This window comes from Crocuta crocuta, unplaced genomic scaffold (assembly GCF_008692635.1).
Source record: "Crocuta crocuta isolate KB4526 unplaced genomic scaffold, BGI_CrCroc_1.0 scaffold25, whole genome shotgun sequence".
NCBI lineage: Eukaryota > Metazoa > Chordata > Mammalia > Carnivora > Hyaenidae > Crocuta > Crocuta crocuta.
Window position 1 is genome coordinate 19,080,970 of NW_027532015.1, and position 144,179 is coordinate 19,225,148.

Genomic DNA, 144,179 nt, shown 5'->3' on the forward strand with positions numbered 1-144,179 from the left:
TTATTCATTGGATGGAGCATCAGCAAGCATGTTATAAAAGTTAATTTGTTTTTGGTTATAAAAACATAATTCTTTATTGACCATTCTTCCTTTAAAAAATTTTTTTTACATTTATTTATCTTGGAGAGAGAGAGACACAGAATCTGAAGCAGGCTGAGAATCTCAGCACAGAGCCTGAAGAGGGGCTTGAACTTACAGACGTCCAGATCATGACCTGAGCCAAAGTGTGATACTTCACCGACAGAGCCACCCAGGGGCCCCATCATTCATCCTTTTTAACTATACAAGCCCTGGTCAATATTAATATTTCGAGTATTTGCTGAGAACACACTGATTTGGAAACAGAGTAAAAGCCTGGAAATCTGCCAGACGGTAACTGAAAACTGTCTTAGAAGTATATCTGGGGGCACCTGGGTGACTCAGTTGGTTAAGTGTCTAACTCTTGATTTCAGCTCAGGTCATGATCTCACTCCAGTCAATATTAATATTTCGAGTATTTGCTGAGAACACACTGATTTGGAAACAGAGTAAAAGCCTGGAAATCTGCCAGACGGTAACTGAAAACTGTCTTAGAAGTATATCTGGGGGCACCTGGGTGACTCAGTTGGTTAAGTGTCTAACTCTTGATTTCAGCTCAGGTCATGATCTCAAGGCTTGTGACATCAAGCCCCACATTGGCTGTGCTGACAGGCTGACAGCGGGAACCTTCTGGGATTCTCTCTCTCCATCCTTCCCCTTGTCTCTGCCCCTCCCCACCACAAATACATAAATAAACTTAGTGCATCTGATTAAAAATAGTCTAAAATAAGATAGTCTGTTTAGCACACACAAAAAAGAACAACAGATTGTTAGGCTACTTAGATTTTAATAAATCTGGCTCTGTCACTCTTCTAGCTTGGATATTTTACAAAACTGACTACTGCATTATGGCTCATTAAGTGCCTAAGGTTGTGTCTAGCACTGAGCAAAGGGTGAACAAAGATTTCATAAATGAAGTACTCTACTACTTATGCACCAAGGTGTTAAATGAAGATAAAGAAGAGACCCTAAAGCAGCTTGATTGAGAAGGGCAGGCTTCCAGGAATATGTCAAGCTGATGCTTGAAAAAATAAAGTGGTGAGGGGTACACTCCACAGCGCACTTAGCTGCTGATCTGACCTTGCCAGTAGATCAGCCTTCCTATCTGCCGACCCCTCTCCACCCCTACCCTCACCTAAGAGGTTACATATTCAGTAATAGATAACATTTATTATTTTATATGATTATAACTAAAAATGATAGACATTATTGTTTGATTATTTTAATTAAAAATCAGTAATACTGCGCTTATTTATTTTTTTCATTCTTTTTTTGAAAGCCTGTTATGTGTCACACAGTATGCAAGGCACTGAGGTTACCGTACTTGAGAAGACATGGTCCCTGCCGTCAAGAAAAGTGTGGTTTCAACTCCAGGCTCCAAAAAGTCAGCAGCTGACAGACATCATGTTGACGTAGGTTGCAGGAGGAGCATTTCTCGCTGGCTGCCATTCCCCGGGCTCCAAGCTTTTTTCCTTCCCGGGAGGCTAAAGCATTAGCCCCGAGCAGGAAGCATCTCCCGCTCCAGCCGGCAGGTGGCGACTTGCAGCCGACGACGCCTCGGGGTACTTAGGCTCAAGGCTCCACTTGGGGGCGCTCTCGTCCGGCTAGCCGGCCGCCCTTCTCCTTGGGCGGAACCATCTGGCTGGGGCCCTCGTTTCTGCAGGTTTCGTGATCCGCACGCACCCGGAACTTCCGGGCTTCCGGACGGGCGCCCGTGGTTGGCTGGGCCTTGGAGGGGATCCTTTCCGCTAAGCGCCGGAGAGAGGAAGCGACTCTTGCGAGCCGAGGTTTCCGGCGGGCGTCTCCGCCCCCCTACCCCTCAATTCCTGGAGCTCGGGTTTAACCCGGGCGGCGCGCCGGGCGTCCAAGGAAGGCAGGGGTGATGGTACAAATGGAGACGCAACTGCAGAGCATCTTTGAGGACGTGGTGGTGAGTGGAGCCGCCAGGGATTCAGGACGGTGGCTGGGCGAGGGGGACACTCGGTGGCCGTCTCGTGAACCCGGCCCAGGCAACCTGTCCCCCACCTCTCCTTTGTTGTGACACCGTGTAGTTTGCAGGCGTTTAGCGACTCTCCACCAGCTGTCAAATTCAAAGCCTCCTTTGAAATCCACAATACGCTTTGCGATAGGCCAGGCCGGATTGTTATTTTGTGCGTGTCTCTGATTAAGGCGATCTGTTCTGTGTTACATTGTGTTTTTCTCGAGGAGTCTCCTTCTTTTTTTTCTTCTTCTTTTGTTTGTTTTACATCGTTTGCTTTTTGTTTTTTTACAGAAAACGGAAATTATAGAAGAGGCTTTTCCTGGGTGAGTATATGCATGGCAGATTTTTGTATTTTTACATGAGTGTATTTTTGTAAGATTTTACTTCGGTTTGCCTTGGAGGTATAGAAGATCCATAAGATTCTGGTTATGTTGAATTTAGAACTCGCGGCAAATAATCTGATTTTTGTGTTTTAGAATGTTTATGGACACCCCTGAAGATGAAAAAACAAAACTAATTAGCTGTTTGGGGGCCTTCAGACAGTTTTGGGGTGGTCTTTCTCAGGTGAGCACTGCATTTTTACGACATTCAGCTGATGATTTTTGATGCCTTCTTTTTTTACGTTATTTTGATGTTGCTGTTACGGTCTTTCTGGAAAGGGAGACATAAAATTGTCGACATTTTTTTATTTGTATACTCTGGCTTCTGTTTGTTTCGATTTATATTTATCCAGTGGAGAACTGTTAGTGAGAGATCAAGTTGATAACAGCACAGTGTGAGATGTCTTTAAAAGTCTCCCGCATGTTAGATTATGTAAAACCATTTTCGTCCTATTCTGATTTATTTGGCGCAAGGGAAAAGAGCTGTGGTAGAAGTGTAAAAGATACAAATGTCATTTTCTCAACAAGGAACTACAAAGCACTGATAAAAAGATACTATGATCAAAGATGCTATAGTAAGGATACAAAAAGAAATGCCACAATTGGGGTGCCTGGGTGGCTCACTCTTTTAAATGACCCATTCTTGGTTTCAGCTCAGGTCATGACCTCATGGCTTGTGAGTTCGAGCCCTGCATCAGGCTCCGCCCTGACAACACAGAGCCTGGTGAGATTCTATCTCTCCCTCTCTCTCTGTGCCCCTCCTCTGCTCTCAGTCTTTCAAAATAAATAAACGTAAAGACATGTTTTTTAGATTCCACAATAAGGATACTATAATAAAGTACTAAGATATTACAATAAAAATGAGGAAAGGAGCAGTAAAACTTAGTAACAAAGAACAGTCACCAGAAAATATGTCCATGAAAAAGACAAAATGTGTAATCCTTGAAGAGCTGGTGTTCCAGTAATGCATTATCCTCTCATGGTGCATTAATTGTAGGAAAATGAGAACTGTTTGCATTTAAACCACTGGTGATAAGACTTGCTACTCAAACATGGATTACATAATGGCATATATTCTTTTAAAAAAAAAAAAGTTTTTTTTATTAGAGAGCCCAAGAGGAGGAGAGGGGCAGAGGGATGAGGGGGAGAAAGAGACAGAGAGAGAGAGACAGAAAATATATCTTAAGCAGGCTCCATGCTCAGCCTGATGCTGAACTTGATTCTTTGACCCTGAGATCATGACCTGAGCCAAAGTCAAGATTTGGAACGCTCAACTGACTGAGCCACCCAGGCGCCCTGGCATATATTTATTTTTTTAAGAAAATTGTTTTATTGTCTTCTAATAAGTAATATATTCATATGACTCCAAATGCAAAAGGTACCAAAAGGGGTGACCCTATGAATAGTCTGCCTTCTATCTTTCTTAACTTACTCATGTACTTCTTCATGTCAGCAGCCAGTATCCCCAGTTGGTTGCCTTCTGGAAGTATTTTACACTCATAGAATACATTTTTATAGAACATTCATATAATGTGTACACTGTTTCTTAGTACCTTTCTTCCTCTTACTATAAAAGTCTGAAAGTAATTCTCCATTAATCCATTGAAAGTTACTTCTGCCTTTCTTTCTTAAAGTAGCATAATGCATTATTGGCTGCACCTTTCTTTATTTAACCAGCCCCCTACTGAGTGACATTCAGGTTATTTCTCACCTTCTCCACTTTAAACAATACTAGAACAAAAAATATTATGCACAGGACACCATGCAGAATAAATTCCTGAAAATGGTACTTCTAGGTTAGAGGGTATGTCTGTCTATAATCTTTATACAAATTCCCTAATAGCTTTCCATAAGGGTCCTACCAGTTTATTCTCCCCTGGCAAGGGGAGCATAAACATACCTGTTCCCTAGAGCCTCACAGTAGGTGTTAATGAATTTTTTGTCTTTGATGTTTGCCAGTCTAAACCAGGAAAGATTATATCTCATCATGATTTATTTGCATTTCTTTAATGTTGAACATCTTTTCAACATATTTTAATTTTTTAATCATTAAACATTTTATGGGTTAAGGATGGCCTGTGTATTCAGGAAATGTATATTCTAATGGGGGGGGGCAGGAAGAAGAGAGAGATTTCTAAATCAGCATTGTATTTTCAACAATAGAAGTGTGTCTGAGGGACAGTGTAGTGCAGAAGAGGAGGACACGTGGGTTCTTCCTGAGGGTATCCTGGAAGATGAACTGTTATGGGTACTACATTTTGGTGTCAGATTATTCAAGTCTAGAAATTTGATATGTCATTGGATTCATAATTAGGCTCTTAGGGATTAGATTCACACAGATTCTCATGAGGCTGATTATAACTGACTCAGTGGATTTTCCCCCCAGTGACAGGAATGTTTATTTTTTGCCATTAAGGGCATTGCTTACAGTGTCTTACATAGTCTTTGTTAGAGCTTTCTACTGACCGTGAATATATTAAGAAACTCTTACCCCTTTTGGCGGTCTCATGTTATAAAAATAGTGAGGCTTTAATCTATAGAATTGTATTGATTTTAAGCTTAATATGACTGAAATTTTCATTTTGTCTTTTTTTTTAATTGTTTTCATTCATGAATGGTTATAGTGGAGTATTTAATTCATAGTCACAATATACTCCCAGGTATATTAGCTATTTGTTAGACATGAAGTATCACTTTGGACCTAAAATATAATCATTTTTTAATTTTCCAGGAATCTCATGAACAGTGCATCCAGTGGATTGTTAAGTTTATCCATGGCCAGCATAGTCCTAAAAGAATTTCTTTTCTTTATGACTGCTTAGCAATGGCAGTGGAGACTGGTCTCCTTCCCCCCAGGTATGTTTGCTGATAGATAGAGCAATCCAAAGAATTTATTTATTAATGTTTGGAAATTGGTCACGGTTTGTTGTCACAATAGAGTAAAGGAACGAAAAAAGAAGTTAGGCTCAGCAAGTAATCCTTCATAAGACGTCAAGTTTTAGTTTCTAGGATATAGTATTCATAGAATTGTGTACATAAAGGCTCAAAATGAGGCAGGCTTTGCCTTTCAGCTGAGGAGCTAGGATCACTTCACTTTTCCTGCACTATGAACTACCTGAACACATTGTGGCTTAAAAGAGTAATAGTCATTTTATTAACATGCATGGTTACTGTGATTGGCTGAGCTCAGGAAGCAGTTATTTCTCAGGATCTTGTGATTGCAATCAGATGGTAGCTATGGCTATAGTTATCACAACGGTTTTCCCATGCATGTCTGGTGGTTGATGTCTGGCTGTCATCTGGGCCTTTCGCTGGGGCCGTCAGCTGGAATCTACACATCCCTCTCTGTGTGACCTGGACTTTCTCACAGCATGATGGCACCCAAGGCAAGCATTCAAAAGAAGGCTAGACAGAAGCCACATTACCTTGCCTTGGATGTCAGAAGCGTCCCTTATGCCATAATCTGGACCTGCCCAGATGTGAGGGAAGAGAGTATAGACCCTTCTCCCACCTCTTCATGGGAGGAGTATCAGTGTCACACTTCAAAAGAGCATGTGGGTTTGAAAATCTTGTTTCAGCCATGTTGGAAAAATACATCTACCACAAACTGATAGGTAGTAAACATTTAATCTATAGCTTTTGGTAGATTTCTTTCTAGTGAAAATATAACACAATATTACTGTGTTCTGTTTTGTGTTCTATCTTTCATGCAAGTGAAAAAGACATAGCATACTACATACATAGTTTTTTAAAGCATGTTTGAAAAGTGATATGCCTTTCTGAAAAACACTGTAACAAATATCCAGAATACATAGACCCTGTTAGAGAGTTTGAAAAATTCTGTCATGTAACTGGTATGGGTATTCTTATTTTCTAGGATGGTTTGTGAATCCCTAATAAACTCCGACACACTGGAGTGGGAAAGAACGCAGCTTTGGGCCTTAACGTTTAAACTAGTTCGGAAAATAATTGGGGGAGTGGATTACAAGGTATTTTTTCCTAATTATAAAAAGTGATCACTTTCTTTGTGGGGATGAGCACTGGATGTTATATGGAAACCAACTTGACAATAAACTATTAAAAAGTAATCACTTTCAGACATGATTAATTTTTAGTGTGTGGATCTTAATTTCAGATGGGAAGAATGAAGTAGAAGGATTTGCAAAGTTTATTTTTTGTTGTATTTCATAAAGGGACTTAAAATTGTTCAGTGTTTCCCACAGCTTCTCTGCTCTCCTCCCAGCATTCTTCAAAATGCCAGTCCTAACATATATGATGAGTAGCTAAGTCACCAGTGGCCTCTGTGCCCTTTCATATCACAGATCTTAACAATGTTGTGGCCTCTTTCACATGAAAGAGCACAGAGCAGGGGCGTGTGAAGCCCTGAAGGGATGTAGGCATCAGCTGATAAAGGGAGCAAGCCCTGTTTCACCTTGACCGCGTGTGCTTCCACGCTCTTCTCTTGACCCAAAAGAGCAGCATACACCCTCTGTCTCGTAGGACAGCTCAGGGTCTCCCTTGCTGAAAACACCGTTCTCCTTCATTCACACTACCTGTCTTACTGTTCTTTTCGAAAGAATTGCCACTGTCTGACCTTAGGCTTTATATCTGTATTCTCTCTAGTCTGAAATGACTTAACTACTTAATTATTGATTTGAATCATGATTTAATACAAAATTAATTCTAAGAAACTTCTTTTTTTAAAATTTTCTCTTTACTTACACTTCATTTTCGTTAGCAAGTTTCCATGGAGTTTTTGCTTTCTTATTTGTAGGGTGCCTTATAATTGTTGCTCATTTCTTCTGTGTGTATGTTTTGTCTGTCTTTCTTACAAGACTGATCACACAGTTTATACTCAATAAAACGCAGGTTGAATGAAATTTCTTCTCTGTATATCAGATTCTGCTCTGAAGTAATGCAACTGGTAATAGATATGAGGAGATGACCAATTAACAGAATAGCCTTATTGGATAAGTGTGAGTGATTAGGTATGTGATGGATGCAAAGGGGAAGTAAAGTCGGAATATGACAAAGGGAGTAAGCAGAAGGGATCACCTGCCAGAAAATTTGATATTATTGCCCATGTCTCAGAGTGTGTTCAAGTTCTTTCAAATATATTTCTGTAAGCTCAAATTAAGCTTTTTGGACCCTCGTAGGAATAGAAAGTCAAGTAATGTTGTGAGGGTCCAAAAAGCAGAGTGTGGAAAGATTTTTATTTGTAAGTGCCTGTCTTTGTTCATTCATATTATGGGCCATTCTTTAGAGTTCTGTTTTGGAACATGACTCTTGTCTTGGGTTAATGTTAGGGACTTGAATGTTAGCTCTGATTCAGAAAAATTGAAAATGTGACATTGAAGGTTACATTTTTTTCTGAATATGTGATGTTGAAATCTTTAGGTGTTTTAACTAGCACAGGGGGCACTACTTAGTTTTAACCTAAGAGTTTTTTCTTCTGTCAGGGTGTTCGAGATCTGTTAAAAGTGATTTTGGAGAAAATCTTGACAATTCCCAATACAGTGAGCTCAGCTGTTGTACAGCAGCTTCTAGCAGCAAGAGAGGTAATTTAGGACAATTCATTGATCATAATCTCAAAAGTCTATTTTTATATAGCTCTGTGCCTTTAAAATATATGGTAGTTTGTGGACTGTTCCATTTGGGTACTTCTACCAAAATCACTTTGTTTTACTGTTTATCATATTTTTATGATATAGTAAAAATATATTTTAATTTTATTATGTTTCTAATGAAAATTTTAAATTAAGCCATGGCTTTTAATTCTGAAAACAACTATATAGACAAAGTATTTTCAAATGTTACAAGATTATGGCCTATGGACCACTTAAAAATCTTTGTGCTTAGTAACTAATGTTGCAAGAATTGTTACTCTGATCTGTTGCTTTTCTCATAGAGGCTATCAATATTTAAAGCAATGGATTGTTATTTACTAACATCCATTTCATTATTCATTAATCTTCATTTTTAGAGATTCTTCACATATACATGAATTCTTTTATGCTACAGTTTAAGCCTATTAAATCCATGAAATGATTTCTTTGCTTTTAATATATTCGTTCTTGTTGCCACTGTTGCATTTAAAGGGCTTATCTGTGGAACTAATCAAGAACAAAAACATTGCTCTTTGGTTTTTCTTAGGTTATAGCATATATCTTGGAAAGAAATGCCTGTCTATTACCAGCCTATTTTGCAGTCACAGAAATCAGGAAACTGTATCCTGAGGGAAAACTTCCACACTGGGTAAATCTGATATTTTCCATGTATTTTAATAGAAATTTTAGTCAAAAATAGTTTTTTGATCTAATTTTTGTGTGCTTATTTTTAAAATGGTCACTTTTATCCTGATGTAAAATGTACTTTTTTAAAACTCATTATAATGTGTTTTATTTCTTTGCTATCTTGTTGAGACAGTTTCTGTATCATGTGTTAAAATATACCAGCTTCATCAAATAGCTAAGGATATGGTGTTATGATTTGGCTTAATTCAGGGACAGGTGAACTGGGAAGTAATTGTTTGTAAGGAAGTATAAGAAGACTAACTTTTGAGTCATTTTTATATGCCAGGTATTTTATTAAATCTTTACATATCATCTCATTTTGTATTAACAGTGGTTATATTCAGGACAGTCTTGATTTTATTTTTATACTTATTTTTGTTTTGTTTTGTTTTTAGTTACTGGGAAACTTGGTATCAGACTTTGTGGATACCTTCAGGCCCACAGCAAGGATAAACTCCATTTGTGGTAGGAATATAATTTAAAATATACTAAATAGAACCTGAGTTTTAGTCAACTATTGAACGGAATTTGCAGATGTATCTTACACATGTCCTGTAGGTTTGTCATTTTGGTAATTCTGTAGAAGCTTATTAATAACCATTGCCTTGTTTTCAGGTACTTTGTGTGCTGAGTGTAGGGAGGAAGAAGCAGTTGTCTGGACTGGGTCTAAGCTTCAGATAGAATCATTCTAGAAGATGTTTTTTCTGATGAATAGGAGGAACTTTTAGTAGAGCTAATAAAGCACCGTGAAACCTCCGGGCAATGGGAAGTCTCAACCAATCTGTCCCTCTGCAGCCATAGCACACAAGACTGTCAGGCACTTTCAGCCCCTTCCAATTCACACTTTTGCTCCATATTTCATTTATTTTGTTTTCATTGTTTCATGTTTTGTTAGATTCTCAGAATTTTCTTTTAAAAATAATCATGTGATTTGGCAATTTGTGCAGTGCCCAGCAGTGTTTGGGCATATAGACCATCGTTTAGTCAATGGCCAAATTTTCAGCACTTCTTGTGAGTTGGGTGCTATTCCAGATTGGAATTACAAAAATAAAGCAAGCAGACACTAAGCAGATAATTCTGAGACTTCTAGCTTTTGTAACTAAGTGAATATTGGTGTCATTTAATGAATTCTAGAAGTGGTACAGATTTGAGAAGCATGAGTTCAATTGAAGATGTGGAACATCCAAGTGACAATATTCATTAGGCACTTGGGTATATGAGTTGACGGTCATATGGTACATCTAAGGCCTCTTGGAACATGATGCATAAAGTTAATCATGTTGACCCTCGACTAGAGATCTATAAACTTTTTCCACAAAGGGTGATATAGCAAATATTTTATTTAGGCTTTGTGAGCCATTCAGTATGTTGGAACTACTCAGCCCTGTTACTATAGTGCAAAAGCATCAAAACACAGGCAGCAAGCAGCATCTGGCCCATGCATTATAGTTGATGCTTGGATAAATGCAACATTTTTGAGTTTGGTATGTCTCTGCAATTGGTCTCCAACCATCTGGACTAAAAATAATCAAAGAAAAATCCCAACATTTATATCTAACTAAAAGTTTCTTCCAATCAGTGTCTGATTCAGCACAGATATTTATTAAATATTCATAGAGTGAGCGCAGAACCAGGCATTTCTGTGTTCATATTTACTTAAAAACATTTTTTTTTTTAATACATACAGGCCGCTGCAGCCTTCTGCCAGTTGTAAATAACTCAGGAGCCATTTGTAACTCATGGAAATTGGATCCTGCAACTCTTCGTTTTCCTTTGAAAGGCCTCTTGCCGTATGATAAGGTATGTTGATAAATATAATGGAACTTCTGATCCATCTAACAGTCTTTATCCTGGATTATTGGATGTGTTGTGCTAAATTATCTCTTCATAGGCTGAAGAAGTAACAATGGTTTGTGGTTTATCATGTGATTCTAGTATCCAGCTGTTCCCTGTGGTTTGTGATATTGTGGATGTTTAGGCTCCAGTAGACAAAGCACTTAGACTAAGAAAACTGAATCTTTAAGTAGAATCCTTATTTTTATTCTTCCTTTACAAAGTGAGGACCAAAAATGAATTTGTGTGATTGTTAAAATTTGAAGAATGAGCCTCTTGTTCGTTAGATTTTTATTTTTTTAAGTTTAGTTTATTTAAGTAATTTCTACACCCACCGTGGGGCTTGAACTCACAACCCCAAGATCAAGATCAAGAGTCACACACTCTTCTGACTGAGCCAGCCCGGTGCCCCTACTTTTGTTAGATTTTTTAAAGAGGGGATGCAGAGGACAAAAGTGGAATAGAGTACTCCCAAAGGAAAAAAATCTACAGTATCAATAAAATGAAGTATGAGATACAGACATAACACTATACTGAAATTTGGTAGATTCATTATAGTATTTTGGGAGTTGAAATGGTTACAGAGCAGGGTATGGGGAAGACTAGATATTTTACATGTAAATGTTTCATGTCAAAAATGATGTAAAGATTGATTAGGAAACTTGCTCAGAAGTGAGGAGAGTAAATAGTGAAACTAAGGTCACAATTAGTTGGCATATTAGTCAGCAAACTTTGGAATGTGAAAGAGTGATGAACTACATGGAATTTATAGTTATCATGATAAGCAGTGGTATTGAAAATAAATAAATATATTATGCACTTATTGTATGCCCAGCACTACTCTATGAACTTTTTTGCAATAACCCTTATTCTCAACTGTCATCTTAGTGTCTCCATTATATATGTGATGAAACTGAGACAGAGTCGGGTAGCAACTTGACTAAGGCCCCTTATTTAGGAAATGGTACAGTCAGTATTTGAACTCAGACAATCTGATTCCTGAATCTACACTCTTAACCCCTTTACTATCAAGTAATTTTCCTACAAATTTGGAAGTAGTGTTTATGTTAACACTTATATGAAAGTGATTGGAAACTGCCTCCATTCCTTTGGTTAGATTTCTGAGCAGAAAATCCTTTCCTTACAGGATGCTTAAGACTATCATGTGACTGTAAGCAAAGTCATTTCTAAATTTAGCCTCTGTATGACCTTGGGCAAGTCCCTTCATCTCAGTTATATCACCTATCAAATGAGGGGTGGGGTCAGATTAACTGTAAGCACTAAAATCCTATGATTTTTTTCCACTAGATACTGCCTACTGTGTGAAGGTAACAGGTGCCTTTAGTGGATTTTTTTATCCCAATTTCAAATTATTTGAATTAATATTTACTTTGATCTTGAAGCAATAATTTTTTTTATTTTCTTTAAAGGATCTGTTTGAACCACAGACTGCTTTGTTGAGATATGTATTGGAGCAGCCTTATTCCAGGGATATGGTCTGCAATATGCTAGGTTTAAATAAGCAGGTACTGTACTATGCTGGAAACCTAGTAAATTCTGCATAGAATCTGCACTATTCTTTTCTCTTTTCTTTGCTAGAGCTAACTGAGCAAAACAGTTAAGAACTATTTGGTGATTTTTTTTAATATATGGTTTATTAAACAACGTATTGTTCCTACCATTTATATATTGCTTTAAAAATATTTAAATTAAAAAGGAGATATTTTAAAAGTTGGTTTATTTTGCATTGCTTTTTTTTCTATAAGGCCAGTTTCAAGTATACCTTTTGCCAGAGAAACCTACACATGACTTAACCATAATTTTTGACTTTTTTGTTGTTTGGGTGCCTATTTTTATAACCCTTGGTATTTTCAGCGTGGCCTGACTGCTGATTTTTTTCCCCCTTTTTGGTGTATGTTTGTTTTTGGTGGTTTAACATGTGGGAGGGTTTGTGCTGACTCTGGGTTCCTTGAGGCTGGCCTCATAGTCACTGTTTTGTCTTTTCTTTTTTTCTTCCTTTATTTTTGTTCTGTCCTGTCTTGTCCTGCCCATCCTCCAATGCTCTAGACCTTGAACATTGCTCAGGTATGTTCACAACCTTACTGTTGTATTGTGACTAACGATACGCTGGCCGCTTTGTAGCCACTGATTCCATTTAGAGAATACATGTATGGTCGGGGCTTGAAATTGGCAGGACCATGCTGAGACCAAGGCCACTAAAATGAATTTCTTCTTGGGATATGAGAGTTGTTTTTGGTGGATTGTTTTTGGTTTTGGTTTTTGGTGTTTGTTTTTTTTTTATATTCTTTTTTTCTTTTTTCTTTTTTCTTTTTTTTTTTTTAACCAAAGAGACAACACCTGGCACACAAGAACACCTGTCACTTTTTGATGGGTGGTTTTTCCTTCCCACTCCATTTTACTTTTTTTTCTTTTTTTATTCTTTAGGGCTAAAGCTCGCCTTGTGGAATTTTCAGAGATGGAAAGATTTGTGGTGGCCTTTATCTTTCCGGATTATTAAAACATAAATAAATAACATCTATAAAAGTATTTACGTTGCTTTGCCTTAAAACAAAAAACAAATTAAAAACAAAACAAGAGTAAAAAGCACTTTACTAGAGATACGTGATTTTAAAAGTTGGAGTGGTAAATTTATACAGGGAAGGTTTTTTTGGAAACATGGGGATTGACGAAGAAATGTCACACTCTTAGGTGACCCCACACCTGCTTGACAAACACCCTTCTTTGTCAGTCTTTGCCAGAAGTGTCCTCCTCCTAGAGTGGGCTCCTTGCAATTGAAGCTCATCTGCGGTGGGAGAAAAACACTGTGGCCAAACTCAATAAACCAAACTCTTATACAGTCCCAAGTCTGTTCCAGGACTTTTCACCTTTGAGATTTTAAGCAAAATAGTGGTTCCAATTATTTTTGTTAAAAATTTTTGAGCCCAACATATTAAAATAGACCAGCTTTTTGATTTTAAAAAGACGTTCTTGTCCAGGTTATATAAAATAGCGTTACTGTTTGCAATACTATAGTGAAGGTTGTGCCAGTGCTTCCATTTATAAAGCCCTATTTTTAAGGACATATAGCTTGGCCATAAAACTTGCTCAGTGTTGAAACTTTGCATGCCAAACCTCACCCTAGTAGCAGTATCTCTTTTATTATTTTAAGTTTTTCCTTCTGAAAAATTTACCAAGTTTCCTTGTTTGGACAAGCCTATGTACATGTGAAACTGAACTGCCTCACACTACAGAATCTGACAGTTACTTCACATAATCTCTCAATTTAACATCCTAAATACCAAGTCATTAATTCTGATCAGCTTTCACTTGAGTTAGAGGTAAGTATTCAGTCAACTTGGAGAGAATGCTTCATGCTATGTCTTAAAACTAATTTTTGCAATGAACTTTAAGTCATACTTGACTCCATTTTTTTTTTTTTTTTTTACAGTTTGGTGGATAAATGTACCCATGGTCATTTGAGCTGCGAGTACCTTCCCTCAGATATCCTTAGCTATCGTTAGCTTTTTACTCTTGGGATGCAGCTCTTCTCAGACTAGAAATTGACAAAACAATTCATACAAGAGTATTTCTGATTTGATTATTTTAATAACAAGTTTCAACCTAAAAAAAGTTTATGACTAAGACATAAATCCGTAAAAAATAAAGTTTATAATGGAAATGCTGACAGAACATTATTAGTATTGGTCCCACTGTAAACATTGTCAAAAGTTCACAATTCATCAGTAATTGTTTTGGTACAAAACTCTGTAGTGGATGGACTTGTAGATGGAAGATATATGCTGAGTTGACATGATATTATTATTTTTACCACCTGGAAAGTAGAGTAGAAGATGAGAATACAAAGTAAAGCATATGATTAAAGATAAACAAGTTATCATATCACATCTTTTATCATTACAGAACTATATCCTGCACTATACTTTCTTGTCCTTTCTCTAGCAATGCAATAATTTACTTAAAGCTTGAAACTCTTTAAGAGCTGTCCATATTGCATTTTCCAGTAGGAATTGGGCTATATTTTATCCTAAAGTCGGTCACATTCAAAGAGTCATAAATAGCCCAGTTCTGTGACCAGCAAGGTGGAGTGTTCACAGTGGAAGACTCCTGTTTCATAGGTTTATACAGCTTCGTGTTCTTTCTGCCCATTAAGAACATTATGAAACAGATACACCCCTCAAGCTCGTATGTGGTGGTGTGTGAGCTCTGGCTGCTCTGAGACAGTGATAGACTGATTACTCAATTATCTTTGAAAGGCACCATTGAAAGTGGTATCAACTGGCAGAGGGCTGATTGGCAGAGAAGATGATAAACCTCAATAGGTATTGCTCTAAAATTGATTTCTAGCACTGAAATAATGATTTGAAGTTAACTTAAGTCCACCTCAGTACAATATGTTAAAATTTTACCACAAAAGCAGTACCAGAACTGTTACATCAAAAGTGTTCAGGGGCCACTTAATCTAGGATATGGTTACCTGGACTGAAAAGCATTATCATTTGCCATTTGAAACAGTGGTGAGAAAGAATTGGGGGCATGAGTGGAGGTCAATGTTAGTATTTCCATTAATGCCTTGTGCCTTATTTGAAATAAGTTTCCAATGCAGTTTGAGCTATTATGCATAAATGGAATTGGTAAAATATTGAACTTAGATTCTTAATGTTAAAACACGTTTTAAGTAAATATGCATATACATTTGACATAAACTAGCTAATTCAACTAAATGCCTAGATCTCGAAGAATTAAATTTACAAAAGCTTTCAGAAAGCACCTTGTAAATATCCATAGACAGAATATCTGTTGGCTTACAGAAGTATCATAGCCCAATGATTGATCATCTTTATCAGATCATTAAACCACTTTGTATATAATTTTCACTTGTTCCACTTTGTAAAATAATCTACATGGTGGAGAGTATTCATTTTAAGGTATTTATTTTTTAGTAATGAAAACTAAAGCCAAACATATTATTCTAAAGTAGGTAGCATAGATCATTTTATATTTCAGCAGGTTTTTTTGGGAGGGGGTATTAATAAAATTGGCAAATAAACAGAGGAACTAAGCTCTTCTGAAACTTGGTTTGAAAAATATCCTTGGCTTTCACTCAAACACCTGGAAAACATAGAGTTAAAGTATTTATTCAGTATTAATCCTGACAGATGTTCTGGCATTCGCAGACACCAGGACATTAGATGTCGTAGAGATTCCAGACTGATTTAATTCTTAACAGAAAATTTAGACGTAATTTGAGTTGTGGTATGTATTAGCAGATCATCAGCTTTAACTGTAAATTTCCTAGTTCTTACTTTGTCAAAATCTTAATATTTTTGGTTTTCCTCTTTAAATCATTAACTGTACAGCTATTACTACACCCCTAAAAATATGTAGGTAAAAGTCTGTTTTATTTTTTAAAGACACAAAGCTACTACTGAAAAGGGAAACTCCAAAGTGACTCAGGTGCTAAAAACCAATTTTATTTAGTTTGCTCTTTTTTCCTGAAGCAGACTGATGGAAGACCATCACGAATGGAGGAATAGATGACAAATTGGTTAGTTTTCAAACTAGAAGGAAATTCCCATCACTAATGAAAAATTCCTACTGGAAATCCTGGCTTTACTTCTTTTCACAAATTTTTCTGACTCTTGTATACTTTGAATGATTTCACTCTAAATTTGTGTTGTCTGACACATTCCTTAGGTTGTTGGTGGTTGGCAGAACTAGTGAATTTCAAGCCCTGTACACAGTAGTTTTGCATGCTAATTTAAGAAATAGTTCGTAGTGTTGTCTGTTGCACTTTGCTCTGCTTCATAATGATAATTACATTCAGAGGAAAAGTACTGTAGTCCCAACTGGTGGTGTTAATATTGCTATTTGTAAACCTGTAATGTGGTTGAACTGTGATCATGGCATTGTGTTTTGGAAAAAATATGAAACAACCATTGATGCTTACTGTTTCGGATAGATGTTTGTTTTATTTGCATGCGTTAAGAAAGTGCAGCGATATTGGAGCTTTACAAGTTTGGAGCTGGCAAAGAGCATGCAAAAGGGGATGCTATTCATTATGTTTTTTTTTTTCCAAATCCGTCCCCATTTTGCATTTTTCCCCTAAATTTAAAGAAACCATATCCCTTTTTCATGGCAAAAGACTAATAATCACATCTAAAGCTTAGAAGGAAAGTATCTGTATTAGTAATTGTATTCACTAGAAAGGCTTCCAACTGCCTGGCTATTAAGTCATATAACATATTTTATAAAAGAAATATGAAAATGGCTTAAAAATGGCTTAACATTTCTTTTGGGAAAAGCATATTTTTAAATCACTTTAAAAGCATAAATCTTTTTGCCTCTAGAAAGGGAAGTTGCATTCTCATTTTTAGTGTTTAAATTCAATTCTTTTTCTTGTTTTAGATTTCAAAATAGTCTAATTTAAAATTAAAGCTGCATTATGTTTGGCTTCTAAGAACGCAGAGCAGAGATTAACTTTGAGATCAATTATTCGGTAGAGGAAGTTTCCATTTCAGTATCAGGATCAATACCACACATTGAAAAACAGATACTGGGTATAATCTGGCAGCTATTTAGATATACCTCTGTATGTAAAGGTAGCATAAACCTGTGGTGGTTGCTTTAAAATACATAGATTCTCACTGCTTTGTTTGCTGTCTTCACAATTATTTGATTCTTGGTAATTCAAGGGTTTTATATTTTGAGTTAGAGTAGAAAATTAGTACCACTTTCCTCATTTCATATGCTTCTTAAATTATCTTTTTTTCAATGGATAAATAACAAAATTTTCCACTGTGCAGTACCCTTTGTTGATTGAAGCACCCATGTCTGTAGTGAAAGTTAAAAGTGAATAGGAAGTCTGCTTTGTGTGAGATCTGAAAAATAATCTTTGTAATGGAACTCATCCTCTATGATAATGTAACGTGATGCAGCTTTAATAGACTAAATCTAACCTTAACTTTCTAAGTTCAACTTCATTCCATGCTTCTCAGCCTCTTGTTACAATTAATGCCCATTAACCAGTAACTTCTGAAACTAACCGGGAGGCTTTTGGAATACTGTATCTAATCTCTGCCCTACAGCACAAGCAGCGCTGCCCTGTGCTGGAGGACCAGCTGGTGGATCTGGTGGTCTATGCCATGGAGCGGTCCGAGACTGAGGAGAAGTTCGACGATGGGGGAACGAGCCAACTCCTGTGGCAGCACCTCTCGAGTCAGCTCATTTTCTTTGTGCTTTTCCAGTTTGCAAGTTTCCCGCATATGGTCCTTTCTCTTCATCAGAAGGTGAGTGTTCAGTCTTCTGTCAGAGCTCCTTCACCTGTTGATTGATAGGCTTTAGACTGGAACGGACATGGCCTAGTGATTTCAGCAGTGGCTGAAGTCCTGAGCCCTGATGGCTCTTTTGTTCAGTGCTTCTATGGTTTCTAAACTTTTCACTTTCTTGTCACTGTAAATATCGGTTTCAGTCATTCATTCCACATAGAGTGTGAGGACCAGGGGGAACAAAATGCAAAGGCACTAGAGTAACCTCAAGGAGCTCCTCACTCGTGGGAAGATATAGGTATAAACAGTTTGATTATAATAATAGTTTGCATAATGGAAGCATGTTTTCCTCCAACAGGAATGAGGGAAAATAGTCCCTATAAAAGACATCAGTAATGGCTTTAGCAAAGAGATATTGAAGCTCACACTTGAAGGACAAATAGAAATTTGCCAAGAGGAAAAGATAGGAAAGTGTTTCTGTAGCAATAAGATGATCACTTGGAAAGGATAAAAGTGTGTGAGAGAACTGAAAAGAAAATAAAAATGGAGACGTGTTGGTGAGATCAGAAAGGCAGCAAGGCAAGACCAGACAAGGAAAGCGTGTTTGTTCTATGGAGTCTAGGTTCTCTTTGGGAGGCGAATGACATCATCATATATACGTTGGAATAATTACTGCCAATTGCCACATGTAGGAAGATGAGGACATAAAGATGGATGGGACCAAAATCAGGTCAGGATGTGGGTAAGGGAACCTTTGCAGTGATCTGGGTGGGAGACGCTGATGGCCTAAACCAGAAAAGAGAGGAGGACCCGAGACCAGATATGCTGAGACGTGAATCGGATTTGGTGACGGATAGGTAACAGAGGGAGTAACAGGAGTCTGGGATCTCTCGCGGGTCTCTGCTTTGGCAGTGAATGAAAAAGTGGGACAATGAATCCAAAACAGGAAATACAAACAGATGAATAAATTTGTGGAAGGGTTGGTTTTATTATAATGTTTTAGACATGTTGAACGGAAATAAATGCTATAACATCTCTATAGCCTGATTATTTGGGGGAAGATTTTTCGTAAGCATTGTTAAAATCCTTCCAACCACTCATTCCCCCCACTGCCATCCCCACCATCACTGATTACTGTTATAATCTATAGGAAACCAGGAAGAGTGTTGTTGTTTTTTAATGTTTGTTTATTTTTGAGTGAGAGAGAGACAGCACAAGCAGGGAAGGGGCAGAGAGGGAGACACAGAATCCGAAGCAGGCTCCAGGCTCTGAGCTGTCAGCACTGCCCAGCGTGGGGCTCAAACTTATGAACCATGAGATCATGATCTGAGCCAAAGTCGGATGCTCAACCAACTGAGCCACCCAGGCACCCCTGAGTGTTTCTTAATAACCACTCCTCAAGGATTTTAAATTTAAAGAAAAAATCCTTTTGGTTTAATGAAGTATTTCTTGTGTTTTGATGAGAGATTTTTAACAGTTATCTCATATTAAACGATTCTCTTGCATTCATGGTCAACTTAGTTATGCTCTAAAACATTTAACTTTTGATATGTATAGTTGTTTTGGGGTCAGGGAAGAAATCTATGTATAATATTAAAATAATTTAAAAGACTTTGCTTAGTGTGTCCTAAATTGAGATTAAGTATTTTGTAAATGCCAAAGTTGGATAATAACTTTCGGAGTACAGAGTTTCTCCCGCTTTTTGGGTTTTTTGAGGTTTTTTTCCCTTTAAACTTTATCCATCTCTTTAACCAGCTGTGTAGATGTGTATTTAAACATCTTTTACAGTTAGCAGGGAGAGGACTGATTAAAGGCAGAGACCATCTAATGTGGGTTCTCCTGCAATTCATTTCTGGAAGTATTCAGAAAAATGCACTCGCTGATTTTCTCCCTGTCATGAAGCTCTTTGACCTTCTGTATCCAGAAAAAGAAGTAAGTTTTACAAAATAGTTAACGGTATGATAAGTGGGTTATGTCTAATTTACGTTTAAGTATTTTCATATGATTTTATGAAAAAGGTACCAGATTTGGAAGCTGGAAACCTGGGTTCTTTCCCAGTTCTATGACTAAACATCATGAGATGGGCCTTAGTCTCTCTCGACATTAGTTTATTCATGGAAAGTAAAGAAAATAAAGTAGATTATTTCTGAAGTTTATCTTAAATTACAATTGAACATCTATAGCAAGCTCTTCCTCTTTTTTTTTTTTTTTGAGAGGGAGAGCATGAATGGGGGAGGGGAGCAGGGAGAGGAAGAGTGAGAATCTTGAGCCAGCTCCACGTCCAGCGCGGAGTCTAATGTGAGGCTCAAGTTCATAGTCATGAGATCATGACCTGAAACGAAATCAAATGGGATACTTAACCAAATGAACCACCCAAGCATATTTCTCTGTATTCTAAGTAGGTTTACAGTTTCTTAAAGCACTAAGCTGTTGATCTATACAAATCATTGAGTGACCAAATAACATCAGTGTCTGTTAATATCTTTTTTGGTTTGCCAATTGAGTGTGTTCCCCCATTGTTAGATGAGGTATTTGAGTAAAATATGGTATATATTGACGATTGCCATTTCTTTAAACACATTTTGTTATGGAAATTTTTAAATGCACAAAAAAGGTGGAGTGAATAGAAAAACAAACTTCTGTGTACTCATCACCAAAAAATATCTTTTAAGTTTTTAATTAGTGCAGATATACAATATAGTGATTCAGCAATTCTATATGTTACTCAGTGTCATCTAGATAGGTGTACTCTTATCTACATCACCTGTTTTACCCATCCTCCCACCCACCCACCTCCCCTCTGGTAACCATCACTTCATTTTCTGTAGTAAAGAGTCTGTTTCTTGATTAGTCTCTCTTTTTATTCTTTGCTCATTTGTTTTGTTTCTTAAATTCCACATTTGAGTGAAATCATATGGTATTTGTCTTTCCCTAGCTGACTTTTTCACTTAACGTACACTCTAGCTCCAGCCATGTTAACAAATGACAAGATTTTCATTCTTTTTTGTGGCCAAATAATAGTCATCGTGTGTGTGTGTGTGTGTGTGTGTGTGTGTGTGTGCGCGCAGTCATATACCGTATCTTTATTCATTCATTCGTCAATATACATTTGGGCTGCTTCCATAATTCAACTGTTGTAAATAATGTTGCAGTTAGGATGGGGGTGCATGTATCCCTTGAATTCATGTTTTTGTATTTTTTGGGTAAATACCTAGTAGTCCGATTACTGGACTGTAGACTATTTCTAATTTTAACTTTTTGAGGAACCTCTATACTGTCTTCCACAGTTTGCATTCCCATCAACAGTGTGCAAGGGTTCCTTTTTCTCCACATCCTCACCAAACCCTTGTTTCTTATGTTTTTGATTTTAGCCATTCTGACAAGTGTGAAGTGATATATCGCTGTAGTTTAAAAAACATCCTTGTTTCATCTTTCCACTCATCTTTTTTGTTAACACTGGACAATTTTAAAGCAAATTCCCCATATCCATGTCATTTCCTCCATCAGGATACAATATGTATAGTGTGTATGATGATATATATTGAATACAGTCCTTATTTAGATTGCATATTTCTTAATTTTTATGTGTTCTTGAAAAGCATATATGTGACTTTTAGAAATTCTGTGCTTACAGTATATTTATCACCTTCAGTAAAATTTCATAATGTGTTTGTTTTTTAAAGAATGCAAATTTTTAAATGATTGTGAATGCTCTGTAACAGCCCCTGTGAATTTCTGTTAATTCCTTGGCAAGTAAACAATCTTGTAATAGTTAATTTTTTTCTAGCTGTTAGATCATCTGATCTGTATTATTGAATAGTCAAAGAACAATTGAAGCTGAATTAAAAGAGTATTTTAAAAAGAGTTATATCGACAATGGATTATTAGAATACATATTTATTAAAATATTTATAATGTATTAATTCTTCTCTTTCTTATAATGTACAAATTGTTTTACAGTATATTCCAGTTCCTGATATTAACAAACCCCAGTCAACTCATGCCTTTGCAATGACTTGCATTTGGATTCATCTCAATAGAAAAGCCCAAAATGACAACTCCAAGCTACAGATTCCAATACCTCATTCCCTAAAGCTTCACCACCAGTNTCGAACCCACGAACCGCGAGATCATGACCTAAGCGAAAGTCGGACGCTTAACCGACTAAGCCACCCAGGCGCCCCAACAGTTAGTTTTTTAAATTAATAAATGGTGTATTATAGACTAATATCACTAGCCGGACAGATATCGGTATTTGTATGAAGTATAGAAATCTCCCCACACCCACTAGAGGTAAAGGTGGATATTTAATTGCATGTCCTACTAGAGAGACTGACCAATACCTGCATCAGAAAACAACTAGAAAATTAATTCTGTCTATATGTATGCAGATCTATCTATCTATCTGTATATTTAATTTTCATGTCTGATATTTGCTTTTACATGTTTTACCTTAATGTTCTTAATTTCCAAAAGTAGATGAAAATGTTTCAAAACTTCCTAAGCGTTCAGGATTTGAGCATGATCTGACAGATCTCTTTCACTTCCTGGGCTGCTAGGATTGTTTGAGTTTTCTGGCTGGCTGGTGTGCTTCCTTACATCATTTTTGAGCTGTGATAGCTCAAAGAAGATGCTCTTTTTAGATAGGATTTGACTTTAGATGGTCACAGGGATTAGGTAGCAATATGTGAACTTCCCACCTATAACTTCTCTCCCAAATCTCTTCATAGGAGACTGTAGGGGAGTCAGATTCCACATTGCATTTGGCTGTCCCTTTATGATACATTCCTTAATCATCTTTTCACACTGACATCAATAATGAAGGCACATTGTTGTGCTTAGCCGGATGGATAAGAAACAGAATTTGTGTGTTATTTCTTCATTATTTGAGTCTTAGTGCTGTGTATGCAATAATACTTAACAGATATTCATTAACTGATAACTTATTATTAAAGTTGTTTTTGAAATGCTACTTAAACTTTTATATGTTAACCACTCTGTATTTTGAGCAGAAACTTTAATATCTGTAGGACTAAAGATAGTATTGGTAAATCATTTCATGAAAGTAAATGTTTTTTAAAATACGAAGTTAACTTTCTGGAAATTGTTTGCATTTTTTACTGTTTGATGGTACTTGAAATTGTAGGTTCCTACAGCAGAGTCTTAGAAATAAAAGTTTACAGATGAATGACTATAAGATCGCCCTGCTGTGTAATGCATACTCTACAAATTCAGAATGTTTTACATTACCCATGGGAGCTCTGGTAGAAACTATTTATGGAAATGGAATTATGAGAGTACCTCTTCCTGGAACAAGCTGCTTGGCTTCCGCATCTATTACTCCCTTACCCATGAACCTCCTGGACTCACTGACAGTTCATGCCAAAATGAGGTATGTTCTTTTTATTTATTTGGTCCTGTGTTGGGGAATTGATATCAGCGTAGTATAGGCATGATTTCACGATTATGTTTGTGTTTTTTATGGTCAGTTACATTTTTACCATGATTTGGTTTTTATTATAAAAGTTATTTATTATAGGAATTCTAGAATATACAAATAAACCTGAAGAAAATAACTGCTATAATCTCATCATGAGAAATAAGCATTGTAAAATTTTTTGGTATATGTTCTGAGTCTTTTTTTCTATGTATAAATATAGGAATTTATGGGTTGGGTTTTTTTTTTTTAACAAAATGGGTTCTTACTATAATACTTTGTTATAACCACCTTTTCCCCATAATAATCTATCATACACCTCTTTAGGTGTAGTGTTTTCCAGAAACGTCTGTATTAATTGCTACAAAGAAGTCTTTTCTGTGGCCATTTATGATTATTTAGCCAGTTCTGCGTTGTTGAGCATGAGTTGTTCACAGTGTCTTAGTATTATAATGATGGCTATGAAGACAATCTTTATGTCTTTACATGTACCCATAATACATTTTTATTAAATAATTTGCTGGAAATAGAATAGCTGAATCCAGGAATGTGAAAATTATAATGCCTTTGCTGTATTGATTACAAATAGAGATGCACTTAGAATTGACATTATGGCTTCTAAAAGACAGAAAATCCCCTGTTGGGTGTGATTCTTGAACCTCAGGTACCTCTAGGAGCCAAACCGACAATGTAAATGAGTGACGCATGCCTCTGAGTGGAAGAGAGCCAGTATGAGTGCACATGGAAGTTTGTGTATATAGAAGGAATTGAGGCTGATTGAAGCTTACCTCATGGTGCTGGCTGCCATTTTAGCTAATTTTTATAATGTAAGAAAGTAGACTAGTGTAACTAGAGCTTCTCTAGATTTTTTTGAGAAAGGCTAGAAATCCAGATTCTTATTTCTGGTCTTTCAGCTCTTAAGTATTGGCTCAAACATCAGACATTGTGGGCAAAAGAGAATTTTATGTGTGGGACATCAGTTCTAGAAAAGCCATGCTCTTTTTCTCATGGTAAACATTGTCATAAAATTATACATGTGCTTTACCTGCTCATGTGATGAAGTTGAGGGAAGCCTTATTAGAACCCAACATTTGTATCTTAGCAGTGATTTTTTTTAAGTAATTCCATAATAAAAGTTATTTAACTTCTCAAACAATTTTAGTTACACGTTTGAAAGAGAAAAAGAGACTAAACCATTCATGCATGTTAATTTTTAAAAATATTTTTGGGGTTGTTTTGGGGTATTTTGTCTTTTTGTTTATCTTTTTTTTTTTCTAATGTTTATGTTGAGAGCGCACAGGAGAGGGGCAGAGAGAGAGGGAGAGAGAATCCCACGCAGGCTCCATGCTGTCTGCACAGAACCTGACGCAGTGCTTGATCTCATGAACTGTGAGAGCATGACCTGAGCCAAAATCAAGAGTTGGACTCTTAACCCGCTGAGCCACCCAGATCCCCCTAGTTTGTTTGTTTGTTTGTTTTTTTAACTCAAGTGTATTCTTATGAGTTGTACCCAAATTTTGCTTTTCTATGAGCAGAGGGATCCTAACTGAAAGCACCATGGAAACCAGAATTCATCTCAGGTTATACAGTGTATAAGTGTATCACTATTATCACTGTCCTGTACAGCTGAAATGATTAAAATGGAGCTCATTCATTTTATGTACTTCAGTTTAGATTTATACCAAGTGTCCTATAAATAGAGTAATCCCCATGTTTATGTCAAAATATGGATTTTTATTTTCTTTCCCTTGGTTTCTCCTCAGCCTTATCCATAGCATTGCTACCAGAGTGATAAAACTTGCTCATGCAAAATCCAGTGTGGCCTTGGCTCCAGCCCTAGTGGAAACCTACAGTCGCTTATTGGTCTATATGGAAATAGAGTCCTTGGGCATCAAAGGATTTATCAGTAAGACAGGACTTTCTGGTGTTTGTAACCATTAACCCATTCTTTAATTCAACAGGTATTCTTTAGGTTCAGAGGATACAACAGTGTAAAGATGTCGCTGCCGTCATAGAGATTACCTACTAATGAGGGAGGCAAAGAAGTAAATAAATGGAGTATAGAATATGTCAGATGATACGTCTTATGGAGAAAAATAAAGCAAAAAAGGGGGGTAGGAAGTATGAGAGTCAGGAGAGTGAGTTGCATTTTTAAGTAAAGTTATGATAAGAAAGGGGTATTATGTTAAGTGCTTGGGATACAGTGAGCTAAACAGACATGGGCTCTGTCCTCATGCAAGAATCTGTGGTCCCATGTGCTGCTTTTGCTGGTTTGCCCCTGGCATTAGGAAGGAGTTTTCTTGCATCAGAAGACAGCTTATGATGTCTGCTAGTTGCTCTGCAGGTCTAAGTAATAGATTCTTTCTCATATAGAAGTTTTTTCTGATTCATGTTAATTGTAACTTTTCACTAATATGGTATAAATTTAATTTTAACCATAATTACTCATCTTCCCAGATAATCAAGGGTTGAACAAAAGGTTTTGGGGAGAGAGGAAGGAATGGAGATGGTTGTCATGCAAATAGTGTATTAAAAAGTGATCCTCATGCTTCCAAAGACTGGGAACATTGACTTTATAAAAGTAATTTAAAAGACAACTAAGAAGTGAGGAAGGGTAATTTTTTATTCATCTACTGTCTCTTATTTTTCTAGATGAACTTGAGTATCATTTGTCAAATTCCAGGAAAGAAAAAAAGGGACAAACTTGGGCTTATAATTAGGATCTGGACTTTTTTCATTACCATTAAAGGAGAAATTATGGAGAAAATTTGGAAAAGTGTGTGTGTGTGTGTGTGTGTGTGTGTGTGTGTGTGTGTGTGTTCATGATCAAATCTTTACGTAGATTTTATTCCATGTGACTCTTCGAATGTCTTTTAATTCATAGCTTTTCTAATTGGTGCCTTATATGGTCATACCCCTCAAGGTCAACTTTTGCCAACTGTTTTCAAGTCCCATGCCTGGGGGATCTTGCACACACTTCTCGAGATGTTCAGCTACCGGATGCACCACATCCAGCCTCATTACAGAGTGCAGCTCCTGAGCCATCTTCATACTTTAGCTGCAGTTGCACAGACAAACCAGAACCAGCTCCATCTCTGGTGAGCTCCTTGGTGACTGTCTTTCCTTAAGATTTATTAGAAACTTTATTGGAGATGGGAACTTAATCCTTTATAGTGTTATTCATTTGTCATAAAACTTCTGCTTCTAGAGTATCTTATTTCCAATATAGAAGGAGTAGAATATAGCTTTTTAAATAGAAAGTTATAAAGATAGTGGAGTCCTTGCATTAATCTTTGGGGTGAGAAAAAGTACATCCAAGGCCTTTGACAATATGTTCCAATTTAGCCCTTTAGAATATTGGATTTAGGGGTGCCTGGGTGGCTCAGTCAGTTAAACATCCGACTTGGGCTCAAGTCATGATCTCAGAGTTTGTGAGTTCAAGCTTCGAGTCAGCCTCTGTGCTGACAGCACAGAGTCTGGAGTCTGCTTGAGTTCTATGTCTCCTCTCTCTGTGCCCCTCCCCCGCTCATGCTGGCACTCTCTCTCTCTCTCAAAAATAAAAATAAACATTAAAAATAATTTAGAATATTAGATTTAAATATACTTCAGATTATGGTTAAATTATCATGTCACTTTGATTTTGCTTTAATTGAAAATATATTCGCGATTTTAAAATGTAAAATTATTTTAAGGGTGCCTCAGTTGGTTAAGCATCCAACTGGAGCTCAGGTCATATTTGTGAGTTCCAGGCCTATATCGGCCACTCTGCTGTCAGCGTGGAGCCTGCTTTAGATCCTTTGTCCCCCTATCTCTTCGCCCCTCCCCTGCCTTTGTGCGCACATGCGCACATTCTCTCATTTGTTAATGAATAAACATTAATAAAATTAAATTAAAAAAATTTTTTAAAATAAGAGGCTACTTTAAAGTTTATTTATTTTGAGAGAGAGAGAGCGACCACAAGCAGGGGAGGGGCGGAGAGATAAAGGGAGAGAGAATCCCAAACAGGCTTTGTATAGTGCAGAGATCAATGTGGTGCTTAAACCCACAAACTGTGAGATCATGACCTGAATGGAAATCAAGCGGATGCTAAACTAACTGAGCTACCCACACACTCCTAAAAAATGTAATTTTTAAATCCTATATATCCAGGTGAAATTGTGTAGTCCTATAAGCTACAAGCTGTCTTTTTCAAATGTAAAAAATGTCAGATGGTTTTTTCTATAAAATTTGGTATCCCAGGTTTTTAAAACAAAGTTCATTCTTACACAAAGAAGGAAGGGTTGGTTTTTTTTTTTAGTCAAAGAAGAGGAATTCATAGTTTGCATGTTTTCCATTGTAATTGACCTAGAATTAGATTTAATTCTATAATTCTGAAATTTTACATGCCACTTAACTTTTTCACATTTCTTTTTGTTTTCCTTCCTTTTAGTGTTGAGAGCACTGCACTGAGGCTTATAACAGCATTGGGTAGCTCGGAGGTACAGCCGCAGTTCACACGCTTCCTGAGCGATCCCAAAACAGTGCTGTCCGCAGAATCTGAAGAGCTGAACCGAGCCTTGATATTGACCTTAGCTAGAGCAACTCATGTAACAGGTACAGTGAATATGCAATATCAACATCAAAAACAAATGAATTAGAGCATGCTGTGTTCCTGGTGATTATTAAAGGGACAGCATTGTGAAAACATCCTTTTCACTTATTTAAAAAAAAGTTGTTTTAATACCTTCACCGTTTCAATCATTAATGTAGGTTCTTCTGTGTACTATCATTTTAACTAGGTTGAGCTTCTGTTTTCAGCCATTTACATCATTTTTAAATAGTGGTTTTTGATCTTTTTCATTTAAGGACCACTTAACATTCATAAAAAAATTTTTTTAATGTTTATTTATTTTTTGAGAGAGAGAGGAAGACAGAGTGTGAGCAGGGGAGAGACAGAAAGAGAGGGAGACCTACAGCCTGAAGCAGCTCCAGGCTCTGAGCTGTCAGCACAGAGCCGGACATGGAGCTTGAACTCACAGACTGTGAGATTATGACCTAACCCGAAGTCGGATGCTCAACTGACTGAGCCACCCAGGCGCCCCAGGAACACTTAACATTCTTAAAAAAATACAAATTCACAAGAATCTTCCATTTATATGGATTTTATCTATCAATATTTACCTTAATTGATATTAGGATAGATGCTTTTTTAGTATATATTTGATTTACTTAAAAATAATAAACATATTATATATTAATATAATTGGTGTATTTTTATGAAAAATAAACTATATATTCTCCAAAACAAAACTTCAGTGAGAAGAGGTGCCATTTTTTCACATTTTTTGTATCTCTCTTTAATATCTGATGTAAAGAAAGCTTTGCTAGATTCTCATATTTACTTCTGCATTTCATCTATCATAATATGTTATTTTAGAAATGAAGAAAATATGGCCTCACCCAGGTGAAAGGTTGGAAAGGAGAGGAGTATTTTAATCGTCTTTCCAGTAATTGTGAATACTCTTCAGTGTCACACAAAATTAGACAAGTGATGGTTTCTTATATGTTAGGCGCAAGGTAGACGGGAATCCAAAATCCTGTCAGTGAACATGTTGTACTCCATTACATTGTAATTCATTAATCTGTTTTGCACATTTAATGGATTTTTTTATCCATGTATATTTTATAACTTCATGAATTAGTGTTTTGGAAGACATTGGCCCAGTGAGATCTTATAAATGCTGGCACACTTAATTATACAGTATCATAAAATTACATTTGTTCATATCACTACAGATTTCTTTAGGAAAATCTTTAAAGTTTTGGAGAACTATTAGGCTTATAGTAGTACATACAGGTTTTCCAAAATTTTGATGTTTCACTTGAAGAGTCAACTTTTGTCATTGGCAAAAGATGTGGTCATTTGTTTTCCTTGAAGTAACAGGCTCCCTTTGTTAATTTTCAAGAAAATGTCTGCTTAATGCCCAAGTCTGAATAACTATAGTTTTCTGTCAGATGTTCTTTTAAGTAAAAATGGAATTCCATTTTTTAAAAAAGCTAATTTCACTCAATATTCACACAATTGCACAAATAATTTTCCTTAAGATACCCATCATACTTTGATATGTAGCTAGAACACTTTATTCATACTTCCATTTTTATCACACAGAATATTAAGCTTAGATGTACCTAAGGAGCTGAGATACAGTCCTTTTCACTACTTCAAGGATATTCCTAAGTAAAACTGGCTCTTTCTCCCCACCCTCACTCCCAACTGAGAGCATAGTGAAGATTACAATGGCTGTTAGTATAGTTTGATGCCACAGTTTGATTTGTTCTGTGGGCCAGCACTTTTACCTGTCTTTACCTTTGCACTATCGGTGTGCATATCAACACAGTAAAATGGTCAATCCTATCTTATTATTATCATTTTAATAGTTTTTACCTCATCAGATCCATAAAAGGATATTAGGGACCCACAGACTCCACAGACCACACCTGGAGAACTGCTGTTTTAAAGAAATAGTTAACTGGATTTAGCAGGCTCAAACACATCTGTGTGAACTCATTTTATATAAATTAACCTTCTTGATTTAGAGAGTTATAGTCTATAGCTGTTTCAACCACTAGAAAAGATAGCTGCTTTCTTAATTGTATTTCCTTGGCTCAATGAAGTGCTGATACCTCATTGTCAGAGTGAACTACATGAGCATTCGTGTCGGGCCTGTATCACTGTCGTTGCACTGGTGCTCCGTAACCTTAAAAAAAATCAGATTGCACTGTCTTTTGTCTTTCCACTAATTGTGTTCTTACTTACTAATGTAACCATTCAAACCATTCATAAACTAAAAAAATTTAGATCCTAAGCTGAATATAACTAGTTATGCAGTGAGTGTATTGCAGTGAAATTCCTTGGGTGGGCACAATTGTTTGTTGCTTTCTCTATGATATTTATGAATTGTGGTTATGCTCATTTACATCTGGATTACATCTTTTTGTTTATGTTCAGATTTTTTTACAGGTTCTGATTCAATTCAGGGAACTTGGTGTAAAGATATACTTCAGACCATCATGAGTTTTACTCCTCACAATTGGGCATCACACACTCTTAGCTGTTTTCCAGGCCCACTGCAGGTAATCTGGTCTTGAATTTCATATTGAATTTATAAAAGTCTTTCTTCCATTTAATATATAAAGTCATTCTTTCCTACTTAGTGTTAGTCTAGAGAGGTTTTTTAGTGATATCCAAAGGAAATTAGCTTTTATTTCTTTTTTAAAAATTTTTTCCTATTCCAGAGTGTCTTGAGTTGTTCCTTGTCCTACCTACTCTAGAACTAGATATATTCCTAAAAATTTAATTGTGATCTCATATTATTAACAGTTTTAGAATCTTGTGAGAAATAACACATTACATAAAAAATTCTCTCCTAGAACTGAAATGGGGAGAAATACAACTTTAATGGAGCTGCATAGAATACACATTGGTGCACGGACTGAATTTTTTTAAATCACACAGAGAAAAACTGTAAGCTTGGCTTTTATAATATAGAGAAAGGAGAACCTCATCTGTCCTCTGCTTTGCAGAGAAAAGTTTAAGCGTAATGAACATCTGCCTTCTATAATTTCCAATAGGACTGGAATGGTAGTTCTCAAACTTACCAGAATCACCTAGAGGGCTTGTTCAGGTACAGACTGCTGAGCCCCAGGCGTGGAATTTCCAATTCAGTGGATCTGGAATGGGGTCCAGGCTGCAATTCTTACAGGTCCCAGGTGGTGCCAGTACTCACAGTCTGAGGCCCATTGGGCTGGTGTAATAGATTTTCCTTATAGAGATGCTAAAATATGTAACCACAGGATACATAAACTTCTTTTTTTTTTTTTTTTTTTAATGAAAAACAGAAGTATCAACAGATGATTAAAGAAGCTTTGAATTCAGGCTTGCTTGGATTTCTGTTTAGGAAATCTAGAAAGGGAATATTAGAGATAATCAAATCAAGCCTGTGTATTTTCCCATTATAGAAATTCAGGCCTTGATTACTACTAAGTTGCTTGAGGCCACCTAGAGTTTATTAGTGTCAGAATGAAGCCTAGAACTGGTTTCTTACCTCTGTAGCCAGTGTTCTTTTTAGTATAACCCTTGAAGTAAACTTATGATCTTCCTTTTAGGCATTCTTCAAACAAAATAACGTACCTCAGGAAAGCCGTTTTAACTTGAAAAAAAATGTGGAAGAGGAGTATAGGAAGTGGAAGTCAATGACCAATGAAAATGACATCATTACCCACTTTTCTATGCAAGGCTCTCCTCCTCTCTTCCTTTGTCTTCTCTGGAAAATGCTCTTGGAAACAGATCATATTAATCAGATTGGCTATAGGTAAGCCAAAAACCTAGATCTGCGTTCCTTTTGACGATCCATTATCATACAGCAATGTAACTTATTTTTTACTCTCTGATTTCCAGAGTACTAGAAAGAATTGGAGCCAGGGCCTTGGTTGCCCATGTGAGGACATTTGCAGATTTCCTAGTATATGAGTTCTCTACATCAGCTGGGGGTCAGCAACTCAACAAATGCATTGAAATTCTTAATGACATGGTATGGAAGTACAACATTGTTACATTGGACAGATTAATTCTCTGCCTGGTAAGAATATGCTTATAAGTTTCTAAGCCACCTCATTTTGTTTTGGATCAGTGTGTGTGACTGATAGACTTGTGCTGATCTAACTATATTGCTTCTAAGGATTTAATGAAATTATACTATAATCGAGTATTACTATCAATTCCCTAAGGAACTAGAGATTTCCAAGGGTCTTTATTCATTCATTCAGCAAGTGTATATTGAATATTTGCTATGTTCTATGCACAGAAAGTATAGAAGTAAATAAGACAGACATGGTCCTGATCTTGTGATGCTGTAAAAGTTCAAGCAGATAGTTAAACCTGAGTTGATTTCCAAAGGCTCCCACTAGAGGCAAGAAGTGGTAAAAGGCCATTGTATTTCTTCGCAGAGTGCTAATAATCATTTCTGTACATTTTGGTAGCCGCAGTCAGAACTGAATATTTCTCATAGCCACCCAGTATTCCTCAAATTATTTTTTTCTCTTGACTTTGAGGTCTATTTCAGCAAAATTTTAAAAGAAGATAGGGAACAAGGCTGGAAAATACTTCTTTTTTGAACACTGTAGTGTTGGGACATCAGGATGGCTCAGTTGGTTAAGTGCCTGATTTCGGCTCAGGCACGCGTCAGGCTCTGTGCTAACAGCTCAGAGCTTAGAGCCTGCTTTGGATTTGGTGTCTTCATCTCTCTCTGCCCATCCCTCACTCACACTCTGTCTCTCACTCTCAAAAATAAATAAACATTAAAAAAATATAGTTCCGATATTTGGGGTGGCTTAGTTGGTTAACATTAATCTCTTAGCTGCGGAACATATATATGGTTATTATATGATAGGGGAAATAAGCTAAGACTATAAATCAGTAAAGTAGAAGGATCAGATAGAGGTGTGAGGAAAATATCACCAGTCAATAATGAGGGCCCCCATGTATCCAGGTGATAGATCTTGAAGAATAGATTAAATTTCAACAAAAGAAAAAAGAGCGACACTTCAGACAGAAGGAATGGTGAGAAGCAAAAATGAGTGAGAAAGTTAAATATGCTTAAGGAATTCTGAACAGTTGGTTAGGATTAGACTCAACATATAATGAAACTCTAATAATAGATATTACTGTATTCGAATTTAGACTGTCTAGTGGAAAAGCCATGCTTATGCACAGGTCAGACATTTTAATATCATTTTTCTATTTTTCTCTGAAGGCTATGCGTAGTCATGAAGGAAATGAAGCCCAGGTTTGTTATTTCATAATTCAGTTGCTGTTACTCAAACCAAATGATTTTAGAAATCGAGTGAGTGACTTTGTGAAGGAAAATTCTCCAGAGCACTGGCTACAGAACGACTGGCACACCAAGCACATGAATTATCACAAGGTACTCATTCAAATCAGTGCTTCCGTGACTCCTTTTTAAGCCAGACTCAAGTATTTGGCTAATTGATTTGGCTGTTTTCTCTCTGGTTCTACTGTTTTCTCTCTAATCTGTATAGAAGTAAATTAGCTCTCTAAATTTCCTCAAGGTCCTAGAGTATCTCTTCTATTAAGAATATATTGAAACTGCAATTTTAGTAGATGTGAGTACTTACGTACAAAATGAAAAGGTTATCACAGATTCTTGTATACATAGATCTCTTATGGTATACCTTTGGGATAATAGAAATTTTTATCAAGTGAAGGACTCTAGATTTCATTGCACTGCCGAAACAAACATGTTTTCTTCTTCTTTTTTTTTAATGTTTTATTTATTTCTAGGAGAGAGGGAGAGAGACAGCGTGAGCAGGGGAGGGTCAGAGAGAGAGGGAGATACAGATTCTGAAATAGGCTCCAGGCTCTGAGCTGGCAGTCAGCACAGAGCCCGACGCGGGGCTCGAACCCACGAACCGTGAGATCATGACCTAAGCAAAAGTCGGACGCTTAACCGACTAAGCCACCCAGACGCCCCAAAACAAACATGTTTTCATATTCTTTTAAAAACGACAAATTTATTTAGCTCTGTTTTTTAAGAGAATTTAAAAAAGATGTCCTAAACACTTGCCATTTTCTCACTTCCACAGAAATACCCCGAGAAACTATATTTTGAGGGCCTCGCGGAGCAGGTCGACCCTCCGGTGCAGATCCAGTCTCCCTACCTCCCCATCTATTTCGGCAATGTGTGTCTTCGATTTCTCCCAGTATTTGATATAGTAATCCACAGGTTCTTAGAGCTGCTTCCAGTTTCTAAGTCACTGGAGACTTTACTGGATCACCTTGGTGGCTTATATAAATTTCATGGTGAGATTTTCCAAATTTTAATTCCATCTAACAGCTCAATAAACAAAAATAGTCTGGGTGTGACCACATGGGTAATCATGGTTCTAAAGATTTTATGTTAATTGGTTTTCAACAAAAATGTTTTGGGAATAAGTGCTATATAGTGATGCCATGAAGTATAAAGTAGATGACATAAAAAGGTGAATAGGTAGGTCATAGCAGATGTACTGGATTGCAGAAATAAAAATGATATGCAAGAGAGCCTCCCTCCCCCTTTACCTAATGTGTGATTAATTGCCAAATGTGCAGAGAAGGAGAAGCGTATGGGTTCAGAGCAGACTGATGCTGCTGTGAACTGATGGGTCATGTCAGGCTTCCTGGATGATAGGATTTGAGATGTGAGATATGTGATTTATATTAACAGAAAGGAGAGAACATTCTAAGCAGAAGGAATCTTTGGAAAAATCATGGCATTTTAACAGCAGTCTCCTCATTGGCTAACTTGAGAAGTTAAACATTGTACCCAACAATGTAGATCACCTTTAAGTGCCAGGCTGAGAAGTTTCAATTTTATAACCTGCAGATAATTAAGAACCAATTAGATGTTATTGAGTAAGGCCATGGCCTAGAAAGCATTATTTTAGAAAGTTAAATCTAGTTGTAGTCAGCAGCATGTTTTGGAAGGATGAAGCCATTTCAAAAATGTCAAAAAATTCAGGTGTAGGATTAGTATCTAAACAACTGTGATGGCTTTGGGAATGCAAAAGAAGGGGCAGATATTCCAGGAAGAAGGAACAGGACTTGATTGCTGCTTGTAGGGAAGGATACATATTCTTTCCAATATAGAAAGAAAGGAAGAGAACGCTGAAGTTTGAAACCAGGTGACTGGAGAATGGTCGAATCTGTGACAGGAGAATGAAAGTCCTAGAGTGGCCACTGTGGAGACAAAGTGTATTTCTCTGGGCGGGGGGAGGAGGGGGTCATTTCTTCTTGGTCCTGTATCTAAGATGTTTTCCTCCTAACCAGAAGTCTGAATTGCATGTTAGCACTACAGAATAGGTATGAAGTTCAAGTGAGCATTCCTATAAAAACATTTGTTTTTGGGGGTTTTTTTTGTTTGTTTTGGATTAGGTAGCATGTGCATGGTACAGAAGGGTATGCAGGGAAGAATAGTTAGTCCCATCCCTGACCTCCAGCTAGCCAGTTTCCTTCTCTGTGGCAACCACTGTTACCCTGTTTTTGACCATTTAAGGGTATTCTAATCTTTTTGCTAGTATAAACAGTGCCACGATGGTTATTCATTTCCATGCCATGTATATGATATTAGAAGCCTTCTGCCTTGTCCTGAAATAAAAATATTCATTGTATATAGCTTCCCATCATGTGAAATAGTTTCATGAGCTTCTGACCTGTGTCTTGGTAATCTTGAAAGCAGAGGGTTAGTTTTTCACAGTTCTTGGTAACTGGATAAACTCTGTGATGATTGTCTTCTTCTTGGCAGATCGCCCAGTGACTTATTTGTATAATACTCTGCACTATTATGAGATGCACTTGAGAGACCGCCCACATCTCAAGCGAAAACTTGTCCATGCCATCATTGGCTCACTCAAGGATAATCGACCTCAAGGCTGGTGTCTAAGTGACACATACCTAAAGTGTGGCATGAATGCACGAGAAGAAAATCCTTGGATTCCTGATGACTCCTACTATTGCAGATTGATTGGCAGACTAGTAGATAATATCCTTTTCATTGTGATTTTTCCAGACCCTTCAGAAATAACTATATGTTGATTTGGGAGAACACATATTATCTTTTCAAGTTAATACTTTTTTTTAAGTTTATTTATATTGAGAGAGACAGAGCACAAGCTGGGGAGGAGCAGAGGGAGAGGGAGTGAGAGAGAATCCCAAGCAGGCGCCCCGCTGCCAGCAGAGCCTGACGTGAGGCTCATACTCATGGACTGTGAGATCATGACCCAAGCCAAAACCAAGAGTCAGATGCTTAACTGACTGAGCCACCCAGGCATCCCTCAAAGTAATATTTTTATACATTCCAAGACTTCAGTTCTTTTAAGATCATTCTTATTTTTAATTTTGTAAAGGTTTTGAAATCTTCAATTAGCAGCATCAAATTAGCTGCCATATAGGCAACAATTCACTCCATTAAAATTTAAACTGAAAACAAACTTTACAAGATTTGTTTCAAAGAAAAAAATCGATCTCTAAAAAAAATATACTATGTATTATAGTAAATGCATCTGTTTGCTACTGGAGAGTATAGAGTTTTGTTGCTTTCAAAAAATCCTTGAATGTTTTTTAAAAAATATTAATAGATAATAATAAAACTTTTTATCTCTTTTGATGAAAAAGCTGCTCTATTTATATTTTTATTTCTTTATTTTGATTTCATGTTTTAAGTTATAAGCACACTGTGTTTAGTATGTCTGTGTACCATATCACTGTTTACTAGGTAGAGTAATTTTACGTAAATGGGCATGATTCATTTTCCTACACAAAGGAATTTATTTCCTGAAGTAAAAGAATTACTCATCATAGGGGCGCCTGGGTGGCTTAGTCGGTTAAGCGTCCGACTTTCGCTTAGGTCATGATCTTGCAGTTCATGGGTTCGAGCCCTGCGTCGGGCTCTGTGCTGACTGCCAACTCAGAGCCTGGAGCCTGTTTCAGTCTGTGACTCCCTCTCTCTCTGACCCTCCCCTGCTCACGCTGTCTCTCTCTCTCTCTCCTAGAAATAAATAAAACATTAAAAAAAAAAAAAAGAATTACTCATCATAAAATAATGTCCTTACTACCTACCTTACAACTATTGAAAGCAATAGGTAGATGAAGCCTGGGGCTACTTTGGTCGCATCTATAGCTGTCCTGTCACAGATGTAAAAGCACACCTATCGAAGACCAGGGTTTTTTTGTTTTTTTTTTTAAAGATGTTTTATTTATTTCTGAGAGAAAGAGACAGTGTGAGCAGGGGAGGGTCAGAGAGAGAGAGAGATACAGAATCTGAAGCAGGCTCCAGGCTCTGAGCTAGCTGTCAGCACAGAGCCCGACGCGGGGCTCGAACCCACGAACTGTGAGATCATGACCTGAGCCAAAGTCCGGCACTTAACCGACTGAGCCACCCAGGTGCCCCAGAAGACCAGTTTCTTAAACCTTACGTTTATGTGTTTCAGTTACATCAGACATTTGTGTATTTGGTTCATGTTATTTGCCTCTTAATTTCTGTTCACTTGTTAAGGGCTCATAATCAGATACATTGATAATCAAATGAGATGTTTACATGTGAAACATTTTGAAAACTGTAAAGCACTCTACCAATATGAGCCATTAATCTCAAAAAATAAAAACCAAATGGTTATTGCTTTAATCATCTGCACCGATGGCTGGCAAGTCTCCTGGTCCGTTCCCAAACTGCGACTGGAGATTCAATGAGTTTCCCAACCCAGCTGCCCATGCCCTGCATGTTACTTGTGTGGAGCTCATGGCCTTGGCCGTTTCAGGCGAAGATGTTGGAAATGCTCTTCTAAATGTCGTCCTGAAAAGGTGTGTATCCTGTTTCATGCAGTAAGATTCATTGTTTTTTTGTAAAGAGAACGATATTTTATTAGGAGATGTTAGACAAATCTATTGTCCCAAGGCTGATGCACATGGGACAGTAACTGTCTTTTGGTCCCAGATTTTGTCTTTGTGATATAGATGTAATGGAGTAAGCCCTGGATAGGGTCAGAAGACCTGGGTTTGTTCTCAGCTCTACCCTTTTATTTTTTAACATATATTCATTTTTGAGAAACAGAGACAGAGTGCAAATGGGGGAGTGGCAGAGAGAGGTTTACACAGAGTCTGAAGCAGGCTTCAGGTTCCAAGCTGTCAGTGCAGAGCCCGACACGGGGCTCAAACTCACAAACCCCGAGATCATGACCTGAACTGAAATCAGACATATAACTGACAAAGCCACCCAGGCCCCTACCCCCCACCACTACTCTTTAGTAGCTGTTTGACATTTAAGTTAGGAATAAGGTTAACACCTCACTAAAGATAATCTTTCAAGATTCCTTTCTTGAAGATCACCATAAGGTAGGGGATAATGATTGAAGAGGTGGAAATAATCTTACATCCCAGCAACCACTGTTAAGGGAGACAACCCAAAAAAAGAAAAACCTTTTTTAGCTTTTAGGTATATTAAACTTTTACTCAATGAAAATCCATTGTTGTTTTATTGGAATAAGTCAGTTGTTAGCCCCAAATGATATATGTTCTCAAAATTAGTTCCATTGTTAACCATATAAAAGTGTTTTTGTAATTTCACATTTTTCTTCTTTTTTCTTCACTTATAGTCAGCCTTTAGTGCCAAGAGAGAATATTACAGCATGGATGAATGCCATTGGACTGATCATCACTGCACTACCAGTGAGTTAATAGTTTTGATTTGTACCTAGTAATTGAATACAATTGTTTCCTGTCAGCCAAAATAATAAGATGCATGTAAGATGCCATTGTACAAGGATGTCATGCAATTAAGGAAGTGTTTCGTATTTAAGTTTTCTTCATTATTGCTTCAGTCACCTACACTGTTTTGTTTTCCTTCTGCCTCAGATCTAAAAATATGCCTAACCAATGGGTCTCTGTATCCTTTGGTCCCACCTTATCTATCCAACCTTAGTTCTTATATTAAAATCTCATCTCCTTTTGACCACTTGACATGTTACGTATCTAGAGCCTCTCACTCATGCCATTAGCACTTGTTGAGATATGCTTGGGTACTTCTGATGTGTTCCAGAATGAACATTATGCAGAGCCCGTCTTCCTTATGTCAGCTTCTCTAAAATCTGTTCATTCTTTGCCAGCTCAGGTCCTGCTTTTTCAATGAATCCTTCCTGGACCTCCCCTCATGTGAACTCTCTCTTCTATGACCTCACATGTGTCTATTTAGCACTATATAGTTATCTATTGTGATATCTTTCAGTGTCAACAACATCATCTGACTGTGCTCTCCAGACTTGCTTGATTATGCTCCTCTATGAATCAATCATTTTTTCCTTGCACACCTCCAAAATACCTATATATGTATTTTTTTTTCTGGAAACACAGGATGAAATACATTTTATTTTTTTCCTTAAATAGTTTATTGTCAAGTTGGTTTCCATTATAACACCCAGTGCTTATCTCAACAAGTGCCCTCCTCCATGCCCATCACCCCCCTTCCCCTTTCCCCCACTCCCATCAGCCCTCAGTCTGTTCTCAGCATTCAAGAGTCTCTCATGGTTTGCCTCCCTCCCTCTCCTCGACTGTTTTTCCCCTTCTTCTCCCCCATGGTCCTCCGTTAAGTTCCTCCTAATCCACCTATATGTGCCAACATATGGTATCTGTCCTTCTCTGCCTGACTTATTTCGCTCAGCATAACACCCTCAAGGTCCATTCATGTTGCTACACATGGCCAGATTTCATTCTTTCTCATTGGCATTGTATAGATAAACCACATCTTGAGCCATTCGTCAGTTGGTGGACACTTAGGCTCTTTCCATGTTTTGGCTATTGTGGAGAGTGCTGCTATGAACATTGGGGTCCATGTGCTCCTATGCATCAGCATTCCTATATCCCTTGGGTAAATTCCTAGCAGTGCTATTGCTGGGTCATAGGGGAGTTCTATTGTTAATTTTTTGAAGAACCTCCACACTGTTTTCCAGAGGGGCTGCACCAGTTTACATTCCCACCAACAGTGTAGGAGGGTGCTCATTTCTCCACATCGTCACCAGCATCTAGAGTCTCTTGATTTGTTCATTTTAGCCACTCTGACTGGCGTGAGGTGGTATCTCAGTGTGGTTTTGATTTGTATTTCCTTGATGATGAGGGACGCTGAGCATCGTTTCATGTGTCTGTTGGCCATCTGGATGTCCTCTTTGGAGAAGTGTCTGTTTATGTCTTCTGCCCATTTTTTCACTATGTTATTTATTTTTCAGGTGTGGAGTTTGGTGAGTTCCTTATAGATTTTGGATACTAGCCCTTCATCTGATATGTTATTTGTAACTATCTTTTCCCATTCCGTCAGTTTGCCCATTAGTTTTATGGATTGTTTCCTTTGCCGTGCAGAAGCTTTTTATCTTGATGAGGTCCCAATAGTTCATTTTTGCTCTTGATTCCCTTGCCTTTGGGGATGAGTCAAGGGAGAAATTGCTGTGGTTGAGGTCAAGGAGGTTGTTTCCTGCTTTCTCCTCTAGGGTTTTGATGATTCCTGTTTCACATTCAGGTCCTTTATACATTTTGAGTTTATTTTTGTGTATGGTGTGAGAAAATTATCTAGTTTCATTCTTCTGCATGTTGTTGTCCAGTTCAACAACAGCACCGTCTGTTAAAGAGGCTGTCTTTTCTCCATTGGATACTCTTTCCCGCTTTGTCAAAGATTAGTTGGCTATACATTTGTGGGTCTAATTCTGAGTTCTCTATTCTATTCCATTGGTCTGTGTTCTGTTTTTTGTGCCAATAGCTTACTGTCTTGATGATGACAGCTTTGTAGTAGAGACTAAAGTCTGGGATTATAGGGGCGCCTGGGTGGCTCAGTCAGTTGAGCTTCCGACTTCAGCTCAGGTCACGATCTCACAGTTCATGGGTTCGAGCCCCGCGTCGGGCTCTGTGCTGACTGCCAGCTCAGAGCCTGGAGCCTGTTTCAGATTCTGTGTCTCCCTCTCTCTCTGACCCTCCCCTGCTCACGCTATCTCTCTCAATCTCTCTCTCAAAAATAAATAAAACATGGGGCACCTGGGTGACTTAGTCGGTTGAGCGTCCAACTTCAGCTCAGGTCATGATCTCACGGTTTGTGGGTTTGAGCCCCGCGTCAGGCTCTGTGCCAACAACTAGCTCAGAGCCTGGAGCCTGCTTCAGAGTCTGTGTCTCCCTCTCTGTCTGCCCCTCCCCAGCTCATGCTCTGTCTCTCTCTGTCTCTCAGAAATAAATGTTAAATAAGTAAATAAAAAATTTAAAAAACTTTAAAAAATAAAGATAAAAAAATAAAGTCTGGGATTGTGATGTCTCCTATTTTGGTTTTCTTCTTCAATATTACTTTGGCTATTTGGGGTCTTTTGTAGTTCCATACAAATTTTAGGATAGCTTTATTTATTTGTGAGTTATATACGTGTACCAGTGTTGTCTGTATAATAGGTATTAGTAAGGGTGATTTACTCTACACTAATATCAAGAACTAGCCCTCTACTTCACAGACACTTATCTCCATGTTCTTATTAACTATATTTGACTTACTGTGAAGCCACTCACTTTTGCTTTCAGAATCTCCATTACACAAAAACACAAACTATATACATAAAAAATTTTAAAGAATGAGAATGTGCCATTATGTTAGGCTTTGGGGTAGAATATTAGAAATGGGGTGAAATACTGGATAAGTGATATTTTTCATCAGGCTTTCCTCTCATTTTAAAGGAGCCATATTGGATTGTCCTTCATGATCGAATTGTCAGTGTCATCAGCAGTCCAAGCTTGACATCTGAGTCAGAGTGGGTTGGCTATCCATTCCGCCTCTTTGATTTCACCGCTTGTCATCAGTCCTACTCGGAGATGAGCTGCAGCTATACATTAGCTCTTGCGCATGCTGTGTGGCACCATTCCAGCATTGGGCAGCTTTCTCTCATTCCCAAGTAGGTATTATGATTTCTTAAATAAATGGGACTTTTTTCATTTTGGGTGTTTGTAACTCATTTACACATGGAGGTATGCATCTCATTCAGTAGAACAACTTGCAAAGTGAATTTTAATTACATAGAGTTTCCAAATAATGAGAAAGTTCTTTTATTTCAGAATTGTTTGTAAAAATTGTATATGCAAGAAATAATCTAGTTTTCCATTATAGTTTCAAGAAATTTGATCAAATGCATGCTTTTTCCAGAATATATCCCACAAGTTGTATTTGAACTGAATAGCTCATATTAGCCTATTTTCTGATTATTTTTCTTAACTGTAAGGTTGGTTTTAAAAATTCAAATTTCTTGAGAATGTCATTTATATTAGATTGGCTATTCTCTTTTTATTTCAAATACAGGTGTTTCCTACTATTCAAAAGTAGAACATTGCTGTGAAACCTTCTGTAAGCCAAAATGGCATAAAGTGAAACGTATCCCACTCTTTCTAAAAGTTATGTGACACCACGTCACTTTGATGGAAGACCTACATTAGTACCTATTTTTGCTAACTAAAAGGTGACCGAAGAGAATTTTTGCTTTTACAAAAAAGCCATTGCTGTAATAATGTGGGTCTTTTGTAAGAGCAATGTGGTGTAACACCAACTTCCAGAAAGCAGACAGGAGCCGAGGGGTACCTGTGATTCCCCTTCTGTCATTCAGCAATCGTACTGTTGAGAATGGCTCCTAAATCTGAAGTAATTTATTTTGATAATCAAATGAAAATAATAGCTTTTGAGAAATGTAAGATTAATTAGAAAAAGAAATTTTAAAAAGATTGCAAAGTTTACAAATGCCTGGGTAGGCTGTATCAACAAAGTTCAAATAATTTGACTGATTTAAAATCACAAGAAATTTTTATTTTAATCTTCGAATTTTAGGTTTCTCACTGAAGTCCTTCTTCCTATAGTGAAAACTGAATTCCAGTTGCTTTATGTGTACCATCTTGTGGGACCATTTTTACAAAGATTTCAGCAAGAGAGAACTCGATGTATGATAGAGGTAAAATATAATCTGGGTTTTCTGTGATAAGATTAAGTCCTAAAAGATCTATGTAAGTTTCTTCCCCAGTGTTTTCCAACCTGCATATTGTAACCATTAGTAGTGAAATTAGTTTAATAGACTCTAAAAGGAATTTTAGAGGATTTAGTGTGCCTGTAGCTTGGCATGCCTGTAATGAGTTTGGTGTGGGATGTATTGAATTGGATATGCAGGGCAAATAACTATTATCAGATTTGAGAAGAAAGTTAAGAATGGAGAAGTGCATTTGAGAGCCTGCACTATAGTGCAGGAGAATTGATTAAAATCATAATGGATTAAGTCAGTCACCTCTAACAAGAGTATAGAGAAAAAAAAAAGAAAAAGAGTATAGAGAAAAGAAAATGAGACAGGAATAGAACCCTAAAGTATGACCCACCAGATGGAACTAAGAAGGTACAATCTGAAGTATCTCTGAGACTGTGGTTGTCTTAAACATTGAGAAGTGGTCTCTACAAAGGAGATCATCTACCTCTTAATTTTAAGCGACATTACTGAATTATGAAGAGAAACTGCGTTTAAGCCCTATTAGGGGGGAGTTTTATAGCACTCTGGATTCCATTATTAATGCAGACCATATCATATGCTCTATACACATAGAGGTTTGTATGATCAGCGACAGTTCTTCAACAAATGTGTTATCCCTCTGTGTTTGTCTTATAATGGAGTCCAACTGCATCATTCTAAACTACTGAATATTTTTGCCCACTTAAATAATTTTATATTATTTGTTAAATAGATTGGTGTGGCATTTTATGACATGTTGCTGAATGTAGACCAATGTAGTGCTCATTTAAATTACATGGATCCCATCTGTGACTTCCTGTATCATATGAAGTATATGTTTACTGGTGACAGCGTAAAAGAACAAGTAAGTTAACTTTATCTTTTAATGATGTTTAGTTTAGAAAACTTGAATATGTGATGATACACTTTTGTTTGAGTATTTTTACTGTTTTTCTTTTAAGGGGAAAAGGTTGATATTGTTAGATCTTTGTAGGCTATATGAGCACGTTATTCTGCATGTGTAATTAAAGTAATGGTGAATACATGTTATAATTTCTCAAACCTTCCCCCCCTTGGTATTTGTAGCAGGACATCTGAAAAAGACCTAGGTGGTTGATTAATAGTAATCTCAATAGAAAGAAACAGTACAGTATGACTACGTTTTAAAAAGACCAAAGAGGTGCAGTGTAAAGAGTGAAGTAGGTCCTGCTTTTCCACAACGTGATTAGGATACACTCTTGGGGACATTAGACATATTGCAGCGTGACTAGAAGCCTGAAGCCAGGAGGATCGCGAGAATCATTCATAAAGGGTATTTAAAGGAAATGGAGGTACTTAACTTGAATTTTCAAAGTCCCAGGGAATTGTTCGTGTTCTCACTATTTGGAAGATTGCCATTTGGAATACACATTAGATTTGTTCTGTGTCACTTCAAAAGGCATATAAACTCCAGTGAAGTTAAAGGGAAGCATGTTCTGACTCAACATCTAAAGAGCTACTTCCTAGTGAAGTCATTGGAAAGTGGAAAGGATGTCCTTGAATCATAACTGAGTTTCCTTATCTGTAGAAAACAGAATCTTGACTCTCTTAGAGGATGGAGGTAGGGCAGATAGGTGAAGTTAGGTGAACTCCTCTCCATCCCTTAATGTTATTTCTTCCTCTGGTAGGAAAGGAAGGTAGGTTGATATATAAACACATGAAGCCTACTAGCCTACTGGCTTGTTTCCTTGGACCTAGGGACATGGGCTGGGGAGGATATTGATTTCTTTATGCCTCAGCAAGATTATCAAGAAGATTTGAGTGGGAACCAATACAGAAATGTTTTATTTAGCATATCCTTTATATGTAGACCTGAAAAAAAAATATATATGGGACACCAGGGAATACAGAAAGGAAAAATAATTAATGTGACTGATCTTTCCTGGTAAGGTCAAAGAGCATTTGAATAAAGCTAAGAAAGCCATGGAACTGCTTGGTATTTTTACTTCTAAGTAAAAGTAGATTTTTTTTTTTTTTTTTAGTTTATTGATTTATTTTGAGAGAGGGTGTGAGCAGGGGAGGGACAGAGAGAGGGAAAGAGAGACAATGCCAAGTAGGACCCATGCTGTCAGCTCAGAGCCCAGTGGTGGGGCTTGATCCCACAACCCGTGAGATCATGACCTGAGCTGAAACCAAAGTTGGATGCCCCTAAGTAAAAGCAGACATAATATTATTTTGTTTCAATACCAAGTACTAATCAAAACCAAAAAATTAGCTGTGTTGATAAATGTTAGAAGTTATTCAATGAACTTCAAAATGTAATCCTGCTTCATACTTCTGTGATGGTAGCATTTTTAAAGGATGAAGAACTGGTTGAATACGTAAAATTTCCAGTGTAAACTATACTAGCTTTTGACAGTGGGATGACTGGCTGGCTAGGTACGTGGGTATGTTTCTGTAAGCGTATGCATGGATACACATATGCACATACACATATATACACATAGATAATGTGGGGGGAGAATGCATTTTTTTTTCCTCATGTAAGAGAGAAATAATTTTATTTGCTTTTGTTAAAACAAAACACGTAAGAAACTTCTCGTGCAGCCCACTCCACTCCCTAGTGTATCATCTCCAGATATGCAGAAGTCACTTCTTTAAAGGTGGGAAATTGAAGTTCTCTGGTGCAAATATTTTTTAATGTCTTTATTTCTTAGGTAGAGAAGATTATCTGTAACTTAAAACCAGCTTTAAAACTCCGTCTTCGATTCATCACACACATCAGCAAGATGGAACCGACGGCAGTGGCCCCACAAGCCATAAGCAGTGGGTCTCCAGCACCTCAGTCTAATCAGGTGCCGGTGTCCTTACCAGTGACTCAGTGAGGCCATGGTGCGCCGCGATGAGAAGGACACACCTCTGTCTTTGCAAGTGGACTCAAATCTATTAAATCTGAACACGATCATGCTGCGTAGAGATACAGTAGAAGCAGTGATGTTCAGGTTGTTTTATTTTGATTCAAATGATGAATCTGTTGATACTTTATAACTCCCATCTCCCTACCTGTATTTTTGTCTCTAAGAGATAAAGGAAGCTACATGTTGCTCATATCCATAACAATTTATTGGCGCTACCTAGGAATACTGAGGTATCTACGATCAAATGGCTTTTACTAGATACTTTCAATCTTTCCTATCTAGCCCCTGGTTTTATTTTTAATTTTTATTATTAATGACTTCAGCCTTCAAATACATTGTTTTAAAGGCAACACACATGTAAAATAGTTACTACAAATCATTTTATACATCAATCTCTTTCGGCTTATCTTTGGGATAGATTTTTGTCAAGTAAAGAACTCTAGACTTCATTGCATTGCAGGAGGAAACATAGTTTCCTATTCTTTTAAACATGGCTTAGCATTTTTACCATAGATTTCCAAAGAAATGGGCTAACATTTCTATTAAGGCAGATTGGCAAGTTTGTGCTTTTGCTGTGGACCTGAACTTACTGTACGAAATGAGTTTTGAAGCCATGTAAGAAAATAACACAGAAAGGCATAAACTTAATAAAATAATACTTAAATGGTAATTCTCCAATCTCTTTCTAAAAGTAAATTAATTGCTTTTCCAGGTTGACACTCTCACCTGGTCAATGATGTGATTCTTTAAATTTTTATAATACTGAAATTTTTAAGTATTTGTATTTTTAATTATAGCATACATTTTGGTTCTTTATGGTTTATCAGATTTTAAGAGGCAAACTGTTAATTTGGGAGAGTGGGGCAATGGCGTTAAGATTGTGAGACTTGAAAATAATTATAAAATCTGTTGACTGAATAAACTGTCTGATTAAATACTCAGTCGGAACGAGTGTCTGCTGTGTTCCATGCAGTGTACTGGCTAGGTTGTAACAAGAGAACTGGACTCTGTCTGCGGGTGGTGCACTACAGTTGGCGACTGACAGTGACCTTGCAATTAAGAGCTCCTGATATATATTTTTTAAAGAATCAGAAATGTGACCAACTGTATTTTAGATTTTTATTTCTGAATACATTTCTCTTAGATCTTTATCTTCCTTGTGGTTCATATTATTGTAATCACTAAATCTTTATTTGCCACGCAAGTCTGGCTTAAAATGTATATGATGGTATAAATAATTTTTCTAGACTAATAATTTTCTTAAAATTCTCCAGAAATTTTATACTAGAAATGATTTTAAGTATTTCTTTTGACATAGTTACACTATATTCTTGCTGAGTTGAAGAATATACTGCTTTGAGATACTAGAATGGGAATAATTGTGACACTGGTATTATACAAACAGAATAAATCAGCATGACTGTCTCAAGGACAAATACATTCGAGTCAGTTTATTAAAAATTCCATTTTTTCCTCTCTAGCTAAAGATAGGGGGATATGATTTTCCCAAAATAGGTTTTTAAAAGAATTGTTAATCAGAGACATTAGAAGAAGATGGAAGCTTTATTTGGGTTTAGAATGTACCTGAGGGAAAAACAACGCCTTTATATTCATTGTATCCTCAAAGTTTTTCTTTCTGAAAATTATTAGTAATTTAGAGTGGCTCTGTCCCATAGGGCTTTCTGCAGTGCTGGAAATATTCTGCATCTGTGCTGTGCAGTGGAGTCAGAAGGTCCATGTGCCTACTGAGCACCTGAAGTATGGAGCTGAACTTTTAATTTTATGAAGCTTTAGGTAATTTAAATAACCCCATGTGGCTATTGTGTTCAACAGTATACTTTACAGTAAGATCTATCATAATTGCTCTTACCTAAAAGTAATTCAGTAAAATATGTATCTGACAGTTTATAGTGTCAACAGTTAGGTTTAAAATTCTGGGTTGCATATGAAAAATCAGATGCTAGAGGCTCTTTAACACATAGCTGTTACAACAACAGTAATAAAAATCCTTTCACGGGACCTACCTGCCTCATAACAGAGTCCACTTGAGTTCTTTATAAGCTGGAGAGAATGGGAAGGGTTTGCTTCCCTGGTTTTGATTATACACATGACCCTTGAACAACACAGGGGTATGGGGTGCTGACCCCCTCACATAGTCGAAAATTTATAACTTCTGACTTCCCAAAAGCTTAACCACTGATAGTCTGCTGTTGATTAGAAACCTTACTCATAATATTAGCAGTCAATTAACACACATTTTGTCTGTTATGTATATAATGTACTGTACTCTTAAAGCTAGAGAGAAGAAAATGTTATTCAGAAAATCATAAAGACAAGAAAATATATTTCCAGTACTGTATATATCAAAAAAAATCATGTATAAGTGGACCCATGCAGTTCAAACCCACGTAGTTCAAGGGTCAGCTGTAGTTTACTCTTATTTTTTCTAATTCTCTCACTATATTCCATAGCCAAGATGAGTTTTCAGGGTGTTTAAGGATTTCAGCTAATGAGATACACTCTAATTGGAGTGAGTAAAGTTGCGAGTGTTGGAAGCCACAGATCATTTTAGGTGAAATTCCTATCTGAATTAGATCTCAGAAACAAATAGCAATTTGACTTCTTTTTTCTACCACCAGAGAGCCTACCTGAATAGAAGCCTTGCTTAAAATATAAACCAATACCATGTCTGAGGTTTACAAAAGTAAAACATGATCATCGAACATTTTGATGATCATCATTACCCATTTTACAGTTGAAGAAACCAGAGCCAGATTTTCATGTCACCAGGCTTACAGAATTTTGAGGATGATGATTTCACTGTGGCTTTGTAAATCCTGGGTAATTCCATGTATTTAGAAACATGTAGACATGAGAGAACCTCAATATAGAGAGTTTATTATAAAAATCACATCTTTTGAACAACATAAGAATATGATCCCTTTCAGGAGGGTGGCTTTATCTGCTGACATCAAGGAGTCTCATTCTACATATGTGTGTGTGTTTTTAATGCCAGCAAATTTTATTTGGAAGTTAAGGTATCCTTCTCCAAGAATGTCTTTTGCCAAAATGGGAAATAGAAATTTTTCAATTTCACAAAAGTTAGAATTCCAAATCTTCAATTTATACCAGAGAGAATTGATAGTTTATACTGATTGTAATAATATTTGCCAAGGCAGAAGATTTTTCAGAAAGATCAAATCATTGGGGCGATAAATGTAAGCTTAAGTAAATTATTAGATTGGCTATTTATGACATTAGCTGTGAGAGTTTTACATGGCACTTCCACATTTACTTAGGTGGGTTAAGGTAGTCAATAGGCTTATGATTACCCTCCCGAGCAACTCCAAAGCAAGCCAAGGTTACTGCTACTGCTGTGTTCACTGTTCGAGTTACTTCTTCTGGTGTCTTCCCCAGAGATGGGTTCACTTCCATTATATCTAATCCTGAGAGTAGCCCTGTAACAACAAATGAAAATAATGTAATTTGTTAAGTAGTTGACATTTTTAATTCAGTACCCTGACTTGAAATGTTATCCAGGAGTCTGAAGAAGTGGGGATTCCATCATGTGAAGGGCATTCTGGAAGTGTCCAGTGGGCCTTGACTTTCAGATCAGGGGGTATAAATCTATATTGGCCATGTGTATACTTGCTTCTTATTCACCCCAATTTTGACCTACCTGTTTTATAAATTTCTTCTGTAATGTAGAGACCTTCTCTATAAGTCAGACCTCCTGGAACTGGTGTGCCCGTAGCTGGTGTGAAGGATGGGTCCAGTCCATCAACGTCAAAGCTCAGATGAATTGGCCTTTTCTTTCTTTTAAGAGGTGGGAGGGAAACTCAGTTTAAAATTAGCAGTTTAATATGTAGTACATAAATATAGTTCTTGCCTTGCTTTATCAAAAGTAACAACCCAGTGAAGTTCCATGATTTTATAGAAAGTCTTTGTTAATAACTTACATAGATCGACATCAGTAGTAAGTCCTGTTAGTAACATTTACGTTACACACACAAGGATCATACCTTCCTAGTAGGTAGCTGAGTGCTTCTTCCATCACCTTGCCAATTCCCAGCTTATCCACTTCAGTCATAGAAAAATATTTAATACCCAGAGTTTTCAAAATGTAGCTACAAAAAAGGAGATATTAATATAACCTACAATTAATAATGAGTCTAGCTCTCTGCACTATCGTTTCCTTTTAAAGAAAAGGTCATCATGGTATGATACATGAAATATTTTAAGTTCTGCAACCTATACATATATATCAATGTATTTTTAACAGCAAGTCAATATAAAACTCACCTGATTTATATACATAAATATTTATATGGATACATAGATATCAATATATATACTTGGTGCTTAAAACACTTTTTTTGTCACAGGTTTGACCAGCATGCATGCAAAGTGGAGAAAGTGAAGGTAAATCACGTCAAGGAATTAAACTTACTGTTCCCCAGGGTCCACGTCTCTCAGGCCAATATACACAATATCTTTGGCAGATATACAGGGAGTTACCCAGGAGAATCCTGGTACATCAGGGATCTACAATTGCAATGTTTCCACACAGTTATCATATATGATTATTGAGCAGATCTTACATTAGAAGCTCAGGGCACTTACTGGACTGCATACATCTTACATTTTGAACATAAATTTTGAGGAAGTCATTAAAAGACAATATAAAACTCAGAAGAGAATGCCTGCCTCCCCTTGTGATGCTCTAGATTGCTTTGACCTTACCCACTCTCACCCAGTGGCCCAGACCTGAACTGAATCATTTGTCAGCATTTACCTGCTCTGTGCCCCATGCCACTGGGCCCTATTTTCCCAAAACTCTGCTATAAAGAAATCAGTGTGCTTTCATTACTTTCGTAGCTCCCTTCTTTCTCTCATGAGTAAGGACTTAAACCCAGAGGTTGGCTTAGAGTGACTGGGGGAATTTTCGGGCGGCCCTTTGGTTGTTTTCCAAACGTCCCAGAACCAGGGATGGGTGTTCCCCTGCAAGTCTGTAAACTTCTCACTTGGTCATCAGTTCTGAGCATTTAACAAGGGGATTTGCATCCCCAAGGATCATCATAAAGACTGACATACTATGCCTATATCAATAATTGTTTTATTGATACGCTACCGAATATCAATGAAATTTATGAACCACAATGTTAAATCTTAATCTAGAATGTCATTTCACATCCATTAGAAAAGAAGTTTCTAGGAAACGAGGAGGTAGTTCTTCCTTCTATGATGTAGATAGGAACTTCTCACGGTAAAGGTGTTAAATAATAAGCCATTGTAATCCACATTTTAAAACTCTACTTTTGAAAGTTCCCATGAGGCAAGGGAACACTTGGTAAGAATGAGATGCTGTGTGGCATGTAGTAGAAAAACGTAGGTTACTGGAGACCAGTTTTGGCCCTTGCCTTGCTCTGTACTTGGCATGTGATCTTGAGAAAGTTATAACCTCCAAACCTCTGCTAACTTGCTTACAAAGGATTACCCTCTGCCCCACCTACTAAGAAGGGTAGTTTAAAAATCAGAAGGGAAGATATATGTAAAGTCAGTTTGCAAACTATCACGTAAGGTAGAGGCACAGAGACTCACTACCTTTATCCACCACCCCTTTGCTTTTTGACTGCTGACAAAATGGTTTGACGTCACACCCCAAATCAGATAGCGCAAGGTTCTTCCTTCCCTTCCAGCTCCTGAACTTCTGCTAAAGAGATGATTCTTTTGTAATCGAGTACCAAGCAGCCTTTTACCTTTCCTTTTAGTTCCTTCAGGAGGAAAGACACAGGTTGTCCGTGCAAGTTCCCACTTGTGGTTGTCAGTGGAGTGTTGATATCAGTGTGAGCATCCACCCAAATGACACAGAGGTCTGGGTGGACCCTGGCGTGGCCAGAGATACTTCCGATAGCCATACTACACAGGAAAGAAAGTTTGTGTAAACCTCAGGTTTGCAGTTTATTACATCCATCATATTATTAACTCAGTGCTCTCACTTCGTTTTCCTTTAAGTCAAAATGGCTGGTATTTCTGACAGATATTTAATTGGAGATGCCAATTATAACATAAGAGAAAGCATGGCTTATGTTTAATTGCTAACAAGTTATGTTTGCATCAATGGTCTTGCTAAAAAACTTGTGATTTGGGGAGGGGGAACCACCTCCTAATAAAATTGCAAATTATTATTTTATCCAAAAAATTAAGTCTGTATGAAAACACTAATCACACAAATTCCTTAGCATGAGGCACTATTTAATACTCAATATTACATCAGGCTAATTTTCTGTACTGTTGTCTCTCTTGGTAAATACTTCATTCTCTCAAGTGAATTACCACAGAATCCTTCCATTTTTTCTAAAATCCAATTATTTTACAATTGGAGAGTATCACTTGGAAATCCTTGTATCCACTTCAGCCGGGATATTTGAGTGCTTACACGCTGTTCAATGCTCATATCCTCTGCTTCAACTTTCTACTCTCCCACCATACATTTAAAGACCCACTCTTAGCCCCCTCCAGAACTCTCAAAGTTCACTCCAAGCTCCAGAAAATTTGCTGGACTGGAAGAGCTAAGTAATGTCTTACATAAAAGTTCAGAGATAGAATTTGCCACACAGCACCCATGTTCTCCCACCTGCAGATGGTCACGTTATCATTCAGAGAATTGTGAACTTGTAGATGTTCAACGTGGAAGCAATCTGCCTTGAAGTTCGGGTATTGATCATTCAGCCTGATGTTTGATTGCCCTTCAGATTTCTTGTCTTGTGGCTATTTGCCCTCTTAAATCTCCACTTAACCAAGTTTTCTACTTAAAAAAGAAAGCGAGCCCTAGTTTCTCAACTGAGTTTTAGAGGAAGACAAGGAGCTGAAGTGATTGACTCTTCCACCAAGAACCGTTGTAACATTTGTACTTTCTAATCTGATCAGACTTCTGATAATGTATCCAGGGACCTTGACAGCAGACATTAAAAAGGCTCATGCACAAAAATGATTTTTGCCACATTTATAATCGTGAAAATTACCTGAATATCTGACAATATGGATATGTATAGTGACTTAATACCTTGATGAAAAATTATGCAACAGTAAAAATTATGCTTACCTCTATCACGAAGTAACATAAGGAAATTAGTACTTTAGATTCAGTACAATGTATAGGATAACACACACACAATTATTAAGCAAAAAGCAGGTACAATGAAAACAGTATGGCAGGAAAGAAAAAAGCCAGAACTTTAATTTCATTTGAAATGGTTGTTAGAAAACTAAAATTACTACTATTTTATTTACATGTGTGCATCTCTCAAGAATTTGAAATTACTACTTTTATAATGGGAAACACACTTTTAAATGTTGACTTAAATACGTTGTTCCTAGTATCCTATTATTGTATCAAGTACAATAAGCTGGCTGTGAACTTCTTCATCCTTATTTAGGAATGTAAGTTTGTGCTGAATAATTTACTGAAATCCTTTCCTGCCATATATTTTCTGCTGTAATAAACATACTGCAAGACTTCTAATAGAGGTAAGTCTATGTTTCCAAAAGAAAAGAGTAACCGGGGCGCCTGGGTGGCTTAGTCGGTTAAGCGTCCGACTTTCGCTTAGGTCATGATCTCGCAGTTCATGGGTTCGAGCCCCGCGTCGGGCTCTGTGCTGACCGCCAGATCGGAGCCTGGAGCCTGTTTCAGAGTCTATATCTCCCTGTCTCTCTGACCCTCCCCTGCTCACGCGGTCTCTCTCTCTCTCTCTCTGTCTGTCTCTTTCTCCTCTCTCTCCTAGAAATAAATAAAACATTAAAAAAAAAAAAAGAAAAGAGTAACCAATGCAATTAAAAGGAAAAAAAACCCAGAAAATTTGGTGTAAAGTATTGATCAGTGCTTTCCCTTTCATATTTTCTCTCTCCTCATGGTCTTGGTTATCCGCCTCCCCCCCCGCCCCATGCCATTTGTGCCAGACTTCATGGAGAAGAACGTTAAATAAGACCTGTGGTCTCCACCCAGCACCAGGCTGGTCCTTCCATTCTTCTTCACGTCCGCCACCACACCAGCCAGCTGCTCATTAGCTTTTCCCACAGACCTTGGATTCTTCACAATTTCAAAGGGAGGATCATTAGGGACATCAACGAAGGGCAGGTCCCCATAATCTTTCACATCACACTCTATAATTGAAACCAGACGTTTCAGGTTACTACATAAACAAGGATAATGGGACAGTCTGTGTAGGATGATTGCAAATTTACAAAACAGAGCACTTTTATAAGCAAAGAAAGCATCTAGAAGGACTGTAAAAGGTGCAAAGGTAGAATCCGTGTCTACTGTTGCCTGACATCATCATCTCAGCTGTATACTGGGCTCTCGGTCAGTACTTGTGGAATCAATCCAGTTAGGCTGGACACTAAAGTATGACAGTGATCATCTTCTGGTTTGGGCTTAATGAGTGGCCTCGCCGTCTTGATCTCTGTGATGGGCCCTCTCTGCCTCGCTGCTTTCTACCTTTCCAATAAGCATGTCTTGTATTTATAATAAAAAATAGTTTTTTAGAAGAATCTGTGTGTGTGTGTTTATGCCCAGAAGGAAATACACTAGTATTTTCTAAGTTTCTGGATTCTATAATTAACAGTCCTTGGTTTCAATCCAATCTGTCACTTGCTGAAGTAGCTCGGCTCTGTCCTCTGTGCATTGAACCTGCCTCATAGTGGTGGTATCGAAATTCAATAAGCACATGATCAGCGGTGAGCCTTATACTTCAGTGAACTCAGGAAATAAAGGCTTTATTATTATACTTTTATGACAGGGAGCGATTGCAGGCAACCCAAAGTTCCTAAGGACATGGGTGCACTTTCTCGAAAGCCTTACATTAGGCTTCAAGGTACATAGCTTCAGTAAAACTGACATGGGATCAATTTGGTGTTCTGAACTAACTAGTCATTGTACATTGTATTTATTATGTTTGTGCATATCCATGATTCAGTAACACCTTTAGGAGATTTAACTTGATATAAAATCTCACCAATTCATGCCTGTTTACTGAGAGACTAGTCCAATCCATTTACCCAATACTTCCGTTCTCTATCTTCCTCCTTTTTTCAGCTTCATGAGGTATAATTCTTATTTACTAAAATTCACTCGTTTTAAGTGTACAGGTCAATGAGTCCTAGAAATATCTATAGTCTTGTAACCACCACCACCATCCAGATTTAGAACACTTCCTTTATTCCCCCAAATTCCCCCATGCCCCTTGGCAGTCATGCCCTGTGCCCACCCCAAGGCAACTGCTGATCACCTTGCCATTGCTATGCTTTGTCTCTTCTAGAATTCCATAAAGAAGCAATCATACAGTAGGTAGTCTTTTGTGTCTGGTCTCTTTCACTTAGCATGCTGTATTTGAGGTTCATCCATGTTCTTGCCTGTGTCAGTGGTCTGTTCCTTTTTACTGTTGAGTAAAATCCATACTATCTTACAGTATGGATGTACTAGTCATTTATCCACTCACCAGTTGATGGGCATTTTTTTGTTTCCTTTTTTTTTTTTTGGCTATTATAAATAATGCTACTAGAAACATTCAAGTGAAAGTCTTTGTGTGGATGTGTTTTCATTTCTTTTGGGTAAAGACCTAGGAGTAGATTTGATGGATCAAAAGGCAAATGTATGTTTATTGAAGAAACTGCCTAACTGCCTTCCAAGGTGGCTCTATCATACATTCCCACTGAAAGCGCGAGCACTCCAGTTGCCCTGTGTCCTCGCCAATACATCACCAGGATTTTATATACAAAGACAACATCTGCTTTAGCCTGTACTTTTAAACTCTATATCATTTTTCCTTTGCTCATGTATGTGTATGTAAATGTATATGTATATGCATACATATATACACACTAGGCAAACACTAGGTACTGTCGTCATCATCATCTTCTTCTTCGCTCTTTTATTTTCTTTTACAAATAGGGGTCCTCTTGCTAGCAGTGTACTTCCTGCTGCCCCTTTTCATTTGCAATTCCCCTGACTCTCTTACCACCCAGCCAACCCCAGTTCTTGCACACAGATTCTCTTATACAAGAAGAAATTTGGCTGGAAAGACAAAATACCTGAGTGTAGATATTCATCCAACAATATTTATTGAGAATATTTATTGAGTTTGAAAAAAACTGCTTTTTTAAAAAATAGGATATACTTCTGAAGTTATCACTAGTGCTGCAATTCTGTGTGATAAATGTCATTCCATATAAACCCCCTTTCAGCAGAAGCCTGTACCTTCCTTTTTTTTTTGAGAGAGAGAGAGAGAGCACATGAGCGCACAAGTTGGGAGATGGGCAGAGGGGAGGGGGAGGAGAGAGAGACACAGAGAGAGAGAGAATCTTAAGCAGGCTGCACACTCAGCGTGGAGCCCAACTCAGTTCTTGATCCCACATCCCTGGGAGCATGACCTGAGTGAAATCAAGAGTTGGAGCCTAACCAGCTGAGCCACCCAGGTACCCCAGGCTGATCGTCTTTCAAAGGAAAAATTACCTTGTTCTTTAAGTTTCTCAAGCAAGCCAGCCTTTCTCAATACTGTAGGGCCTTCTTCTACGCCTCCTCGTGGCTGAGCAATTAAAAAATAAAATAATTCAGACATGATCAGATGCCCACAATAGAAACTCCTCTCGTTATTTAATCAGTTCAATAGTAACTATCCTTTTTTGAGTACCTACAGAGCAGGAATTTACACCATCTCATTTAATCATCACAGCAAGGCAGACTGAACTAGTCCTGTGTTAAGTATAAGGATCTAGAATCAGAGAGGTTATAGAATTTTCCTACGGGCGCACAGCTAACAAGTGGCAGAACCTTAGTTCACATCTAGGTTCTTTGGATTCCAGAACCTGTGTCTCCTTACCCCACGACAGACACCATGCTATCAACATGGCAAGAATGTATTTTGGGCAAAAGCACTCTGGTAGAGATGAAATCATGAAAAAGAGAGGGCTTCTTTTTGGGGGTAACTCATAGGTTAATAGGGAATTTGTATATTGAACCCCAATTATGGTACTAGGAGTGTTGCTTCCGTGTAGATACAAGATGTCATAAACAACAAAACCAGGCTGCTGCTAGCTCAGCTGGGGACAGAGCGTGGGTCAGGTAAGGCTGCATGCAGTAGGTGACATTTCAACGGCGTCTTGCAACACAAGTAGGTTTTCAGGAAGATGGATGGTGTGGTGGAGAAACTTTGAAAACCCAGGGGAAAACTTGGGTAAAAGCATTAAAAAAAAAAAAAGCAAGCAAGGCAGGGGAGCCCTATGGGCAGGTCCTCATGCAGTGAGTTAGCAAGCTCCTGGAGAGAAAGGAGGCAACAGAAAATCATCACTTGGGAGCTGAATCCACAAAGACCAACCCAGTATTTCAGGTTTTGACCTGCTGAGGCACCATGGACAAGAATCCTCCCTGTGCTGTTTTTACAGCAGAAAAGCGAACACTTCCTCCTTGCAGCACACCCTCTCTGGACTCCTGGCAGAATAGAAGTCTAAACAGACAGTTTTCTTAGGTTTCTCTCTGATTCTAATTTCCAACAAGGCTTTTAGACACAGAACGTTATTTTGCCTTGTCCAATGAGATGTTCCAAAAGACACATTTGTCTATCCCTGGGATTGAGGCTGCGGCACCAAATGAAGCAAATATTTCTACCTAATTCCAGATGACTTACCCTGGCTGCCAGGCAAATCCTCAATGTCAAATTCCTGTTCCTGACATATTTTGCTCCTTTTCTCCATTCCCTTCTTGCATGACCACACCCCTGCCCCCCCATCCCCCACATGCATCCTTCATCAAGCAGATATAATTTCCCTTTCTTTAAACCTCAGTGGAGTGCTGCTTCGCTCAAAGTTTGCCTTTGGTTTTGTATTTACTTGCTTTGTCTTTCCTCCTTATTAGATTTCAGTCCAATGTTCTTTCCACTTGTGGTGCTACATGTTGTAGTATAGGGCTGACGCTTAGTAGGTGCTCACAAATTGTCACCTTGAGAAAACTCCCTGGCCTTTCTATCCTTCCTTTCAAGCTTTGGAATAGTCTTATAGACCCCTTGGTTAACACTATATTTGCTCTAACACAGTGGTTAAATTGCCCAGAGGGATTCTTTCTTTACTCGTTTGATTCAAAGTGCTTCTCACGATTGGTATCTTCTCATTGCTGGGTTTATCTGCCCAGTTTGGACATCACTTTGTTAGCTCTACTGACTCTGAAGCTGGGTCCTGATCCCTAACCGCCCACAAGTATGAAGTCTGCTATGGCTCTACAGGCATCAACTCAAGTCAGGTGCATAGGCTTTGAATCATACAATCCTGTCTAGAACCACACAGTCAAGGCGACCCATTTAGCAAATTATTAAACCTCTCTGAAGCTCAGTGAACTATAAAATAAATATAATACCTCATTTTTTGCCATCACCTCTCATCCCACCCCACACTGCCTTGTGAGGGAGTGAGGCAGGGGATGGAAGCTTTTCTCAGACTCAACGTTCTACTCATCCACCCCTAATCCTCTCCTTTAACTATTTGTCAAACTTCTACCTCTTTTAGGTGAGGAGTGATGCTAATATGTTGGCCACTGTTTCCCTCTATGCAATGGCTTAGTGCAGGAACATCTCTGAGTCCTTACTATAGTGAGACAGTAAGCTTCATTCTCATGAGACCAAGTTTTAATAGGGAAAGAGCTGTAGGGGAAAACAAAAAAAGAAATACCAAGAATGGAAAATGCATTAGGCTGTATTTCAAAATACTATCCCTTTGAAGGGCAATTACTATCAGCATAAGGTCCTCTGCTGAGGTCCAGGGGCCAGAGTCTGCTCAGGCAGTCACCTCCCTCCCCCACTCCCTCCCTTCTGCCTCTCTTCCTTCCTTCTGAAATTTTTGTTTTCCTCCCTCCTTTCCATCCTTTTAGTCAGTTAGTTTAATTCTGTCTTTGTTAAAACCTGCCCCAAGAATAGGTGAGTATATTGTGGGTTTTGCAATTAACCCCAGCACTAGAAGAAACACTTCTATGTCAGCCAAATGTCCCTGTGATCCAGGAGAGGGCTTTGAAAGACGAGGAGGGGAAGTGCTGCAGTATTTACCGACAGTCCAAATGCAGTTTGGGTCTCTCCCCTCTGACCTCTCCCAATCTGTTTTGCAATAAAATGCCGGAGTGCCAAGCTCGAGTTCAAAACTAAGAGGAGTGAAATAGCACTGCCTAGATGGGCAAAGTGACGCGGAAGATCCCACTTGAAATAACAGCAGTGACAACGTATCAGCCCTAGGAGTTTCAATTCACACTTTGTCAGGTTGCCTTTGGTTTTGTTCTTTATTTCCCCCTGTAAGCACAGATGCATACTGAAGTCTAAGGTGTCCGTAATCACATTATATCTGCCAGCAGGAGTGTGCTCAGGCAGAAGAAAAGACGTGTAATGAAATGTTCCTGACATGTGTTGGCAATCTGGGAATTTCATAAATGCACGAGTCTTTTAAATGCTGCCAACTTCCAGTTAGATTTTCTTTTCTTTCCTTTTTCCTCCATGGGAAACAGATACACAAAGGATTCTGCCTAGCCCATGAGCCTAGCCCATGAACTAACACAATTTCACAGAACCAGTAAAGCCCTCAAATAATATGAATCAGTCACAAAGTTGCTTAATAAAGCAATAACATTTAAGTTATGCAAATTACAAGAAGTCTGAAAATTGCTGCCAATCTACGAAATGTCTGTAGACATTAGTACATAATGTAACCACTGTGTTTTAAAATCCTCTGGCCCTCTACATGTGCACTGTAAAACCCAAAGCCACAAGAACATGGAAATCTCAGTGAGTAGCTGTAATACAGAAATAGTCCATTTCCATTCAAATAAAAATATGTTCTCTTAAACAATACGAAGAAAACTTCAGTAGGTTCAAATAGAATGGGCTGAGATGACATTGTGATCGTAATTCTACAATGTTAAAAAGACTTAAAACATATATTTCAGGCCCGGTTGCACCAGGGAACTGAACTAACCAGATGTGGACACCTTACCAATTCTAAAGTCTGAAACTGTGTGATAAATCGCAGTTATTCAAAGCCAGGCTTTTTACTCACCTGGCCCTTTGAGAAAGGCGCTCCGATGATCCCAATGGATTTTGACTTGGAGCTCATGCTCTGCCCCTTCTCTCTGCTGCACCGAGTTCTCCCTCCAGGCACGACTCTCTCCAGCCCTCAGTGACAGAGGACACACATTTTTTTTTCCCCATTTATAACTGTGTTGAATCTGTTTACCTTATTCTAATGAGGTATACTGGCTCCACCCACTGCATCAAAGCATTACAGCCAACCAGAAGCCTTGCCAACCGGAAATTCTTCATACCTGGAATAACCACAAGTCTTTTGAGTCCAGGTCTCTAATTAAGTGAGATTATTCATGTCACCAGGTCATCCCGTTTTACAAAGTCAGCTGGATGACTTGACTCCTTCCTGACCACAACCTTGATTTCCTAATCATGATTATCTTTTCTAATCACAACCAATTAATCATAACCACATAAGTAGCACCATAGCTCTAGCTGTGGTAACTTGGGGCAGGGCACTTACCTCCTCTAGGCCTTTGAATCCTCTTGTGCGGGACAGGGTTGAGCCTGGGGAGTGGGTCTCTCACATCCCCTCCAGCCCTGCAACCCTGAGTTCAGGTTTCCCACACTAGGATTAATGTTTAATCCAGGAGACACATGTCATACAACACCAGGGTACAGAGGCAGAGAAAGCATATGATTGTCTTTTCTATTACTTAAATGGAAAGTGAATTACCTGATTTATAGCCCAAAGATATTACGATCCTCATTTTGAAATATGGGGTACAGGAACATAACAATTTTTGGAATTGTAATGTCATAATCAAGACATAGAAGGATAAAGAGCCACCATTAAGTTTTTATCATGTGCCAGATGCTGTCGTGTCTTATATTATCTCATTTAATCCTTATACCAATTTCACAGCAAGTCTGACCATTAGTGCCATTTTACTGATAAAGAAACTGAAGCTCAGAAAAGTGGGCCAAATGCCATGCACAGGTTATAGGGAAGAGCCATGATTCAGTCTTAGGCATTCTGGATCCACCTAACCACTAGGCTTTACACTCTAAACACGAATGAGGTGTCAGCTTTCTGTGCTGGTCAAACCTGTGTGTCCTTGGAAGTTATTTATCATCATGCAGAAGTATGAATATAAAAGAAATGTACCCTAAAAACACCTTCCACTTTAAAGTGATACCATTGGCATTTAAAAGGAAATTTTATTTAGTAGAAACTAATGTCTTTTTCCTGTTGATGGAAGAGAGTATTGTGGAGTATTTAAATGCCATAAGGGCAGGAAATGTTGTCTGTTGTATCCCCAGTGCCTGGAAGAGTGCTGATATGTGATAGCCACTCAATAAGTATTTATGGAATGAGAAAATGAGGAAACCAAGTTCTTACAGGTCCATTTTGATAGGACCTTTTTCTAATTAGGCTTCTTCCTCTTCTTTTTTAATGTTTATTTATTTATTTTGAGAGAGAGAGAGAGAGAATGCAGGGGAAGGCCAGAGAGAGGGAGGGAATCCCAAGAAGGCTCTGTGTCGTCACCGCAGAACCTGATCCAGGGCTTGATCTCACAAACTGTGAGATCATGACCTGAACTGAAGTCAAGAGTTGGATGCTCAACCGACTGAGCCAGCTAGGTGCCCCCTAACTAGGATTCTTATTTTTCACTTGTGAATTGGTCTGTGTATCCTAGATATTTACTTGTGGTATTTTGCATAGCTAGGTATTAACTTCTCATGGTGTTCATGTTGCAAATAACCATTTCCAATCTGTCAATGTTTAATCTGATAGCTTTACATACGTTATCACTGAAAAATCTTTTATTTTGAAATAGTTGGATATTTTCCCCTCAGGGCTTTGTATTTTGGCAATTTCATTTAAGTCCTTCCTACTCCAAAATTATAAAATGTATTTCTATATTTGTTTTCTGTTTGCTTTAGAGTTTCTTTCATATCTAGTTCTACATCCACTTCTACACTAAGTCTTCCATCTACATTTATCCCCATATAGCCCATCAGTTTCCTCAACAACACCCATTGAACAATCCATTTGTTTGCCATTGAGTTGTATTTCCAACATGCACCAGGTTCCCCAATGGCATGAGTCTCTCACTGAGTTCTTTCTTCTTTTCCATTGGCTTGTTTCCCTGTGGCTGCAAGAGCTCCCCTCTGTTTTTATTATCATGACTGTGAGGTATATTTTACCATTCTTTGGGCAAGAATAACATTTTTGCTTTTCTTTTTCAAAAATGATTTAGCTACTGGAGCACCTGGGTGGCTCAGTCGGTTAAGCATCCAACTTCAGCTCCGGTCATGATCTTCGAACCCCGTATTGGGCTCTGTACTGACAGCTCAGAGCCTGGAGCCTGCTTCAGATGCTGTAACTCCTTCTCTCCCCCTCTCCCATTCATGCTCTGTCTGTCTCTCTCTCTCAAAAATAAATTTTAAAAGATGGTTTAGCACCTTATAGTCCTCTATTCCTCTATATAGTTAGACCAACTTCTTAGATTCCTAAAAAATAACCCTACTGGAATTTTTACTAAATTTATAGATTAAACCATAGAGATTTGTTTTCTTTCAAATTTCGTTGTCAACATTTTTTTATTTTACTCTAACATCTTGAAAGCTCCTTTTATACCAAGTTGAGGTTGCCTTCCTATTATTTGTTCTGTTGTTCATAACCCTTTAAACCAAGTAAAACTATCTCTTGACTGTCATGTCTTTCTTGAGTCCTCCATTGTTTAGCCTGAATATTCCCAAATACCTCACTTGGCTGTGTGTGTGTGTGTGTGTGTGTGTGTGTGTGTGTGTGTGTGTGTGTGTTACATGACTTCTACTCTCCAGGTTACCAACCTGGTCACTATTCAAAACATCATCTGGCTTTCCTGTGCCCTCCTTAGATATGTGGCTCCATTCAGAACCACATACATACATCTAGATACAGATGGAGTCATCTGACCTATCAAAGACAAAATTGGCAATGCTTGACTTTTCTAGGTCACTGATAAAAATGTGGAACAGGGCAGCACTTATGTAAGAGCTCCTTGGCATTCCACTGGAAACCTCAACTCAGAATCAGCATCCATCAGTGCCATTAATGAATCACAAATCCATAAGTATTGCTATTCTCAATTCCCAACTCAACCACTTCATCTTGTCCATAATGACACCATAAGGAAAACTACCAAGTGTGTCAAATTCTTGTTATGCTTTGTCCACTACCTTTTGTCTGACTTCCCTGTCAAAAGTAATGAATCGACCTTGATGGATACTGTTCTTGGAAAATATACTGACTTCTAGTGATCCCTGCTTCCCTTTGACTATAAACACAAACCATGTTTTCAGTCTCCAAAGTTGTCATCTCAGGACTTCTAAAGGAAGAAGATAGAGACTATCTTACCTGTGTCATCCCATCAGAGCTCCACTTTTTCTGGCCAACCCTTTTATTTATTGTAGAGTGTGTGTATAATATATACATCTCTCTCTCTCTCTCAATGATATATATATATATATATCATTGTTATATATATATGTATATATATATATNTTTCTCTCTCTGTTTTTAAAATCCTATCTGGTATTTTCCTGAGGATGAGACCACATCTTATTTGACTATGATCCAAAGCCAGTAGAATGAGATTTGACACATGGGCCTTTGTATTAGTTTCTTATGGCTATCATAACAAAATGCCACAAACTTGATGACTTAAGACAGCATAAATCTACTGTCTCATCATTCCAGAAGCTAGAAGTCTGAAATCCACGTCTTCTTTCCCTCTTCCTAGCTTCTGGTGGTTTTCCAGGAATCTTTGCCATTCTTGTTTTGTAGATGCATCACTCTAATCTTTCCATGGTATTCTCCCTGTGTCACTGTGTTTCCACATGCCCATCTTTTTATAAGAGCACAGGACATGTTGTATTAAGTGCCCATCCTACTCCAAGATGACTTCATCCTCACTAATACCAAGTGCAGTGACACTGTTTCCAAATAGGGCCACATTCTGAGGCACTAGAGATTGGGAATTCAACAAAAGTTATGGCGTAATCCAATTCGACCCTTAGTTTTCCTCAATGGATATTTTTGCAATAACAAAGAAAGGCTGAATACATAAGTTGCATGATGAGAGGAACCAAAAAATGACATAGCTCCTACTCTCTACCTTTTTCTCCTTCTGAGGCTCCAAACTGTGACCTATTTCCTGCATTAACTTTTCATCAGCCAGCTAACAGATAAGATCCTTTTCAGATTAAGTCCAATAATCCTAGCACTTTTATGGAAGGCTGGAAAATACACAAAATCCAAAGAACTAAATCTCTAATGGCGTAATTTCAAGGTTCATTGTCTGGACTCTTTAAGTCCAATGCAGTAAAGACAGGGCTGCTGCTGGAACACTTCAAGTTTATGGAAAAGTTTACACTGGATGATTCAAGTTACCTAGCAATATCTCTGGGTAATGACTCTCAACCCTTTAAGGCATACCGGAAGCCTAAGCAGAGTGAGCAGCTACAAAAAAAGGTTTACTTTGAATGTCTGGCTCATGTTGTTTCATGTTGCTTCATGACTATATATTTATAATCTCCTCCTCTCTCTTCACCTTCCTTTCTCTCTTTACCTCGCGAGACTCGAAGCAGCCTTCTTGAGAGTTTGGAGGCTATAGGAAATAAAATACCAAAGAGTAATTACCATAAGAGTGTTAACGATATCTCTAGGAGTGGAAGGAACTCAAGACCACATTGCACCAGGTGACATAGGGTAACCCAAATATGGGAGCTCCGCCCACTTTGGTTCCCTGCGGTCTCCAGAAATAGCATCCAGTGTCACAGGACCCTGAAACGTAGCCTTAGTGTCAAGAGAAAATATTCAAGTTCCATTTTGGCGGCTGCAACTATATACTAAAAAGACTCTAAAATAGGGAGAAAGAAGAAAGTAATCAGAGGAAGTTAAAGTCACTAGGTTCAAGGGCACCTGGACGGCTCAGTCAATTAAGCATCCCACTCTTGGTTTTGGCTCAGGTCATGAGATCCCACATTTCATGAGATCGGACCTCACATCTGTCAGTGCAGAGCCTGCTTGGGATTCTCTCTCTCCCTCTTTCTCTGCCCCTCTTCAACTCATGCATGCATGTGCTCTCTCCCTGTCTCTCTCAAAACAAACAAATAAATTTTTTTAAAAAATTACTAGGGGTGCGCCTGGGTGGCTCAGTCAGTTGAACGTCCGACTTCGGCTCAGGTCATAATCTCACTGTTCGTGGTTTGGAGCCCCGCGGCGGGCTCTGTGCTGACAGCCAGCTCAGAGCCTGGAGCCTGCTTCAGATTNAGGACTTAATGTCCTGCACTAATGTGTAAAGATTGGAAGCAGAGAATAATATCCCATTATTTCAACCTAGATTTACTCTGAGGTAAATGTAGAAAAACCCAGAACATACGATGATAGACACGGAATAACTGTGGCGCCTGAGGTAAAGTGACTTGTCCAAACCACACAACTAATTGAGTCTAAATTGAGACTGGGTGGCTTAGTCGGTTGAACGTTCGACTTCAGCTCAGGTCATGATCTCACAGTTCGTGGGTTCAAGCCTCGCATTGGGCTCTATGCTGACAGCTAGCTCAGAGCCTGGAGCCTGCTTCAGATTCTGTGTCTCCCTCTCCCTCTGACCCTCCCCTGCTCATGCTGTCTCTCTCTCAGAAATAAACAAAACATTAAAAAAATTTTAACAAATAAAAAAATAAACTGAGACTGAAATCCACATCTTTGGGATCCTTCTAATGCTATTCCTGCTTCCTTGGGCCACTGCTCTTCACTTATGAATAGCTTCTTTATTCTTATAAATGAGACAGTCACCCTATAGCTTTTAAAATATTAAAGGGATTTTCAGAATCTTTCAGATGCTAAACCTGGTGAGTAGTAAAAAAAAATACCCTCAAAAAACTGACAGAAATGTCATCATGTTCACCCAAATCCAGAGAGTGAACCCAAATTTTTATTTTATGTTTCTGTATTTTCTTTCTTTTGATTTGTTTTCAGAGTCCAACTTCTCTAGAAATTTAACAGAAATTAAAAAGCACAATTCTTTCTTTGCTTAGGAATTTTAGTGTGTCTGCATATTATTTGGCCCTGGATATCAATTTCTTATAATCGTTAAAGGAAACCAGAATTGTGTTAATTAAAGAGATGGCAAGTTGGTTTTTGTTTTGTTTTGTTTTGTTTTTTGTAAAATAAAATATTTGGGCTAAAGCTCTGAGAACTGACTTACATATGTTTCCATTGAGGCATTTCTGGAGGAAAATGTGTTTTTGTTTAGTTGTTTTTAAGATTCTTCTCTTTGACTTTGGTTTTCTGTGATTTTAGTGTGCTGTATCTAGCTGTGGATTTCTATATATCTTTGTTGAATTTGTTAGGCTCTTGAATCCTTGGGTTAATAATATCAATTTTTAAAACTTCATAGACATTTCTATGTGCTCATGTCTCATATTCTGTACCTCATATTCTCTCTTCTTTCCTCCTGAGATTAAAGTCAAAACTATGTTAGGCCTTCAAACTTTATTCTCTTATCTCTTATTCTTGTTGCCTTTCCATAGTGTATTCCGGAGAATATCTTCTGACCTGTTCCCTGGTTCAATAATTCTTTCTTCAGCTAAATCTGTTCAATGAATTCTCAATTTCAGTTATTTTATTCTATTTTTGGTATGGTTTCTTTTTTTCTGTACTTATTTTCAAGTCTTCTTTTATTTCCTTAAACATTTTAAATGTAGTCAGATTGTAGCCTGTATCTAGTGATTTTATTTTTCTGTGTTTATTTTTTAAAGTTTATTTACTTATTTTGAGAGAGAGAGAGAGAGAGAGAGAAAGCATATGTGAGTGGGAGAGAGGCAGAGAGAGAGAGAGAGAAAGATAATCCCAAGCAGGATTGGTGCTGTCCGCATGGAGCCCAATGTGGGCCTCAATTCCATGAACCACAAGATCATGACCTAAGCCAAAATCAAGAGTCAGATGCTTAACTGACTGAGCCACCCAGGTGCCCTGGGATCTGGTGATTTTAGTATTTGAAATCTTTGTAGGTCTTTTTTTGTTCTTATTGTTTGTCTCTTAGGGTGACTTGTTTTTTGTTATCCAGTCATGTTTGTTTCTGTGCTGATCATTGTTCATGAAAAGATTTTCAGGAATAATGTGAGAATATGATGAAGGTATCCTCCTCTAGACATTTGTATAGTTTCAGGGTCCATGGGGGCGAAATAAGTCAAAGATTACCTTAAATCAAATCTGGGGGCTGGGATTCCCTGTATCACCCAGGTGAATTAAGATTTGGATGTAAATCTTTGTGAAAGCTGGTTAACTTCTTACTCATCTTACTCTAAAGATCTAGCTCCTTAGAGTCACAAGTTTTTCTTATTTGTTTATTGTCTTTAGCTCTCCTCTTCAGTTCTGAACTTTCACATGTCCTGAGCTTTGATTTATGTTCACTTCACTCTACGAGGCTGTCAAAACAAGTTACAATTTATCAGAATTGTCAAATGCCTCCTGCCTGGGTGGCTCGGTCAGTTGAATGTCAGCTTCTTGATTTCAGCAGGGTCATGGATCAAGCTGTATATCAGGCTCCATGCTCAGCATGAGCTCCACGTTGAGTATGGAACCTGCTAGATTCTCTGTCCCTCTGTCCCTCTCCCCCTCTCTCCCACTCAAGCAGCTCACTTGCTCTCTCGCTCTCTCTCTCTCTCAAAAAAAAAAAAAATTGTCAAATGTCCCAGAAGCAGTTTCTGTTCTAACTTACTCCTTGGGGATCCCATTCTCTTTTTTAATTTTGGCTTCATAATTCTTTACTGTCATGTAGGTCATCGCTGCTTCTAAGTGATTTTTGCCCAGTATTTTTAGTTGTTTTCATCAAAAGAGATGATCTCAATAGCATAACCCACCATTCTTGAAATCTGAAAGTGTACAGATGGATTTTTGAGAGCACTCAGGCAAAGTACAGTGGGAATTTTAATTTTTGATCTCTACAATGACATTTCCCAAAAGAATAAATAGTAAAGGTATCTATTCTCGGGATTGATATGTGAACCAGACTAATGCCATCTTGGACAAACATGCCATGATGACCACTCTGTGACCTGAAACGTTCTTGAGCACAGCCCCCCAACCCATTATTTCTTTTTGTTTTTTTACACCCTTAAGTACACCCGTGGGGCACAATATCTTTATCTATTTTGGAGATATGACTATGATTCTCAAATATTTCCTCTGGGCAGTCTCCAGTTATAAAAGCAGGCCTTACAGAAGGTGGGATTGTGGAGATCTACTCATCTTGTAGCCACCCAAGGCATGCTTCTGTCCATAAGCCTTTTTAATAAACCATTTCTTGTCAAGCTGAATTCCAGTGCTTTTTCCTTCAGTCTTATGGCTCCTTCAGCCTTAAGAGGTCATTTTGCATACACCTTCCTTTCACAGAACAGTAGACATTCTAAGATGTGGACTAAGGACACATAAGCAAGGGGCCCTGGCTCTTTAGCTCTCTAAAGCCAAGAACAAATGAGTCAGAGTCACCTCTGAGATCATACAATATCTTTACTTGGCAGAGTCTAGCAGTTTCAAGGCAACTGTTCAATTTTTTTTTTTAGCCTATGTCTATAAATTCTCTGGTGAAGGACAGAGCGCCTCTGGCATGCCTAAATGTATCCTATGCTCTATGGATGGTTCAGAGCATATATTTCTACTCAGAGAAGGAAGAACTGATAAAGTCAGAGGACTAGTCATTTAGATTCATTCATAATCAGTAAGTATGTACTAAAAACCATTGTACTTAATGCTTGCTTCTATGATTTTTGTTATGTGGGACCCAGAAGTATAATATATGACACCACCATTAACTCAAGATGGATCTAAGATCACTGATTGCATGAACTAGTCATGTCTCATTAATTTGGTATAGTTCTCCAGCTTTTTTGTCTTTCATGAACTTCAGATTTTTAAGGTCTCTCATTTTAGGTTTGTCTGAAGTTTCCTCTAATTAAATTCAAGTTTTGCATTTTTTAATAATACCACAAAAGCAATAGGGTCTACTTTTCAATATATAAAACTAGAAAACGTGTAATATCAATGTGTCCTATTACTACCAATGTTAACTTTAATCACTTGTTTAAAGTAGGATCTGCCAGACTTCTCCACTGTAAAGTTGCTGTTTTCTCTTCATAATTAATAAGAATCTTGTGGAGGGATACACTAATATTATACACTTATCCTGTTTCTCATGATACTTTGACTTACTAAGTTTAGTATCTGTTGGTGATTCTTGACTAAAACAATTATTAATCTGATATTTGCCAAATGGTGATTGTTTATTTCCATTATTTTTTACATGTATTAATTCCACGCTAAGAAAGAGCTTTTATTTCTCTCCCACTTGTTCAGTCACTCAATTATTTACATCACCATGGATTCATGGATTCTTATTTTACTCTATGTTTATAATTCATTATCCATTATGGGCTGAATACTTGTGACCCTCCAAAATTCATATTTTAAAGCTCCAATCCCCAATCTGATGGCACTGGGAGACATGAGCCTTTGGGAAGTAACTAGGTTTAGAGGAGGTCATGAGGGTGGGGCCCTCATCAGGGGATGGCCCCAGTAAGAAAAGACACTGGAAAGCTCCCTCTTGCTCTCTCCTCACACATGCACAAAGAGGTCATGTGAGACCACGGTGAGATGGCAGCCACCTACAAGCCAAGAGAAGCCTCTGAATGAAAATACCTTGCCAGCAGCACCTTGATCTTGGACTTCAGAACTGTGAGAAATAATTTTTGATTGTTTAAGCCACTCAGTCTGGTATTTGGTTACAGCTACCTGAGCTAAGACATCATTATTAATTACTCCAGATTTAGCCGATGTTTTAAGTTGACTCCTATACCTTTGTTTATATGACCCCCACATTTATTGAGCACTTCCTTTCTGGCACCACAAGATATTCCAGGCCTATCTTGTACTTCATTTTGTACTTGTCCTACTATCATCCTTTTTCCAAGGAGTCCCAGGTCCTTTTAGAATGGTATGTGAAAAATGAGGTGTATGCTAGAAGTGCCCATTGATACTGAGAAATCATTCCCCCTCTGGGTTCTGTCAGCACATTGAGCTAAAAAATAAATATGTGTCTACACATGTACACACAATCACACACATCCTATTCTTGTATCTATCCACCTGAAAATATTGTAAAAATCACAAGTTTTTACCAATTGAAATATATTGGATTGTACTGATATTTCAATCCAGTCCCATAAATTTCAAGAATTTGTTCTAGCCTTCTGTGTTTCTGTATTCATAACTCCCTTTCTGACAGCAAGAGACCTGGCTTTTGTTATCCACAGTTTATTCATTTATTTATTCATTTATTTTATTCTTTAAATATTTTAATGTTTATTTATTTTTGGGTAGTTGAGCTGGAGCAGGGCAGAGAGAGAGGGAGACACAGAGTAGGCTCCAGGCTCTGCACTGTCAGCACAGAGCCCCATGAGGGGCTCCAACCCACAGACCACGAGATCATGACCTGAGCCGAAATTGGATGCTTAACTGACTGAACCACCCAAGTGCCCAGCACATTTATTTTATTTTTTAAATTCATCAAGTTCTTTGTCCATCTTTTGTTCTCCTTTATTCCTCCTTAATGACTTTTACTAGCTGCTTTTATATTAAGACTATTAGTCCTTCTTTAATACTCCGCTTACAGCAATGGATAGGTCAACCAGACAGAAAATCACTAAAGAAATAACGGACTTGAAAGACACATTGGACCAGATGGATCTGACGGATATATTTAGAACTTTACATCCTGAGGCCAGGGAATTTACTTTCTTCTCAAGTGCGCATGGNTAGTCCTTTATTGGTGAAATGTGTTGCAAATGTATATATTTTTCTTTACCTTTTTATGTTTTGACTTTATAGTAGTTAAAAATACTTTTCTTTGAAACATAAAATTATGTTTTATTTTGAGAAATTAACCAGTGTTTATTTTCTCATAAATAAGTATATTTTTGAGAAAAGGGAAGAAAGCAATGTGCACTGACCAGCTTTACTAAATGTATCCTCCAAGTGAATCATGCTGAATTTAGCATGATTTCACTTCCCGTGTAAACGCAATCCTTCCCTTTGGTTTAGGACAAGCAATTGTCATATAAATGGGAAAATCCACATGCGGTAACAGCTCACCAGTCCCACTACCTTGGAGGAAGGCCAGTCTGAATAATGAATCTGAAGTATGAAATCATCCCCAAAACTGATGCTTTCTGGGATGCCTGGGGGGCTCAGTCAGTTAAGTAACTGACTTAGGTTCATGTCATGATCTTATGGTTCGTGGGTTCAAGCTCCCTGTCAGTCTGTGCTGACAGCTCAGAGCCTGGAGCCTACTTTGGATTCTGTGTCTCCCTCTCTCTGCCCCTCCCCAGATCATGCTCTATCTGTCTCTCTATCTTAAAAATGATTAAATAAACATTAAAAACATTTTTAATGTTGCTTTTTTATCTTTTCATATAATAGTAACTAAAAGAGCTGAAATTTTAAAAATTATACATATATAATCAACATATCAAACAGAAGCAAATACAATCAGATGATGCTGTTGAAGTGTTGTGTTTTAAATTATCTTAACTAGGTTAAACATTCTGATAAATAGCATGTTATTTATGATATTGACATGTTTGGCCAACTCCTTTTTTCTTTTTTTTTTTTTATTTTTTTAATGTTTTATTTATTTCTAGGAGAGAGAGAGAGACAGCGTGAGCAGGGGAGGGTCAGAGAGAGAGGGAGTGACAGACTCTGAAACAGGCTCCAGGCTCTGAGCTGGCAGCACAGAGCCCGACGCGGGGCTCGAACCCACGAACCGCGAGATCATGACCTAAGCGAAAGTCGGACGCTTAACCGACTAAGCCACCCAGGCGCCCCGCCAACTCCTTTTTTCTACCTTTTATTCAACTGTGAACAAGCCCAGAAAATTACTACATGTATTAAGTGGGAACTAAAATTATTTCCATATGTATTTATTATATACACTGATTTATGACCTGTATATTTAGTTGTGCTAGTTGGATTTTTCAAAGCATCTTATTGAACATCACTTTTTGTTTTTAATTATCAATAGCTCGTCATAATGTTGAAATGGGCTTTATATAAACATTCAGTATAATTATTACTTGGTCTTTGCACTTGTGAGTTAGGGCTTTTGTTCCCTCCGTGCTGTTTAGGTGAGAGCTGGTTGCAGAAAGAAGAATGTGAAATCATTTTTTGGAGTCAGGCCATGACACGCTCCTACTTATGATTATATTTGACGTTAACAATTGTGGGATGGTTGTGAAATGCATTAATAAATATTAAGCAACCTAGGGGTGCCTAGGTGGTTTAGTTGGTTAAGCATCCGACTTCAGCTCAGGTCATGATCTCACAGTTTGTAAGTTTGAGTCTTACATCAGGCTCTGTGCTGACAGTGCAGAGCCTGGAGCCTGCTTTGGATTCTGTGTCACCCTCTCTCTCTGCCCTTCCCCCACTCACACTCTGTGCCTCTCCCTCTCAAAAATAAATGAACATGAAAAAAATTTTTTTAAAAATAAGCATTAAGCAAATAAATAACTCATAAGTGCCCTGTGCATTAAGTTATTAAGTAAATAACTCATTTGAAGTGCCCTGTGCATCAGTAAAATTATAGGGGTCAATGCTCTGCTGAGGACAGCTGAGAACTAGGAGATGCCTAACATGATCTATGCTGTGCGTGGTTGCTTTTGGGAAACACTTGAAAAGATAATTCTTGAATACCATATAACATCTAAACTCATCAAACCTCATTATCTTTTAAGATCTGAGCTCAGGCAATAAAATTTAATCTCACATGGAAACAAATACAGCTTTCAACCCTGGGGTAATTTTTAAAAGTTCTTCTTTGGACATTTTATCAGTTGCTAATTACTTATTAATGAAAATTCTGTGACAAGATCACAGAGGGCTTGATAAGAAGAAGTGCCCCATGCTGTCTTTTTTTCTTGGAGAGGCCTCGCTGGCAGTCCATGATTCCTTCAGCTCTGACAGCTGTTGACAAGCAGAGAAGTTATTGTCAAGGAACACTTACTGCACCGTTAAGTGGCATTCTAACCCCCTTTGTGTTAAGGGGCATGTTTCCATTTTGTCCCACCAATAGCATGTGCTAGGTACTCAACTAAATACTTGTTAAACTGAATAGGTGAAGAATTTTAGGGGATGTCATAATCAGAACCTGTAGTCAAAACAAAGTTCTAATGGTCCCTAATAAAATGCTAACAGATGTAATAACAATCTTAGACATTTGGTTGGTGTTTTACAATGTACAATGCCCTTTGAAGTTATTTATGTTATTTGACCCTTGATCTTTGATTAAATATTCCCATTTTTCCAAATGGAAATAAGCTCAGAGATTCTGGTTAACTTGCCCAATGCCTCATTGTTACTGGTGAAGCTAACTTTAGGCGGGCTTAACTTTTAGTCCAAATGCTATCATTCACTGGATAATTTGAAATATTTTCTCCCATTTGGTTACAGGTTTATCCGATACAATTGCCAAGTGTCACTAGTTGACATTCTTAAAACTATATCTTAAAAAATTTGGTTCAAATGTAGTCCCCAAATTGTTGTTTGAATAACCTTCTAACTTTGTAGAATAGCTTACCCAGATAGATTGGTTTAACTTTCATTTTATAAAAGAATATCAACACTATTTGGTTGATCTTAAAGTATTTGACTGGAATCTCCTTCAATTAACGTAACTTGTACTTGCATCTACTGAGACAGAAATGATCTAAGGTGAAGTAAGTCATCAATTCTGATTTTTTATGCAGGTGTTTTTCAGGGGTTGAACTAAAATCTAAGGAAGCAACATCCTTGGGCATCACTTAGATTCACAGGAGACCGGTTTCCCTGAGTTGCTTTTTACTATCATGAAATTGACATTGCGGGGAAGACACAACAAGTAGCCTTATAAAATCAAGATCTGTATTTGTTGCAGAGATATTACTGAGGTCATTATGTTCTTTAAGTGTTCCCTACATGCAGCCCACTGAGTAATTTCTTTCAGAACTGAGTTCTACAAAGTCTTTGCTTGGCCTGAGAAACTCTAAATTTTCTTCTTTGGGTCAATAAATACAATGCAACTGATTTTTCTCTTAGGCTATATTTTCCAAGAACTCAAAGCCAAATTTGTGTCCCACCTGTCGCCAATTACATTGAACAGTGTTTCCTGACTATTTGCAGGGGGTGGAAGGGGTGTGTGTTTGCACTGCACTTTCATGTTATCTGGTCCTGATATTTAATTTATTTTTGACTATTATATTTTATGTGTTGCCTAAAAGCACCCTCAGATTCTGTATCCTCTCAAAGATGAAAAAAACACCAAAAAAAGCAATTAATTTGCCAATTTTAAACGTTTTCATATACTTCTTTTTCTTAAAATGCCATTGGCTGATTTGGTGTGTATCTGTTGAAAAAAAAGACCCTACGTTCTTTGTGAGAGTTACGAAGAGCCTCAGAGCTCCAAGAGTATAAAAATACAACTTTTGTTTGACAAGTGGATTCTCAATTGTGTGGGTCTAGTCCCTTTTCTCAGATTTAGGGATATCCATTGCCTTCCTTTCCAACTACGTTCCAGCTTCTGCACATGGTCCTTCCAGAATTACAAAATGTTTGCAACGAGGCAGTTGGCACCAGGGCTATAAGTGGTGTTTACTGTGTTGTGTCTATGGACTTGGTTGCCAAACTATTACAAGTGAACATCCAGGAGGGCTTCTGCTACTGGGAGGAGTTTCGACTGGTTTCGAGACTTTGAGACAATTATATGCAACTTTAAGATCCGATGATTTCTTTTCCATATTGTCAGGAAGAAGTCACACCCTCATAAAGATGCATGTAGTTTTAGTATTAGTTGTATTCATATTGTTGTTATAAGCACATTAAAGCGAATCCTTCTAGAGATGGCCTAGAGAAAACTATGGTTAAAGTATCTATAGGATAAATGTTCATAAGCATACTTGATGGTTGGTTAAAAAAAAGAATCTAAGATTGCAGCGATAAAAGAAAATGGGCAAATGGTGACCTCACTCATTACAACTTGAGTAATCATTCCTACTATTTCCTTCATCCGACAAATACTTATTGATAACACTCTTTGTGCCAGCCAACTTCTACTTTCCTTTCAGTATGAAAACAGTGGATATTTACAAACCAACATCTTATAAGACTAAACTCCCAAGGAAGGTGTTAGGCACCTGTGGCTTCTATAAAACAGACATACTTTCATAAAAGTTTTACCTCTAAACATGAATATCTTTTATTATTATATTTAAATCCAAGTTAGTTAACATATAGGGTAATAATGATTTCAGGAGTAGAATTTAGTGATTTATCACTTACATATAACACCTAGTGCTTATCCCCAAAAGTGCCCTCATTAATACCCATCGCCCATTTAGCCCCTCCCCCCACCCAACACCCATCCAGCAACCCTCAGTTTGTTCTCTGTGTGGCTCAGGTCATGATCTCACAGTTTGTGGGTTCAAGCCCTGCATCAGGCTCTGTACTGACAGCTCAGAGCCTGGAGCCTGCTTTAGATTCTGTGTCTCCCTCCCTCTCTGCCCTCCACCCACTCCTGCTCTGCTTCTCTCTCTCTCTCTCAAAAATAAATAAACATCAAAATAAGTCTGACTGACTTATTTTGCTTAACATAGTACATTCTAGTTCCATCTACTTTGTTGCAAATGGCAAGATTTCATTCTTTTTGATTGCTGAGCCATATTCCATTATATGTATATACCACTTCTTTTTTTTTTTATCCATTTGTTAGTCAATGGACATTTGGGCTCTTTCCATAATTTGGCTATTGTCGATAGTGCTGCTATAAACATTGGGGTGCATGTGCCCCTTCAAGTCAGCATTTTTGTATCCTTTGGATAAATACTTAGTAGTGCAATTGCTGGGTCATATGGTAGCTCTATATTTAATTTTTTGAGGAACCTCCATACTGTTTTTCAGAGTGGCTGCACCAGTTTGCATTCCCACCAGCCGTGCAAAAGAGTTTCCCTTTCTCCCCATCCTCGCCAACATCTGTTGTTTCCTGAGTTGTTTATGTTAGCCATTCTGACTGGTGTTAGGTGGTATCTCGTTGTGGTTTTGATTTGTATTTCCCTGATGATGTGTGATGTTGAACACATTTTCATGTGTCTGTTGGCCATCAGATGTCTTCTTTGGAAAAATGTCTACTCATGTCTTTTGCCCATTTCTTCACTGGATTATTTGTGCAGAAGATTTTTATCTTGATGAGGTCCGAATAGTTCATTCTTGCTTTTGTTTCCCTGGCTTCTGGAGAAAGTCCAGTAAGAAGTTGCTGCGGGCAAGGTGAAACAGGTTCCTGACTGTTTTTTCCTCTAGGGTTTTGATGATTTCCTGTCTTATATTTAGGTCTTTCATCCATTTTGAGTTTATTTTTGTGTACGGTGTAAGAATTCTTCTGCATGTCGCTGTCCAGTTTTCCCAGCACCATTTGCTAAAGAGACCGTCTTTTTTCTGTTGGATATTCTTTCCTGCTTTGTCAAAGATTAGTTATCCATATGTTTGTGGGTCCATTTCTGGGTTCTCTATTCTATTCCACTGATCTATGTGTCTGTTTCTGTGTCAATGCCATACTGCCTTGATGATTACAGCTTTGTAGTACAGCTTGAAGTCTGAAATTGTGATGCCTCCAGCTTTGGTTTTCTTTTTCAGTATTGCTTTGGCTATTCGGGGTCTTTTCTGGTTCCAATCAAATTTTAGAAAAATAAAATTGTTTATTCTAGCTCTGTGAAGAATGCTGGTGGTATTTTGATAGAAACTGCACTGAATGTGTAGAATACTTCGTATAGAATTGACAACTTAAAAATATTTGTTCTTCTAATCCATGAGCTTGGAATGTTCTTCCATTTCTTTGTGTCTTCTTCAATTTCTTTCATAAGCTTTCGACAGCTTTCAGCATACAGATCTTTCATCACTTTGATTAGATTTATTCCTAGGTATATTATGGTTTTGGGTGCAATTGTAAATGAGATAGATTCCTTAATTTCTCTTTCTAGGACTTTGCTGAGATCATGTATCAGTTCTAGCAGGGTTTTTTTTTTGTTGTTGTTTTGTTTTGTTTTGTTTTGTTTTTTTGGTGGAGTCTTTCAGGTTTTCCACAAAGAGTATCATGTCATCTGCAAAGAGTGAAAGTTTGACTTCTTCCTTGCTAATTTGGATGGCTTTGATTTATTTTTGTTGTCTGATTGCTGAGATTAGGACTTTCAACACTATGTTGAACAACAATGGTGATCATGGACATTCCTGTCATGTCTTTCATATATGGCCTTTATGATATTGAAGTATAAATATGCATATGTTTAATGAGACTGACTGGGGATATTTATCATTTGAGTTAGTTAACTCTTATTTATTGCGTGATTCCTGAGATTCCTCAGAATTTTAACTTTCTTCCTGCTGATAGACCAAAATAATATTTCTTCTTATTAAAAAGTAGATATGTGCTCACTGAAAAATATTCACAATATTGAGAAAATGAAGAAAATGAACATTACCCACAACCTTAGCTCTCATAGGTAAATACTCCTAATATTCTGCTCTATTACCTTCTAATATTTTGCATATTTACATATTTTTGTTTGGGGGGAACAATTTTGCTCTTTAGGAACAATTTTATACCATGCTTTTTCTCTTGGAATTATTTTCTGGACATTTACCATATTATTAAAAATTCTTGAAAGAATGCTTTTATTTATTTTTTAAAAAAATTTTTAAGTGTTATTTATTCTTGAGAGATAGAGACAGAGCACGAACAGGGGAGGGGCAGAGACAGACACAGAATCAGAAGCAGAATCCAGGCTCTGATCTGTCAGCACAGAGCCTGTTGTGGGGCTCAGGCTCATGGACTGTGAGATCATGACTTGAGCAGAAGTCAGACACCCAACCGACTGAGCCACACAGGCACCCCAGTAATGCTTTAAAAATATATGAATATCGTATTAATTAATACTTATCAAATACCATAGTTTATTTGAATAATAAATATTTAGATTGTATCACTCTTCTTTACTGTTAAAAATACTGGGCTTCTGAGTGGCTCAGTTAGTTGAGTATCCCACTCTTGATTTCATCTCAGGTCATGATCCCAGGGTCATGGAATTAAACCCCATGCCCAACTCCATGTTGAGCTGCCCTCTGCCCTTCTCTCCTACTTATGTTCTCTCTCAAAAAAAAAAAAAAATACTGTGAGAATTTCAACATCTGATCATCTATAAACAATATATAAATGAATGGCAGTGGCATCTGGTATAATAACTGCTGAATTTAGGCATTTCTCTTTTTACTTGTACCAAGAACTTTGATTCCTGATGGAATAAGTGTTTCATGGATTAAAAACTCTGATTTTCTGAAAATGTATGTTGATGTAATAAATCAACACTCACACGTGGATGAAGAAAGCAATATTCCTCACAAGCAAAGCATCATCTCTTTCTTAAACATTTGGCATTTCCAGGCCAACATGAGATATGAGCATTTAAAGACCATAGTTGTGCTGATGAAACAAGCAATGTGGGCTAAAGTCATTTTTATCATTTTCGCTTGAAACCTCCCTTTCCTCTGAGGTGGTCACTTTACTATTTTCTATTTTTCCTTCTGATGAAATGCATTTGTATAATCCAACATGATAAAGCTGTAAGTTAAAAATTATCATTTATAAATCAGATTTGCAACATACAGGGAGTAAAGCAGGCTTACGGAGGGAAATGCAGAACTGTGTGTCTCCCACATGTGAACTTGAACCAGTAATTAACCTGGTGGGACGAAAGGGCTTCTGCTGTCTTTCTCTGGGGGCTTGACAAGCAGTCCTTCAGACTTCCAAGAGAATAGAGGGGTAAATGTGAAATTCTATGAAAGAAAGACTTTGCACGTATTGCTTTTGCCTACAGAACACAATGTGATGATTTTGTTGTAAGCCAAATAAGTTGTTATGATCTGTAATACTTGCAAGAATCATAGTGTTGTTGAATAGCAAGCACATGCCAAAATTCTGTTTCACCTAAAGCTCTTCCCATAGGCTGTTGTCATGTCAGGATCATGTACCCAAGCCAAGTGAAGATTTGGCAAATGTCTGTTTATTCTCATTAATATAAAGACACATCACATCCATTGGGCCCTAAATGGATAGTTTGTTGCTTCAACAATGTGCTTAATTTTTCTTCAACTTACCAAAGAAAGCAGATCATTCTTAGAGCAGTATTTTATTCAGGTGACTTCAGTGTAGTTCTAGATGGCTGTGTGAGTCCATCCATTCTACAGGCTCTCATACAAATGCAAGATTAACCTCCTATTGAATAAGAGTGTTTTCCCAGCTTTAAACTGGAGGCAGCTCTCACAGCAACTAGAACTTGGAGACCGTGAGCAATGTGCAGATAGTTTCTCAAACAGTTTACAAGGGCTGTTACAAAAGGAATTTGGAGTTCTGTCATATGAGTCTTTCCCCAAGGTCATTTAGGGAGCATATGACTGTGAGGACTCTGCATCGTTTTCAGACTGAGGATCACGCAATGTGGTGAGAAGTCCATAGACTCTGGAATCAGAAAGACTTGGGTTTGCATACTGAACATTTGACCTTGAACAATATCTACAAAATGAGGATAACAATAACTGAGTAATTCTTGTGAAAATACATTAAATAATGTATACAACGTATCCAATGCAGTGCCTATCCACATTAAATGCTTGATAAATGGTGGCTATTATTATTTTAAATTAATAGATATATTCCATTATTTAGTGAAAATTACTCTAATAGGAAGGGCAGTGACTTCTATCTGACTTTTGTGACCCCATGTAGATATTCCAGAGGGCAGTGACTTGCAAAAATTGCTTCTCATGTAAATCAAAAGCCTACGATCTCTTCAAAGCAAAGATTTCTCCATTCATTGTGAAATAGATGTCTTAACAGAAACTGTTAGCAGAGAGGCTGATCAGTAACAAAAATTGATCTATTTGTTGCTAGGGACAGTAATTGGAAGGTAAGAGCTTCCAACTCCGAAATAGATGTCCTATCCTCAAATTTCATACAGACAATTCAGAGATGGTCTTTTATCTTTTTCATTAAAAAAAAAACTTAGAGAGAAATTTAATATTTATTAATTAACTAGAAAGCAGGATTTGGAGCTTCTGCTCTTCAACAGTAAATTAGTTGGGGGGAGATGGGGCGTCGGGACATAGCTTCCAAAGTGCCCTGTGATGTAAGCAGGGCTGCCTAGTTCTTTAAGGCTCCCAGCCTAGTGCCACAGTGCATGCTGGGAGCTATAACAGGTGTAGACCATGGATTTACTTCCTTTTGGGGCTACAGATGTTTATCAGGAACCAGAAAGCATATTCCAGTGTTTAAACCAATAAGTCTCCACTATGCTGCATATGAAGGTTTCCTGGAGATGCTTTAGGAATACCAATGACTGGCCCCCCCACCTCAGACCAAATAAATAAAAGCCTACCTCCAGGGGCAGGGCCTGCGTATGGCATATTTTGGTTTAGGGTGTTGGATATCAAACATCAGCATGTGTCAGAATCACTTGGAGGGCTTGTTAAAACAGATTTCTACCCTACATCTAACATAGTGCTTTTTCATAGTATAAGTGCTCTGAAAATATTTGCTGAATAGTATCAGATTTATATTTGAAAACAACAGCCTTCTAGAACAGAATTGGTTTCCTGGTGTCCACAGATGGGTTTGGTCATCCTTGAGCTCCTAAAACTATTTGCAATATTTCACAGGCTTGTGCGAGGACAATTCCTTATTCATCAGATTCTTCAGGGGGCGTGGATGGGGGCTCATGACCCAGAAATGTTTTAAAACACTCTAATGAGAATTAAGTGTTATTTTCCTTTAGGCTTTGTTTTCATGAAGACTAAAAAGAGAAGTAATCTTTTGTTTAAGAAAAATAAACTTCAGTATTCACAAGCACAAAAAGCATTTCATCTTGTTAAAAATAATAAATTTAGCCACTAAACACATGAGCCTCTTCATGTAAGAGCCTTTTGCCCATCATTTGTTCTGCCCATGCTTGCTTTTCTTTGAATAGAATTTATTGCAGGTTGAAAACTAAAGGGTAAGACTGTTGACCCCCAAGGCAGAGATATTATCTTGTCATCTTTGTCCCCCTAGGACCTGCTCAGGAGAGGCACGCCATGATGGGCTAAAAGTAGAATGATAACGATTATACACATTACCCAATTCTGAAAAAGCATACAAGAAATGTTAATACAGTATCATCTTATGGTACTTCGTAGTTGTGAATTAGAAAACTTCTTTGACTTTTTCAAATATGTGACTATTTCAAATATATATTTTTTCCTTTCTTCTAGCCAATACTTGCCCTTCAAGAGTCAAAGATTCACCTTCTCCAAAAGAAAATCTTCTTCCTAAATGCATTTCCCTTTGCAAAGTGTATGCTAATTTTTTGATTTTTAAAAATATTTTACAATGCTTCACTGTTATAAACTAATACCTTCATTATATTACTATTTTGGGTACATACATTAATGTTACTCTGTTATATCATATGAAATAGAATAGCATTATAATTATAGTTAAGAAAAGAGTTGTGAGGGGCACATTGGTGACTTGGTAGGTTAAGTGTCCAACTTCAGCTCAGGTCATGATCTCACAGTCTGTGAGTTTGAGTCCCACATCTGGCTCTGTGCTGACAGCTCAGAGCCTGGGGCCTGCTTCCAATTCTGTGTCTCCCTCTCGCTCTCTGCTTCTCCCTGCTCATGCTCTGTTTCTGTCTTTCTCAAAAATGATAAAATAAACATTTAAAAAATTTAAGTGTTAAAAAAAGAAAAGACTTGTGATTTTTTAAAGTTTATTTATTTATCTTGAGACAGCAAGAATGGGGGAGGGGCTGAAAGAGAGAGAGAGAGAGAATCCCAGGTTCCACATGGTAAGTGCAGAGACCAATATGGGGCTCAAATTCATGAACCTTGAGATCATGACCTAAGCCAAAATGAAGAGTTGGACACTTAACTAATTGGGCCACCCAGGCTCCCAAAGAGTTGTTATTTGAAGGAGAAGAGGCCCTAACTAATGGCCAAAACCCTAATGCAGTTCTCTCTATGCCAAATATGTCTCAAATTCACACACAACTTAATTTAGAGAAATTATCTCTTGTGCATTCAGTGCCATAAGGGGTCAAGTGAAGGCTCTACTGAGTAGTGTTTTTCCAGTGGCAACTATTCACCAGGGTGCCAAAAAGATAGCAGTAATCTGTACCTTTCACAGTGCTCTCTCTCTCAATGCCTCTCTCTCTTTCTCAATGTGTAGAATGAAGTGGCCTCAAAGAATTTTAAATTTTTAAATAAATTTATTTATTTAAATTTAAGTTAGTTAACATACAATGTAGTATTGGTTTCAGGATAGAACCCAGTGATTCATCACTTTACATATAACACCCAGTGCTCATCCCAACAAGTGCCCTCCTTAATACCCATATAGCCTGTCCCCCACCCAAAAACCCTCCAGCAGCTCTCAGTTTGTTCTCTGTATTTAAGAGTCTCTTATGGTTTGCCTCCCTCTCTATTTTTATCTTATTTTTCCTCCCCTTCCCTTATGTTCATCTGTTTTGTTTCTTAAATTCTACATATGAGTAAAATCATTATGATATTTGCCTTTCTTTGACTTATTTTGCTTACCATAATATGTTCTAGCTCCATCCACGTTGTTGCAAATGGCAAGATTTCATTCTTTTTGATTGCCGAGTAATATTCCATTACATATACATACCACATCTTCTTTATCTGTTCATCAGTTTATGGACATTTGGGCTCTTTCCATTATTTGGGTAATGTTGATAGTGCTACTGTAAACATTGGGGTGGGCCTCATAGAATTTTAAATTCATGCATATTTTTTTCCATAAAAATAATCATTCTCTACATCGAGTTCTGTGATTTCTTTTAAGACTTTACAATACATCACAAATATTTTTTCCCATTAATAAAGGTCTACCTTTTCCTTTTGAAAGACTACAGGATATTCCATTATGTGAATACATAATATTTGGATTTTTTAACCAAATCCTTATTTATCAACATTTAGATTGTTTCCAATTTCTCCCTGTGGAAAACATAGCAATGGACCTTTGTGTAGGCACAGCTTTATGCCCTTGTCTTTCATAGGATTAGTTGCCTATCATTAAAAGTTCTTCCTTCTAGCTCCAGTGGTCAGAGGTCCTGGATATTATCCATGTCTATCTAGCAGCCAGAGAACCTTGGAGAAATTACTTAAATTATTTTATGTGTGAAATGGAAACACCAGTCACTGCCTATCACATATGTGACATGGAGGGGGGGAAAGTGGATGTGAACATGCTTTGAAAACTCTCTATGCATCAGTATTTTGTATCTTTCTCATACTCAGAAGACCAATCCTTCCACAATATCCAATTTTACCCTGAACACTCAGTAAATGCTCACTGAATGAAAAAAACTGTGAACAGCATCTATCAGCACTTTCTTAAACTGTGTTCTGTGCACTGCCTGCCAATGAGTCACCTGGCGCACTACTTCCTGGAACCATCTCCCTGACCTAGCGCATTTAAAACTTATGTGTAAAGGTGAGGATAGAAGTAGGGAGAACTGAATTCTTATCTGACTCTTATCAAACTTCCCAGGTGATTTGGAAACAGACAAAAATTTGAGAACCACTGGACCAGGCTAGCACTGTCATTGTCCATCATCATTTACAGCTCTCAGATAGGAAAGGGTCACACTACCTCTTTGGGTAGAAGAGAAGCAAGTTAAATACAAGAAAATGTCCCCTACATGTTTTACTGACTTAAGTCCCATCACATGGTCCTTAGAGATCCATCACAGAATAGGCATAATACCCAAACAGACAGTCAATTTCCTGTAAATCAATTTCCCAAGAGGTGCCTCAGCTTTTTATTAAGTTTTAGGGTGTGTGGATGTCTGGATCTGGATGAATAAAGTATTACCTGCCATGACTGCTAACAGTCACACTGAATGTGAGCTGTGCACAATGTCCCTGTGGAAACAGGAAACTAGGCCAGTCCTTTCTGAGTAATGAAGGCCATGAATAATGCACAGAGAATGTAGTTTCTTTTCATATAGTTCTTAATCTGCTAATATTTGTGACCACTTTAGAAGGTAGAAAATGCAGGAAAAATAGGAAGGGGGATACATTAAAAATATATGAAGCAAAAAAATACCAAATCAAGCAAAGTTCAACAAGTAGTCATTGCTTTCTCACATGGTGTGGTAAATGGCTACATGAGAGAATGATGAATAAAATTATTTCTCTGAATATTAGGTAACAAGAGTAGCTCACATTGGGAGAGCTTGACTGGTGTCAAAGCTGGGTCAAGTTTCCATGTAGTATTTTATTAAACTGCATTAATTTGCCAATCAACACAATGTTTTCAATAAAATTAAGTGTGGAACAAAGTTAAGAAAACATGAACAAGGGCTCCAGATACTTCAAGCCAGCAGGGGAAGCCAGAAATCTTGGTTTGTCCTAAAGGTTATTAGCTTCAGCATCTGTGACGTCATTTGCCAGATGATGTTATTGGACAAGGCTGTGGTTTGGTTAGCCACTAGGTGAACTACTCTGGGAAGTGTAAGGTAGCTCTCTTGGGAAAGAAAAACAAACACGTTTGGAACATCTAGTGCTGTTTGATATTGTCACCAGTGACGCTGAGGACAGAGCCGTGACATTCCCATCAGGATTAAGGGAAATAGATGTCAGTCAGTTAATAATTGACTACCCTGTTTGTGTAGTACATAATATAAGGCATCTTGTAGCAGGTGGGTTCTTATCTCAACGGAGCTACAATCTATGTGGGGTGGGGGTGGGGGGGGTGAAGTCTATTCATTCCCAAATATTTTTGTTTTTAAGCTTGTATGTTAATCCTAAAAAGCAGCCCGAGCGTTACAGACTAGTGAATAGAAATCAAAAGGTGAAAAACAAAGGTATTGAGACTCATGGAGCCAGTTGGAAAGGGTCCCAGCCTCAAAGGGGGATGGTTAGGCATAAAGCTGGATGGTTAGCTGGATGGAGAGCATCTGGGACCACCTTTGCTGGAAAAGAGCACGAGAGAAAGAGAAAATTAAGTTCCTGGTTACCAGTCTTGTCCCAGTCACATTATGCTTTAACCTCCCAGATCTGTCTCTGGGGCTTTAGTGCTGTCTTCTCTCTGCACCACAGACCTCATAGGAGCACCCTCCTCCCAACCTTCCTATTCCTTCTTCCTGAATCTATGCAGCCTGACTGCAGCTTCTTCAATGCTAGTGCCCATCAGAGTCACCAGCAAGGCACAGCATCCCCAGCCTCCCAGAATCCAATGTTCTACTTCCTTCCCAACTTTGACCTTCGCCGGAAGTCTGAGTGTGCCCAAGATGCCACTATGCACTGATGTTCTCTTGGGAGTCAGCCATCCCCTCTTTTCAGTAGCCTATTATAAGTGGGTAGGGGTTTGGGGCGCCTGGGTGGCTTAGTCCGTTAAGCGTCCGACTTTCGCTTAGGTCATGATCTCGCGGTTCGTGGGTTCGAGCCCCGCGTCGGGCTCTGTGCTGACTGCCAGCTCGGAGCCTGGAGCCTGTTTCAGTCTGTGACTCCCTCTCTCTCTGACCCTCCCCTGCTCACGCTGTCTCTCTCTCTCTCTCCTAGAAATAAATAAAAATATTTAATAAAAAAATAACTGGGTAGGGGTTTGAGTCCAGTGGTGACCGAGGACTGCTCCTGCGTATTCATATTAATGGTGGTGACAAAAGAAGCAAAATTATTGCCCCGCTCCCGCATTCTGAGCAGTGAGCTAAGTGCTCCCTGGGACAAGGATCACGGTATCAGAAGCCGGCAAGGGTCTGTCATGTGGTCACTCCCGCTGATACTCATTGTTCCTTTAGTTTCTTGGCTGCTTCTGCTCCTGGGCAGCCAGATCCACAAAGCTTGTTCTGTCCTCCTGTGTCACCCTGAGGCTTCTCCAGGTCCACTCCCTCCTCAGCCATGTCTCCCCTAGAGTACAATTAAATCCAAACCTCTGCTTATGACATCCTCCATGTTCTGTTTTGGCATAAACACGAGAGTGTGAGTTCTCCCAGTCTGCCTTGATTCAAAGATGAGATTTTTGGACTTCGAATACACAACTCATTGAATTTCTTGGTACTCTAAAATATCTGGATCTTGAACTTGAAAACTGTGTTTTGAAGATTAGCATTTCCCTTATGTGGGGGGGGGTTAAAGAATCTCAGTAGGAACCCCAAAGTCAGTAGTTTGTCTTTTTGTACCATCCCTATCTTGAGAGCGGTCATACCCAAAGCCATCTTTGCTGCCAGAACAAAGAGGGAAGATTATGGATACTAGGAAATTCTGGCATTGGGTAGAAGGTTACACTTCAACTGAATATCTCCAATTACCATTCTCGTGCACAAGGGAGAAGCAAAACATGGAATTCAAAACTTAATTACTTTTTCTTTTCTTTTCTTTTCTTTTCCTTTACTTTTCTTTTTAAAGCAAAGTAATGAGGATGAAAGAAATGTCAAGGCCAGGCTGAGAGAGTGGGTCAAAGATAATTTATTACAGATGAAGTAAGGACAGATGGTACATTCTTTTCCTTCACTCTTTATATTTAGTATTGTTTAATCATTATCTTTGCATAAAGAGTATTTAGGTCAGAGTTGCTAGTTGTAAGCAGGAAAAGCATACTCTGGCCAATTAAGCAGAAAAAGAAATTTATTAAAGAATCCCAGGCAGCTCAGAGAAATGTTGGGCGAGCTGGACAAACGGGCTCAAGGCTCTGGGCACAAGGCTCCAAACATCACTGCAGAGGGGGCCTGATGAAAAGATCTTCCCTGTGACCACTGCCCACAGAGACCAGATGCTACTGGTCACCCTGTTGCCACCACGTGGATTTTATCAAATCTGCAAACGACACAGTCACCCACCCCACTTCGGCGCCACAAACTGATCTTTGAAGAGCTCAAAAGTCTCATGCTCCCGTAGCCACCGACGCCAACAAAAGGGATATTACACAGAATTTCTTCCCCAAATGCTTTCTGCCAGCTCGGCTTGATTAGAGGAATCCAGAAAATATGCCAATGCCATTCTGCAAGAGGAGGGGAACCTGAGAACCAATTTTTCTGGTTCTATCTACCCTTGTGAGGATACACAGTCACTAGAATATAGTAAGACTATACAAAGCGTGCTGGATTAGGGAACTCGATACTCTATGCAGTTAGAAAAAGGCAGAGCCCTTAACCTCCATCACAAGAAACATGACAGCTGCCCTATGGAAAAATCCCCCCATCAGCACCAAGAGTCAGGGAGTGAAGGATCAAGCAGGCAACATCGTCTTGAAGGTGCTCATCTCTTTTAAAGCTAATGATATTGAAAAGGCAGTTCAATTCCTGGGCAAGAATGGTGTGGATCTTCTAATGCGATGTATTTATAAAATGGCTTCGAGAGCCCGTCTGACAATGGCAGTGCTCTGTGACTGCAATGGCCTGAAAAGGCACTTGCCGCCAGAGGAGCGGGTCCATTATTTGAGTGCTGACTGCAGGGAAAACCATGTAGTCCAACAGGGTCTGGGTCTCTCCTGTGGCTGTGGCAGTTGCTGGCACCAAGACCAAAACAACCAAATGCCACCGCCGCCATTGGGAGAAACATGTTTTTCTCAGCTTTGCCTTCTTGCTTCCGTTTTCAGATCTGTAAAGAAGGAAACTACATACCAATTTTCCTTTCATGAAAACTGGGATAACATAAAAAGAATCATTTCAACAGGAGTGTTTCATGCTGTCAAAACTATTTTGGTGATGTGTGTACCTCTCTATATAATCATATAGTTTGCCTTTCAGTTTAATTGTGAAATTTTAACCCCTATTGGCTGGTGGGGTTTTGTTTTGCATTTTTTGAGGTGTTTTGCTTTGTTTTTGACCAATAGTGAGAAATTTGATCTGAATTTGAGGCCAGTTTCCCAACTCCTTGCTAGCCAGGAAATGATATTTACAAAAAATATCTCTGAGAAACTGGCAGCCATTAACTTTGCAAAACTGGACGGTAATTCCTTTCTTTAAGCAAAATGTGTTTCTGGAACAGGTGGTGGGTGAACCACACTACCGAGTTCCAGCTTTGTTTTCGCTTACCTCCAGATCACGTGAGCTTATGTGTGCCTTTTCCTCTCTGCACCCAGTAAGCATGGCCTCTCGATTTCTCTGTGGTCTCCAGGGCCCAGAGCAAGACGTCTTGCTCTACAAAAATATTTCTTTGAAATGCCAGAGCCTGTTTGACATGAGCATAAAACTTTGTTCTAATAGTATGACCCTATTTGGGGAAACTACTACAGATCAGAAAAGATGCGAAAACTTTGATGAAGTTCAAACTCTGGGCAGCCTCTGGATGAAATGCTGTTTTCTTTAGAACTATAATAGCCACCTTAGCCATTATGAGGTATGTAACGAGTGTTTGATATGCCCTATATATGTCTTTAGTATTCTTCAGGGTAATTAGGATCTTATAAGCTTTGGTTCAGATCCAGACACATGCACATTTGTATTTTAGCTCAATGGTTTTTAAAAAAGCAAAATGCTTCACAGCAAAAAGTGTTTACTTGTTGGAAAAACCAAATGGGTTCTCAAAGAATGACTGGTGCTTATAAAAAGTTATTATTCAGTAATTCCAAAACAAATCACTTGAGTGCATCTGACCAAGAGCCAAGAGGGAAATCAGCCTGTGTTTCAAATGTACATTGGACACCAGTTTCATAATCACTGTCTTACGTGAAAACTGGTAGGGAAATTCTATAACCTCTTTGCTGTTTTTGATACCTGCTTTTTGTTTTGTTTTGTAAAAATTATAAAGTTCAGAAACTAAAAAAGAAAAAAGAAGAAAGAAAAAGGTAGAGATACAGCACTGTGGGGAGATACCCAGGACATAGAGTTATGTATAAAAGCAAGAGAGAAGAAAAATAAACTAGATGCTACATTTTGTGTAGGAAAGGAGGGCAATAAGAAAAAAAAAATGCACTTGCAAAAATCAACATTGGGAGGATGAAGAAGAAATCATTAAAAATGATCACCTCAGGTGGGAAGAAATGAGGAACAAGATGGAGAATGGAAGTGAGACTTCTCATCTGGATCTGATTTCTGAGTCGTTGCCTACTAAAAATAACATTTCATGTAAATCTCAATGGCTGAAGTGGAAAGCCAAGCAAAACAAATGAATCTAATTGTATATTAAACTACTAGGGTCATTCCATACAGGAAAGATGTATTTTTTTTAAGTTTTAAAAAGTGTTTATTTATTTTGAGAGAGAGGGAGGGAGAAACAGACAGACAGAGCAAGGGAGAGAGAGACAGAGATGGAGAGAGAGAATCTCAAGCAGGCTCTGGGCTGTGAGCTCAGCATAACACAGGGCTCAATCTCACTAACTGTGAGATCATGACCTGAGCCAAAATCAAGAGTCAGATGTTCAACTGACTGAGCCACCCAGGCGCCCTAGGAAAGATGTATTTTAAGTAACTTTAATATAATGTACCTTGACTGCACATTCTTACTGGGATGCATTCTAAGAAAAAATAATCTACAAAAGTCTTCTAAAATTTCTTTTAATAGTAATATTGGTATTGTTTTTAAAAACATTTCTTTATATTGTAAGATAAAAGATAAGGGGACAGAGGTAAAGAATTAGGTAAAAACGCTGTAGCATTAAGATTCAACTGAAAATACCAATATGAACTCATGTTTGTTTTTGTTTTTTTTTTTTACAAATAGTTTATTGTCAAATTAGTTTCCACATAACACTCAGTGCTCATCCCCACAAGTGTCCTCCTCCATGCCCATCCCCCCTCCCCCCCACATCCATCAGTCCTCAGTTTTTGTCAGCATTCAAGAGTCTCTCATGGTTTGCCTCTCTCCCTTTCCCCCACCATTTCCCCCCTTCTTCTCCCCCTTGTTCCTCAGTTAAGTTCCTCCTAATCCTCCTATACGTGCAAACATATGATATTTGTCCTTCTCTGCCTGACTTATTTCGCTCAGCATAACACCCTCAAGGTCCATCCATGTTGCTACACAAGGCCAGATTTCATTGTTTCTCATTGCCATGTAGTATTCCATGGTATAGATAAACCACATCTTCTTGATCCATTCATCCGTTGATGGACACTTAGGCTCTTTCCATGTTTTAGCTATTGTGGAGAGTGCTGCTATGAACATTGGGGTCCATGTGCTCCTATGCATCAGCATTTCTGTATCCCTTGGGTAAATTCCTAGCAGTGCTATTGCTGGGTCATAGGGGAGTTCTATTGTTAGTTTCCTTAGGAACCTCCACACTGTTTTCCAGAGGGGCTGTACCAGTTTACATTCCCACCAACAGTGTAGGAGGGTGCCCGTTTCTCCACATCCTCGCCAGCATCTAGAGTTCTCTGATTTGCTCATTTTAGCCACTCTGACTGGCGTGAGGTGGTATCTCAGTGTGGTTTGGATTTGTATTTCCCTGATGAGGAGGGATGCTGTGAACTCATGTTTTAAATATACGTATATATTTTAACTTTCATTACTGAAATATCCGAGAGGTAATGTCACTGCATTGGCATTTCACCATCTCAGAACAGTGATTTTGGTCTTTCATACCAAGGACACATATTTAGTGTCTAAAAGCAAGAAAACTTTCAAAGATTAAGGAGTTATGTCAAAAAGACCCAGGAGCCAGCTTAAAGTGTCTTCCACTAGTTATATTTGTGACAGTTTGAATAACCAGCCCCCATGATTATAGTTTACTAAAATGCATTGAAATTATAAAAATCCACGAGTCCATACTGATCCTAACAAAAGGGAAAGAAAAAAAATCTCTCCACCACTTCAGACAGTTATTAAACTAACTCTTGTAGGTGAGAAAAAAGATTTTTCCCTCCATCCTTCTCTATTCTTGGCTGAGACACCCACCACCCCCCTTAGTAATAAAAGGCACATTAACAGCAAACAGAACATATAGGAAGTTATAAAAGTAGGAAATCATTATTTTGCAACACTTAATACAATCATTGATTCAAGCAAGGCACAGCCTAGGAGGCTGATCGATGGGGAACTGGATGCCTGTGTGGGGTCACAATAACAACATAGGGATCAGTTTCTGGTCACCATGGATGGATCAAGATGTTGCCACCACGTTGAGCGGCCTCACTCAGCATCCCATGGGTGAGCAACCAGATACCATGAACCCCCTGATTAGTCCAATATGAAGTAAAACATAACACCTATGATGTACTGTTGCCAAAAAGATTTGGATCTAATTGAGCCTTTGTATCTAACTCCAGTTATAGGGAAAAAGTAAATGATACCACAAGGAAACAATCAGATAAATGCATAATTTGAGGTATTTTCTTCACTATGAGCCATTGTCAATGGTTCAGAAAGACAATACCATTGGGGCGCCTGGGTGGCCCAGTCAGTTAAGCATCCAACTTTGGCTCAGGTCATGAGCTCATGGTTCGTGGGTTCGAGCCCCGTGTTGGGCTCTGTGCTGACAGCTAGCTCAAAGCTTGGAGCCTGTTTCAGATTCTGTATCTCCCTCTCTCTCTGACCCTCCCCTGCTCATGCTGTCTCTCTCGCTCCCAGAAATAAATAAAACATTAAACATTTAAAAAAAAAAAAAAGAAAGACAATACCATTAAAATGTGACTGGCCAGATTAAGAGAGTTAAAGAAACAACAATCAGATGCAATGGCATGGGCTCAAACTGGACCTTATTTTGGAATTAAATATGATTTGGGGGCATATAGGGAAATTTAAATGTAGACCGGTTGATAGATAATACTAAAGATTTTTAAACAGTGTTTTTAAATGAGACAATGTTATTTTAGCTATGTAGAAAATGCTTTTATTTTTTTTAAAGATGCAACTTTTATGTTGGAATGTCTTGATGTCTAGGAAGTGATGAGCACTGGGTATTATATGGAAGTGGTGAATCACTATATTGTACTCCTGAAGCTAACATATAGTTAGCACGATATATTAACTAATTGGAATTTAAATAAAAACTTAAAAATAAAAAATACGATAATTCCATGTAAAAATAAATATTCAGAAAACTTCTGGGTGTAGAGGAGGAAAAATAGTCTAATTTATAGGAAGTGATCAGGCAAAGCACAATAAACAGGGTATGGTTGCCAAATTAAGTTCTTGCCTTCTGCATTGATGAGACTTTTAAAAGTTTATTTACTTATTTTGAGAGAGAGCACAAGCTGGAGATGGGCAGAGAGAGAAAGGGAGAGAGAGAATGCAAAGCAGGCTCCACACTGTCAGCACAGAGCCCGACGGGACTCAGATTCAGGAACCACGAGATCATGACCTGAGCCAAAATCAAGAGTCAGACACTTAACCGAATGAGTCACCCAGGCACCCCTCACATTGATGAGACTTTCTAGAAGTGTAGTCATGCTCCTCTTTCTGGCATAGAAATGTAACTGTCCCTTACAAAAGGGTGACTTCTACTCCATTTTCAGAGCTAGTCCCATGTCTGTTTCTTCAAACTAACCAGCTGAAGATAATCCTTAGGCCAAAGAGGAATATTTTGGGGTGGCATACTCTCCTCCCCTCCAGGGGCAATTTCAAAACATATTCTTCACTGAGCTAATCACTTTCCGTAATAGAATATTTAATTGCATTGTATTTCAAGGTTGTCATATCTCTGGGCAAGACAGGGAAACCCAAGGGAAACAAAGTGTTTCTTTTTCCTTTGCTTCTTTTCCTGCCTCTGTTCTTGCTAGGACTTGCACCCCCACCTTACACATGACTTAATGTGTGTCCACCTCGTAAAGGTCAAGAAGTTAATGATTTCTTTGGAGTCTTCCAGCACAACAGATGCCATCTAAGGAGTGTCTGGGTGAGGGGGCCACGAACGTGTTTCAAGACCACTGACTCCAAATACCTTGATGCCAAGACCCTTGGCTCCAGGGTGTAAGTGACTTATGAAGGACACCTGAGCACTCGTCCTTGTTCGACCAGTTCCTGGATGCCTGAGAGGTCACGTCCACCAGATCACCATCCTCAGTAAAAACTGTAGATCCCAAACAAAGACAGGTTTCATCCTTTTCCTTTCTGAGTCTTCCCAACCCTCCATCTGTATCTGCTCTATCTCTTCAGTAAACTCCGCTCTCACTTCCTGCCAGCTCAAGTTTGATTTCCACCCTGTGTAAAAGCCACAGACTCTCTTGGTTGATTCTGCCCGACCCCCTCTGAGTCCCTGGATCTGGCCCGCTGCATCATGGGGATTTTCAATTGCTCAGGCTATCCCTTAAGTCTATGTTGGCGGTGCTACATCAGGCAGCAGTAACAACCCACAGCGCCACTGACAGCAAATGTGGGCTGTTAGTTCGTTAGGGCTCCAGTAATAAACAGGTGGCTTCAACAAAAGTATGTTCATTCTGGAGGTTAGAAGTACAAGATAAAGGAGTCCATAGGGTTAGTTCTTTCGAAGGCTGTGAGAGAATCTGGTCCAGGTCTTTCCCGTAGCTTCTGGTGGTTTACCAGAAACCTCTGGTGTTCCCTGGCTCCTGGGAGCAACACCCTAATCTCTGCTTTCATTGTCACAAATCCCCCTTTTTAAAAGAACACCAGTCATGGGGCGCCTGGGTGGCTTAGTCGGTTAAGCGTCCAACTTTCGCTTAGGTCATGATCTCGCGGTTCGTGGGTTCGAGCCCCGCGTCGGGCTCTGTGCTGACTGCCAGCTCAGAGCCTGGAGCCTGTTTCAGTCTGTGACTCCCTCTCTCTCTGACCCTCCCCTGCTCACGCTGTCTCTCTCTCTCTCTCCTAGAAATGAATAAAACATTAAAAAAAAAAAAGAACACCAGTCATGTTGGATTAAAGCCCACCCCAGTGACTTCATGTTAACCTGATTATTTCTGTGAAGACCCTATCTCCAAATAAGGTCACATTCTGTGGTACTGGGGGTAAGGGCTTCAACATATGATTGTGGGGGGCACAATTCAACCCTTAATAGTGGGAAAGAGCAAAATCTGTAATTGTGATGTCAAACCATTGTGGGTCTGAATCTGTAATTGTGATGTCAAACTATTGTGGTTCTGAGAAGCCTGAGAATTCAGAGAATACACAGCCTGAGTAGAGACTCACAGGATGCCATTCACCCAGCCTTAGATTAGAGCAGCACTGTTTATACCTCTTCACATACTGATGTGCACATGAAATTTCCTGAAAAAGGAAAAATTGTCAGAAAAGAGGAGTTGTTGTTCAGATGGCATACGGTTTCCATTTTGCAAGTTGAGAAAGTTCTAGAAATCTGTTGCACAACAGAGCTCATATAGTTAACACTACTGTACACTTAAAAATGATTAAGGTAGTATATTTTATGCTACATGCTTTTTACAGCAATTTAAAAAAATTGTCAGAAAATCATACTCTGACCAGTCAGAATGGCTAAAATTAACAGCACAAGAAACAACAGGTGTTGGCAAGGATGTGGAGAAAGGCGAACCCTCTTACACAGTTGGTGGGAATGTAAACTGGTGCAGCCACTGTGGAAAACACTATGGAGGTTGCTCAAAAAATTAAAATAGAACTACCCTATGACCCAGAGATTGTGCTGCTAGGTATTTAACCGAAGGATACAAAAATATTGATTTGGGGGTGATTGGGTAGTTGGGACTCAGTTGAGTGCCCAACTCTTGATTTCAGGTCATGATCTCAGGATTGTGGGATCAAGTTCCTTAAATCAGGAGGCTGCTTAAGATTTTCTCTCTCTCCCTCTGCCCCCTCCCCTGCTCATGCTCTCTCTCAAGAAAAATACTAAAGAAAAATACTGATTCAAAGGGATACATGCACATGTTTGTAGAAGCATTATCAACTATAAATGTGTGTGTATACATATATATTTGACTATTACTCAGCCATAAAACAGAATGAAATCTTGCCATTTGCAGTGACATGGATGGAGCTAGAGAGTATTGTTCTAAACAAAATATGTCAGTCAGAGAAAGCCAAATGCCATATGATTTCACTCATATGTGAAATTTAAGAAACAAAATAGATGAAACCTGGGGGGCTGGGAAAGAGAGGCCAAGCAAGAAAACAGACTCTTAACCATTGAGGACAAACTGATGGTTACCAGAAGAGAGGTAGACGGGGGATGGTCAAAGGGGTGATGGGCATCAAGGAGGGCACTTGTTGTGATCAGCAGTGGGGTTGTATATAAGTGATGAATCACAAAATTCTACACCTGAAACTAAGACCTCATTGTAATTTAACTAGCTGGGACTTAAATAACAACTTGAAAAAGAAGGAATAAAAGAAATTCATGCTCAGTATGAAGCACTAACAACGCCCATCAGCCTGTGCCAGCCCCACACAGTGAAAGCAGCATTTACACAGGAAACACAAGTGCCAACCCTAAACTGTCCCTCGCTAGATCTCCACATTTTATTCTTGCCCTAAAATTCCAAGAATCTATGAGAACTAGTTGTCCTGTTTTAAAAAATTATTTTTCCTGTTTTACAAAATTATTTTTCCTTGGTATCCTTATTGTTACCCTGATTTTCTTAAGGAACATCCTGATTCATAAATGTATTTTTTGTTTACTGACAGTCATAGGCATAGCACAAAACCTGCAAATTTCAGACTTGCTCCTTTCTGTAGATTTTATTATATACGCCTTTGAAGACCTGAAGAAAAAAACCCACAAAGACGATAAAATAATGCCACTATCGAATGACTGTATCCTTTAGAATTAACAATCAAAACAGTACAGAAATACTCCCAAAGTTTGTTATTAAAAATTATTACACAAGGGGGCACTAGATTAACATATAACAGAATGTCTGACTAAAGGACTGACATTTAAGTTAGCTTTAGTATATAATTTAACCTAAAATGAATTTTAGCCATCAGTTTTTCAGAGCTGAAAATTGGCAGTATTTACTAATTAGAGTCTTTGCACATTCAACATAGAATTTAATCTCTCCTCACTGCTGAAATTCCAAGTTTCTTTGAATGAATCCTACACACACACACACACACACACACACACACAAATGCACAAACGCTTGGCAAATACATGCACATATCTCTCACCTGATCTGAAACAGCAATGGGGTGTTATATTATTATGCATTTTCCTTACCCATGTAATGTGTGTTATATTAAGAAATTGAAGCAGATGTCAAAATAAATTAAGTAAACTCTATTAAGGTGATGGATGTCCTTGAAAAGGTTGTTCATTTATATGGTTGCTTAGTTCAAATATATAAGGGGATTCTGTGTTGTCAGGAATTCACAGTTCATTCTGGCAGGCCTCTTCCTCCCAACCGTACACTTAACCATCCTCAGAGTTATTTACAGAAACTACCAGGCCAGATCAGCACAATTTTCAGGAGTGAGAAGAAATATCTGGAAACATTCATGTCCTCATTTCAGATTTGTCCAAGAAATGTCCAAAGCATAAAATTTTGAATTTATGTAGCAGAAAAAAATCATCAAACTCTAATTAAAGTTCAAGAGAAAAAAGTGCTCACAATGCTAAATCCCATTCTAGTCCACAGACTAGGTATTCAACTGATAACTTTGCAAAAATAACCAGAAATGTTACTAAGTCTCTCCCCACTCCTGTCACATAGATCAAGGTAAAAACAGAGTGGGGTCTGGGGATAGATGTACATGGCCTTAAATCCCAGATCCTGAGTCGTGGTTTCTAGCTCTAAAATGGGATCAATATTCTCAATGTATTTGCTGTATTGTGATGACATTTTAAATAAGGTAATGTTTGTACATCTTGAGGGTCAAATAATATTTATAAAGTATCAGATACTCTTCCTCTCCTTTTTTTTCCTCTTCCTTTTTTCCTTTCTTCTTTTCCCTGTCTCCTCCTTTCCCCCCCTCCCAAATTCTTTCATTTCAAAAGGTGTCAGGCTTCAAAGTGTAGCAAGCTTTATATGTACTTTTACCACCATGTTTAATATTTGATTATTTTTATCTATAAACCTCTTCTTGCACCCTCCGTGGTCTCTTCATACCCCACACTCATGTTTATAAACTCGCATGGGGAAATCCTTGGGGTCTGTACTGCAAACACTTTGCATAGCATCTGGTGCAGACTATATTTAAATGTGTATTTCAAAGGTTATATTCTTTTCCTGTTGTTAATTTCAGCTCCGCTGAGAATGCAAGGATCTGTTATAATCATCTGTCTTTGGTAGGTTTTTAGTGATTGGCAGCAAGTTCCACTCCACCAGCATTAAGACAGATTTTTTATGGGATCGAGGCAGCTCACAGAATTGTTGGGATGACTTCAGAAATGGGCTGGGCTTCCAGGAGCTGCTGTCTTTTCCACAGGTGGAAGCTGTCAGATCAGATAGCCATTGATTGCCACAGCTGCAGACACAAATGTGCCGCCTCTGCCACAATCTCCGATGACAAAGTGGATGCCCCAAGATCTGCCTTTCCCATCACACAACTCAATTACAAGTGAGAAACTACTACAGACAAACCAATAACAAAAGGCCTGAAAAGGAAATTAAAAGCAAACCATTGCATATCACTCACACACCATTGCTTTTCAAAATATGTAAAGACTTTCCATAAATTATTCATTTCTTCAGTTTCATCAAACTACACACCAGGAATAAAAGGATTTATAGATTTGATTATGTTAGAATTGACTATTGCTTAACAACAGACATAATAAAGAAGTGACAGGATACAGACAGATGTCCCTAACAGAGTATAGCTGACAGAGGATGAAGTTTGCAGAATACTGAACAAAATTCATATGCTTGCTTAGGATTTTTAAATTGGTATCACTCTGAAAATCAAGTTGACAACCTCTAGTAAAATTGAAGATGCTTATACTTTCAATGTAGCAATTTCTAGATATTGTCTTCAGAGAAATTCCTAAACTTGTGTGCAAGAAGATATGTAAAAGAATATTATTGCAGCACTGTTTATAATGGTAAAAAAAAAAACTTTAAAAAATCCAGTTCATCAATAGGAAAATAAATAAATAAATAAATTGTGGCATAGTATACACTGAATACTACAGAGCAATGAAAATGAGTGACCTAGAGCTTTGTGTCTGAGCATGGATATACTTCAGAAGACAATGGATAGGGCTCCTGGCTGGCTCAGTCTCTTTAAGCATCTACCTGCTACTCAGGTCTCACCAGTTTGTGAGTTCAAGTCCTGCACTGAGCTCTGTGCTATCAGCATGGAGCCCATTTCAGATCCTCTGTCTCCCTCTCTCTCTGCCTCTCTCTCTCTGGAAAATAAATAACCATTTAAAAAAAAGAAAAGAAAGGGGATAAACCTCAAAAGAAAGTACTGAGGTAAATTAGTGAAGGGTACACATAACTTGATATTTTATAAAGCTTAAAGGCTTATATGATACTTTAGATTTTTTTAGGCTAGCTACATGTATTTGTAGTAAATGTGTAAAGATATGCTTGGGGAGGGGCACCTCGGTGATTCAGTTGGTTAAGCGTCCGACTTTGGCTCAGGTCATGACCTCACAGTTCATGGGTTCGAGCCCTGCATCGGGCTCTGTGTTGACAGCTAGCTCAGAGCCCGGAGCTTGTTTCAGATTCTGTGCCTCCCTCTCTCTGACCCTCCCCTGCTCACGCTGTCTCTCTCTCTCTCTCTCTCAGAAATAAATAAAACATTAAAAATTTTTTAAAAACATAGATATGTTTGGGGAAAAAACCAGACCAGATTCAGGATTGTAGTTACCACTGGTGAACATGGTTTGTGGCAGGGAACCAGGATCAGAGAGTAGACCAAAGGGGACTCCAACTACATTGGTAGCATTTGATTTCTGAAGTTAAATGATAGGTATATAGATATTTATTCTATTATTCTGTACATCTTTGTGATGTCTAAAATGTTTCATGATTAAAAATAAATCAAATGAAAAACCATGACAGTGTAATGAAGAGGCAGTAATAATAAGTAATAATATTAATAATAATAACTAAATAGTGAAAGAACACAGGCTATGAAGTTCAGCAGATATGGTCTTAAACTCCAGCTTCCCCACTCTCAAGTCATGCGATCTTGATAAGTGATAGCCCCTCATCTGATAAGTGAGAGTATTAATAGTATCCATGTCATGCCACACGTACCCACTCCCTGCCATCCTCCAGGGAAAGAGCTTAGCAGAGTGCCTGGCCTATGGTAAACTTGCTTCCTGTGGTTCAACCACACTGATCTTTCAGAATGTCTACTGTTTTCTTTAATCATAGGACCTATGCACATACTTATGCTATATACTTTACTTCATAGCACTCATCTGACCAGGCCATTGTGCACTATGTGAGCAGTTCTTTGATTAATATCCATCTCATCACCAGGCTGCTAAATTACATGACAGCAGAGTCACTATTATTTTGTGATCTCAACGAGTACCCCTAGAACCTTGTAGATTTGCTGGCTCCTTCAGTGCATTCTGAAAGCTTTCACATTGAAAAGTGAATGCATAAACACTTAATAATACCTACTGATATTATTTTGTAATTTGATGAAGGCCATAGCTATCAAGAGAAAGAATTGGAATTCAAAGTTATCTGAATGACTGTAAAGGTCCTTGGCTTGATCTGTATTACCAGATCTCCTGAAGAAGGGTCAGCTGAGTCACCAGACATAACAGGAACTTGAAAATGAAATGTCTAAGTGACTGATTCTCAGCTGGGTGTGATTTTGCTGAGATACATGAGATACACGGCAATGTTTGGATGCAGTTTAGATTGTCGCGACCGAAGGACAGAGAGTATGCTCCCAGGTCCTAGTGGACAGGGGGCAGAGGTCAAGTTGCTACTAAACACTCCACGGTGCCCAAGGCAGCCCTCATAACAAAGAATTCCCTGGCCCCAAAATGTCACTGCACTGATGGTGACAAACTTGGGTCTAGGTTCATCCAACCATGTGTCTGATTTAGGGCCATATTTTTAATCACCCCTGGAAGACAAAAATCTTACAGAGCAGCTTCCTTTTTTCCCTAGCCAGCCATCTTAGATTTGAGCAATTAGGCTACTCTGTATTCTCAGACTTCTGGATGTTCAACTAAGTTGCTTTCAAGTGGCCAGCACTTTGGAGGGTTACTTATGAACTCTGAAATCCCAAGTGGCTCCCCTTTCTTTCTCTCTCTTTCTTTTTCTTTCTGTCTTTCTTTCTTTCTGTCTTCCTTTTTCTTTCTTTCTTTCTCTTTCTTTCTTTCTTTCTTTCTTTCTTTCTTTCTTTCTTTCTTTCTTTCTTTCTTTCTTTCTTTCTTTCTTTTCCTTCCTTCCTTCCTTCCTTCCTTCCTTCCTTCCAACTTTGATTTTTCTTCTTAGCCCATTTACAGGACTCTGTGTGAAACCTATTTTTTCCCATTAACTTTCAGTTTTTCACTTCAGGTTTTTTTCTTCTGCTTTAAATGTTAAGAAAGACTTCTCAGTCATGGAAAGCTGAGAATAAAATATTTTAATGAGTATTTTACAGTATGGGGTTGGAAAGGGAATAATAACCATGCCTTTCACAGTCATACGCCCAATTCTTTCTGTTGCTTTAGTGTAGAATGTGCTTTTTTACTTCATCCCAAACAGAGAATTGTTTCCTCTTCCACCCACAGCAGTGCTGACTGCTAATGGGCTTATTAACCAAGGCCTCTTACATCATTGCCACCTGGAGCCATTAGCATGTGCTGTGAGTCAGGGATGCAGAACAGAGCTCGAGGAGAAGGAGATTAAATAGAAACGTCAACATCACAATGGCCTCAGGGGTACTGTTGTGGGTTCCAGAGGCTAGCGGGAGATATTTTGGTATTGCAGAGTGAGAAGAAGTAGGTTTCATTCATAACAACAGACCAGTTAATAACCCAAGCTATGTGGCAAAGGGCTAGAAATGCTTTGCTTACAAAAAGATTTACCCCTGGTAAAAATCCTGCTACAACTGTTCTATGTGACAGTTACCTTGAGAACAAATGAAAATGGACCTTTTGCTAATGAAGATGAGTACGAATAAGGTCTAGGAATTCCTACACTTTGCCTTCACCATTTAGGAGCTGAACAAATTACTTAATCTCTTTAAGTCCCAGATGCCTCATTTTTAGAATGAGGCTGATGATGGCACATACCTCACTAGGTTATTACAAGAATTAAATAAAACAATGAATCTAAATAGGCAGATTACTAGGCCTACCACATACTAAGCGCTCAATAATAGCTATCATCATCACCATTATTATTAGCAATCCTAGTCAGTTCTGAACACTTCTCCTCCCCCTAGAAAAATCGGAAAGTTGATCATAAGATGAATTGTAAAATATAATTAACTAAAGTGGAATTTTTTTTTTCTGGAAACTTTCCTGAAGCACATTTTATTGCCTGAGGTTAAGGACAATGTTTCTTCACCAAATGTATTTTGAAATATACCAAGAAGACAACTTATTGGTTGGAATTAATGTGCTGTCTCTTTTTTCCCCTAACTTGGCTGTCCTGTGATCTGACAAGTTACAAACCTTTCAGTGTTATAAGCTGAGACTCTCAGATTAGAACCTAAAGCTAACAGCAAAGGTAAGAAGACATTGACAATAGGTTGTCTTTGCATTAGAGGAAGTGATGGTAACACTATCTGACCACATTATCTCTAATTTAAGTTTACAGGTTTATGCGTCATACACATGAGTATATCAAGTGTTGTGTTGTTAGCGTCCTGAGGGAAGAAAAACTGTCGTTTATCTTTGTGTTTCTGACACCTAATTTTACACCTACCAGACAGAAGGTTCTCTGCTACTTGTTAAGGCAACAAAATAGTTTCTAAGTGTTAAATACTCATGACAAGTCTCACATCACTGTATGAACTATTAAATAAAAGTCTCATGAAAGCACCATATTCTGCATTTTAAAGCAAAACTTAATATGTTGTTTATTCTCTCTGGTTTTATTACAAAAGAAGTTGAGGCAAAACTGGGTGGAATGTAGCTGAATATTCTATTTATAAAGTATGTCTAATGGTCTGAATGGGACTAAGGACAGTGGGTTGTCATGGTGACAGTATGTGGGGTTGTTCTGCACAAAGACATTATCAGTGTATAAAAGGAGATTATTTGGAAATATATTGAATTATTTTTCTCTTATTCAAAGGTCCTAACAGCCATCATCTAAGGATGACGATAATGTAGTGAAGTGGCCAGGATTTGAGTTCGAGGTGATACACTATGAAACCCAATCTAACAATTAGAAGACATTGAGTCAATAGCTCAAACATTTAATGAGTGCCCCTGTGTGCCAGGCACTGTCTAGGTTTGAGACTAATACCTAGGATTCCCTACTAACCTAGACTGACTTACTGCTCTTAGTGAAGGGTTATCTTAGTCCATTTGGGCTGCAGACTAGGTGGCTTATACACAACAGAAATTTAATTGCTCACAGTTCTGGAGGCTGGGGGCCTGAGATCAGGGTTCCAGCATGGCTGGATAAAGGCCCTCTTCTGGATTAGACTTCTCATTATATAGTTACATGGCAGAAGAATGGAGGAAGGAGCTCTCCAAAGCCCCTTTACAAAGGCACTAATCCCATGCCTGAGGGCTTCACCCTCAGGACCTAATCACCCCCAAAGAAGGGTGAGGCAATCACCTTACCTCCACCTCCTAATACATATCACCTGATATGTTTATATATCAACATATAAATTTCAGGGGTTCAGAAATGTTCAGACTATAGCAAGGGATAACATTAGAAAGTTACTTGGCTTCTTTGAATCTCAGTTTCCTCATTCCTTACATTATTATACCTAGAACAGTGAATACAAAAGAATTAAACAAGATATATGTTGCATATTAAATTGTTGCATATTAAACAAGATATATATCACAGCTACTTTGTGAAGCATGTGTTCATAATTATGATGCTGGTTATTATAATATACAAAGTCACAGGTAACACACACCAAAAGAATGGCATAGGCTCTGAAGACCACTGGAGTCCAGACACAAAGGGAGTCTGGTATAGCCCTGCATGGATTCTAACAATCGTTCTCTTTGACTTTTTTTTCACTCTCAAACATTTATTATCTATTTTAGAAACATCGTCCTTCACCTCTTGCCCCTTGTCATTATATGGTAGTGTTAAGCTACAGAAACATTTTATGGAGGGTTTTTTTTTTCCTCTTGAAATCAGCTTAACTCCATGATGTATGAACTATGCTCTGAAGTCAAAGAAAAGTCAACTATCTCTTGGGCAGACTATCACAGTTTTTATGAATAATGAGATTAGTCCAAATTTAGCTGTAGCATTTATTTGTAGTCTTCAAGAGCTGAGAGACAATTCATTTTATACCACACATATGATGCACTTATTAGGATACTTGAGCTGCATTTTTGATAATGAAATTGGCTTAAGAAAGAAGGATATTTATTAGCTCACATAATAGTTGGACAGATTTCTGTGTTGGTTAACTTCATAGCCTAATGGTATCAACAAGGACCTAGGTCTTTGCTGGGCAATCTCCAGTGTCAGCTTCATTCCAAGGCTGGCTACACTCATATTTATAAGACATAGATCTGCGGTAGTATGAATTTTCTTGTTCACACTGAGTGGGAAAGACAGAAAACTTAGCTTCCTTTCCCATAGTATTCTCTTAAGAGCCTAAAAGCTTCATTTTCAGATGACTCTGGTAAGCCTCTCCTTGCTTGTCATTGAAATTGTCCTGAGTCTGCTTCTGTTAAACCTTAATTGGCAGGGGAATGGGATTATTGTGGTCAGTTTAGGTTAAGTACTTGGGATGGAATGGATGCTGGTGAGTAAACAACAGTGTGTAATACATACAGAAGATTTGGGATTTTATTTTTTTAATCTTTAAGCTATTCTTTTTATTTGATTTTATGAATTGGCTTGGGTCTTAACTTTTTTCAACATGAAATAAAAACCTTAACCAATCACACCTGTGACACAATTAGCATCTACAAAAGATTCAACCCCAAATACATCTGAAATAGCAGTGATTCAACAATATAAGAGATCATGGGACCTCTTTTCTTTTCCATATAGACTCTTTTAATGATGTCATCCAATCTCGTGACTTTAAATATTAACCATTTATTAAGGACCCCTGAATTTTTCTCTGGCCTATATCTTCCCTGATACCAGCTTCTTATCAAAGAGCTAAATACACATCCACTTAGGTGTCTAATAGATATCTCAAATTTCAGACATTCACAACTACACTCCTGCTCTTCCTCCCAAAACTGTTTCCATCCAAAATCTTTCCCATCTCATTAAAGGTCAACTTTTTTTCCTCTCTGGATAAATGAAGATCTTCTCATATCTCCAGCCTGGTCTGGATGCTTCAACCTGAGACTTCAGCAGAGCACTTGCCTTGGGACAGTAGGCCCAAGCAAGTGCTTATCAGGGATGCTTCAACTCACAAACTATTACTGATATTTGAGTGTTTAATTCCCTCAGGAACTCCTGGGGAGGAAGATCCTCTGGCAGGAAGATCATCTGCCAGGATGAGATTCATGCATTTCAGGTATCATACAAAAGCACCAACATTTTACCATAATTTTGACAATATTAACTCCTACAAAAGTAATTATCCAAAGTCACTATTTGAAAGAATACAGAGAGCACACACAAAAAACCCCAAAAAGATCCCTTCAGAAAGACTACGGGGAAAAATTCATTGCCTTGTAGTAGTATGCTCAATACAGCTCATCTTGATTTAATTTCAGTATCTCTCCTCCTCCATATTTTCACGCCTCCTCAACTCTCTGCCAACAAGAGCTTCCAATCTAATAAAGGAAGTACGCGATTATCTATAATATAAATCAGACCCTTGACACAAGGGAATAAAGCAATTAATTCTAAAACTCTAGTTGAGAGAACATGTAAAGGCTTTACAGGGAAGCCAAGCCAAGAATGAGTAGGTAACAGGGGTGGCAAAGTGGGAACATGCAGCAAGAAAAAACACATTCCAAGCACAAAGCAGTGGAAGTCTCAGAGGACGTGAAATTGGATTTGAATGTTTTGGGTTTCAGAGGGGATCTCCAAGGTGATAACAATAGGTGACAGCACCCTCCCATTGAAACAAAGGGCTTGCCCATCCTAAGAGGTGGGCAAAATTGGTTCCATAACCAGGATTCTTTATATTAACTTGTTTGTTTGTCTTTTTTTTAAACTGGAGACACACCTGCTTAATATTGTTTCACCTAACATTTTCCAAATATATGGGATCCAGAATCCTTGCTTCACTCTGATAACATCTATTGTTCAACAAACCAAGGAAGTTCAATATACTGATATGAGGTGGAGGACAGGAGGAGGGCTCACAAAGTAGAGGACTATTCATATGGAAGCACAATGAAGAAGGCAGGGGAGGTAATGAAGAAAGATAGAAAGAATGAACTAGAAAATAGCAGTGGTTGACTTGAAACAGTGAGATGGAAAGAAATTTCTTCCCAACATAAGCCTATTGTCGTATTTCTGCACTCCAATGCTTATGTGTTCTTCTGGGCATTTTTTCTTCTCCTTCTCTATTCATTTCTTCATAGACTATTTATTTTTTAAAGTTTTTATTTATTTATTTACAGAAAGAGAGAGAAAGAGAGAATAACAAGGGAGGGGCAGAGAGAGAGGGAGAGAGAATCCCAAACAGGCTCCATGCCATCAGCCTAGAGCCCAAGGCGGAGCTCAAACTCATGAACCATGAGATCATGATCTGAGCCAAAATCAAGAGTCGGATGCTTAATGGACTGAACTACCCAAGTGCTCCCAGGCTTTTTGTTTTTAAATAATCTTAGATTTATAGGAAAGTTGCAAAGATAGTAGACAGCTCCCATATACCTGTATCAGCCTGCTAGGGCTGGCATAAGACAGCACAGATTGGGTGACTCAAACAACAGACATTTATTTTTTCACAAGTCTGAAGTCTAGAAGTCCAAGATCAAGGTGTTGAGGCTTGGTTTCTGGTAAGACTCTCTTCCTGGCTTGTAGATAGGGACTTTCTCATTGTCTTCACATGGCCTTTCCTCTGTGCATGCACACACACACACACACACACACACACACGTGCATGCAGGGTGAGGAGTCTGATGTCTCTTCTCCTTATAAAGGCATTAGTCCTATTGGGATAGGGCTGACCACTTATGACCTAATTTATCTCTGATTATCTCTCTAAAGATTCTACCTCCAAATATAGTCACATCGAGGTTAGATCTTCAACATATGAATTTGGGGGGCGGGTCAGGGATGGGGACACAATTTAAATCCTCGTTCAGTTTCCTACTGTTGTCATCTTATATTATCATTTACAATACCTTAAAAAAAGTCATCTCTTGCCTGTCTTCTCCTTACTCATCCCACTCTGGAATGTCAGATGCATTCCTGGCTCACACTTTTCCCCTTGCTGTTCACTTCCTTCAAACCTTTGCTCAAATGTCACCAGCAACCTCAAGGATATAAGGGATGAAAGAGGATTCTTTGAAGAAAAATTGTACCAGTAAAGCACTATAGCATTTTATCTTATTATCTCCAACTCAGGCCTAATGAGAAATCCTCACAGAGGGGCTGTTCTGGTTAGGAGTACCCAGAGAGTGCTTGTTTCCCTGCAGAAACCTGTTAGCCTGGTCTTCCAGGAAATGCATGGCCTACATGGCCGCTGCCTCCTTTATAGCTCCTAGAATGGAATATAAAAAGACCTTGGAAGACTCTGACATGTGTCCCCATGAAAATGAGTGTGTATGAAATGAAGATAGAGGGTGGTTGGAGCCATCCCTGATGACAGCAGGAGGAGAGTAAATTGTAGTAGAGGGAAAAAACTATAATTCCATGGACACGGAGTAAGGTGTGTGACTTAAATGCTTGTTGCTGTCGTCCTTAGGAGGGTAGCCAGGCTGTAGTCAGCTGAAAAAGACCTGAACCCAGAGAACTGCTTGTTGGGCCAAAGGGAAGGCAAGAAAACTGGGTAGAAGTTACCACTGTCTGGGCAAGAGTTGAAGAAGAGGTATCAGTTAGAGAGTGTGTCACTAGTGTCAAGGTACAGGTTGGAGGCCATTGCTGAAGAGGGGGTGTCCACAGAAACTCTAATATTACTTCTAGAGAAGTCAACAGTTCAAAGTCTGTCCTGGGAGGAGGCATTTCAACAGTTTCATTCGAAGGACCAACAGCACCAGATAAATAAAAAGGCATTTGCTCTTCAACTCTCATCCGTTTTCCCTGATCTGATCCTGGACAAGTCAGAAGTAGCCGAGTGAAATAGAAAGAGTAGAAGAGTCTTATGGGCTGAATTGTGTCTCTCCAACCTCCCCTCCCCCACAAATTCATACACTGAAGTCTAACCTGCAGAGCTTTCGAAGGTGGGTGTATTTGGAGATGAGTTCTTTAAAGGGGTGGTGAAGTTGAAATGGTCATTGGGGGGGACCCTAATCCAGTATGACTAGTACCCTTATAAAATAAGGAAATTGAGGCAGATACATATAGAGGGAGAACCACATAAAGAAACAGGAAGGAAAAGATGGTCACCTACAAGCCAAGGAGAGGAAGCTTAGAAGAAACCAATCCAGCTGACACATTGATCTTGGACTTCCAGCCACCAAAATTGTAAGAAATCCAAATTGTTGTTTAAGACCCTAGTATGTGGTATTTTGTTATAGCAGCTCTACAAGCTAATAGAGCAGAGTCGAGGACTAGGTATGCAGAAGCATAGAGCCTGTATGTGCCAGAAGAGAGTAAGAAGCTTCCATTTGACAAAGAGATGAAGTTTTGATACGACATTGGACTTGAACTCCTCTAGGCATGAATGTGAATTCATAGTCTAGGCCAGGTGTTGGCAACTTAAAAAAAATTTTTTTTTAATGTTTATTTATTTTAGAAAGAGGAAGAGAGAGACAGAGTATGAGCAGTGGAGAGGCAGAGAGAGAGGGAGATATAGAATCTGAAGCAGGTTCCAGGCTCCATGCTGTCAACACAGAGCCTAACTAGGGCTTGAACTCACAAACTGTGAGATCATGACCTGAGCCGAAGTCTGAGGCTCAACCGACTGAGCCACTCAGGGGCTCCAGAAATTTTTTTTCTAAAGGGCCAGATAGCAAACATTTTCAACTTTGTGGGCCATACCGTCTCTTCATGACTATTCAGTGTACTTATGGTAGCCTGAAAGTAGCCAATATGTAAACAAATGAGTGTAGTGTGACGTGTTCCAATAAACTTAATTTACAGACACAAGTTTGAATTTCATGTAATTTTTCTATGTCATGAAATATTCTTCTTTTTCTAGTTATTTTTACCAGTCATTAAAATATATTTTAAAAAATTGGGCCACTGAGGAGTTTCCAGGTGCTGTGTCAGGACAGTAACAGAGTAGAAGAGAATAGTGTAAGAGGTTTGAGGGATATCCATGTGGTTGGGGTCAGGGGGTTCAAGATGGTGGATATAATTAAAATTGTTGGACTTGGCTGAGAGCAGTACATATAAATGCATGGTAATTTGGTTTACATGAAATACTGGGAAAAGTTTTATTTGCTCTGCATTAAATTCAGTAAGACAGATATTATGATCCTAGAAGATGGCAACTGAGGAATTACTTGTCTATACTAGTATTTTAGCTTTTGAAGCCCAAGACAGAGCCCTACAATCCTAGTTCAATCTCAGTTATTCCCCCTAAGTGATAAAAATTAGCGGGAGGATAGTTTGCTTTCCTACTGACCTAAACATTTCTTTCTGTCCATTAGAAATTTGCCTTTGTCCCAAGAAGTGAGAGATTCCACATCATGATGTGGGAAGGTCATAGCACTGATGGAAGAAAAAAGTACCACTGAATAATAAGACATTTCATAAATCTGAATTTAGAAATCTAACCTTCTAAGTGATTCTTCTCCTAGAAGCCATGAAGCTCTTAATTGCTTTAAAGCAATTTGACAGTGATCAGACCAGGGTAGACCCACCTGACCACCACTAAGTGTGCTCATTTTATTCCTTTTCTGTTCTTTATGCTCCACTTACTAAAAACATCTTTAAATTATTCATTACACTGCAGGGAAATCACTCAAAAGGACTATCCATGGATGTCTTTCATAATAAATGAAAAGTGGTCTCCACCTCTTCAACTTCACCTAGTGACCTTTTGGAAGCTCCAACCACATCCAACAGCCCTTCATCTTCACCATGTCTCCTACTACCAATGTGGGCAACCATAATACCCATTATCAGTAGATGGAGAGTATCCACAAAGCCAAAGAAATTAATAAAGTTAATGAATTAGAAGGCAAACAGAGGAGTAGAATTTATAAAGAAAATCAGGGCTATTTCTTCCCCCAGAAAGGCAATAAAAAGAGAAAGAAAAGCTAAGGTTAATCAAGGAAAAAGAGGCTAAAAATGTACAAATTTATCAATGAGAAAGGCAGTAATATCACACACAGGGATACATTGGAAGATTAATAAATATTATGTGTAGCTTTTTGCCAATAAATTGGAAGATCTAAATGAAATTGCTGATTTTCTAGAAATACAAATTTTAAAAGTTGACTGAAGAACAAATATAAAACCTGGATAGACCAATTATGACTGAAAAAATTGAAAAAACTCCCAAAGATCTACTTCTAAAAAATGTGCTGTGCCCACGTGATTTTACAGATAGTTCCCCTCTATCTGATCTTTGAAGAACAGGTGCCTCCCCTGTTACTTAAATTAAATTACTGCTGAACATACAAAGATAGAAACCTTTCTAGTTCATTTTAGAGAACTAGCATATTTCTTATACCAAATATGATAGAGATAATACAAAAAAGTAAAACAGAGATTAATTTTTATGATGAAGGTGCTTTCCTAAATAATGACATTTTTTAATAGCATTTCCATGTCCAAAAATCCCAGGTTTCTTATTCTTCTCCCATAAATCCTGTATTCCAATGCTGGGGTATAAACAAAGGTTAAAGGAAAAGCAAGTGGAATTTGGAACTTCAGGAAAGACCAACGTAGACCCAAAATGTAGTCATAAATAAGTTCTGAGGTGTTTACAAATGCCTTGTGAATTATCACAGCCAGTCTTTAAAATCTAAGGGTGTTTTGTGATTTATTAGCTCCCAAAGTAAAGTTCATATAGATTCTAGAAGTTGCAATGTAGCCAAATTAAACCAAGGCCTTTGGGGGAAAATACTCTCTCTTCTAGCTCATTTCATGTGCACATGATGGACCTACCTACCTGGCTGATTCTCAGGCTTGGGGTTGGCACATCACAGTAGTCAAGTCAGAGAATGCCCCTCAGCCTTACCTCAGACAATCTGTTTTTTTCTGAATCATCCTCAGAAAACGTGATCCCAGAAGGAGTAAATGGCAATATGGACACAGAAGTACTTCTTAAGAGCTGGTTCAAAAGTGAAAAAGGGAGGATTTTCAAAATCAGGTGAGAAAGCGTTAGAAACAAGACACACACACACGCGCGTGCACACACACACACACACACACACACACACACACACACACTCCAAATCATGCCNCTCAAAATCAGGTGAGAAAGCGTTAGAAACAAGACACACACACGCGCGCGTGCACACACACACACACACACTCCAAATCATGCCCTGGTTAAGATGTCCCAAACAGAATTTAGAAGCCTGCTAGTATCCTGCAATGTATCTCATCCCATCCTGCGTGCTCTCTTGCAATATAACTTGTCATCCCCTATCAAAAGCTAGAGTCCATTTCCCTTCCTCTTACATCTGGGCTAACCCTGTGACCTATTTTTTGGTAAACTTTTAATTTTAAAATGATTTTAATTTATAGAAGACTTGCAAACATAATATAGTGGGTTCCTATATACCCTTCATCCGGCTTCCCATAATGTGAACACCTTACACAACCAGGGTACATCTCTCTGCAATATTTTGATCAATAGAATTCAGTGGTGGTGGGTAGCTTCTTAGACTGGATTTGGAATGCTCTTTCTTAGAGTCCAAGTTGATTGCAGTAAAAAGTACAGGCAGCCACCTGAGACTCACAGAGAGAACCAGTGTCCCCAGTCAACAGTCCCAACGGAGCAGTGGGCAGTTGGTGCCGGCTGCCAGCAGTGTGAGTAAGGCTATTTTGTCCTCCTAAAGTCCAGCACCCCAGCTGACACTTCAGAACACAGGACAATCACGTGGTCAACTCACAGAGGTGGGGGAAATAATGAATTGTTATTGTTTTAAGCCACTAAGCTTTGGGGTAGTTTCTTATGCACCAATACATAACTGAAACTTCAACTCTAACTCTTTTGACATTTGTACTGTATGCTAAATAAAATTAATCCAGACAGGTTGGATGCCAAAAAAAAAAAAAAGTTTAGATAAGCAATATTGTATCTCTAATTCAAGCATGCAAGTCTCTTTTTTATCAGCCTAAATATAAACCAAAGGTGTTTTTCAGTGATAAAACTCAGCTCTGGCATTAGAAGGTTCAAAGATCTAGCTAGCTGGTGGAGAAAGGCTGATAAGGAGCCTTTTAAATTCTGATTTGAATGAAATAATGTACACATTTACCTATTCAAAAACTACATTTAAATAAAGAATCTGCAGACATCCGAACTAATTTGGCTAGTCACACATTTCCTCTAAACTTAGTTGTGAATTTAGCAGTTACAAAAATGCCTCATATTTCTCTCAATTACCTAGATCAGGAGCCAGCAAACATTTTCCGTCAAGAGCCAGGGTTTCAGGCCAAGAGGCAAAAATCAAGAATGCTTTATAGGAACTTACAGAAGAAGAAGTATTTTTAATTGATGAAATTCAAAGAAATTCAAAGAATTTCAATAATAATTGGGGATACTTTTTTGTAACACAGGTCTACTAGTGAGAAGAATAAAATTATCTTTTGTGGATGTCATAATTTTCTTATTTAGGGTTCAAATGTAAAAACCATTCTTACCTTATGGATTGTACAGGAATAGGTGGTAAGCCAGATTTCAGGCAGTCTATAGTTTGCCAAGGCTCTGGCATGCTGGGAGAGGCAATTTTGCCATGGACAAAGTGGGCATTCCTGTACATTGTTGGCTGGTAGCCATGAATGCACAGCTCTGACTGCTGTTTACCAGGCCATTCTCAGGATCATGTTCGTAGGAAACAACCTTATGGGATAAGGTATGTCTCCCTCAGACTAGGAGTAGGCTTATTATAAAAGTGGTGAATTTCCCCAAGATCAGTGTCCCTCTTCTGTAATGCACAGAGCCGGACATGGGATTCAATCTCATGAACCATGGGATCATGACCTGAGCTGAGATTAAGAGTCAGGCACTTAACCAACTAAGCCTCCCAGGTGTTCCCAAGTTTATTACTTTTGTGTTTTAGCCAAAGATGTAAAATATCCTACTGATAATCCTTGAGTACGAGAATGCTAGAATAAAATTCTAAGCCACACTCCAGAAAGAAATGCTAGTTTAAGAATCAGTTACTCAACACTTAGTACACTGAAGAGTAAAGAGTTTCTTTTCTCTCAGGAAACTGAATCTTTCCTGGTACATTTTCTATGGCATATAATAGAAGATAAAACGTATATATATACATATATATACACACATATATATATATATGAAGGTTGTAATAGTTTCCTAGTGCTGCCATAATGGAATGCCACAAAGTGGTGGCTTAAAACAACAGAAATGTACTGTCTTGCAGTTCTGGAGACTAAGAAGTCTAGAATCAAGATATCAGCCTGGCCATGCTCACTCTGACACCTGTAAGGGGGATTCCTTCCTTGCCTCTTCCCAGCTTCTGTTGGTAGCTGGCAGCCTTGGCATTCCTTGGTTTATAGCTGTGGCACTTCAGTCTCTCCCTCATCATCACATGAAATTCCCCTCTCCTGTGTCTGTATTTGTCTTCTTCTCATAAAGACACCAGTCATATTGGGTAAAGTGTCCTTCCTACACCTGGATTACCTCACCTTAAGTCCACAATCTGAGATAATCAGGTAAGTTCACAAACTGAGGGGCTGGGGCTTAGGACTTTAATATATTGGGGTGGGGGAGGACACAATTCAACCCATAAAACAAGGGTCTACAGCTCACAACATGGCTGTGTTTATTCAACATGACTGGGAGAAAACCATGCTTCTTCTCTGTGTTCTAAAAGGTTAGCAAACCAAGGTTCATTTTGGGCTGTTCATTTCTTCATTTCTTTTAAAGACATGACTCACGGGGGATGGGTTACACTGGCGACAGAACAATTGGCCTGACTCACTGCTTATGTGGCATCTACTGACCTAAACTCCCAGCACTGTGAACTCCGAGATGGATGCCAACGTGGCCGCTCTCAGCTTGAAAGAATTCCTGTCTCGCCACTTTGAAGGAAGGACTTTTAGTGCTAAGAACTATTTCCTGCTACCATGTGAAAATTCGTGAAGAAGATGGAAAGTTTATTGTTGTTTGTGGGTTTTTATTTTTGTTTTTGCCTTTCTAACCTTTGCAGTATGTTGTTGGCTTTTTCTCTGACACCACGTACATAATGTCTTCTCCAACACCAATTCTCCAGTTCTGACACTATCTGCCCAGAGTTAGCATCAGATCCCACAAGTTGAAGGACTCAGTCCGACCCCCAGGTTCCAGATGCCAGCAATAAATGAGGTGCCCAGGCTACCCACACTTTTGCCTGGCTGACTCTAAACGTGGTGATTCCCACAGACCACCCCTACCTCATGTTCAATAATTTGCTAGAATGGCTCACAGAACTCAGGGAGACACTTTGCTTACATTTATGGGTTTATTATAAAGGATACAACTCAGGAACAGCCATATGGAAGAGACATATAAAGCAAGGTGTGGAATGGTAATTCAGAGCTTCCCTGCCCTCTCTGGGTACACCACCCTTCCTGCGTTTCTGTGTGTTCACCAACCCAGAAGCTCTCCAAAGCTTGTTGTCCAAGAGTTTTTATAACCCAATCCCTAGCTCCGTTTTCTCCCCAGTGGTTCACCCTCTCCTAATGGGTTTAATCTTTCTGGTGATGTGCCCCTATTCTGAGGCTATCTAAGAACTCCATTCTGAGTCATTTCTTCAGTATCAGTTCAGGTGTGATATAAAGGGGTTTGATATGTGTAACAAAAGACACTCCTATTATTCAGGAAATTCCAAGACTTTTAGGAGCTCTGTGCCAGAAACCAAGGACAAAGATCAGATATATAGAATATACCGATCTTCCTCAACTGACAACGGGTTACATCCAATAAATCCATCATCCATTGAAAATATCGAAAGTCTAAGATGCATCTAATGCACCTAACCCACTGAATATCATCTTAGCCTGGCCAACCCAGAACTACTTACATTAGTCTACAGTTAGGCAAGATCATCTAACACAAGGCCCATTTTATAATAAAGTATTGAATATCACATGTAATTTATCACATCTTATAGTGAGAATGATTGCATGAATACAGAAGTGTTGGTCCACCCTTGCGATCACGTGGCTGACCAAGAGCTCTGACTCCTTGTCGCTGCCCAGCATCATGAGAGAGTAGTGTAGTGCATAGCACTCTCCCAGGAAATGATCAAAGTTCAAATTTTGAAATATGATTTCTACTGAATGTGCATCACTTTCACACCATTCTAAAGCCAAAAAAATCATTAAGTTGAAACACGGTAAGTCGGGTACTATCTGTACAATATGTTTATTTTATTTTTATTATAGCCCATGCAGTCAATTTATATGTTCCTTTAAAAACCTTCTGGGAATATGTACTAGACTCTTGATATGACACTCTTGATATACTCTTTTATTCATTATTCTATAATGAATAAAGATGAGACATGGCAAATCCATTTTCTATAAGCCATCCACAAGGGCAAGTCTGAAGTGCAACGGCAAAGGGGTTGCCTGGGTGGCTCAGTCAGTTAAGAGTCTGACTTTGGCTCAGGTCATGATCTCATAGTTCATGGGTTCGAGCCCCGTGTCAGGCTCTGTGCTGACAGCTAGTTCAGAGCCTGGAACCTGGTTCGGATTCCGTGTCTCCCTCTCTCTCTGCCACTCCCCACCTCAAGCTCTGTCTCTCTGTCTCAAAAATAAATAAACATTAAAAACTAGATTTATTGAAGTGCCATGGCAAAGATGGCCAAAGGTTCTATGTCACCCACTCTCCATCTCCCATGCCCACCAACTACCCCCGCCCCCAGTGATGGTGACAGGTCCTCTCCTCCAGCTTCTGCTCATGCCATTGTCACTGCTCCCCTCCTTTCTTATATTTTCTCTCCTTGACCCACACTCTTGTCAACTTACCCCAGGTACAGCCCTTTTCCCTGGACATCTTGCAGCCAGGACTGGCCTCCTTATACATTTCTGACCAATGAGTGGAAGTGTGTGGAGTGGGACATCTAGGAACCTTTGCTTACATAATAAAAAAAAGGACATGCTCAGTTGACAGATCCCATTTGCCCCTTCTTATAGATTTGGTGTGGATGGGATTGACTCACTAGCAAACTTAGCATAAAGAATTCCCACATAAACCCTAGTGCACTCCAGGGTAAATGCAAATTGGTACAGCCACTGTGAAGAACAGTATGGAGGTTCTTGGCAGGTTAAAAATAATGAACATGAAATACCTACGACAATGCGTGGTTCCATAGTGCTTGTTGAGTAGATTATAGATCTGTTAATTTTTAAAAAGTCACTGACTATTTGATGATTTACTTTGGGTAGCGCAGCATACGAATATATTTAATCTGGATAGTCCAGCAGGTTTAAGCCCATTAATCCTGAAGAACAGACACAACACTGGAATAAGACAATGTTTTACTTTGTGTGTGTTAATACGTATATCTGTTTGAGTTTTACACAAGTGATGGGCATTGGAAAGTCTGTGCTTCATTCAGTATTGTGATTATAATAAGAGAGTTACTGGATTAAAAGGTTATGTAACAAGTTAGTGTAGGGAGCAACCTGCTGGCAACTTGGAGCCCTGAAGCGGAACTTTAGGAAAATTGATCAGTGCCAAAGGACAGGGTAAAGAGGAGAAATAACACAGCAGTTATTTGGGGGTGGAGATGAGGGTAATTGATGTCAGGGCAACAATCTCTTTTATGTAATAGGCTAAGGTGAGGCTGGTTGTGTTCAATCTGCAAATCCTATCTGATAAAAGAGTTTAAAATGTTTGGTGAGTTAGTGCCTTTCTTTTGTAACTTTTTCTGTGTAAATCTTTTTTTGCAAGAGAAAACGACTTTGCATCTAGGAAAGAGAGCACTGCCAGGAAACATGTGGGATGGTGAAACCTGGAAATTTCTGGAATCTTAGAAAAATACTGCTCTCCATAGGCTGGCATGCTATTAATGGAGGAAACCAGCGGTATTTACTTTAAAATGGGCTGTTGTTGGGGTGGCTGGTGGCTCAGTTGGTTGAGTGTCTGACTTCGGCTCAGGTTATGATCTCACGGTTTGTGGGTTTGAGCCCCGCGTTGGGCTCTGTGCTGACAGCCAGCTCAGAGCCTGGAACCTGCTTCAGATTCTGTGTCTCCCTCTCTCTCTGACCTTCCCTTGCTCACGCTGTCTCTCTCTCTCCCAGAAATAAATAAAAAACGTTTTTAAATCATTTTTTTAAGTGTTTTATTTATTTCTAGGAGAGAGAGAGAGAGAGAGTGAGCAGGGGAGGGTCAGAGAGAGAGGGAGTCACAGACTGAAACAGGCTCCAGGCTCTGAGCTGGCAGTCAGCACAGAGCCCGACGCGGGGCTCGAACCCACAAACCGCGAGATCATGACCCAAGTGAAAGACGCTTAACCGACTAAGCCACCCAGGCGCCCCGATAAAAAACGTTTTTAAAAAATTTTAAGTGGGCTGTTGTTATTCTCCTTTTGAGTGACAATTTAGAAAAAATACCATTTTGTGTGTTATGATTCACTATGGCATAAGGTTTTCTGGCATATGAATATTTTGTATTATTTAAAAAACCTTTATTCTTTGGGGAAAAAAGATACATATTCATTGTAAAATAAATTCATCTCTAGAAAACTACCAAGAAGAAAGCAAAAAGCATGCAAGCTCTACTGCCTAGAGACAGATTATTACAGATAATATTTAATACCTATGATACTTCCAAGCATCTCTCTAGGAGGGTGTATATGCATACATCTCTCTTTTCTCTAAATGTGTGTGTATACCAACATGTATGCACATATATGCATATACATATATGGTATGATATACACATATTTGTATGATATATGATGTGGCATCTTTCTGAATCAACAAATATGAATGTACATCTCAGTTTAACCAAGAAACACACCTACAGAATATGTAGCTGTAGAAAAAAACTCTAAATAAATCTTTTTAAAAATCAAGATAAGTGTATTCTTAATCCTCTTTATTTTACCCATCTTCCCACCCCCTTCCCTCTGGTAACCACCAATTGTTCTCTGTATTTAAGAGTGTTTTTTGTTTCTCTTTTTCTTTGTTTTGTTTCTTAAATTCTACATATGAGTGAAATCATATGGTATTTGTTTTTCTTGGACCGGCTTATTTCACTTAGTATTATAGATCCATCCATGTTGTTGTAAATGGTAATATTTCATTCCTTTTCATGGCTGAGTAAAATATTCCATTGTGAACATATGAACGTGGTATATACATAACACATCTTTATCCGTTCATCTAAGGATGGGCACTTGAGTTGCTTCTACATCGTGGCTATTATAAATAATGCTGCAATAAGCAGAGGGATGTATATATCTTTTCAAATTATTGTTTTCATTTTCTTTGGGTAAATACCCAGTAGTGGAATTAGAACTGGATCATATGGTAATTCCATTTTTCACTTTTTGAGGAAACTCCACACTGCTTTCTACAGTGGTTGTACCAGTTTGCATTCCCACCAACAGTGCACACGGGCTCCTTTGTTCTTAAAATAAATTCTTTAAAACCATTTTTAAAAACTACTAACAAATTGTTTTCACATCTATATGTGTGTATATATAAATATATATTTGTTTGGCTATTTGGGTTTTTAAATTTTGTGCTGTTTATTTTTCAAAATATTTTTGTGCTTAAATTCAAAAAGTACAAATCTCCTCTGACTCCTGCTGCAGCTACCTGGTTTCCCTCCCTGAAGGCAAAAAAGGTCATGATTTATTTGTTTACCCTCCTAGAGATGGTTTACAAATAGCTGAGCAAAGGCATATATTGTAGTTATGTAACATAATGCATATAAACACCAAAACATATTATTGTCTCCTTCCTATATAAATGGCAGCACATAATATACACTGCTCTGTACCTATTTTTTTTTCCAGTTAAACTACATGTCTTGTATATCATTTCAAGTCTTTGTATAAAGAGCTTTCCCTTTTTTTTTCATACTTTGATAGTATTCCACTGTACAGATGCCCCATCATTTAATTAACTAGCCCCCTATACTTAGATGTACAAATTATTTCCAATCATTTACTACTGCAAACAATACTGAAAGGAATTAAGTCATGAAAATACAAGTTTATATGAGTGAGAATATGCAAATATTGTTGAAATATTTAAACCTATTTAAACCTATTTAAAAATAGGTTTTAATGTTATTTGAATGTTAATGTTAAATAATGAGATATTTAAACCTATTTAAACCTATTTAAAAAATAGGTTTTAATGTTACTTTAACTGTTTCCTTAATTTGTGGCAAAACAGAATACTCCAGGCTCACCTTTTTTGGACTTCTCTGTCCAGCCATGAATTCAGTCATTCTATAAGGGTATTTGCTTCCTTTTAGTGAGGCAAAGATTTAGAAACCAATATTTGGACAAAGAGTCACACATTAAATCAAGGACACAAGTAGGATAAAAGAAGAAAGTGGAAAAATTTGTATCATCCAAATACCAATCATTAGGAAGCTAGCGTGGTTATATGAATATCAGATAAAATAGATTTTAAAAATAAAGGCTCTTACCAGGGATAAAGTGGGATATTTCAAAATTATAAATGTGTCAATTTATTAGAAACACGTAGCGATTCTAATTATGTATACATCTAATAACGGTGCTTGAAAAGAAATGAAGCAATAAAAAGAGGAAGAAGAAACAGACAGATCCAGGCATCAGAGTTTTTTGTCTCTATCTTTCAGTAACTGATAGAACAGGTAAGCAAAATCATCTGGAATATAGCATTTTTGAACAACATTAAACAAGTTAACTTAATTGATGTTATAGAACACTGCAACAAAGAGCTGCAGAATATACATTGTTTTCAAGTTCATAAGGCACATAATAGCAATGCAGACCAGGGAAAGGGTCATAAGGAGAAATTAACATTTTGAAAGTATGTTTTCTGACCACGATAAACCTATAAAGAAACAGAAGCAAGAAAATCTCCCAACACTCCCTGTTTGGCTAGTAAATAACACATTTTTAAGTAAGCTGAGGGTCAAAAACAAAATAATAATGAAATTTAGAAAATGTTTTCGGCTGAATAATAATTAGAATATATCATAGCAAAGTTTTTGAAATGCAGCTGGAACAGTGCTTAAAGGGAAATTTATAGTAATAAATATATATAAATTAGGGAGGAAGAGCATTAATACAAGTCATGTAGACTTCCATCCTCAGAATCTAGAAAAGGAAGAATAAATTAAACCTAAAGAGAGCAAAACTTCCCTATCTATAAGGATCTTTTAAAAATACTCTATGTGGGGCGCCTGGGTGGCTTAGTCGGTTAAGCGTCCGACTTTCGCTTAGGTCATGATCTCGCGGTTTGTGGGTTCGAGCCCCGTGTGGGCTCTGTGCTGACTGCCAGCTCGGAGCCTGGAGCCTGTTTCAGTCTGTGACTCCCTCTCTCTCTGACCCTCCCCTGTTCACGCTGTCTCTCTCTCTCTCTCTCTCCTAGAAATAAATAAGACATTAAAAAAAATAAATAAAAAAAATAAAAATACTCTATGTTTTTCAGGTCTCAAAAAAGAGTGCTGTAGGACCCATCTTTGATTTGTCTTTGTCCTGTGTCCCAATGGCCATAGCTATGGTTCAGTGAGAAGCACTTCCATTATCCAACCTGCATTGTTTGCATGCAGTTTCCTTTCAGTTATGCTTGTAAATTAGCCAGTTTCCCCACCAGAGGTCATTTCTTTCTGACAACAATGTGCTCGTGCTCTTTTGCCTAGAAATACCTTTCTAATCCCACAAGTTCAATAGGCCATTTTCTGCCTTTTAGTGTATGGCAGATGATAGTTTGGCCAAATGCTTCACCAGTACATAACTCAGATCATAAGTTTTCCAACTTCCTTTTTTGGTTTTCATACCACCTGGCCCTTAGGCCCATAAACAATACCACATATATTAGGTTCGTGGAAAGGCAACAAGCCACTTCTAGTGCCACTGTCTGTATTAGTCAATATTTGCTGCCTAATAGACAGACTCAGAACTTCAGTGGCTTTCAACAATGAACACTTATTTTCATCATCATGGGGTCTGCACGTTTCAGTGGTTTGGATGATCTAGTCTAGGCTGGGTGGTGCCAAGTCCAGCTCCAGGTTTTTGGATCCACTTTATTTTGTTACAAGTGTCTTCATTCTCAGACCTTTACAAGGGGGTGCTAGCTACCTGGGGTAGATCAAAGGAACACTTCCGAAGACTTTGCGAGTCATGTACGTCAATATTCCAATGGCCAAAGCAGGTCACATAGCCAAGTCCAAGGGCAGGGAAGTACATTCTACCACCATGATCCGGTGTGGACATGTACCCGGGTTGGAGGAAGTACTAGGAATGGTTATCTAATCTACTATCCAAAAGCAAAGGAAACATCAATTTAAATAAAAACATACTGAATCCATTTCCATTGAAATCAGAAATAAGACGGTGATCACTGATATGAACAATATTAACTAATGCAGCATCATGAAATAAATTTAAATTTAAAAATTTATTGCTGCATTACTTGAGTAAAAACCATCTGGAAAATTAGCTGAATCAGACAAATTCAGATTCCATGGGAAAGAAGACAAGATCAGGATTAAAATGTTTGGACATGAAAATACTTAATAGATATATTACAGCTGTAGGCACACTAGATCAGCAATCCTCCTGTGTCAAACATTATTCTTCAAGGAGGGGAATAAAAGAGTTTTATTCTCCCCCAAAAACTTGATTGCTAAAATCCCATGGACCAGTTTGAAAAAATGTTCATGATCAGGTGTCTGTACAATTTACAATGATGAAATTCTAGGAAATAGAAGACAGCAGAGACTTTGGGCTTTCCAAATGGCCACACCTAGTTTGTCTTAATGCTAAAACTGATGTTATTTATGCATACAAATGAATCATCTTGTAGAGCTACTGTTCTTCTCTGCCCATTTTCATTTCTTCCCGTTGTTAATTTCTAGTGTCTGAAAATTAGGTAATAAATCAAAAATAGCTAGAGGGCCTCCTACCAGGAACCCTTTTTCATTTTAAACGATAGTGAACATTGACACCCCAGTCACTTATCTGCAATAGCATAAGGAGAAAACATACCCATCCGCCCATGCTGCTTGCCCTGAATTGTTTCCAACTGAGACACAGCTCCTCCTGCCAAGGTAGACGACTGTGAAGCTCATTTCACATTTATTCCTCCTCTGTTCAGCACTCCTTCTGGACTCTTGAAAGCGAGAAGCCTGCCACAGCGGATCCCATTGTAAACACCTTTTTTCAAGCAAGCAAACTATATTTAGAGGGCATCTGAGAATTGAAACCATCACTCTAAATCGTGGGAATAGCTTTTCCTCTTGGGCCCCCTAAATGGAAATAGGTTATTTTCGAGAGCTCCGAAGACAAAGCAGAGAGAACTCTGTATCTGGAGGGTAAAGAGGAGACTAATGCGGAGGTAGAAGCAACCGATGAGTTGTAAAACGTAGGGCAATCTCGCAACTTTATATAAATCCCTGGCAGATCAAGTAAATCTCTCTCCAGACGCACAGCATAGGACACAGCTGAGTGAGATCAAAAGCAGCTGAATTTAGGGGAGGGCGATTTTGTAATACTATCTTGCCTACACTGTACATCAAATATTGTGCTCTCTTCAGTGCGTTCTACTGGAAATGAGCAAGACTTTATTCCTATGGATATTTTATTTCTATTTAACTATAGTAGCTACTGAGAAGGGCTGGTGATGGCTTGCAGGTTGGTGAGCTCACCCTGAATTCTTGGAGTCCTGATTTTCTACCATCTTACTTAGACAGAAAACCCAGTAGGAAAGAATTATAGTACATGTCTTTTTATCTGGAATCAAAATATTCAGAAAAACAAGGTAAGTCAACTAGGGAAAACAATGGTAATTGATTATTTATAATGATGACCTCAAGGCAATACTAGACGACCTAAAATCCCTTCTGATTCCTGAAAAATTAAATCATGAGCAGTACAAATTTATTTTAATTTTAATTTAAACTTTATTTAACATACAGTGCAATATTGGTTTCAGGGTTCAAATTCAGTGATTCATCACTTACATACAACTAGTGCTTATCACAAGTGCCTTCCTTAATACACAGCACCCATCTAGCTCATCCCTCACCCACCTACCTCCATCAACCCTCAGCTTATTCTCTATCATTAAGAGTCTCTTGTGGTTTGTTTCCCTCTCTCCTCTTTCCCCTCCTTTCTCATTTGTTCATCTATTTTGTTTCTTTAATTACACATCTGAGTGAAATGACATGGTATTTGTCTTTCTCTGATTGACCTGTTTTCATTTAGCATAATACATTCTAGCTCTATCCATATTATTATTACAAATGGCAATATTTCATTCTTTTTGATGGCCAAGCAATTATATTACATTATATACCATATCTTCTTTATCTATTCATCAGTCAATGGACATTTGGGCTCTCTCCATAGTTCAGCTACTGTTAATAATGCTGCTATAACCATCAGGTACATGTACCCCTTCAAATCTGTATTTTTGTATCCTTTGGATAAATACCTAGTAATGCAACTTTTGGATCATTGGGTAGTTCTATTTTTAGTTTTTTGAAGAGCCTCCACAATATTCTCCAGGGTGGTTGCACCAGTTTGGAGCAGTATAATTTTACTGTGAAGAACTGATTTATCAGATTCAAATTCTTTGAAAATTGGTCATTCATTTATTCAGTCAACAAATACTTATTTGACACATACCGACTCTTGTTCCAATGAGGGGCAATGGACATAATCACCCAAATAGTAGAATCAAGATTAAGATCTCTACAGGAGTTAACCAAAGAATAAGACACAAAAGGAACTTGGACCCCAAACCAGACTGAAGCAGGTTGCATCTTTTCTTAGCATATTCATCCTCAAGCATGTTGAGTGATTTCTTACTTCAATTGTTCATTTTGTTCCATTTATCTTCAATGAGTTCCTAACCGCCAACACCTGATAAAATCCAAACCTTCCATGAATATGCACCTCACTTACAAAGACACTTATTTTGTATTTGTTGAATTGAATATATAAGAGCATAAAATATTTTTCATAGCACATTTATCATTTAAGAAAATTCAAGAAATCATTCATGTAAAACCAGGATGTTTCACACTCTGAGTTCATTTCAAGAGATAGCAACTGTGGCTCATCAGTGAATAAAATACAGAAATTTTCTTATAAATGATTCCATCAAGTAGAATCATCTTTCAAGGTCATTTTCCCCAAATAGAATGACCTTTCAAAGTCATGACCAGGTTGTCAGACATTGCCTTGCAATATATCTAGAATTTAATCAGATATTGTTTTGATAAACTAAATGCTTGTAAAATACAAGAAGTATTTGAGAAGGCACATCAAACTCAAAGATCTTTTGATATAAATGGAAAAGATCTTTAAATATTTTAAGAGATTTGCGGCAAAACGTGGTCACATATTTGTTCACACTTTTGTCATAGAAAAGAAGGGCTGTGTCCCCTCCCCTACTCTTGAATATGGATGATGCTTATGACTTTTCAACTAATCAGATCTAGTGGTAGTGAACCCTATGTGACTTCCAAGGTTAGATCACCAAAGATCAAACAGCTTCCACCTTGCTTATAGGAACACTTGTACTTTGTGCCCTCGAGTGTCCATGTAAGAAGTCTGACTACCCTAAAGTCACATTGCTAGAGAGGCCACATATAGGCACTTCAATTGATAGCCTGAGCTAAGCCCAGCCATCCAGCCATTCTCCCAAAGTATGAGACACGTGAATAAAACCACCTTGAACCTTCAGACCATTTTATTCTATTTCATAGTTTTGTAGGTCAGGAGTACTACAGGGTTCAGCTAGATGATCTTTCTATTTCACATGGTATTAATGAGGGTCACTTGGTATAACAGAAAAATGAACCAGCTGATTCCTGCCCAAATTCCTGACCCACAAAATTTTGAGATATAATAAGATGGGGATTTTTTTTAAGCACTAAGTTTCAGCCTAGTTTATTATATAGAAATATGTAGCTGGAACAAGACACCTCTGCCAGCACCACCTAAAAGAACAAAAAGAACATAAGAGAATAATTTATGTAGCTACTGAATAATAATCTCATATTCTGTGAGCAAATACAAGAATTGGGTTCCATAGAGCCTAAGCATGAGAATATGGACCTTGAGAGCCATCAGACCTCCCTACTTGAAAGTTATAACAGATGAAAACATGTCCACCAATGTTATCAATAAGAATCCAATCAATGTTCCAGCCTAAATCTTCTACTCTCAGGAATTTCAACTGGCAGAGAAAATATCCTTCAAAATGTATTGCAATGGTATAATTATTTCCTTGATAGTTAAGCATTTCTCAATTCTGTAAAGATTTAGAATTAGATATAGAAATGTGCAAGTAATCAAAACTGTAGTATTAATATTTGTGTTAGTTAACCTATACATTTTTCATATTTTTGTACTTGTGATGTTTACAAGAATTTGGCCAAAGAGAGGAACAGATCAGCCTTGTAACTGCAATTTAAAATGTATAATTGAGTACTTAATTTGGACTTGTGATTTCAAACTGAAATCTTACTAAGTTTATGTACAGTTTGAATACCTTTAAGAAAATCCAAGATTTTTCAGTATTATAAGTTTAATTTTCATATTTTAGAATACTTAGGAAGGTTTCTTTTGGTGAGGTCAATATAGTTTATGTACCAAATGAATTTAAATTAACTTAAAATATTTGAAGACATTTCACTAAGTTTTCAAAATGGGACAAACATTATTTAAAGCCAATATATTTCCTAATTTAAACTCCTTACAAAAGAATTTCCTCTTGCCATAAATTTGCTGAGAGCTATTCTTATTCTTTCTCCCCTGGTGATTTAACTAAGCTGAAGAGAAGTATGGTCACCGCCAGGGGCGAGAAAGAAAAGGAAAGTCTTCCTGAGCAGGGATAAAGAGTCTGTTAATTATCAGCAACAGAGATCAGCTCAGCAGTTTCCACACACACACACACACACACACACACACACACACACACACACAATTTGGCCTTGAAAACCAGCCATATAAACTGTTGGTGCTCTGAGTTACCACTCTGCTACAGCTAGGTAAGTAAATGAGCACATTTAAATGAGGGGCATGCGACAACACTCAGGGAGATTACCTGAAGCCAGAAAAGGATCTGATATACCACCTTGCCCTTTAAGTGACAGTAACAACATAAAGCTTTATTCCTAGAATGCAGTAGTCCTTTCCACTCCATCTCTAGAGAAGGAAAGAAATACAAATTTAAAAATAAGAATAAGAAAATATATTCTTTTTAAAAAATATTTGTTTATTTTGGGGAGAGCATGGGGGCGGGGCAGCAGGTAGAGGACAGAGGATCCTAAGCAGGCTCTGCACTGGCAAGTTGATGTGGGGCTCGAACTCACAAACCATGAGATTATGACCAGAGCTGAAGTCTGATGCTCAACCAACTGAGCCACCCAGGTGCCCCAGAAAATATATTCTTAAAATCATCGCTATCCGATCCACTTTACCCTTTCCATATGCTTTTAGAAATGTGCACATATACTTTTGTGGACAACAGCCCAATCTCTGGCATGTATCGGACTCACACCACTTTCTCTATATGTTTCCTAGCTTCTTCAGCCAGATCCCTCTGTTCTTTCAGCTCTCAATGTTTAGCTCAAGTGAAGTTGTTCTAATGATACATTTAGATATACTTTGATTGTCTTTGGTTTGGAAAGCCAGAGTACTCAGGCAGATTCACTGCCAGTTGCTACTTCCAGATGCAGAGGCTCAAGTTACCTGGGAAAGAAGCACACAGCTTCCCCCTCACCCAGCAGAGCAATAGATGACCTTTATCTTACCAGTCTCCTTTCTCCATATGTATCTTAAATATTAATCTCCTTAGAATTCTTTTGACTTTATATGAACAACTGTTAATGTGGTGAACCTATAATATTATCTGACCAGGTCCCCTTCAGTTCCTAGGAAATCACACAGACCCCATTCTGCACCTCTAGCACGCTTGGCAATCTTCTTATCCCAACCCACTACACTGGCCCCAGCTGACTGGCGCAGGAAGCACCTGTCTCAATCTGGGCCATTAGAGTCAGTCTCCAGTTTGCTTTCTAACTGGAACTGAGAAGAAAAAAAAATAATTCCTGCTATAGATTCAACTGTGTTGTTTGAGAGTGTGTTGACTAATTTCCCCAAATTTGCCAATTTTCCAGTTTTCTTTCTGTTACTGATTTCTAGTTTAATTCCACTGTGGTCAGAAAAGACACTTCGGATGATTTCAAACATTTGGATGAATACGAACATTTGTATTCTAACATATGGTCTATTCTGGAGGACGTTCCATGTGCACTTGAGAAAAATGTGTATTCCGTTGGTTTGGGGTAGAGTGTTATATATATGTCTGTCAGGTTGGGTGTATTTATGGTGCTGTTCAAGGCCTCAGTATCTTCACTGATCTTCTGTCTACTTATTCTGTTCATTAAAGAAAGTAGGGTATGAAAGAAGTGAACTATTATTGTACAACTACCTGTTTCTCCCTTGAACTCTGTCCATTTTTGCTTCATAGATTTTAGGGCCCTGTTGTCAGATGTGTAGATATTCATAACTGTTCTATGTGCTTAATGAGAAAGCCTCTTCTCATCCATTCAGAAACTTAAAGGAACCATGACTTTTTCCCCAAGGTACTTCGAAATGTAATAATAGATTAGGTAGTCCTCTGTTTTACAGATTAATATTTAATATAATATTTGGGATATATACGGTAGTTGCCACAATGCAGGTTCTAGAAAGATTTGTATAGTTCATGAATTCACATGAAGGAATATAGAATTTCTTAAAACAGGAAAAAAGAATGACTAAGACAATGAAATGGATTTCTAATCACATTAGAAATAAAAATCAATTACAAAAGCCTGGCAGAACTTCCTCCTTTATGAAAAATGCTACACAATCCAATTTTTATGTATACATACTCAAAAGATTCTTTGTAAGAGGCACCAATCCCAGTACATAAATTTACTTATAGCCTGTCACAATGGTCGTAGTAATTTTTAATCAAAAAAGTGATTTATATTCTATAGAATATAATAAAGTACATTCCCTAGTTGTCTATCATGAGAAAGTAATTTGATCTAGTTCATGGCAGCAAATATCAAACAACTATGCTCTGTTCCTTTGCTGTTTCCTTATAGTGCTCTCCCATGTACGTGATTCCAGTACCCAGATGTGAGGGCTGCTATTTCTCCAAAACTTTAAAGAATATGGAAGATTAGTTCCCTATGCTTTTGATGCCTGTCATAAAATTTCGATAGGTTAGTTAAGAAGCCTAAAGGAGTCAGAGAATCTTTAAATAAGAAGACAACCAAAGTTAGAAGATATTATAGCCGTTTTTTTAAATAGAAAATATAAAAATAAAAGGTCCCTTTGATATTTAAGTATGGACTATATGGTGCTGCAAATGGGTGGAAAAATCCCCAGGCTCACAAATGGACTATATGATCCATAAATATGTACTGGTTTGATTTTCTTTCCTTACTAAATCTGCTCAGTCCATGGTTCCTCCATCTAGAAAGGCAGTGTCCTCTCCCTGGAATAGTAAGAGAGGGAGGGCCAGATGTAGTGAGTAGGCTGATTCTTCCCTTGTCTATCACCACATCTCCCAATACACACACACACACACACACACACACAGACGTACGCACAAGCACACAGGCACATACACACACATGTCATTTCTAATTAGCCCTCATGGGAATGGGAATGAAAGATGGCTCCAGAAATGGGGCTGAGGCTAGGCACAGAGCTTCCATCACCAGATTTGGGGCTGGGCAGAGCAGTAGGAGTGGGCTGCTTTTTAGCAAAGAGAGTTAATCTGGGGAGGGCAGATTTGGCCTGAATCCTCCAGGGCTCCACGGAGCTGCTGCAGCTGACCTGCACTGCCTAGAAGCAAATAGATGTAGACAGCAAGAGCAGAGAGAGCGCTAGCCAGATCTGAAGGGAAACGGGAGAGGCAGACTGGCCGAGCCTGGTTAGGCAACATGGACATTTACATAACATTTTATAGTTTGTGAATGTTTTTCATCTTCACTGTGCCATTTATTTTTATGCAACTGAATTATGTAAGAGATAGATAATATTATTCTCAGATAATAGAAGTGTCCCCATTTATTTTCATAAATGAAGAAGTTGAAGCTTGCCTAAGATCACAATTTCAGTAGGGATAGAGTTGTAAGTCAGACATCACTTCATGTCTCTTAAATTTGTGTTCTTTAAATTATCAGCCCCAAATAGACCCACATAGTTATCTGTGGATCAAAACTCAAGGCAGTAATGTAAGTCTTTAGATACAGCTGGAGCTGAGTCGATATGGAGGTGGATGATAAGAGGTCTGGCTGGGCTTGTAAGCTGTTTACAAGATTTTGTAACATATCCTAAAGGCAATGGGAAGAATGTGTTTAAGTTTATGTTTCAAAACAGGGATAATAATAAATATTATAATTTTTTATTTATATAAATAAAATATAAATNATCTGGTCTGCTGTCTGTTTCCTAACTAGTTTTATCGACTCGTATCCATGCCCATTTATTTACAGATTATCTATGGCCGATTTCATGCTATGATGATAGATTTGAATAGTTGCAACAGAGACCGTAGGAATCAAGAATCCTAAAATAATTAGTATCTGGACCTTTACATAAAGTTTGTTGGCCTCTATTTTAGAAAGCTTTCTCTGGCTGTGACGTTGATTAGAGGGAAACAAGATGAGAGGCAGTAAGCCTAGGCAGATGTACACCCCAAAAATCTTAGTAAGAGATGACACGACTCTGAGGCTAATTTTGGACAATGGCAATAATTTAAAATATGCTGGTGTGAAGACTTAAAAAGACTTGGAGACTGGAAGGTGAGTTGAGGAACTGGAAAGGTAAAATATGACCCAATTACACTATTAGATTTTTTTAAATACGGTAATTTGAAAGGAAATCTTTCTCTGTCTGACTTATTTCACTTATTTCACCCTCTATGTCCATCATGTTATCACAAATGGCACAAATGGCAATATCTCAACCTTATATGACTGCATAATATTCCACTGCATGTGTGTGTGTGTGTGTGTGTGTGTGTGTGTGTGTGTAAATACATATGCCATATCTTCTTTTTCCATTTGTCTATCTATGGACACTTGGGTTGCTTCCACATCTTGGTTATTGTAAATAATACTGCAATAAACAAGGGTGCATATTATCTTTCCGAATTCATTTTTTCACTTTATTTAAGTAAATAGTAGTAGAATTATTGAATCATATGGTATTTCTATTCTTAACTTTTGGAGGACTTTTCATGCTGTTTTCCACAATGGCTGTACCAATTTACATTCCTTCCAACAGTGCACAAAAGTTGCTTTTTCTCCTTGCTAACACTTGTCATTTTGATTTTAGCCATTGTGACAAGTGTAAGGTGATATCTCATGGTTTTGATTTGTACTTCCTTGTTGATTAGTGATGTCGAGCAAGCAACTTTTCATATGTCTGTTGGTCATATGTACATCTCCTTTGGAAAAATGTCTATCTTAGGTCCTCTGCCCATTTTTAATAGAATTGTTTGAGGTTTTTTGGTGTTGAGTTGTATAAACTCTTTGAATATTTTGGATATTAACCTCTTATTAGTATGTCATTTGAAAATATATTCTCCCATTCAGTTGGTTGCCTTTTTGCTTTGTTGATAGTTTCCTTCACTGTGCAAAAGCTTTTTATTTTCATGTAGTCCTAATAGCTTATTTTTGCTTTTGTTTCCCTTGCCATAGGAGACATATCTAGAAAAATATTGCTATGGTTGATGTGAAAGAAATTACTGCCCGTGTTCTTCCAGAAGTATTATGGTTTCAGGTCTCACATTTAGGTCTTTAATCCATTTTGAATTTATTTTTGTGTATGGTGTTAGAAAGTGGTCCAGTTTGGGTGTGGAATCTAAAAAGCAAAAAAGCAGAATCATGGGGTGCCTGGATGGCTCAGTCGGTTAAGTGTCCAACTTCGGCTCCGGTCATAAGCATGCAGCTTGTGTGTTTGAACCCTGCATCAGACTCTGAGCTGACAGCTTGGAGCCTGAAGCCCGCTTCAGATTCTGTGTCCCTCTCTCTGTGCCCCTCCATCACTCATGCTCTGTTTATCTCTGTCTCTCAAAAATGAATAAACATTAAAAAAATTTTTTTAAATAAAAAGGTAGAATCAGCCTATAAATACAGAAAACAAACTGGTGGTCACCAGAGAGAAGGAGTGTGGGGGGATGGGAAGAATGGGTAAGTGGAGCAGGAGATACAGGCTTCCAGTTATGGAGTAAATAAGTCACTAAAATAAAAGGTACAGCATAGGGAATATAGTCAATGATAACATATTAGTGTTGTTTGGTGACAGATGGTAGCTACATGTGAGGTGAGCATAGCATAAGGTATAGAGATGCTGAATCACTAAATTGTACACCTGAAATTAATGTAGCATCATGTGTCAACTATACTTAAATTTAAGAAAAAAAATTTAAGATGATAATTGAAGGCACAGGATTAGATTTTTCAGTCACAGAAAGAACGAAGACTGAAAGAAGTTCTAAGCAAAACCTCAAAGAACACAGATGTATAAAGGCTAGACAGAGAGAAGTACTCCAAGATTTCAAAGGAGTCCCCAGACAGGTGAGAGGACAAATAAGGGTCAGTAGTGTCAAAGATACCACTGGATGGGGGCGGCCGGGTGGCTCAGTAGGTTGAGCATCATCCTCTTGATTTTGGCTAAGGTCATGATCTCTCCATCGTGGGACTGAGCCCCACATCGGACTTCACGCTGGGCGTGGAGCCTGCTTGGGATTTTCTCTCTCCCTTACTCTTTGTCCCTCCCCCACTCTCTTTCCTTCTCTCAAAATAAAAAATAAATAAATATTAATTTAAAAAAACATACCACTGGATGGAGATGAGGACTCAAAACTTGCCATCAGATTTGTCAGGAAGGAGCAGTTTTTGCGAAAAGGCAAGGGCATACATCAAGGATGGTCACCAGGTCCTCATGGGCTAAGGAATAACAGAAAGGTGAGAAAGTGAGAAAGGAAGTAGACACCTCATTTTCAAAATGCTTAATTTTGAAGGGAGAGGTAGAGATAGAGAGGTGACTGCAGGGAGACCTGTGAGATTGAGCAACAGTTTTATTTTTTACTCTTTTTTTCTTTCTTCTTTCCTTCTTTCTTTCCTTCCTTCCTTCTTTCTTTCTTCTTCCTTCTTTCCTTCCTTCCTTCCTTCCTCCCTCCCTCCCTCCCTCCCTCCCTCTCTCTCTCTCTCTCTTTCTTTCTTTCTTTCTTTCTTTCTTTCTTTCTTTCTTTCTTTCTTTCTTTCTTTCTCTTTTTTTCCTTGACAGAGAGGCAGGGGGAGAAAGAGAGAGAGAGAGAGAGAGAGAGAGACTTAAGCAGTCTCCATGCCTAGCACAGAGCCCAATGCAGGGCTCAGTCTCAGGACTGTGAGATCACGACCTGAGATGAAATCAATAGATCTATTTCTTCTGCCCTCATGGTAGTTTTAAACCTGGGTTTAGATTGCCTTTGGGCAGGGCACACATTAGAGTTTTGCACCAACACCACTAGTCCACCAGTTATACCACTCCAAACCTCACACTCCTGCTACTCACTGAGAACACAGACACATTGGGTTAATGACCCTGGTTTGAAGACCCATGTAGCTCTGATCTCCATGGTTTTACTGCAGAGGTCCAGACCTTCATTCTTTTTTGTTCTTGGGACCCAAGATTTTCAGAGTTCTTACTGCCTTTCTGGTACCACTGCCAGGAAGCAGAGCATGAGGCATCAGATCTCTTTCTCTATAGCCCTGGGCCTTGGGGAAGATTTCTTATCTTGAGGAATCCTTCACCTGCCACACTTATTAAGATCACTTTTCTTGGGGTCACAAATCCTAAATCCCTCCAGGGTTTAGGATTTGGAAAACAAAAGCCAGGATTCCCAAGTTTATCCTGTCCCTTCCTCTCTGGAGGCAAGGAGGGACAGACCTATGAACTGTTTCAACAAAGAAAATATAGAAAAGAAAAAATATGATAATAAAGAATAAAATATCACCAAAATAGGTCACTTTGAGTTCTTTAAAATAAAAATGCCACTCAACTGTAAGGAACGAAGTATGGAACAAAGGTCCTTGGGTGATTTGAGTGAGAGCTCCACTAACTTATTTTCTGGCACAAACACAAAAACTGCACAGAAGGGCAGAATATGCATAATACGGCAGAGTAAATTTAATATGCAAAAAAGTTAAAAGTTGAAAAATCTGTGCTTTGTTACAGCATCTTCACATAAGGGCAATTGCACAAGCCTCTTTCCAGCACATTTTTGGGCTGCCTTCGGATAGCCTGCCTATTCACATGGTGAAACACTTTCTTGCGGCTTGAGGTCACAGAGTGCTGACACCATTTAATTCATTGTCCCATTTCTAATGTGGGCTGTGTCAACCCCATCAGGAGTCATTTTCTTTTTAAATTACAGGCCAATTTTCTGTGTCCTCTTTGCTTTCCTCTTTCTCCCAAAATGGCAGCTGGAAATAAAGAATATTAAAAAATGATGAAGGACCAAATATATGGACAATGTAACATGGCATTTGTAGTTTTTTGTCTATTTTTATCCAAGTATGGCTCTGTAAGGTGGAGTCTCATGAGCGTATCTATTCTCAAGTCCTGTTTATGAAATGTTTTCTCCTGAAAAAGAGATCTGATCATTGCATTTCCCCCTGCAGTCAAGCACCCTCTAAAAGCCCAGATTAGCTTTCACCTTCAGACGATGCTACTTGTACTAAACTGCACATGAAAATATATTCCAAGCCTGTAGCTTGGATTCAAACATTTAGAATATGGGGATGAAAGAGGTTTGAAGGGCAGGCCGAGTGTGGAGGTTGGGTCATGTAGAGAAAAGGCAAGTAAAGGTGGGGTGGAGACACAGTAAGGGTCTAGGTGGGAAGGTAGGGTTTAATCCCAGAAATGCAGCATTAGGGACTAGAAAAGAAGGAAGGAGAAACAGTGAGAAGTGTCTTAGGCAACAAATAGCAGATGATACAGGAGACAGGACCCATCCACGGAACAATGGAAAGCTGAAACGTTAGCCATGGGGCTGAGAGGTCTGAGCCATGGTGAAAGCTAGTGGGCAATAATACCTCACAAATGTTGTTTTATTTAACCATACACTACCCTTCTAGGTAGTCTTCCCTGGGAGCTGAGATGAGGGAACTAAATGTCAGAGGAGTAAGTGATTCCCGGTCATACACTTAAGAAAGTGATTCAGACTCGATTTGACCCCAAGTCCATTCAAGTTTGCTTTAGAACCTGAACATTTTCCAACCTCACCAAGACTGACAGGTATACATCTGAGGGCTTTTCAGGCAGCATCCTGTCCCAGACAGTTTTGGAGCTTGTAGTGTTTCCTAAAACACAATCTGTGAACCCTCTCAATAAGAATCACTCTAGCAGCTTGTAAAATAAAATACTATCTCTTGCAATTCTTCCTCAGATATTCTGCTTCAGGAGGTCTGGATTGGATTGGATTTCAAGAATTTTAATTTTTCTTAGAGCTCCTGATCCAGGATGCCCAATGATACTGCTGTATCATCCTGGCCACTGCAGTTGAATAGACATAAGACCCAGGCAGGGCCAGTTGGTAACTTTTCTAGGATTAATGTATGTACACTTGAAGAGAGAAATATTCTTTCTAGTGATATTACTAAGGTTTGTGGTCGTGAGCTGGGTGGCTGGGGGTCATCTCATCTACCACATAGAAGGAGATTCTTTATAGAAATTTGCAAATCAGGAATATGCTTCTGAGCCCCCAGGATGTGCTTATGTCTAAAGTCTACTTTGGATATCCTATTTTGAGCCCATGTTCCTGTTTTCTTCTTCTTAAACTAGTTGGAGTTGGGTATCTGCTGTTTGCAACCAGGTAGCTTCTCTAGAGTTTTTGTGAAACAGACCAGAAGGTTTACATGAGTACAGTATGAATCACGAGTTTAATGAGAATTCTCACTTCACTGAGGTCATCCTTGGGCTTCAGAGCAAAGGGTCTAAGTTACGTAGTTGTTTTTCTTGTTCTTCTTGATCCTCACACTGTCTTTGGCTGATATGGTCCACTTCCATGCCTTCAGTTATCACATGATTCAAAAATCATTCTCTCCACCTACATGACTCTTCTGTGGTTCTTATCTTCAGTTGCGATTCAAATATCTGCTAGAAATATCTACTTAGAGTTCGATTCAACAGGTACAAAGGTGTTTTAATGATCTTTTCTCCCTCATATATGATTCATCTCTTGTTCTCCTTGTTTCTGTGAAAGGCACTACATTCTCCCATTTTCAAAGCCAGGAGGCTGGGCCTTTTCCTTAACACCTCCCTTTCCATCACCATCCCTACCCTTCCTTTACCACATCAGGTTGGTTGTGCCATCTAAACTCCAAAGGCGCATCTAAACTCCCACAGATAGCTTACAAAGCTATTCATAATTTGGCCATTATTTACCTAGATTGTTCCATTTTTGTCTCCTTTTCTTTTTGGATTTTATGTTCCAACCGTATTAAACATTTTCAGTGCCTTAAAGCACCTTCTCATACTCCCTTTTGCTTCCTTCCTATAATTTGATCAAGTTGTCTTGAAGTCTCTTCCCTCATCTCTGTCTCTGCCCAGAAAACTTCTGTTCATTCTCTCAGACTCAACTGAGATATCACTTTTGGAAAGACTTGCCATAATCATGAATATGCCTTAAATTCCACTGTAATAAATTCTCACAGTATCCCAGTAACTCCTAATTGTAGAAATATTTCTTTTTTTTTTTTTTTTTTACAAATAGTTTATTGTCAAGTTGGTTTCCATATAACACCCAGTGCTCATACCCACAAGTGCCCTCCTCCATGCACATCTCCCCCATGCCCCCCACACACTGATCAGTCCTCAGTTTGTTCTCAGTATTCAAGAGTCTTTCATGGTTTGCCTAGAAATATTTCATATGTGTTGTCTACTATTCAATTTATTGAGAGCTATGTAATTTGTTTAAGTGGAGAGAAAGAATATGCCAAGAATAGGAAAAGTAAGTCATTTCTTCTAAAATTAATTTTAAAGCTTAACCCAATGTAGTCATCAGCAGTAGGGTGGATGAAATTATTCAAAAATTAATCTAGAATAATATGAATTAATATGAATCGAGCAAAAATGAGCTTAAGACTTTTCAAAAAAAAAAAAGAAATGAGGGGAGATTGGCCTTATCAGATATCTAGACCTGTTAAAGTTATAAATGTTAGAACATTGTTAAAATGCTTCAATGGCTTGTTATTGCTTTGATAAAACTCATTAGCAAACACCTATCTGAGTTGTATTTATTTGGTAGAACCTAATTTCATCCAGAATCCTACCTACAAGACAGTCTAGGAAGTGTAGTGTTACCTTCCTGGCTATGCAGAAAAGAAACTAGAAGAAAGTGAAAATGGATAGAGTCCAGTCAGCCATATCCACCACAATATATCTCAAGGCTTTGAATTATTTTATTGGATTTTTGTAACTTTCTTTTGGGAAGAGTCTTCTCCATGCACCACTACCATTCCCAAACATAAGCTTTATAAGGATAAGAATTATGTCTATTTTGTTCATCATTATATCCATAGTGCCAAACACATAGAAAATACCTAATAAATTTCTGTTTGATTAAAATTTAAATAAAAAAGGTCTAACTGTGCTTTAAACTATTAGACCCACCCCTTAAGTCAATGATCCATTTTGGGGCATCTGGGTGGCTCAGTCCTTTGAGTGACCAACTTCGGCTCAGACCATGATCTCAAGGTTCGTGGGTTCTAGCCCCATGTCGGGCTCTGAGCTGTCAGCTCAGAACCTAGAGTCTGCCTCAGATTATGTGTCTCCCTCTGTCTCTGTCCCTCCCCCATTCACACTGTCTCTCTCTCTCTCTCTGTCTCTCAAAACTGAATAAACATTTTTAAAAATTCATTTTGAAGTCTACGTTTTAAGAGAAACAGTAACAAGTTAGACTTGATTGCAAGAAGATAACTCTGACAATGAAAATCTACATATACCATGTCATGTAAGGAAATATTTTAGCTAAGGACAGAAATTCAAGAAAAATGGGAGTTCAGACATCAATAATCTGAAAGTCTGTCACACAAAAGAAAGAATAGACTGATTTTATTACTTCAGATAATAGGACTAGAGCCAACAGATAGATGCTATAATGAATCAGAGTTCAACTCTGTATCAGGAAGAATTGCTGCCTGACATATTCACTAGGAGGTGGTGAATATCTCACCTCATGGGAAATGGCCCTAGTAAAGAATGTGGCTCTTGTACACTGGCTCCGGGTGTTGGGGGATGAGGCCTCTAGGATCTTAGACTAAAGCAGAAGTAGTATTTCTTCCAAATTCTTATTGAAATGCCTGAATATGCAAGTGTTAATGTCTCATTGCTTTAGAACTAAAATTAGTTATTCATTATCTTAGCCCATGGTAAAGCCTTCAAAAGACTTCCAAGCTGCAGTGTGGCTGAACTATAGACCTAGATATACGGCAGGCTGTCATCAATTCACCTTCCAGTCATCCTACACTGAGTAGGGTTATCAGTGGGTGCTTCATAAGGCTCTTCGCACAGTATTTGCAATGCATTTTCAATTGTATTCATTTGCTATTTACCCCCATACTCTCTTGATAGGAGGCTGACCTCTATCCTCTCACCTTGAAAACAAGCAGAGGCACAGACACTTGAAGTAATTTTCACAAGGTCACTAAAAATTAGATGCAGGGTCTGAGACTTGAGCCCTATGCTTGATTCCCTGAGTCACACAGCACCCCACCTCCTCATTGCTGCTCTGCAAGAGACCTGGGCTGAACCTCAGGAAAACATGATGGTTAGCTTGATTTCTACTTTTCTGTTCATGCTTTTGAATGGGTAAAACAATGGTTGTTATCTTAAAACTTTTCTAAGAAATAAAGAAACTCAGAACCAGGAGTTAATTCTTTGACAGGAGGCTTATTTTGTAACACAATGCCTGGATTCTAATTACTCTGTCCTTGTTCTGTAAGGTTTCAGAGACATATCGCTTTGCTGAGAATGGTTTTAATAAATCCATGTAAATGTGGTATTTTAGTGGAGAAGTTGATTGTGTTGATTCTTCCCATGTGTGGCTTTAACCATGATGGAACTGAATAGGGAATATTTCACAGAAGGACGCTTATATGAAGGGACACTCAGTTTGTAGCTATATGTGCACTTCCATCTGCCCATTCGTGAATTATTCAGACAACATGGAACAGCACTGTTTAGGGGGTGGGATTTTTTTAAGTGGTGAAATTTAAATGAGTTCAATTCCCTGAAATAACTAAAAAAAGGAAACTCCATCAGCACCTCCAACACAGGCAAAGCTGGCCAAGGGCTGTATTTATCATCACCAGCTCTGCAGCGTTTTAAATTTTTTCCAAGAAAACTAAAGGAAGTTGGTTTTCAAAGAAAAAATACATTTAAAATATAGCTATTCAAGTCTTAAAGGTATTATCCAACATTCATATCTTTATCCCCCTTGGAGGAAAAGAAATCATAGATGTTTATGGATGTTTAACTCTTTGAGACTATGCTAATGATACGAGAACAAAGCATGAACTGAATCTGTCTGTTTCCATAGGAAGCATCTCGGGGGAGCCACCACAACTGTGCCCACAGACCTGGCCTCTCATCCCAAAAATGATTTTTAAATTTTTGGAGTTAAGTAGGCATATCACATAAAGGTGAAACCTTCCTGGAATTGTAATGTTGAGATAACAGAGGGTGATGAACCAAAGACGCTCAAAAACGAGACAAAGAAGCCAAGGGGAAAGGAATGAGACAAAGGAGTCAAGGGAATGGGCTGAGCACACCTCTATTGTAAAGAGCTCTCAGGCGAGGTTCTGTGGCTTGGGGGTAGAAGCAACCTGGGGAAATCGCACCCCAAGACTGGGGAGAGGGGCATATATAGGACTGTAGTTTCCTTATTTGGTCTCACTTTTCCTGGGTTGGGTCTCATTTCTGCTGAGGTGACGTGTCTTCTGAGAAACCAGTGGCGGGAAACTGGGAGCAGGAAGCTGGTGGAGGGAAAGTCCTGAGACAGTCATAAAATGGAGTCCGATCTGCCATCTTGGTGTCTTTTTCCAGACCTGTCAGACCCACCATTTTGGTGTCCTTTCCCAAACCTGCCAGACCTGTCAGGAATAACCCCAGTTTTAAAAATCAGAATGATGTTTATCTTTAGAGTCACATAAAATGCTATCCAAACAACATCTTTTATTGGCCTTTTTCAAGGCCTCAATGACACAATTTTATAAGTGTGACATTTAACTGCTCATAGTGTGAAAAACACCTTGTAAGATTAAGAAAATCAGAGATCAATCACAATTACATATACGTTGAAGGGCAGTTTATTGAGATTACTTTTGTCGTGCTTTATTGTCTGTTTGCTACTTTTGCTTGCTTTCTAGTTTATTTGTTTGCCTATGAAAGATCAGAAGGAATGAGGAGGATTAGTCCTTTCCCAACAATCCTTGATAACAAACAAGGATTAAGTCTAGAAGATCTGTGGCTTCCTTCACTCCTGCTGTAGAATTAAAAGATTTTGAAAATATCTGCCTTATGGGAGTGGTGGGTGAGGAATGGAAATCTATGGGGTTGGGAGTAGGAATGCAGAATGGCCTCCACTCAACGAGCTTTCTCTGACCAGTAAAGCAGGTGGGGCTGAAGGAGGAACAGGGATGTTCCCCACCTGGGCAGTGGCATTGGGCAATGAGGAGATAGAGCCGGAACAGCTACTTCAGCATTCTAGAGATATGGCAGGACTCCTGGGGAGGGAAACTTAATTTTTTTTTTTATATGTTCTTTTTTTTTTTTTTTACAAATAGTTTATTGTCAAATTAGTTTCCACATAACGCCCAGTGCTCATCCCCACAAGTGCCCTCTTCCATGCCCATCCCCCCTCCCCCCCACACCCATCAGTCCTCAGTTTTTGTCAGCATTCAGGAGTCTCTCATGATTTGCATCTCTCCCTTCCCCCCACCATTCCCCCCTTCTTCTCCCCCTTGTTCCTCCGTCAAGTTCCTCCTAATCCTCCTATACGTGCAAACATGATATTTGTCCTTCTCTGCCTGACTTATTTCGCTCAGCATAACACCCTCAAGGTCCATCCATGTTGCTACACATGGCCAGATTTCATTCTTTCTCATTGCCATGTCGTATTCCATGGTATAGATAAACCACATCTTCTTGATCCATTCGTCCGTTGATGGACACTTAGTCTCTTTCCATGTTTTAGCTATTGTGGAGAGTGCTGCCGTGAACATTGGGGTACATGTGCTCCTATGCATCAGCATTTCTGTATCCCTTGGGTAAATTCCTAGCAGTGCTATTGCTGGGTCATAGGGGAGTTCTATTGTTAGTTTCCTGAGGAGTCTCCACACTGTTTTCCAGGGGAACCTCAATTCTTGGTGAAGACCTCTAGCCCCTTTGTTAAGAACAGCAGAACTATCCTGGCGCCTGGGTGGTTCAGTTGGTTAAGCATCTGACTTCAGCTTAAGTCATGATCTCACAGTTGGTGAGTTTGAGCTCCACGTCCAGCTCTGTACTGACAGCTCAGAGCCTGGAGCCTGCTTCAGATTCTGTGTCTCCCTCTCTCTCTCTGTCCTCCCCTGCTCATGCTCTCTCTCTTTTTGTTTCTCAAAAATAATAAATTAAAAAAGTTAAAAATATTTTTAAAAAAGAACAGCAGAACAAATAATCTGCCTTCTATGTGCTACCACTATATTCAACAGTGACCAGGAAGATCAAAGACCAGGGAGCCCTTCGTCTAAAACCTGGCCTGAATAAGAATTTTTAGACCTTTGAGTAACCCTAGGGGCACTAGAGGAAAAGGAATCTAATAATGAGTAAGGTTGAATTTCCCACCATTACAGCAAAAAGATTTAGAAAATACATTATTTAAAGAATGAAAGAAAATGACACATTTTGCATCTTGATGTTGAAGTAAAGGATTTATGTGGTGGTGTATATATTTTTTTCTTCCAGATTATTAGGAGATTGCAAACCAAAAGTCCAATTCTAATAATAATTAAATACTATGGAACTATAACTGCATTTCTCTATACTTAATTGAAAAAAATTTACTGTAAAATATTATAGATTTACAATGGAAAATATTATTGCAATATGGTAATTAAATAAAAGAAGGAAAAGTTGGAGCCAAGCTTTTATTGTTCTTTATTGTGAGTGCTGGCCCTTGAGGAAAAGCAGATTATTAAGATTGGTTTTTGTTGTGTCTAATTTGCTCAAGAAAGTAGTGAACAACTTTTCAGGTTAGGTGGTTTGTAGCACTAGTTACCAGATGGTGATACTGACCCAACACTGCTTGGTTGCTACTTAAGGAAGGTCATAGAAATATCATCTGTGGGGAGTATGGTGGAGTATTCAACTCAGGGGCAAGGGGCAATCATCCAGTGTCCTAAATAAAGAAACGTTGACATGCACTCCACTGGGGAATTCGGTATGACCCTTTTTACCCCTATGAGTTGCAGATCGTACACTGTTTGACCATCAGTTTGCACACAGACCTCCACTTTCATTTGGCTAAGCATTCAGGTCAAACTTTTTACAAAGACAGAGTGAGCAGCCATTCTGCTGTGTTCTTTGAGACTCATTAGGCAAGAATCTTGCCAAAAAAACCCACCCTCACCAACCCCACAGGGTATAAGAGATACAGTATTGATGTCTTTGGATCAAGGCCCTTGGTAAAATGCCTATATTTTCTAGGAAGATAATCCCTTTTTTAATGTTTATTTATTATTTTGAGAGAGAGAGAGAGAGAGTGAGTGGGGGAGGGACAAGAGAGAGGGAGACACAGAATCTGAAGCAGGCTCCAGGCTCTGAGCTGTCAGCACAGAGCCTGACACGGAGCTCAAACTCCCAGATGGAGAGATCGTGACCTGAGCCGAAGTCAGATGCTTAACTGACTAAGCCACCCAGGGGCCCCAATAATCCCTTTCTTTAAAGAATTTGAATTATCAATTTACTTTCATATAGACTGGAAATTTTTAAATGCACATATTAGATGACCAAATATCAAGAGCGGCTATGTTAGAGTGAAAATTTCCTTCTCAGAGTTAAAAATAGCATAAAACTACTAACTACGTTTTGTGAAGACATCTTTTCCTACCTAAACAATATAAAATGGTGAGGAGAACCCATAATAATAGTAGCACCCCCTGAGAAGCACCTTCCACAGCCAGAGACATGGGCAGTCTTCAAACCCCCAGGAGGGGTCCAGCCTCCAACATCCTGGGGGTTACCAAGCGTTCCTTCTGCTCTAAGATGGAGCATGCCTCACCTGGAGCAGGGATGGTGCCCTGTTGGTGGGGGAGGGTACATACCAGTGAGAAGGAGGAGGAGGATGAAATATAGAAAACTCATATTTTCATAATTAATAAATTCACGTGAGACAATTACTCCAGTCTTAACCCTATGTGCATTATTCTCACAGCAGGATTCCTGTCTTCTTAAATCATGTTTAAATAAATAATTATATAGCTTCTTTATAGGAACTAACATAGTCACTAGCCAATTTGAGAATATAAATAAGCCCTTATCTTAAACTATTACTCATGCCTTCCCCTGCCTCAAATTTTAAAAAATTCTCCTAAAGCTTTTCTGGAGCTCAAGCAAATGATTACCCTTTTGTTGCATTATTTTATATTTTGCTAAAGTACTGAGAAGAAAACACAGATAGCAACCAGGAAGGTAGTGGTGAGATGAGAGATTCTGCGTGCCAAAGGAAAGGAGATAGTGTAGCTTAAGGCTGTATTCACTTCCTAGGGCTGCCATAACAAAGGGTCACGAACTGATGGCATAAAAGAACAGAAATTTATTGTACACTGTGAAATCACAGTATCAGCAGGACTAGCTCCCTTCTTTGCCTCTTCCTAGCTTATGGTAGTTAAGCAATCCTTGCTTATGGTAGTCACGGTAGCCAGACATTCCTTGGCTTATTCCAGTCCTCCATCCTCACATGGTTTTCTTCTCTCTGCACATGCCTGTTTCTGTGTCCAAATTTCTTCTCTTTACACAAATACTAATCCTATTGGATTATGGCCCAACCTAATATAACTTATTTTATAACGTATTTTATATAATAACCTCATTTTAACTTGATTATGTCTCTTAACATTCCATTCCCAAATAAGATCATACTCTGATACAAAGGGTGTGATAGTCATATACCTTTTTGAGGGGACACAATTCAACCCATAACAGGGATGTCAATCTCTACCATATAAAAATCTGAACTGCAAAAAGAGAGAGAGAGAGAGAGAGAAAGGAAAGGAGAGGAGAGGAGAGGAAAGGAAAGGAAAGGAAAGGAAAGGAAAGGAAAGGAAAGGGAGGAAAAAAGAAATAAAAATATAGCCATACCACACCAATAAACACTACTAAAGGAAGAAAATAAAAGCAAAAAATGTCTCAATGAATATGAATGGCAAGATTAAAAACATGCAATACGGTTTTGAAAAGCTGCCAGTAGATTCATACAGTGTAGAATAGGGAAGGTGTGCTGCTAAAAAGGAAGTGGGATAACAAGAAAAGGCAGAGGCAGAGGCAGACTGCCTGCTCATACATTTACAAAGGGCTGGGTTCAGATGAATGTTTAGTGTGTATGATGAAAAGTCAGCTTAAGTTGGGGCACCTGGGTGGCTCAGTCAGTTGAGCATCTGACTCTTGATTTCAGCTTGGGTCATGATCTCACAGTTAGTGAGTTCTGGCCCCATGTCAGCCTCTGCACTGGCAGTGTGGAGCCTCCATGGGATTCTCCCTCTCTCCCTCTCTCCCTCTCTCCCTCTCTCCCTCTCTCCCTCTCTCTGTCTCTGCTCCTCCCTTTTTTGTGTTCTCTCGCTCTCAAAATGAATACATAAATAAACTTTTAAAAAAGTCAGCTTAAGTTTACTCCAGTTGCTTAAATATCAAATTGCATTTGTACCCTGTGGCTTAGATTAATATTTCCTTTAAAAAGTAGGTTTTTGAAATATTAGTATCTAAATAGAAGTCATGGACTTAGTAAGTTTAACTATGAATCAGAAACACTGAACATTTAGCATTATTATCTATTGTGGACCCCTAAAAAGTATGTCCATGTCTTAATCCCCAGAACCTATGACTATTACCTTAATGGAATAACTCTTTGCAGTTGTAATTAAATTTAGGGTTTTGAGATGGATGAGGTGATCACCCTAGTTTATTCAGGTGGGCCTTCAGTCTCAAAACAAGTGTCCTTATAGCAGTAAGACACAGACACAAAAGAGAAGATGATGTGAAGACACAGACACTGGATTCAAGGAATGCCAAGAGCTACAAGAAGCCAGAAGAAACAAAGAAGGCATCTCCCTAGAACCCCTTAGGAATGTGGTCCTGTCAACACCATGATTTGGGTCTTCTCATCTCCAAAACTGTGAGGGAATAAATTTTTGTTGTTTTAAGCCACTGAGTTTGTGGTAATTTGGTAGCCATAGGAAACCAACTCCTAATCGTTTGTGTAGTTTTGAAGAAAGGCACTACACTGGATTTTTGTAGCATCAATTCTGATGATCCCAGATTGGCTTTAAGACTTTCTCACAGTTTAGCTTGTAACTCACACTATCAGACTTCTGTGCCTATAAGATACATCACCTGATACAAACAAAAATGAAAAGCAAGTGGAATAATACTCATTCATTCAAGAATATTTATGGAAGACCTACTAAGTATTCAAGGCGCTGTGAAAAGCCATAAAGTTCCAATCCCAATCAAGTGAGGACCCCAGAAAATGAGAAAATAGACAGATAAAAATTAATACATCAGCTGGGAATTGGTGCACCGAAATGCAGAAGTAGAAGCTGTTGCCAGAGACCAGCTCCG

General features: G+C 38.4%; 2 protein-coding genes across 2 annotated transcripts; one reads left to right on the forward strand and one right to left on the reverse strand.

Moving 5' to 3' along the window:
• The first annotated feature begins 1,819 nt into the window (after positions 1–1,819).
• On the forward strand, positions 1,820–46,704 carry MED23 (mediator complex subunit 23). Its single transcript, XM_077775974.1, has 29 exons — positions 1,820–2,008; positions 2,351–2,382; positions 2,536–2,623; positions 5,171–5,295; positions 6,317–6,428; positions 7,899–7,997; positions 8,593–8,694; positions 9,128–9,197; positions 10,420–10,532; positions 11,996–12,091; positions 17,672–17,872; positions 19,640–19,783; positions 21,812–21,957; positions 22,998–23,243; positions 25,052–25,194; positions 26,212–26,386; positions 27,718–27,881; positions 30,277–30,401; positions 31,434–31,639; positions 31,726–31,906; positions 33,080–33,250; positions 33,930–34,146; positions 35,627–35,863; positions 37,515–37,680; positions 38,472–38,544; positions 41,569–41,783; positions 42,704–42,824; positions 43,600–43,731; positions 45,563–46,704. Exons 1-29 carry the CDS (start codon positions 1,961–1,963, stop codon positions 45,728–45,730), a joined length of 4,116 nt encoding a protein of 1,371 aa, XP_077632100.1. The 5' UTR covers positions 1,820–1,960; the 3' UTR covers positions 45,731–46,704.
• A 1,936-nt stretch (positions 46,705–48,640) lies between these two features.
• On the reverse strand, positions 48,641–59,951 carry ARG1 (arginase 1). Its single transcript, XM_077776061.1, has 8 exons — positions 59,846–59,951; positions 56,274–56,346; positions 53,752–53,926; positions 51,523–51,682; positions 50,214–50,308; positions 49,786–49,890; positions 49,443–49,579; positions 48,641–49,221 (listed from the first exon to the last, which is right to left on the reverse strand). The coding sequence occupies exons 1-8, from the start codon at positions 59,900–59,902 to the stop codon at positions 49,055–49,057; spliced, it is 969 nt and encodes a 322-aa protein (XP_077632187.1). The 5' UTR covers positions 59,903–59,951; the 3' UTR covers positions 48,641–49,054.
• Positions 59,952–144,179: the final 84,228 nt, after the last annotated feature.

Excerpts from the sequence above, each read along its gene's own strand:
- MED23 (XM_077775974.1), top strand. The coding sequence starts at position 1,961 with ATGGTACAAATGGAGACGCAACTGCAGAGCATCTTTGAGGACGTGGTG. Across the intron at positions 5,296-6,316 it reads ACTGGTCTCCTTCCCCCCAG|GATGGTTTGTGAATCCCTAA; the intron begins GTATGTTTGCTG and ends CTTATTTTCTAG. Across the intron at positions 7,998-8,592 it reads AGCTTCTAGCAGCAAGAGAG|GTTATAGCATATATCTTGGA; the intron begins GTAATTTAGGAC and ends GGTTTTTCTTAG.
- ARG1 (XM_077776061.1), bottom strand. The coding sequence starts at position 59,902 with ATGAGCTCCAAGTCAAAATCCATTGGGATCATCGGAGCGCCTTTCTCA. Across the intron at positions 50,309-51,522 it reads TGAAGGAACTAAAAGGAAAG|ATCCCTGATGTACCAGGATT; the intron begins GTAAAAGGCTGC and ends TTGCAATTGTAG. Across the intron at positions 49,222-49,442 it reads AGAAGAAATTTATAAAACAG|GGCTACTCTCAGGATTAGAT; the intron begins GTAGGTCAAAAT and ends TTGTTGTTACAG.